The following is a 141,688-nucleotide window of genomic DNA, read 5'->3' on the forward strand; positions in this document are numbered from 1 at the left end:
TTTTCCCATCTTCTTTGAGGCTATTAACAGCCAATTAACATTCCTAAACCCTCGCTTGGTTACGTGCAGTTAAATGCACGTTGCCTGCATCCTCCCTCCCCTTCCCGAGGATCAGGGATCCCTGCAGGTATTCACATCAAGGCGTTGGCTGATTCAGAGCTTTCCTGAGTGGGAAGTGACAGCTGAATAGCCTTGCGAGAGGACAGCCCCAGCACGGGCTGAAGGCGCTCCGGTGCTGCTTTTCCTGGGGCATTCTCGTGGGTGTTCCCATCCCTTCCCTGTGCACCGAGGGACTCCTTCCCCCGCTCTGCCGTCAGCATCCTCTCCAAGAGCTACTCTCGTGTACTAAAATCGGAGGAGCTCAGTTACTGGGCTGTCGAAACCTCGATAATTATTTTACAAACTGATTTTATTAGGGAAACTGTGTGGCCAGTAGCTGTTTGGCTTCTGTTGCCTGGAAAGGCTGACCTGGAACAGAAACTAGACAGAGCAAAAGGAATAAAATAAGAATTTATTGGAAGGATACACCTTGGGCAGTACAAGAGTCTGGCTGGGGCTTCACCCTAATCAAATTCAAGATGGATCCTGGTCGAGTTTTTACACTTTTATAAGTTTTGGTTCATCTACATCTTGGGGTCAGTTATCCAAGCACAGCTCCTGGCTATGAAGTCTCAGCCCCCTTTCCCACACTGTTCTGCTTTTTGGGTACCAGTTGTCCTTGATTCTCTAGCTAGAAAGGGATTGTTCTGTCACTACCCTGTGAAGAGACCTTACTAGCAACTAATCTGAAGTTTCAGAGTTACACACTAAGCAGCAGAGATTCTGAAAAATATAAAAGCTAAACCCCAAAGCATCACTTCTAAAGCACTCGCACCAGTGGGGTTTTTGTGTGTGCCTGTGGCTGGGCTGGCAAGAGCCCCAGGAAAGGGGAGAAGTGATGCTGAGAGCTGCTGGGCCACGGGAACCACACTAGGATGGGGACCTTTGGATGATCCCCTCAACTGTCTGAATGGTGAAATCTCCTCCTCTGCAAAAGCCTCCTTGTGCTTTCCAACACGTTTCTTGCTTGGCAGCAGGGTGATGAGCAGGACTGACTCTGCTTCTCAGTCTATCTCCAAGTGTGAAGGAGCCACAGAACGAGGGAAACGCCCTGCAGCCTCTTCTATCCAGCTTCCCAAGAAAAATGCAATGCATGAACCAAAGGAAAGCGGTAGGAAACAGTGCCAAGCTGTTTTCCATGCTTTGTCCTTCCCGAGTCCCTTTTGCCAGAGCAAACCCCCATTTTGGGGACGTCCTCAGTACGAACAAACTGAGACACGACTGGCAAAATGTCCACTTGGGCAAGTAGTGAAAGCAGATTTTGCTACCAGTGCAGGTATGCAGAGCTGATTCTGATGCTTAAAATGAGACTTAAGCACAAATTTGACTTAATTCAAGCACCCCTGTTGTCCTTGGCTAGCATCTTCTTTATCAGAGCTATCCAAAGTAGAAAATTAATCTTCATCTGTGTATGATATTGAAGGAAAACTCTATGAACAAGGTCTGGTGAAAATGCAGCTGTTAAGAGCTCCTTGGCACAGACAGGACAGACCCACATGGAAAGTGTTCTGGATTTTGTCACTGTTCCTAACTCCCTCAATTACCTTGTTCCTCCATTTTCTGGTACTTTTTTTTTTTTTTTTAAGCTTCACTTTTCCACTGTTGGCTCATAATCTCCCCCACACATGGTTTAACCAAATCTGATAAGGATGGTCCCAAATGTTCTACAGGAGCCACAACAGTTCCTGAAGAGCCAGGAGGCACCAGCTGCAAACCCAGTGTCCTCATTTGTGTGGGGATCCCTGGTAAAAGTCTGCTGGCTGTGCAAATTCTGCCCAAACAAAGCATTTTTTTTAAATCAGCAGTTAAATGGGAAAATGTTGATTTCAGTGAAAATTTTCAGCAGTGTTTTGGGGAGGGGAGAGGATAGACAGCAGTGGTTATTTTAATTTAATTTTATTTAATTTTATTTTTTTTGCTTTTGGCTAGTATTTGAAATTGCCTTAGGGAAGAAAAAATAAATTAAATACTATTGTATAATATGCAAGTTGAAATGAAACAAAAGGGAAAAGTTGAAAAGAAATCTGTTGAGAAGCTGCTTATTGAAGAAGTTCTGAATTTGCCTTGTAAGAAAAATCAACATTTTATCTGTCCTTGTCGTGATTTGGAACGAGTCTCCCCGAAATGTTGGAATTTCCCACAGAACAGATGTTCAGCCTGTTAATTTGTGCTTCAACAGCAAATACTTGAATTTCCAAGACTGTGTGTCCCTTCTCAGCTGGAAGGTGGCAAGAGCCAGAGGAGCCATCCCAAATGAGAGCTTTTCTCACCAGAGCCGTGGTGTGTCCACGCCAGAGGCTCCTGCACCTCCTTTGGTGTGAGGATGAGCTTCCCTAGGGGGCTTTCAGGTGGAATCTTGATTAATAAAGCCTGAACACACTGTGCCTAAATTAATCCATGCATTAATTTCTGCAAGGATTTTAAGTGACTGATGGCGAGGAAGGTAAAGGCAACTAGGTCCCCAAATGCTGGGTTGGTTTGGGTTTTTTTCCCCCCCATCCCTGCTGTTAGTGAGTATTTTGCCAGAACACAAGCTGAGGTGGGTGGTAAGGGCTGGTGGTGTCTGGCTCTTACCTTCTGCCTGCCTGGCAGCTTGTGTGTTCCCAGAGCTAAAAAACAAGGATCAGGCACAGCCTCCAGGGAGACTGTAGGGCCACACTGCTGTGGGGAGACCAGCTAAATGCAGAAATGTGATAAAACACACCACTCAGCCTGGCCTTGTTCCTCCTCTCTTGCAGGGGCAGGGGTACCCAGGTGCACACCGAGGCCATGTGTGATCTCCAGGCGTTTCCATCCTGCTTGGCTGAGCCTCTGCACGGCATTTCTGCTGGGAGTTCTCCTCTCCCACATCCTTGTGCAGAACCCCTGCTCCTTGGCAGCACTCAGATAGTTCCCCTGCCCATCCTGGGGCAGCCTCAGCTGGCTGAGAATTACCACCCAGCTGCTGGGGTTTGGCTTTGGAGTTAGCACCACCTTCAGCGCTGGAAGGAGCTGCCTGAGGCTCTGCAGTGTTGAGCTGAGAAATCCAGAGGTCACCTTTGGCTGGCACCAGCATCTTGCCCTGGTTTCTGCCCAGTGTGATTGACTGGAGTCTTCACTGCTGGGCTCAGAGCGGGGCTGGCTGTGCCTGGTGCTGGATCCCCTGCGTAGCAGGCAGGGAACGTTGTGAGGGGGAGATGTCATGACAAGCTGTATTTATCCAGGCTGTTGCTTGGCAGTGCTGCTCCAAGGTGCATCAACATAATGAGATACATAAAAGGAGAAGGCAGTTAAATGTGCAATAACATCACAATAAAAGTAAAACTGAGCATTAATGAAAACTCTGAGCACACTAAGTGTAGCATCGTCGAGCGCTCCCACCACCTTGGGCCTCAGTGGTCAAACTTAATAATAATTTCTGGCAGTGTCATTACCAGAATTAAATGAGGTTTAACTGTCTAGAAAAATATGTTGGGGAAAAAAAAGGGTCTTGAGACTTCACAAGTGGTTCTGCTGTGTGGATGTCACTGAGGTAGCAGAGGCACCAGGTGAGCTGGGGGCAGGCTGTGACTGAGACTGCAAGGTGGAGTGGAGGAAGGGATGGGTAAAGGAAGAGCCAGTGTGGTTGCTTTGGAAAGTGAACTTTGCATTTGCTGCTGAAGCACCTGGGGAGCTGCAGGATCTGCTCTGAGGGTGGGGTGAGGGTTTTAATGTGTGTACCTGCTTGGCTCTGACCCAGGGGTGCAGCTTCCCCAGGGCCAGCAGTGCTCCAGGGCACGACGCTGCCTTGGGCTCCTGAGAGTTCAAACACAGGACCCCAGAAATACTGACTCTTGCCCAACATGAAAAACAGAACTGTTTGCTTTTCCCTAGTAACTAAGATCCCTTTTCTCTCCTCTCATTCCCCTGTGTCCCTCTCTGGCAGGTTTTGGAGGCTCGTTTTGCAGTGGCTGCACGCTGACACCATGGCACCGAGGCTCCTGGGAATGGGGCCCTTCTGCCTCCTCAGCCTTGGAGTCCTGGTCCTGCTTCTGGCTCTCCCTGCTGATGCTGGGTAAGGTGGAGAGTGCTGAGCTGTTGGTCAAGGCTGCAGTCCTCTCACTGAACTGAAATATCCCGGGGTCAGTATGTGTATGAAGCAGTCCAGGGCGATGCACTAAAGAGTCTCTGCTGTGTTTGGGCTCCCCCCGTCCCCATCCCCAAGCCTTTCACCCAGGGACTGCTCAGTCCCTAACGTGGCTGACACTGGCATTATTTGAGGAGCTCTCATTGAGATGAGTTGTCAGCGGTTTTTTTGCAACAAAACCTATTTTCAGATTTGGCCTCTGCACAATTCACTCTGGGCAGGGACTCTGCTTGCCTTAGTTTTAACCTGGAAGACAGATTCCCTCCACCCCATTTTATATTTTAATACTTCTTTAAAGAGCAGAAAATCAGTCTGCTTCCTCTGTTTGTCTGTTAATGATGTAAAGACCCACGGGCAGCACACCTGACGTGCTGCAGCACCGGGGTTCTCTGCCAGCCCTGGCTGGGCTTGCTGCCCTCCTGTGCCTGGGTGTGCAGGCTCTGGCTGTCCTGGCGAGGAGAGTGCTGCTGCCAGCCTCACCTTCCCAGCCTCTGGAAGCTGTCTGGAGGAGATGAAAGCCTGTTAGTCCGTGACTGCATCCTGCCAGAGCCTTTGCTGGGTGAGCTTGGGAAACCCTTCTAGGAGGGAAGAAGGAGATGCTGCCAGCTGTGGGGAGGGAGGAGCTCTGCACAGAGGTAGAGAAGTGCAAATAATACATGACTTCTATAAAACATTTAGAAAAGCCTTTAGACTGCCAGATATGGACCCTGACACACTGTCTGCTGAGTTAGAAGTGCAGAAGGGATCAAGGATCTTCATGCATGAAAAAATGTCGGTGCTGCCCCTCCCGCCCTGTCCTGCCTGTTCTGCTTTGTCTGCTTGGATTTGACTTTGCAGCTTGCCTTCCCTGGAAGTGCTGACCCTGCCCTCCTGCACAGGCACAGCCCTGGGCACTGGCCTCTCACCCCCTCCCCACAATGGCTGGGGGGTTGTCCCCTTGCCCTGTGCCTGCAGCTCTGCCTTCCTCACTGCTGCATCTCCTCCCCATCACGTATTCACCGGAGCCACTGCTCCCTCACCTCCTGCCATGCAGGGATTGCTCAGAATATCGGTCCCCAGAACGATTTGCTTCCTAAATTGTGTGCGAGGGGACCCCTGTGCTGATGTGGCACAGCTCCCCAGAGAGTCTGTGCACAGGTGGCAAGGCAATGACTTTTCCTCAAGCCTACCCTAATTAAATTTGCTGTAAACCTCCGTTCTTCCTGCCTAAAGGATTTAAATTATTTTAAAACCTTGATCCCGCACATGCCTTTGCAGTTCCTTTATGCCTTGCTAAAGGGCAGCTTTAGCTTTTGAGGTGAGGTGAGGCAGCCCAGAGCTTTCCTGGGAAAGGAATTATTATCCCAAATCAGGTGCCAGGCAGAGGTGCTGCTGGCTCTCCCCTGCCTCCACCTTCCCTTGTCCTGCCTACGCTGCTCTTCCCCCAGCACCTCCCAAGTGAATCCCACACTGCTCACGTTGAAGTCAAACCTTCAAATGTCAGGCTAAGTAAAACAGCTTTGAAAGTTGTAAACTCATTTTTTCCCATCACCGCTGAGTCTCTGTCAGGAGTTCCTTCATGAAAATCCGTTCTCTCGCTCTTTATATTATGGGTAATTTTTAAAGATAGCTTATAAAACATTAATGAATGAGCTTTTCATGAGCATGCTAGCTATTCATAAGTTATAGAGGGTTATATACTCATCAGCAGACACTGGGACAGATTGCTTTTAACCATGACATCTATTGAAAGCTGGTACAATTGAAACCCCACTAATTACTGCAGAAATTTGTTAAATTTCTCAAAACTCTCCTTACCTGCAGGGAGTTCAAGCCCAGATGAAAAGCCAAAACCAGCATTTGGATTCAGCTGGAAATCTTGGAGGCTGTGATGCAGTTTGTAATGCCAGGGCTGTTTTGATGTTTAGATTTCTCAGGTTGCATTAGGGCCAGGTCAGGTGTTATCCCAACCATGCCTCACCTATGGAAACTGGAATTTCAGCACTGTGTTACCCTCCTTGTGTTCCTGGAGGCTCTGCTTCCTGGCTCGGCCACTCCTCCACGTGTTGCTTTGCTAAAAAACAGAGGTCAAGTGGTCCTGTGAGAGGTAGGATGTGCCCCTGGAGAAGTGGACCTCAGGCACTTGAAATGCAATTTCCCAGAGTGTTTGGTCAATGAAACCAATGAAAATTAATGTCAGAATTGCCCAAAATGGAATATTTCAATTAACTGCAGCATTCTAAATAGTATTGATTCAGCCTGACTCTAAAAGTACCCATACCCTGCTCTCAATTTTTCCTCTTTTGTTAGGAAATACTCTTTGCCCCTCTTTTATCTTACAGAATCTGGGTTTTCTGTTGGGTGAACACTTTGGTAGAGAGCTCCAAGCCAGCTCTGATACTTGTCACCTCACTGACCCTTCACAGTGTATTTACAGGTGCATCAGCAGTAACCAGGGGTAACCAGTCTGACCAGATGGGATGCACCAGGATTAAACTTTGAACTCTTTAAATAATATTCCTTTTCCTGTAGTTTTTTGCTGTTGTTGTTGTTGTTTTTTTCCCCTCAGTTACTTCATGATGCGTGCTGAAAGCAGTGGCTGTCACATATTGAAGGATATAAGGCTGGGGTGGGAAGGAAAAGGGCAAAAATGTTAGAAAGTGACAATTTAGGGGCTTTTCTTACCCCAGGGTGACACTTCTGATGGTCATAGTAATGTAACCATGAATTCCATGTCTACCACCTCTGGTTTGTGGCATTCGTGGTCTTCCTCTGGGCAGTGCTCCCCAGTTATTCACCTCTCCATTTAGTGTCAGTTTGCCAGTCTGGGCTTCCCTGCTCCCAAGGGGCTCCTGTAGCTGCTGCTGAGCATCCCTCTGTTCAGCAGCCTTTATTCCCCTGCCTGGCTGGGCTTCCTCAGCCATCTCGCTGTCTGTTTGTGCCTCTTAATCTTTTTTTTTTTTTTTTTGCCTCATTTGTCTCTCTCTTATTTCCTCTTCCATCTTCCTTGAAAACTCTTCATCTCTATAGATTTTTCTTTTTTGTCCTGTTACTTAATCTTCTGCCTTTCCATTTGTTTTGGTCCTAACAGCTATTTCTGCTGGGGAAAGCTGTGCTTGAAGCCACTGCATTGCTGTTCTGTGCCATCTGAAATCTCTTTTAGAGGCAGGTGGTTCCAGAAGGACTCACAATCTCCTTTTCTGTTGATTGAAAGGGAGACACAAAATGCAAATGTATTACTTGAGCCCCTTGTGTTTGCAAAACTGCATTGAAGATTTTGTTCAGTGAGATGTGCTTTTTTAGAGGAATTTACTCCTTGTTTCATTCCACCTGGGGCAGAATGTGTTCTGAGGAAATCAACTTGTTTGGGGGCTCCCAGGCTTCTTGTGTTGAGCAGAGATGGGGATGAGGAAACTCATTTGTTTTTATAAACAGGCAAAGTTCAGCAAACTGCAGAGATGGTTCAATAAGTGTTTTAATGATGAGGCTTTAAGCCTGTTTACTGAATTCTTACTTTTCTGCCTGCCCTCTTCCCTGGGGCAGAGATCTTTGAAATGGCTCAATCTGGCAAATAACTGGTGTCACTTCTTCCATGCTGCCTGTAAAGAGATAGTGGCACTTGAATATCTGAGCTTTCCACAGACTCTGCTCAGAAAATGCCCAGTTTTAGGGGCAGGCAAGGGATGCTGGGGCAGCTCCTTGTTAAAATAGAGCTCCTAAAGTGCTCCCCATGGTGCTGCTGGCTCTGAGTGGGGAAAGGTGGGGAGGGCACAGTGGGGAGGTGTGTGAGGACAGAGGGAAGTGGATCAGAAATGCCCTGTGCTGATCAGAAATGACTAAAAGATTTTATCAAAAGCTGAGTCCTATCCTGCCCTTCAGGCTGGAGCAGGAACCAACCTCCCTCCCTCCCTTGGAGCACACACAGTGCAGATTTCCCTCCTAACGTTTTTCCTGGTTTTTTCTCCCCACTCTGTGTGCCAGGCTCTCTCAGAAGCACGTCTCAGACGTCGTGGATGACAGCAAAGACAACATCACCATCTTCACACGCATCCTGGACAGGCTCCTGGATGGATACGACAACCGCCTGAGGCCTGGGCTCGGAGGTCAGTCGGGTGCTTCCCACAGATGGGTGGTTTTAGCAATAAAAATTTCTTTTTTATTTTTTTTTTATTTCTGATAACTCTGGTGCTGTCAGGAGGGGAGGCTGATCAGTGCCAGGCTCAGTTTGTGGCTGTTTCCCTGTTTTTGAGTGTGTTTCTCTGTTGGGTATCTCCTGGGCTGAGAGGTGCAAGTGCTGGGGTGCTGTGGAGGACTGAGCCAGAGCAAGGACAGGAGATGGAACAGCCATGGGTGAACCTATTCCTGCTATTTTAGAGACATCACCCTTACAGAAATGCTGATACATTCAGAAAGGGGGGTAGAAAGTGTCCAGAGAAAAGATCTGGAGCACAAATGTGATGAGGAGCAGCTGGGGGAGCTCAGCCTGGAGAAAAAGGGGGGACACGCTCACTTTGTACAGCTCCCTGAAAGAAGGTCTGACCCACCTGTGGGTCAGTCTTTTCTCCAAGGTAACAAATGACAGGATAAGGGAAAATGGCTTCGAGTTGCACCAGGGGAGGTTTAGATTAGATGCAAGGAAAACCCTTTCACAGAAAGAGTTGTAAAGTACTGGAAAAGGCTCTCAGGGAAATGGTAGAGCCACAGCCCCTGAAAGTGTTGTAAAGGGCTGTGGCCCTCGAGGCCATGGGTTAGTGCTGAACGTGGTGCTGGGTGCACAGTTGGACTCCATGACTTTTTCCAGCCCGAGCCATTCTGTGGCTCTGTCCCACCAGTTTGCAGAACCTTCAGCTCACCACCAGCGTGTTGGCGTTGCCTTTTATTCAGTTTGCTTTGCTACAGAGCCTCCATCTCCACACCTTCTCAGTGATTTCCCATGCAGCTGTCACCTGGCAAGCTCTCTCCCCCCGTGCTGCTCTGGGCACCGGGCACTCACCCAGGCCCTGCTGCCTCCCGAGCTGCATTCGACGCTGCTGCCAACATTGCTGCTGCTGCAGAGCTTCTCTGCAAGCTCCTACACTTGCTTGAGGTGTTTCAGAGAGAAAAAGCCGTGGCAGCCACCTTCCCACCTAATGCCTACAGCTGCAGTCAGCACGCTCTAAGGGGGCAGAGGAAATGGGGAGATGTGTGGGGAAGGCAGATGTGACATTAGGGAGGTGTGGGCTGCGTGGTTTCCTGGTGTGCTGTTGCTGTGGCAGAGGTGGCTCCTCTCAGGTCCTGTGTCCCTGGGGCTGCCATGGGGATGTCCCTGCACTGCTCTGAGCTCTCCTGCTCAGCAAAGGTGTGCTGCTGGATTGTGATTTCCACCCAGAGCTGGAGTCACCACGCGCTGTCCCATTTTCTGAAGGCCCTACTGCCGAGAGTTGCTTTCCTGTGCTCTTGCATGCTGATGGGATCTCCTGGAATGGCGCTTTCCTTCCCAGAGCAGCCCTGCCTCCTCCCAGCCCCGTGTCCACCCCTGTGCCACTGCCCTCTGCCCTGCAGCTGCCCTTTGAGACCATGCCAGGCCTGGGGAGGAAGGGCTTTTCCAGTGGGCATCTTCACCTCTGCTGTGCTGCAGGACCCAGACAGGAAAGGGTTACAGTGTCTGCATAAGCAATCAGTCAGTTTTATTGCTTTTGTTGCTTGTTTCTTTCCCCCAGAATTAACTGTGGTCCCACTAATAGCTTTGCTTCCTCAAGTGTCCCCGATGGCTGTATTGATTTAACTGAAACAGTTCTGCACGGGGGCTGAGGGGGCATTTATTCTCACTGTAGGCTCAGCTGCAGACAAGCCCATGCTAAGTATTAACAAGAGGAGTCCCAGGAGCCCCTTGCTGGGGAAGTTCAAACCTTTCTTGGAACATCTTTGCTCTGTTGCTTCAGATCCTTTGATAACGTGTTTAACATAATAAATTGCCTTTGCCTGAGCCAGCTCTTGCGTGTTTAGAGACTGCTTTTACCTCTGTGTTCCCCTGCTGAGGCACTCTGGCAGACCCAGATGGGAGGTGTTGATGAGGGCTGCAGGTTTTGGGGGCTCTTGACTGGCAGGGAGTTGTCCTCTGTGTGTGGAGCAGCCTGGTGAGCCAGGCTATCCCCACTTTTAGTTGCTCCTTGTCCATCGCCCATTCCCACTGCTGCTGGTGGCCAGAGAAGCAGAAATGGTCCTGCTGCAGACTCCAGAGTTTGGAAGAGCCAGGGGTGGCAGTCAGCAAGAGATGAGCTCCTGCTCTCCAAGGCTGTGTGCGGGCTGGGAAAGCGATTGCCTTGCTGTGCTGCAGGGGGACTGGGTGACGGACAAGGAGCGTTGGTTTTCCTCTAAGACAGCACTGGGCAGTCCCTGTAGGTTCCCCATTTCCCTTGGGAATGTCTTGCACTGTTTTTCTGAAGATGTCAGGCAAGAGCATCCATACCCTGCAGTCCGTGCAGAGGACAGGTGTGGTGATCTTGTGTCCACACCCAGGCTGGTGGAAGGATGGAGTTCCCTAAATTGTGAGCAAGCTCTGTAAAGCAGGACATGCAGGCTCTTTGCCTGGCTGGTTTTCCTGTTCTGGATGAGATGCCCCTGCAGACATTTGGAACATGGAGGGCTGAGCAGGGTTTGGGGCTGCAGCACCTCTCAGGGCTCTGCAGTGCTGTGTGTGCTCAGCCCTGACCCCTCCTTCAGCCTCCCGTGTGCCAGGAACCGAGCAGTGTTTGTTTAGACTTTGGGAGAAGACACTGTGTAAGCAACAGAGTGTTAATGTGGTGACTTCTCCCCTCAAGATAGCCTCTTTGTATTTATTTTCTTATCCCCTCTGCTTTCACCATCTGCTGCCACCCACTCTAATAGCTGCCATGCCAGAGCTCCTCTTCCTACCAGGATGCTGCAGACAGGAGCTGAAGCCAGCCCGTGCTGAGGCTGCTCAGGAGTGCCTGGTGCTGCAGAGCCTGGCTCCAGGTGAGGGTGGCCCTGAGCCTGGCTGCTGCTCCTGCCCCAAACAGGAGACACCCAGTCCAGCCAAGGGTCTGTGCTGTCCTGAGGCAAGGGGGATATTTGTGAGCACAGTCCAGGCTGACTTAGAAGAAGAAAGGCAGGGGAAGGTGGCTGTCAGACCCCTTCTTCTGCAGTAACACCCTGTAGCACTGGGGAACACGATCATTTGTGTCACAGTGTATGGCAGGAGGTTTCTCCCTGACTCTGCCAGCTGAGCCAGGGCTGGATTCCTCTTAGGAATCTTTTCTTTGGCCTCACAACCACTGAAAGACAGTCTGGGCTCAGGGAAGGGGTAGCTGCATAAACAGAACATCTTCTAGGACTCAGAGTGGGGGAGGAGAGGAAGGAGCTGTCAGCAGAAAACCTGGGTTTCCCCTGGGAGAACACAGGGCAGATTAGTTATTAAGTCAGAAGAGGAACAGCAATGGACCCCGAGGGAATGGAGACATCTGTTGTCATGGCCAACCTTGTAGGATCAGAAGGTGTCCCAAGAGCTTCTGTAGACAGCAGCAGGGGCTTCTGCTCTGGTCTGGAGCTGTGAAGTCACACAGAGCCTCTGCCCGGGCTGGAGGGGCTGCAGTGGGAAGTGTCTGTCTGTAGCTCTCAGGTTCTCCTTGCTGGGGCTCCCTGCAGAGCTTCATTTATCTACCTGGAGCTTACCTGGAGGTCACAAGAGCAGGAGAGAGGAGATGTGGCCAGGAGGAGGAGGTGGAACTGGCTGACCAAGGGTGAGATGTCCTATGCCCAAAAAAGAAGAGATGCTCAAGGAACAGGATGCAGATGAAGGGACCACAAGTGATTCTTCGTGAATGGCAGATGTACGAAACTCCCCTGCTTGTCCTTGCGGTCCTCACAGGGCCAGTGTGATTTCCAGCACAGTGATCAAGAGGGAGAATTCAGGAATTCGAGGGTCAGTTGTGCTCCCTGGACAGCTGTACCACCTCTACCTCATTTCCTAACTGATGACATTTGGGCCTGTTGTGCTGCAGCTGAAACAGAGCCATCCTGGGAATGCCTGGGCAGGGGCAGGAGGGGACATTTCCAGGCTTTTCCTTCCTTACAGCTTTGAGAATGTTTTAAATATTCTTTGGCAATGTAGGGCTATCAGGGAGCAGCTTACTGCTCGAGGAGGAGGCATGTGGGACCTTTCCACAGCTGTTTGCAAAGCAAGGCATGGGTTCCTTCCAGCTCAGCCAGAGCCTGGCTGTTCCACATGGCCAGGGGTGTGCCTGAGGTACATTTGGGGTAAGGGTGAGGAACCCAGAGGGCGACTGGAGCAGTGCTGGACAAAGTCTCTGTATTGAGTGGCTGGGAAACATTCCAGAAAACTGCTGGTTTTTTCCAGGGCATGCCAGGAGGGAAAGATTTTGCCCCAAGGAAGAGGAAAAGAAAGTAGGCTGCTCAGTTTTCTAAAAGATGAGTTGTAAACACCCCAGATAAGCCAGTTTCTCCAGCTGCAATTAAAAACCAATTTGTACCACGTTAAGCAGCCAGGCTGGGATCGATCAGTGTTATCCCTCCTGGATGCAGCATGACTGACAAGGTAACTCGTGGTATTTCTCTGAAGCTTCTACAGCATTTCTGGAGCCCCCCGAAACAGCTCAGTCCTGCTGAAGAGGTGGTAGCTGCTGAGCATCCTGCCAGGCCAGCTCTGTGCCAGGGGCTTCTGGACAGCTGAGGTTTGGGAGCCTCCTGAAGCATCCATGGGCTTTAGCAGGACCAGCAAGCACAGGCATCTGGATGAAAGCAGCACAATTCCCTGGCACAGCAAGGCCTTTCACCCTTGGGTTCCTTCTTTCCTGGGGACAGGACGTGGCACCCATTCCCATCCAGGCAGAGGGGACCCCCAGTTGTGCCCTCCCAGCTGGGCATACCCAGAGGGTGAAACAACCCAGGCTTCTTTTCCTCTTCTCCACTGTGCTGTTCTTTGGTGTCCGCACCTCCCAGCTCACGTTGGGCTCGAGCAGGACTTGGTGCACACAACAGGATTCAGATCAGGGGTGCCCACCTGAGCCTGTGGTGCCTTTTATCCATCCTTACTGTGCCAGATCTGTCTTGCCAATGGTTTTGATCTATAGCCACCTGTTTATATTTATCCTGCTGTTGTACTTCCCATGATTATTTTGCCAGCAAAGTGCACCTCAGTTGGAGTTTCTCTTGTTTCCTCTTTCTGCGGTGCAATGTTGCTCCTGCTCTTTTAATGATGGTGCAGTTTGGCAGGATGGCTCCTGAGGAACATCTGTATCCATGCCTGGCCACCTGTATTTCACTAATTCAAGTGCTGATGGCCAAGGGGTTTTGGATTTGGGTTCAGAGCACCTCCCTTTAGGTTGAAACATTCCCAGGAGATGCTTGTTGTGCTACAGCTCAGTGCATCTGTCATTTTGGCCTGACCTCGTGCAGGTAAGGGCTTGTCTGTTACTGTGGGAGCATTAAGGCGGAGGGGCTGAAATAGTCAGAATAATTAAATTACAGAACTGCCTTCTCTTGAAAGTACAGTGCTCTCCAAACTGAAACAGGAAGATTTTGTCTGGCTGGCAGGATCCAAGAAGAAATCTGTTTGCAGTGGAATTAACCTATAGCAGTGGTAAACATTGTTAAATTGTCCAGATTGAAGTTTACAGAACTTTCATTTCCTAAAATCTGGATGAAATGTTGAAACTGTCCTTTTCACTTGTGGATAGCTTTTTGACCTGTGTACAATGGAGCTGCCTCATAAACATGATCTAGACCTGCTGGTTGTGTGAGAGAAACATGAGATGACAGAGTTGTCCTCTGTAGCTTATTATGATTTCTAGGGTTTCAGGTCACTGTTTAATCTGTTTTTCTGTCTTAATGTACCACTTCTCCCAACTTCTCATCTCTTCTCTCTGATCTGACTTCATGCTTTGTATTGATTACTCCAGGGAGGAATTTGATCCTTTCTTAAGGAAAAAAAAATCAACAAAACACCAAAATCCAAGTCTTATCTCAGATTTTTTTCTTTTTCTGAGCTTTCTTGATGAGTTTTAATTTGAAGCTGAGGCATTGCCTGAACAGCGTTTCCTTCTGTTTACCTTTCTGGGCCACGGGGACCCTGCTCTGTCTCATCAAACTTCTGAAGTCAAGATCTGTGAACAAATTAAAGAAAGGTTGTCTTCCCCTTGGGGGCAGCTCTCCAAAGGCAGTTTTGCTGTGGATGTGAAGAGCCCTGGTGCTCCTCTCTGGCACAGAATTCCCTGTGGTGTTGCTGTTGAAACCCCTGGTGCACAGCTCTGTGTGAAAAGCCTTGCATACATCAGAAGGCAGGCAAGGAACACAGCCCTGACAGCTGTGCCTAAGGGTGGAAGTCTTCTCTTAAATAAGTTATGAATGTGCTGAGGGCAACAAGCCTGTATCAAAGCTTCAGGGATGTCACAAGCACTCGGGAGGGGTTGGGAAGCCATCGTGGAAGGAGATTGATTGTTTTTGGTGTCCAACACCTGGCTTTGGGTCAGCACAGGTTCTTTGGGGGCATCTGGCAGAGCTGTGAGTGGGTCACCACACCAGGTCTGTGCCCAGCCATGCTCTGAAAGGGCAGCCATGTGGCCAAGGTCCATCACCAGCTGTCCTTGCTGTGCACACTTTGGGCTCTCCAGAGCAGCCCAACCAAGCCCCCGGGCTGAGGGGTTGTGATTTGTGAGAAGGAGAAGATGTTTCTGCTGCTCCTGTGGATGCTTTTTTTTAATCTGGTGCCTTCCCTGGTGTGTGTTTCCAGCAAGGATCTGCTGACCCTTCCTGCACCCAAATGTCTGGGCAAGAAGATTTTCCTCAGCGGGGAAAGAAATTTTTCTAGGAAAGGAAAGGCATGTGGAGGGGATTTTTGCCCCAGTAATACATACTGGAGTAACATCTCAGAGCTCCAGTACTGCCTCAGACACCTGCAGTGAAGCAGTGAGAACGTTGGGCAGCTGATCCCTGCCCGAGGGGAGCTGTGGATGTGTCAGAGATGGGATGATGGTGTTTGTTTATAAAGACTCTGGAAGGCGATAGCTGATGTTTCAGCATGTCGAACATGTGTTAGATGGGTTTAAGAACATTAGTAGATGATGTTATAGATGGCTATAAACTGCTTGTGAGGATGTCTTTATTGATCTGTTGGACTATGGCAGCTTCTCCTTCATTAGAATTTCCATTCGTTTAGTCCCATGTAAAGGATTTATAATGTGGCTTTGATAGGGATTGAGAAATAAAATTATTTTATCGGATGTAACAGAGTTTAAAAACAACTTTAATTGGTTTGTTCTGAGAAGCTGGTGATGAAACAACTGGTCAAATACGGAAGAAATGGCAGCTATTTTATTTGTTGAGCTAGAGGATAAAATGTTTGCAGCAGTTCGTGTAATAATATAGAGGTATTGTTTATGTCTGATGAGGCAAAGTCATTGATCGTGCTGGTGGTGAATTTCAGCCTTGATCCATCTGGAAGAAGCAATCAAATCACATCTATCCGAGCCCCCTGTGGAGGGGGATTAATGCTGCTGCTTCAGACCTGTTAGCTTCTTAATGCCCTTCCATTTATTTAAAGGTTATTGTTTGATTAAATAAAAATACTGAAGTGTTTGTGAAGGTGGAAGATGCATGGGGCTTTGGGGAGCGCTGCAAGACTCTGAGGCTAAGCTGTGCAGGGTTCCTTAAGTAAAGACTATTCAAAGACTATTAAAAGAGGGAAATACCCTGTTGCAGTAAGTGGCAAAGCTCTCACCTTGTGGGGCAGGAATTTCCTGTAATAATTCTTTGTCTGCTAACTTGTAACTTAACTTTAAAAATGTGCCTCTGAAGGATGTGCAACTAATGTTTATTAAAAAAAAGAAAGAGTACTTGTGGAGTACTGACAATTATAGGCACAGAGTATAGCCTGGAGAGGGATTTTAATCTGCAATTTGCATTGTGAGGAAAGGACACCCCGTCCTCTTTACCTTCTGGAAGGATATAATTCAAACCAAAGTGTTGAGAACAACAGGCATGGAAGAAGCATATGATTTTTACTTCCCCTTCTCTCCCAACCTGCTGGAAAATCCTATTGATGACAAAGTTCAGGCTGAGTCAGTGGATGGAACAACTCGTGACTGGAGCGAAATAAATTGTGTCTGAGAAGCCAAGATGCTGTTTTAATGTCGTAAAAGCCATTTCAGAGAGCTCAGGTTTGGAAGGATCAGTTCTGATACGAGAAACTTTGCTGAGGAAAGGGTCTGAGGACCATAACAAACCCCCCCAAAGCACAGCCTTTGGCTGTGTATGGTGCCAGAGGCTCTGCACAGAGCTCGCTGCATCCTTCAGAGCTCTTGTTGAAGAAGTTTTGTGTCCATAAAAGGGCAGATCAGGTTTGATTTTGCTGTCTTGCATTTGTACTCAATCATCTGAGTTCTTATCTTGTCATGTGGATGTCACTTTAGCCAGCTGTGGTCACTGTCCTGTAAAAAAAGAAGGTGCAAACTCTGTTGGGGTTTTTTTCTGCCCCCAAACTGTGTTTTCTCAGAAGGGTCTGTGCACATGTGGGAATTGAATTTCAGGCTTTTGTGCATGGAAGATGAGAGCTCTTACCTTTGGAGAGATGCACCTGGTCTCGCCTGAGAATTTGAAAACCCCTTTTCCTAGAAAAGGGCCTTGTCTGCTTTCATTAGGAAGGGTTAAAAAACAAAAGCACAAAATCTCCTTTCTTCTTCCCTAATCAATCTAGCCATCATTATGATAGAAGCTTTCTGATAGCTCTTTTTTGTCATGTAATGTCAATACCATTAAGTCCACTTTGGCAAGGGAAGCGATGTATAATTAATTTGCAAATCAGTGAAGTGGATGTGATTTTTATACAAAGGAGAAGGTCTTTAACTGCACAAGGCTTTGTGTGGGCATGGCCATGCTTGGATGGGACCTCCCTCGAGCATCCCTGTCCCAGCAGTTCCCCTGTGTGTCCCTCTGGGGACAGAGCTTCAGTGGGACCTATGTGCTGCCCTCCAGCAAAGGGACTGAGTCAACAAATAAATAGGAACCAGGTGGGGCAGGGCTGAGGTTAGGAGTGCAAGTGCCTCTGAACAACTGCCCAGTGAACTGTTTGAGCCAGAAAAATATCTTTTAAGACTTTGCCTCCATCCACTGCTTTTGTTGTTTTGGGTTTTTTAAAGCTTTGGTTCTATTGGAATTATTATTATTTTGATGCAGAACGCATTATAAAGGGAAAAAAAAAAAATCCAAGCCCTATCCGGACTGATTTGTTCCCAGAAAGATGTTCAATTTTGTATGTATAATTGAAAGGGGCTAAATATAGCTGTATTAATATTTATGGGCCTTATGTTGGAATCAATACAAGAGTTGCTGTTCAAGGCAATTAAGCTTTACCTTTTCACATGTAGGATTTCGGTGTTTGGAGATGACATTAGTGGTGTGACCTGCATCCAAGAGAGAAAACACTAAAAGCATGCCACCATCTGTGGAGTATGATACCCTGTATTTAGTGCTGTTTGCTGACAGGCAGTTTGTCTCCAGCGAGGCTGATCTCTCCAGAGCAGGGCTGCTGTCTTAATAGCAGGGAAATCAGGGAAATCAGTGCTCTGGGAGGCTTGCAGGAGAGCTGGCCCTGCTGTGTTTTGGGAGGAACTGAGCAAGGAGACTCTGGTGACATCACAAAGTGAGGGTTGCCCACCTCTGCTGCATCTGTAGCTGCTGGGCGTAAAGGGAAAGTGATGATGGTGGCACTGCATGGATCCCGTTTGTCTTCACACCACCCACACCCTGGAGCTGGAGCACGGGAAATGTGACTCTCGTGGGTGGAAGCACACGGGGCAGGGAGGGCTCTCCATGCCCTGTCCCTGGGCTCAGGCTCTCTGTGCTTGTCTGCAGGGCCAGTCACAACCTTCATGTCATCAAAGCACAGAGAAAGCAAATTCTGTCCGGGGTCTGAGCTGCTGTAGGGAGCGTGTGCACGGGGAATTAGGTCGGGGCTGTAACGATGAAAACAAGTCAGTTTGTGTTAATAACAAAGGCAAAGTGATGGTGTGCTGGATTTCTGAAAGCACTGCCTTTCAAGAGAAGGGTATCACTGGGATAACATGACAAGAATCCTGGCAGTGGCTGAATTGCCCTGCATTGCTGCTTTTTGGGAGCCGCAGCTCCTCGCTGCTCCAGTTAACAAAGAGCTGTTAGATGCTGTAAACCCTCTCACTGATAGCGGCTCTCTGAGTCCTGCCTGTCTCCTAAATTTGATCAACGTGTCAGGCTTTTCCTTTCTTCCATCTGGCTCTGGCAGCTGTCTTTGGGAAGGAGGGCTTGCAGCAAGGAGCCTTGCTAGGGGTTAACCTGCCCTCCCCAGGGCTGAAGGTGGAGATCTTCTCTGTGATGTAATCGTGGTGCTCATCCTTTCTCCAAGGACTCTCGGATCCTGAGTGGGTGTGTTTCTGTTCTTTCCCTGGTGTGTAGTATGTTTTGGTAGCTGGAAGCCTTTTGACCTCCTTCAGTAACCATCGGGGGGGGGGAATTTTCTATGTATTCTTACTGGCTTTGGCTGCTGGAGCATAATGGCTGCTTAAACAGGGAGGGAAAAGTGGAAATCAAAGGGCACACCTGCCGAGGAAAAATTGTGGGCCGTGCTTTCAGTGGTGGAAAACGAGTTTTCAACTCCAAGTGGCCCTTTGGAATTCCACCTCAGCTCTGGGGATTTGCCCCAGGTGATGCTGACCCCAGCACTGGTACTTCCAATTACTGGTGGCATAATCCTTGCCCAAAGGTGCTGGCTCCAGAGCATGGGAATTTTCCTTGGTGTGCCTGTGAGTGAGCCAGTCTCACCCCGTCTCTGTTCCTGAACAAGGGCAAGCCAAGCCATATATTAAGGAACAAGGAAATTGCACCAGTTAAATTTAAAAAACTCATTTAGCTAAAGCAGTGTAAGCGCCCATGAATATTTATCTGATGTTATGGAAGCGTGCGGACTCCCACCTACTTTATTAAATTGATTTTCAATAAAAATGCAAGTGGAAGATGTTTGATTAATGGCTGCCGGGACGGGACAATTAATATGAAGTCTGGAGTCAGCAAGAAGTGTCCCCTGAGCCTGTGTGTCCCTGCTTGAGGCTGGGCTAAGAAAACGTTTCCAAACTCCTCCGAGGGATCACAGCAATGTTTATCCACGTGGTTTCTGAAATGGGGTGAACAGGAGCTGCTCTTTGGCTGGTGCATGGCTGTGCTGAGGTCCTGACCTTGAAGCTAGTGTGTGATGTTTGCTCCCAGTATTCTGATTTTCCCTACTTTTCCCACCCTTTGGAGCAGGCTGCACCTGAGATTTAACCCCAGCAGCGAGCTCCGGCGCTTTGAGCAAGGCTCCCTGGGCCTTTGCATTTAAACATGCCTGGGAATAGCTCCATCAGCCTCCAGATCTGCTCAGCTCCTACCAATTTCCTCGCTCGGATTTGTCTCCTGGAGGAAGGCAATTTGGAGCTGTAACGTTACAGCTCTATTAAGGATCTCCAGCACGGGTTCCTGCCGGGATCCTCGCGGCACTGGTGCCGCCTTTCCGAGGAGCTGCCAGGAGACGCTGATCGTGGGGCAAATGAGGATTCCTGGGATGGGATCCTGCTCAGCAGGGGCACCTGAGCAGCCCTGCAGGGCCTGGGGGCTCCCCTGTCCCAGAGGGCAGCGGAGCTGGGGGCTCCTTGCAGCCTGGAAGAGAAACTCTCTGCTGGGGTCCTGTGAAAAATCTCTGGAAGCTGCTGTGGGAGGGATGCTACATCTCCCATTCTCTGAAGGGGTTAGCAGAGCCAGGGGTGCAGGATTTTGGGGGGTGATGGTTAGGGGCAGGCAGCGTGCTTTGGTGGGGCAATCAAGGCTGGGGTTGGGCAGGGAGGTGGTTCCGTCTCAGCATCCCTCAGCCCCACACCTGTGGGACACAGAGAGGCATCACGACACCGTGAGCCACTGAAACTGCTGCCCAAGTGGCACCAGAGAAACAACACCTGGGGCACAAATCCTTCCCCCAGCCAGGAGGGCAACCCCATGCCCAGGCTCCTGCACGCTGGGGAGCAGGATGAGCACTTTGATGCCCTCAGCCCTTCCCAGGGGGCACATGGCACCCAAAGAGCTGTAACCAGGTGGCACAGGGAGAGCATCCGGGGGCAGGGAGCTCCTGCTGCAGCACCTCCAGGATGGACAGGCTCGTGCAGTCCCTATTTTGCAGTACTTTGGGGTTTTCTCTACATGCAAATGTGGCAGCAGGGAATGGGCACAGACACTTCTGGCACAGTTGGGCACTGCCCTGCTGTGCTTGCTTTGCTGGAGTGATGGGAACAGAAAGGAATTAAAGAAAAAAAAAAAGAGGGGTGGGAGCAGATGCTGGGCATGGACAAGAGTGATGGGAACAGAAAGGAATTTAATGAAAAAAAAAAAGGAGCAGGTGCTGGCAAATAACTGCATGGCAGAAAAAGAGAGGGAGAGTTGTGGTTGAAAACATAAGCTGAGGAAAGGCAGATTGGCAGGCAGCATATTTCTGGAGACAGCTTTCTCCTCTGTAGGCTGAGTCACCTAAGAAACGTGTCAATAAAACGCACTCTCGGGCACTGTCTCTAATAAATATATATTTAAGAGAGACATTTCTTCAAAACTTCTGCGAGGAGATGTCGAATTCTGAAGGGATGGCATGAAAAATGACATCTCCAGTGGAAGCAGAGAGTTGCCATGGGAACTGGAACGCTTTGAACATACATCACTAAAACAAGAAAACATTTTTTCCCAGCAAAGGAAATTAAAAATTACATACATCTGGAGGCATCTGCCCTCTGCCTGTCTCTGATGGGAGTATCAGAGTACCATGCAGCATATCATAATTCATGTAGTGGGCAGGACTGACAATTCCATAGCAGTTGCTTAATTTTTGTGGGTAACTGTGATAAAAAAAGCCTTCCTGTCCCTGGGACAGGCAATGCTGGTGCCTGAACAGTGCTGGGGAGGGGGAAATTTAGAGCCAAAATGGAATTTCCTCTGAAATAGTTTTTCTCACCTGGTGATAAAACCATAGCCTGAATGCACAACTAAGCCCATCTTGCCACATGGGCATGAACCCACTGCTGCCAAGGTTTGCTGGCCCCATTTGGCAGCCAGGGACTTTTCCTGGGAATCAGGGGAAGGTAGGTGGGAGGGGATGTCCTGCAGGAGCACAGTGAGTGTTTGGGGGTTTATCTTGTGCTTTGGAGACTCTGTTTTTCCATGCAAGTCTGGGGCAGCAAAGCCAGGAGGAGTTATTTGCACCTGGCAGACAGTGTAATTCTTTCTTTCCTTTTTTTTTCCAGTACATTTCCTTTTTCTTTCTTTCCCGGTGCCTTTCTCAGTGTGTGGCAGAGGTGGCACAGGGTGAGCCCAGGGGAAATGCTAAATTGACCAGTGCAGGGCAGCGTGAATTAAATAAGTTTATTTGCACACTGTATTGGCATTGCTGCAATAAATAGGCATTGGCCATGCAGCCCAGTGAGCCGTGCATGACAGGGGACAGACAGCTCGGTGCAGAGCTGGGCTCTGCCACAGAGACCACGTTGGGGTGCACGAAGAAAGGAAAATGTTTTTCTGCACTGCCCTGGGAGTGGAGGTGAAGGATGCCAGAAGCATCACCGGAGGCACACTGGCTGAGGAGCTGATTGAGTTCTCTGCTGAAGGAAATGCCAGCCAGGAGCTAATGGATAAGGGGACCAGAGTGAAAATTACAGCTTTGCTCCCTGCTATGGTACTCTTGTGTCTTGTCTCAGTACCTGGCACTGGCCTCAGGGGACAGGCTTGAAAATTAAATGGGCCCTTCCTCTGAGCTGTATAGCAACCCCCAGGAGTCACTTTCTTCTTCTATTTTTTTTATTTCCATTTTTTGCCCATTACAGCCCATCACGTGTTCAGGCAATCCTCAGCCTGCAGAGCAACCTGGAATGAGATTCAGCCAGAGGCAGGGGCAGGGAGCACAGGGGCTGAAAGGCAGACGGGGAGACTGAGGCACAGCAGATCCTTCAGTGCATGCTCAGAGCCATGGTGCAGAGCAGCCGTGGTGGGGCTGGAGCCCGGAGCTCAGCCTGCAAACCTCATTCACTTCACTGAGACATCTCTTTTTTCTCTTCTCCCTCTGCAGTGACATAAATTCAATGCAGTGTGCGTCTCGTTTGGTTGGAGACTGTTTGGTTTGGGGGTCCTTCATAACAAGAGGGAGATTGAGAGGCTGGAGCATGTCCAGGGAAGGGAATGGAGCTGGAAAAGGGTTTGGAGCCACCTCAGGAGTGGTTGAGGGGGCTCAGCCTGGAGAAAAGGAGACTCAGAGAGACCTTATTGTTCTGCACAACTCCCTGACAGGAGGGGGCAGCCAGGTGGGGATCAGTTGCTTCTCCCAGGCAACAAGTGACAGGATGAGAGGAAATGGCCTCAAGCTGAGTCAGGGAAGGTTCAGGTTGGATATTAGGGAAAAGTTCTTTACTTACAGGCGTGTAAAACCTGGAACAGGCTGCCTAGTGAAGTGGTGGAATCACCATTCTGGAAGTGTTCAAAAAACACATGCATGTGGCCCTTGAGGACATGGCTTAGTGGTGGACATGGTTGTGGTGCTGGGGTGATGGTTGGGCTTGATCTTAGAGGTTTTTCCAACCTTAATGATTCTCTGATTTTTCTTGCATTCTCCTGTTTGCTTCCTGGCTTTCCAATCTTCGCAGCTGTTTTCTCTGTTGTCTATCAATGATTATCAGGTTGGCAACAGCAGTTTTGTATCGCACCTCCGTGCTTATCTTTTTCCTGGGGATTTGCCTGATGAATTGCAGAGCGCAGTAATTGCTTTACAAACGTCAAGGATGTTACTGGCGCTGATCTGAAGATTTTGCAACCCCTCTCAAAGCATGGTGGTGATTTCTGTTCAAGAAAGACTTGCTGAGAATGAGTTAACAAAAGGATCAGTGTTTTTTTTAGGAAAGGGAATAAGAAAAAAAAAATGCCAGGGCAAGTCTGCCTAAGGAAGAAGCTTCAGAGGCACATGGGGTTCATGTAGGTTATGGATGAGCCTGTTGGTTTTCCCAGCTGGGCTGTTCATGTGTAGAGGGATACAGCAATGCTTTGTTTTGGTGCCTCATCTCTCCTGTGTTTGCAACCTCAGCCACAGCACTGAGGTGCTGAACCCTCTGCAGTCTTTCCCTGAGGGTTCTGTTCACCAAGATCCTTTGACATGGTCAGCAAGAACACTGCCACTGATCCCTAAAGGGACAATTAACTGAATAAGGTCATCAAGGCAGGCACAAACCAGGACACAGGTGGTTTGCAGGTAACATGGAGTGGGTTTGCCCAATGCTGAGGTAGCAGACTGGCATTTTTGCCCTCACATTACTGCTCCTGCAGTACAATTCTCCTGGCTTTGGTTTCCTTAAGGCACAGCTGGCACCGTGGCATTGCCTGACTGCTCTCCTGTCCACAGGGACCAGCAGGGATTCCCTTTCCTGAGTTAAGGTGGCTTAGCCATCAAGGCCAGGCTTTAATACTGAGTATGTTAAATTATGCATGCTAATTTATATTCACACATTTTCCCATTGTATTTATGATATACAACAAACATGTTGATGTAGCATCTCCCTTCCATTACCACAGGGTCTCGGAGCACTGCAGAACCTCTAAAAGCATGCTCATACATACACATTCCTCCTCTGTCTTCCTGGCATCTGAGGGTGTCCTGAGTCCTTAAAATAGTAACAACAGTAGCTTTATTCATTCTGTCGTAGTTCTGTCTGTGGCAAAAATAGCACAGCTAATTTGTAGGCTCTGTTTGTAGTCTGTATGTGTGAGAATGAGGGGTGTGTAGAAAGCTTCCATGGCTGCACACCCTCCAGCAGTTGCTGCTTTTCTTCTGTCCCTGCTGGACTGGATGTTTAGCAATAACTCGCACCACATCCTGAGTCCAACCCCTGGATGTGCATCTTCATGCAGTGATAAGAATATGTGCACGTGGATAAATGGGGGGCAAGCTAAATTAAAACCCATTCTGTGGAGCCTTGTGGTAGGTTTTTAGCCAGGGCTTCTAATGGTGTAAGGCTTATCACACCCATCTTGCTGCCCTTTGTCTTCCATAAGCTTTAGAGCCTGCTGGCTGATCTGAGCAAAGCCTGACAGAAAAGGTAGATAACTCCAAGATCTGGAGTCTCTCCAAGATTTGGGGAATTATGAAGCTGAGTGGAAAAAGACCCAAAGCCGAGAGAGGTAACTAGGTGGGATCAACTGGTGTTAGGTATCAGAAAAACAGGGAGGAAAAGCTGATCTGTGGGAAGCAGGGTTGGTTGGTTCCTCTGCTGGTAAAGCAGCACCTCTCCTAGGCTTCTCTGCTGGATAGAGCTGTAACCTGCACCCCACACTCTTGACAAGTGTGAGAAAATGCCTTTCACCTGCATGGGAGGGTGTGAAATCCCTGCAGCACCTTCTACAGCAACACCTGGACTTGCCCAGCATGCCTGGTATGCCTGGAGTGCCCTTACCCAGTGTGTGCTGAGACAAAAGGGCAGTGCAGTGAGGGCAGACCAGACCACTGGGCTACCCGTGCTGTCAGCCCCATGGAAGTGCTGGGGAGGAAGTGCAGTTACTCACCCAAAAGGGACCAGCAGATGCTCCCTGTGTCCTTCAGCACTGTGCTGAGGACAAAGTGTGTCTGGGTGCTCTGCTTTAAGCAATAGTTGTGCCTCCATCCAGACTCTGCTGGTCATGGAGTTGTGTAGGTGTAGAGAGAGCTCAGACCTGGGTCAGAGCCACCAGCACATGTACAGCACATTTGCAGACTCCTGGGGGATTTCTCTTCCGAATACCCTGCTGATCTTCCCTGTGCAACACAAGGAGTTTGTGCCCAGGAATTAGACATCCATCTATGCCTGAGAGTGTGCCATAAATCCCAGACAAGCCATACTCAAGTGCTAACTGGGTCACTTCATGGTCCTGCAGCTCCTTCCTGCAGAGGACATTGGCTGCAGCCATGTGAGAACTCTGCATCTGCAGCATGTGGTGTGAGACAGGGAATAAATCTATTCCCTGCCTCAGCTCTCTGTGGCCTTGCTAAGAAAGGGAGCCAGGGCAGGCTGTCTTTTTGAGGCTTTGACAGGCATCATCTCACTTCATCTGTGCTGAAGAATTGAGCACATGTAATTGCAGACCATGCTGATCTCTCTCATCACGTGGGAGCAACTTCGTTGTTGGCTGTCTCTTGAGACAGCCCCTGAAATTCTTTTGAATTCCTCATTCTCCCTGAAATATCCAGGTTGAGGGAAGAAAGGAAAGAAGCACAGCTGGAAGTGACACCACATGCATAGCTGTATTTACAGATTGGATGATTTCTCTCTAGTCTGGCTGGAGGACACACAATTGTAGACACTGATGTGCCATCACACCAGAGAGAAGGTAGTAATTAATCACCATGGATCACAGAGCAGCAACTTGGGAACTGGCTGTACAGCAAATGCTGGCAGTGCCAGGGGATTGGAGCAGCAGCAGTGGGTGAGAAAATGCCTCGGCACCCCAGGATTGGGGAAACAGGCTTGATGCTTTCCTGGCGAGCAGCAGATAGCCTTGTTCCCCATCTAAATGCGATGTCCTTTTGATCATAGCCCTGCAGAAGTCACTGGAAGCATAACTGAGGGTGTCAGAGCTGTTACACAGACCCAGTTACTCTGGAATCAAGCAAATAGCTGGGCAAAACCGCGTGAGACAAATTGTTCATGGCATGGCAGAGCCAGATAAGGATCCAACCAAAGGTCTTGTTGGCAACCCCCTGCAGGCTCTTACTCACCCCTGCTTTTGCTGAGATAAGACATTCGTTTCAGACATTTATATTGTTTCTTTCCTTACTATGTAGTTTATTCTGCAGAGTACAGATTTCCCAGTGCTCTGTCCTTGGCTGACCCCACTTTGCAGTAGATGAGCATCCTGTCCTCTTTAACCACACTGTCCCAGGTCACCAGCCTTCATCCATGGACCCTGCTCATCCTCATCTCTGTGCTCCCTAGAGAGAGGCAGGTGCCATCAGAGGTGGTGAGGTCTGGGTCGGTAGAACTACCTGTGGGATTTCCTTTGGGGTTTTGGCTGCGTTGTGATGCTTCTGCCCAAGTGAATGCTCCTGGAGACGTGGAGGTGTTTCAGGTAGTTCAGGGAATTAGAGCTGATGTTGCTGTTAGCTCTGTCTGGCCTCTGAAGGGCTGGGCCACCTGCCAGCCCCCTGGTGACACTCCTGGCCCTGCTGGCTGCCATTTGGCACTGACAGGACCAAGACATCCTGTGTGTGTTCTTGCTGCTTCTTCTCAGAAGTAGAACATGTACACAATGCTGTCCACTTTTGGGAAAGGTGCCCAGGCTGAGCTGCCAGACAGGAGTGAATGTCTGTGATAGGAGACTTGGCTTTCACTTCTAAGCTAGTTATTTCATATTCAAGGTTGCTGGGGTGCTGCAACAGCCAAGCAATGTCTGAAAAGATGTATTTTTACTTTGGGACTGGGAGTTTGAAGAGGTTGCTCATGACCTCTGTCTGTATTATCTGAGATCCCCAAGTCATACTCAGCTGAGGAGAGAGAACGGCTTGTGCTGTGACCTGCCTGCACCTCTGCTCTCTAGCTCTGCTCTCCCTTTACCAGAGGCTGGAGGCAATGCCAGGAGATTCTCATGGCTTTTGCCACCACTATTCCCCAGCCTTTCCCTCCTGACCCCAGCAGAGCCTCTGCTCCCAGGATACGTGGTGTGGAAGCCCTCCAGGTGCAGTAGGGATGTTTGTGGTCATGACTTTAGCAATAGTTCATGCAGCTTTGTGGCCTGTTGTGTGGCAGGAGCTCTGTCAGTGTCCTTGGAGTCAGCTTTATCCCCTGGCTGGGCTGGACAAGCCCAGGAGGCATCAACAACACTGCAGTGATTTTTACTGAAATGTTTCCTTCTCTGCTGCTATTTCTGAGCTCCCTCAGAAAAAAAAAAATGCAAGAAAAGCAACTCTGATGTATGTGGGGGAGTCTTACTGCTCCCACAGCAGGAGAGCAGCAGTGAAGGCCACATCAGGGCTTTCTGGTGTGTGCTTGGTGATGTAGAATGTCTCCATTTCTGCAGCTTTAGGTTGTGGAGAGAGGTCACCCTCTCCTCTTGGGCACCTACCCCTCTGCTTGTGCCTCTCTGTCCTCTCCCAGTCACAGAGAAGGTGCCACGTGCCACCCAGAGATGTCCCTCCCTTCTTCAGTGTCTCTCATCCTGCAAGGAGATTCCATTCAGCTCCCACTTTCCAAAACAAGGCAGCACCACAGGTTAAAAGGCCTCCTGAAAAACCACAAGTAGGGACTGGGAAAGGCAGCCCTGGTGTGATGGGGCTGAAGCTGTCAGAAGGAGAGGAGGAACCCGAGGGTGGAGTTTCTGGCTGGGGCTATAGAGTGACACCTCTGAAGGAAAGGGCTGTCCCAGACTGTGGTTCAGCTCAGCTCCCGTGGGCTTGTGGAGCTTGTAGCAAAGGTCACGGAAACCTCTTTTGTTCCACAGGCTAAAAGTGGAAGGAAAATTGAATTCCCCCAGTGGGAGGCTGAGAAGGTGAAGAAAGAAACACACAAAGAACTTCAGTGTGCAGCAGCAAAAATTACTTTCTGCTGCTTATTAATTACTATGGCAAGGAGCTGGGGGGAAGGTATGAGGTGGAAGTTGGTAGCACCAGCTGACTCCTTGTGTTTCCCTTCCCAGAGATGCTGAGTTAGCTGGAAAACACCACCCTGGTGTTTTTTGGATGTCACCCTGGTGTCACTTTGGGTTGTGAGATGTGAAAGAGAGTAATGCTGCATCCCCTCTCTTCATGGTGCACTGCTCTCAGCACAGGCTGGGAATCCTTCCTGAACGGTTTTGTGTGTTTGAGGGGACCCTGAATAAGGGCACCTCAGAAATTCTTGACCTGAGGATAAATGGGGTTGTCTAGGAGAGAGTTAAGGAGCACTATCAGCTTGTTACTGCCCTTCTTAGATTGTGACCACAGCTGGAGATGGGATATTGGATCCCAGAGAAGAAACGTCTCCCTCCAGGAGCTGACTTGGAGTGGATTAAGGGTTTGTTCCCCAAGGTGCAGAAAATCCTGAACCCTTCTATTCTCAGACTGCACAAACACCAGTACAGTCGGGTTCGTCACCTCCGAGCTCCCTTAGGTCCCCGCACAGCCCTGGAACTGCGTGAAGGAGCTGCCCATCCCCTGGCTCATCCCGTTCCTCCGCGCCGGGGCTGTGCATCCTTCCTGACGTCAGCGCAGCATCCCGGAATCCCCTGCATGGAGCCGCAGCCGCTTCTCCCCTGCTTTTCGCAGCACGCATCACTCGGGAGCCCCCAGCGCCCGGCTGTAGGCACATACAGCATCCCGGCTGTAGGCACATACAGCATCCCGGCTGCAGGCACATACAGCATCCCGGCTGCAGGCACATACAGCATCCCGGCTGCAGGCACATACAGCATCCCGGCTGCAGGCACATACAGCATCCCGGCTGCAGGCACATACAGCATCCCGGCTGCAGGCACATACAGCATCCCGGCTGTGGACACACCATCCCGGCTATGGACACACCATCCCGGCTGTGGACACACCATCCCGGCTATGGACACACCATCCCGGCTATGGACACACCATCCCGGCTGTGGACACACCATCCCGGCTATGGACACACCATCCCGGCTGGCTATGGACACACCATCCCGGCTATGGACACACCATCCCGGCTATGGACACACCATCCCGGCTGGCTATGGACACACCATCCCGGCTATGGACACACCATCCCGGCTATGGACACACCATCCCGGCTGGCTATGGACACACCATCCCGGCTATGGACACACCATCCCGGCTGTGGACACACCATCCCGGCTCCGGGCACAGCCTCCGGGAATCCCCGCTCAGCGCGGCCCCGAACCTCCGCAGCTGGCTCACAGCCGGGCTATCACGGTGTGATTCTTGACTAAACAGGATTCGGTGTGTGCAGGGGCAGGTTTAACACGAGCCCCCTGTGCCCCCCGCCCAGGATCACTCGTAGCTCGGCAGCCGGGGTGGGGAGAGGCAGCGGAATTCACGTTCCAGCTCCGCCGCTGCTCCCGGTGCTCCCAAGGAGCAAGTAAAAATAGCTCTCCGTCATTTTGTAAATAATAGCTATCTCCTCCCGGGCACAGGGAGTCACGAGCACTCAAAGGGGGGATTGCAGGAGAAAAGGGGGTGCCTGCCTTGGGCCAGGGGCTGGAAGATTGGGAGGGCTCGGATGGGGGAAATGGGAAACCTGAAGCATCTCAGCGCCAGCTGCTGCTGGTTTACACCTTGTGCACAGCCAGGGAAGTGCCAGACCCAGCCAGTGCGGGGCTGCGGGGGCTGGGGCTGTCCCTCCCCTCAGCTCTGCCGGGGGCGATCGTGATGTACGCAAGCAGCCAGATCTGGGGCAGCACATTCCTGCAGGAGAGGGGTAGCTCTGCAAAAGCAGGCAGGTGTAGGAAGTGCCATGGTAACACCGTGGGAAGGGTTGTTTTGTTTGCCATTCGCACGGCAGATCTGCCCAGCTGTGGAGGATTTCTACAGGTGGGAGCAAGGCAGCCACGGCCTGGCAGGCAGAGAGCAGCTCTGTACCAGCCCTGGCTGACCTGCAGCACCTTGTTCTGCGCTCACACTTGCTCCAAATTGTTCCAAGGAGCATGGTGGTTGTGCAGAAGCTTGGGAATTAGCTAAGCCTATAAATGGGCAAAGCCCCCAGACAAGGGACTCAACCTAAAAAAATGACTGGGGAACATGGCATGATGGCATGCTGCTTGGATCTCTAAATTCAGTTCAAATATTGAACCTGAACATTTCAAATCTCTTGCTCTTCCAGTTTCATGTTCTTTTTTTTTCCCCTTTTTTTTTTTTTTTTTTTTTCCTTTCCTGGTGCAGCAGCTCAGTCAGGGTGGCTGGAAGGGTCTTGGACAGCCCATCAAGGGCTCTGTTGGGCAGTGTTGTGCCAGTGTTGTGACAATCCTTAGGGCAGCCAGACCTGGGCTCTGGTCCTTGCTCTGCTCCAGCTTCCTACCTGAACCCAGCCCTTGCATTTTTGTTTCCCTGGTTATAAACAGGACTGGCAGCATCCACCTGCCACCACAGCAGCCTTGAAAGCTCAACTCATGCCCATAAAAAAACTGAATTACAGGGAAGGATGCTACTAGGAAATGAAAAGTGCTATTTTGTGTTCTGCAGCAGTTCTAGGGAAAATGCCTGCCACCCTATACAGCCCTTAATTGTTAAATCTTTGCAGAGAACTGGGCAAGACAACCAAGCTACAGTGTGAGCACATCTATGGCTTGAGAAGAAAATTAGAATTTCCCTGCCATGTCTCTAAGCAGAGGCAGGAGATGCTTTTCTCTCAGCTTTCTCTTGCTGAAAAAGCAGATGCAGTTTCATCTCATTCAGGCTCTGGGTGGACCAGTGTGAGGGTAAGGAGCGGGGAGGCTGCTGGGGCAGCTCCTGATTTCTCTGCAGGTGGAGGTCTCACAGTCACCGAGCTGGAAGCAGTGCAGATGCTCTTGGGTTGTGGGATCACACAGGAAGAGAATCTCTGAGGCTGGAGCTTGCTCTGTTCTACTGGTGTTTTACTTATCTCTGGATTTCCCAGCTCTGCTGAAATCCCTGCCTGCGTAGCAATGATTTAATTTCAGAAATCCCTCCGGATCCCAGCCAAATCCTGCCCTTAGGAGCACATATTAACAGGGAGGGTTCAGTCTGGCTTTTGCCATGAGAGGTGCAGGAAGCTCATTTTTCTCAGTGCTGAGGGACATCAGTGAGCCAGCAGTGAAGCCCCAGCTTGTCCCTTCACTGGGTGCTGCATGGCCTTGCCAGGGGATAAATCTGGAGTCTGGAAATGGGGGATTCTCTTTAGACACGGGTTGTAATTAGTTATAAATATTAATAAGTTATTAATAGATTATTGAAGTTTCCTAATGCTATTATCTTTGATTGGATTTACCAGTAGTTTGAAAGGTCAGGAAGGGATCTCTGGAGCTCTGTTACACCCAGGTAACAGCATGATGAGGACATAAAGGCTCCTTTAAGGATTGCAGAATCATATCAAAAGGTGTCCAAAATTAATTCTGCCTTTTTGTCTTCTCCTGACTTCCCAAATCCCTTCCCCTATGCTTGGACCTAGCAGAGCACATTGGAAAGCACAGACCCTTCTGTGACCCCGTGTCCCTCTGGTGCAGGGAACAGCTCATCCTGCACCTCTCAGGAACTGCCTTCCCTGGCCAGGGGTGGCCACAGCCCCTGATCTGCTGTCCATGGCTGCAGAATGAATGCTGGGGAGGGGAGGGAGAGTTTTGTGTTTTCTCCAAGACATAATGAGCTTTCTCTCACAGCATGGGGTAGCAGAAAGAGCCTCGCATCACTAAATGTTCTCTGCTGTGTGCCTCATCTGGGGACTTGTTTGGAGGGAGACTGAGAATCCCAGAGTGTTTCAGCCTTACAGGATGGGCTCATTTTGTTTAGACTTCTGGGTGTTTCAAAAAGTGTACCGCATACATATTTCTCTTTAACCTTCTTTTTATCGCATCAAGACAAGATCAGGGGTTACTTATATAGCACAATAATATCAGCCACGGGCTGCATCAAAAGCTTCTCAGCCATAATAACTAAAGACATGTATACGTATATTTTAGCCATTAAGGAGAAAACCCTGCCAGAATGCATTATCTTATTTTGGGATATAAAACTTTGAAGCACAAACCTAAGCTTCATAGTATTGCAAAATAACTCTCAGGGGACAGAAGGATTTCCATAACTAAATTAAACAATGGGCCATCCAGGCCACTTGCAAGGCTGCTGCAATGGCCAAAATTGGGTACTGTGCATAAAACATGAGCTCTGCTTTGCAGCTTTAAATTGGTTCTTTCATTAGGAGAGAAGCTCTGAGCCAGCTAATGTCACACAACAGCAAGATCTATCCCTAAAGTGGGGAGGATTTATAGGAAGTGAGCGCTGAACTCAAGGCAGCTCATCCATCATGTTTTGAGTACAACCCAGTGGGCAGAGCATAGGACTGTAAATCTGGGAAATCACTGTGCCTTGATTTCCCTGCAAAGTGGGGTGGCAGCAGAGGTGTCAATTAGGAAACACGCCAAAATCCAAGGAAGTCAGGAAGGAGAGCTCTGCGTGCTGGTGGCTGTGTTCAGCACTCCAGGTTATCTGAAGGCACGTGGTTAAAATTGCCCCTGGTTTTAGCAGCTGGGCAGGCAGTGGGGCTCTGTGGCTTTACAGGGGCAGTGAAGCTGTTCCTCAGCATCCGTGAGGGAATTTCAGCCCGGGATGCAGAGGCAGCACGTGATGTGGGCGAGCAGCAGCTTTGTGAGAGAGAGGCACTTAGGAGAACAGCAAGCACGATGGCAGTAAAAGGCAATCAGAATATTGATTCTTTTTACATACAGATAAGCCTGGAGCTGTAACAAACCCAGGGTTCCCTAAAACTGCTGGAACATTGCTAGGCTGTTTATGTGGCTGTGAGACACAAAGGGATTTCAGATTAAAAAGGAGTTTCAAAGCACCAGGGCTTACCTCTGTATTGAAAACATGTGGATGTGTACCAGGATATGGATCATACAGGCACACAGGTTCTGTAAATATGCATTGTCTGGCCGTGTGGGACAGATTTGTCCTCAGTCTAAGCATGGGAAGCAGCAGAGCTGCCCTGGAGATGAATGTGCCCAATTATGAGTGATAAAATCAGCTGTTGTTTGGGGCACAGAGCACCGTGCCGAGGGTTCAGCAGAGCAGGAATAAACACCATATAACAAACCTCAAACCCTTGCTGCACAAGAAAATTCAGCTCTCTAATTGCTTTTCTTTTCCCTTTTTTTTTTTCTCTTTTTGTCCCAGACAGTGTAACTGAAGTCAAGACAGACATTTACGTGACGAGTTTCGGCCCTGTCTCGGACACAGACATGGTAGGTCATCTCACAGGGAGGGTGGCCTCTCCTCAGCTGCTGTGGATGTGTCCCACCCCCATCCCAGGACAGCATGGGCAAAAGTGGGATTTTCCTAGCTGGTGGTATCTCAGCTCCGGGGTAGACAGGAGTTGTTTCCCAGGTGTGCTTGGACTTTTGGAAACCAGGGGATGACTGGAGGAATGAAGGCCCACCTTGGGAAGAGGGGAGCATGCCAGAATCTGGTCTGGTTTGGTGGCAGTGTCAGAGAGAATGGTTCACCATCAAACCATCCTTAGTGCCCGAACCAGAAGGGAGGCAAAAGAAAAAACAGAAAAAGCCTGAACCAATTGCACTATTTGGACATGTTCAGGGAAAATAATTAATGAAAAGGCCTGAGGTCTGAATTTAGGCTTGTATTCCCACAACAGTTTGTCTTCTAATTAAAACAGGACTGTGGAGCATAATTAATAGTGAGGTTTTCTCAACAGCATTTCTTTCGGCTCGTATTCCACACTCACCCAGAGAAGGGTTGGCTGTGGGTGGTTGCTCAAGAGCTCCAGGATGCCACGTGAGGACAGTTGTGCATTCAGGAATGAGCCCCTCCTGCATGTCCAGCCCCTGAGGTGACCTGGTGCTGGCACTGCCCAGCCCAGTGGTGGGCAGTCCATGCCCGTTTTTGGGGAGGGAGCGAGCTGTCACTGGCTAGGCCAGGCTGGAGCAGTGTCCCGTGGCTCTCACAGCCCCTCCAGAGCTGCAAGGGTTGAATTTCCTGGGCTGGCATGGCCTGAACATCTTTTCAGCTGTCCCATAACAATCCTGTGCTGGTAAGCAGAGGAGCTGGGGGAGAATAAAATCTCTGTGTTTCATGGAGTTGCTCACTCCATCACTCAAACCCGTGTTGCTTTGGGAAGACCACTCCCTCCAGGGTAAGAAGTTAAGTTGATGTCAGTGTAATCAAGATTATGAACCTCATCTGAGTTCTCCCTCTCTCTCTCTTCTGCTTTCCTACCACAGCAGAGACCCATAATTATTCAGCAATCGTAGCCCTTGGGGAGTATCTGATAATTACTTCCAAGGTGGAGCATATTTGATTAAGGGAGTGTGTATAATGAACTGTGAAGAAAAAAATATATGAGGTATAGAAAAGAGGAAGGTATTCTCTGCAATGTGATTTGACAAAATGAATTTAAAATTAGGAAGACAGTTAAGGAATAACAAATTATTTCCCCTCCGCGTGCTTTCGTTCCGTGTATTTTACAAATGCATAGCGAATTTAGCGTTTTAGCTCTGCTGCTAAAAGCAAGGGAGAGAAACCCCATCTCCTCGGGAGGCGTGGGGAGGGCCTGCTCTGGGGCTTCCTTTCATCTCGGGAGCAGGGAAGTCCCTCCTTCCCCGCTGGCATCTCCCTGGTGCTGCGCTCCCACCCCTCCCGCAGCCCCTCCTCGGTACCCTGGGATGCGGCTCCAGCGCATCCCGGTGAGCAGAGCCTGGAATTGCCGTGATGGAGGAGAGGAGAAGGAGAGAGCAGCTGCTTACAGAGCGAGGAGGAGGACGTGGAGACCTTTTCACTGAGGTGCTCCATGGGACTCCTAATCTCTCTTTTGGTTTGGAGAGCAGAGTCTGATCGGACCTGATGCGCACCCCAGTCTCCAGGACTGAGGTCTTGCAACTTTGCCTGAGTCCCAGGGGAATTACACAGAGGAAAACAAAAACTGAAGGGGATTTTTTTTGTTTCATGGATGGACTCTGAGGACAGAGTCAGTCTTGATGTTTTCAATCACTTCTGTAGGCATAGAAGAGAATAATGCAGAGCTAAGTGTGCTCCTTGGAAAGGGTGAGTTGGGAATAATGCTTTTATGGAAGGAAGCATAGAAAAGAGTGGAAGATTCTGAACATGATTTCTCTTTTCTTCAGGAACAATTCCTAACCATTAAAGAAGAAAAGCAGGGCCTTAGAAGTCATTAAAAATGTTTTGCTTCTTTGTCTGGCACTTTTAAAATAGGAACAGGGGATGAGAGAGCTCTTCTCCTGATAAGGACTTTTCCCAAACCTCCTGGGACTGCACACAGGCTAGTTTCTTTGGGTTTATCCCAAGAAATAATAAATTAGAGATCACTTCCATGAAGGGGGAAAATACCTTGTATAGGGCCATGAGAATGTAGTATTTCTCTTTCCTTCCCCAGCCAGGATCCAGAAGGTTCATATTTGAGCAGGGGTGTCTCCATGGCCAGGGAGCAGGGATGGATTTATTTACTGAGATGCTTCCTTTCAGCTGCCATCTGCTGCAAAACCTGTAGGAATTTCTCTGTCCTATAGGAAAGTGATGCACAGCAGTTTTTAAGCGCTGCTGAGAAGTGCTGCAGGAAAGAAATCACTCGCAGTGATAAGTTTAGTTGGTCCTGCAGCCTCCAGGAATGCATAAATAAAGACTACGAGTCTGCAGCAGCAGGGAGAAGGCAGAACAGTTGGGACAGACAGGTTTTCCAAAGACCTCTCTGTCTCTAAAAGTGGTTTCTGAATCTGCATTCACTGAGTGAGGAGCTGGCCTTGGCTGCAGGGTTCCAAAGAGGTGACTTTTAGCTGCCCCAGCTGGAATTTGGCCTAGGAAATGGGTCTCTACACTGGCAGAAAGAAGAAGAAAAAAAAAAAAAGAAAAGGGAAATAAAACAAGAAAAAGAAGACAAAAGAAAGTCACAGGATCTTGTAAAGCCTGTGAAGTCTCCGATTCATGATTTTCTAAAGGTGGCCTGAAGAACAAAATAACATTAAGACAATGTCACGTGAGTCAAGTTAGGGGGCTTTTTTTGTTGTTGCTGTGGGGATTTTTGTTTTGGTTTGTTGTTTATTTTTTTTTCATGAGCAGGGATGTAATTACCAGCATCCTGGCCAGATTCCATCTCTAGGATCTTTCTTTTTGCCTGCTAAAATGCCTGTGTGGCTGCACATAATGCCCTTTCTCCCCTGAAACACCTGGACAGAGGTGGTGGTGCAGCAGGGCTATCCCAGTTGTGGCCACAGTAGGCTGTGCTGCAGCTTCTCTGCAGTGCTCACAAACACTGACATGCACATTTTGACATCATAGGTAAGTCATTACCCAAAATGTGCTGAATCCCATCTATCCTGCACTGCTGTTAATCCTTGCTTCTTGTTGCACCACACTTCGTACCACCCAAGGTATGCCAAAACCCAGTTTGGTCTATGACTGAAGATGCCACCTCTTGAGCTGAGTAAAACACAACTTATTTTTCTCTCCTCTCTCCCCAAAGGAATACACCATTGATGTATTTTTCCGGCAGTCCTGGAGAGATGAAAGGCTGAAGTTTGATGGTCCCATGAAAATCCTTCCCCTGAACAACCTGCTGGCCAGTAAGATCTGGACTCCTGACACTTTCTTCCACAATGGGAAGAAATCTGTTGCCCACAACATGACAACCCCCAACAAGCTGCTGCGCCTGGTGGACAATGGCACCCTCCTGTACACCATGAGGTGAGGCTGGGTCTCCTCCCAGGGAACCCCTGCACACACAGGGACCTCAGGGTGAAGCACAGCAGATTTTATGCAGGCTTCCACAAACTCTTTTTAGTAAACTTGAGTCCTACCCTGCTGCTTTCCATGCTCTCCTTGTTTTCTACCTAGGGACCATCACTGATCCTCAACCTGGCACATTTTTACAGGTAGAGTTTCCCTCATCATTCTCATCGATTTTTTGCATTTATGTGCCGAGGTAGAAGTGTTGGGATCTAGAGTTTGTGAGGTTGCTGTGCCACCTGGTTTAATTTTCTTCCTGACCTGTGATGGGATATGAATCAGGTATCCAATGTTGGTATGGGAACATTAGTCTGGGAGAATTTGTTATTGTCCAGCAGGTTGAGAACAGATCTAAATTTGTTCAGCATGTTCAAGCAGAACCATTTCACACATCTAATGAGACCAAGCTTGCTTGTGACAACAATGGGGCTGTTTTTTCCCACTTTGTGGATAAAAAAAAATGAAAATCTGTGTGATCGATGTACATCATTAGGGAAAAAAACCCAACAAACAGCTAATTAAAAACTGTGATTTGGAGAAGCCAGGGTTGCAGGAGCCATAGGTTGTAAATGAAACAACAAGCTGCTGATAAATGCACAAGAAAGATATTGAGTTGGTTTTGGCAAGGTGTAAATCTTTGTTTTAAAAAATTATTATCTCTGTCTCCATCTCCAAGCCAATCCTACCTAATAACAGGCTTCATTGTGGATTCTGTGTGCTGAGATGCTGCACTTTGACCTCTGTTTTTGAGGACCAGGCAGAATTTCATCTCTTCATAGTTAAACTGGCTGTGAATCTACATGGTGTCAGCAAGTTTTACAGCCTACATTGATAAACAATTGCCTTACTTTTGTGCAGCAGTTCTCAAATATGAGCTAATCCTGCCAGTGCCCTGGGGGTTTAGGTCTCCACACATCAGTGATCTCACATTAAGGCAGATGGGGCAAATGAAGGGAAAAGCCCAGCTTGACTTAAGGGCTCTGTTCTGCTCCCAGCTCTCTGACCTGCAAGTAGACAACTCACACTCCCTGCACTTTGTATCATTGTCTGACTGGAAAATATTACAGGAGCTGCTGGCATAAGACAGAAAAAAAACCAAAAAAACAAAAAAACCACTCAATTTCAGAGCTTTTAAATCATTTCACTACTTCTTTATTCAGCAAACAGCCATTAGATTCAGCAAGTTTTGTGTGACTGAGAAAGTATTGGATTTATTTTTCCATTCAGGGCTGGGCAGGTGCCAGGATGGCAGCAGCATCACGAGACTCTTGGGAATGAGCTTCTGGGAGAAAAGAGAGTCTTGGGATTTTTTTAAAAATTAGCTCAAACCATCCTTCAGTTTAGCTGTCGGCTGAAGAATTGGGGAATGAAGGACGTCCTCTTACATGTGCTCCTGTCCCCTTAAATACATCCCAAAGGCTTTGTCAGAGGTGAGGAGCCCACTCAGAGGCTGAAGGGTGGATATGAGACCTTTTGTCACGTTTTGAATTGCACAGAACCAGGAGCTCTTGGGCACAGAGATCTTTACCCAGTGTGTGAAGCCCAGGTGGGGCTCTGGGCAGCACATCCTGGAGCTGGTCCTGGGGTTAGAGCTGGACAGCGTGCTGGGACAAAGCAGGGCTCCTCTGGAATTGCAGTTAAACACATCCAGGATGGGGTGTCTGTCCTGGAACATCTGATGATTCCTTTTCTTCCTCTTGGTGCTGCTCAGGACCAGGGTCTCTTTTCAGTGGGGTGTCAGAAAGGAAGATGCGAGAGCACAGACTGCAGGGCCAGGACCAGGCCTCAGGCTCAGACACCAAATCTTGGCTTTGCCATTCCAAGGCACTCCCACCTCAATTCCCCTGTCAAGTGATGATGGTGGTATCCCCCTCCCTTGTTAACTGCTTTGAAACCTCCTCCCAGGGAAGGGCTGGAGGGAGTCTCTTGTTTTCTGTCCAAGTGATGCATTTGCTGTCCTCCCCCATGCCCAGGGACGTGCATGTGTGCCCTTCCTAAAGGAAGGAGCAGAACCTTGAAGCCAAACTCACACAACTGACATCCAGCAAAGTGCAAATACCAAAGGGGTGCTTTGCTGGCTGGGGAGAGAGTTTGGGCTTCCACCAGATTTCCAGTGGCCTGGCAGCACTGCCAAGGTGTTCCCTTGCAAGCTCGGTCTAGATTGATACCTGGCCATGCAGTTTGACTCCTGAGAATATCCTGCTCCTTTTCCTTGTACCAGCCAATATCCTTGAGGGATCAGCTCTGCTGATGTGCAATTAGAGGCACGTCTCTTGCTCTTTATCCTGCCGGGAAAGCCAACTTCTCTTAGTCAGGGCTTACAGTTATAGATGAACTTGCTCTGGTGGAACAGCAAGTCTGACACATGCATCCAGCAAAATTACACCTGTGTGACAATATTTATAGCTCCTGGAGAGAGCCTCTTTATCACTGATCTGAGCTCCCAGGAGCTGCACAGCAGCTGTAGCTGACCATCCAGAGGTTTCCTACAGTCACAGCACGTTCTCCTCATGGATCAGTGCAATGTCACAGTGCACACCCCTGACCACTGACAGGCCTTGGCACCTGGGCCACAAAACAACCTTTGTGACCACTGCACTGAACTGCATTTCTCTACTCCCCAGGATTACTGCTCCCTCTGCATCTTCCCTGCTCCTCCACCTTCCTCAGAGGGCACGGGGAGTGCAGTTTTATTACGTAGCCCTGCCTCTGCAGTCTTTTTCTGGAGCTCCTACACAATCCAAGTAGTTCACAAAAGCCCAGCTGTGGTCTCTAAGCTCTGGTGTCAGACCTGAGTGCATCAACCTGGGAATTGTGCATGGATTACATAAGGAAGAGACAAAACTAGCCAGCCATCTCTGGATGTACTCTCTGGCTCAGACTGTGTGGGGCACATTGATAATGTTCTGGTTCTTCCCAGCCTCGAAGCACATAAAAATAGTGAAAGTTTAATGCTGTGCTGAAGGGATTCAGCATTAAATCAAGGCTTTAAAAAGCTCTTCTGCTCTTAACAGGGCCTGTCAGAATGGCGTGTTGAGGCTTTGTGGTTATTGTCAGAGTGGTTCCCAGACAATATGTGCTCAAGTTATGCACTTGGAGGATGTATTCTTTACCTGTCAGGCTGACACATTCCCTGCATGCCCAAAGACTGCGTCAAGAGCCTGTGCTGCTGAAGACAATGTGCAGTCCTTGGAAGGAGGGTCTGCGAACCCTCAGAGGAGGCAGAATCAGAGCAGGAGGGAAAGCTGAGCCCAACCCAGACCTACAGGGGCTGTGGAATCCCAAAACAGGTCCTCTCCCTGGTGTGCCATGCTCAGGTGTCTGGGCTTCCCACGCTGCCTTTTGAAATCACAGAGCTTTTCACTGTCTCTCCCTCAGCAAAGGCTTTGGGTGTCTTTCCTGGCTGGGGATTTTTCAGCCCCCAGGCTCCAGGCTTTGCAGAACTCTCCCCCACGATGGAGATGCAGTCTCTCTGCAGGAGCAGCAGCTGGGACAGCCAGCTCTCCTGGGCTGTATGGACTGACAGCTGTTTGTCTGTGTCCCACACCAGGGCTGATCCCAGAAAACATCACAGACGGATCCAAGCAGAGTTTGGCTGGCTGATAAAAACACAGGCAGGCAACGAGATGAGATTTGCTCCAACTTTTCCCTGCAGGAGCAGATCCAAAGACAAAAATGATTTGTTTTCCAGGCTTGGCTTTGTGCAGGCAGAGCTTTTTAAGGAAACCGTCCCAGGAGGGAGAAATCTTCAGAGAACACCTTATCTCACTCCATTTCTGCCATCATGGGCTGAAATCTCCAGAGGCTGGGGGAGGATGGAAGGTGCAATCAGTGCTTCCAGATCCAGCACGAGGATCCTAGAAGCAATTTGGCTTTCAAGCTCAAACCCCAGCAATTAAAACCTAACCTAGATTCTCCCACAGCCTGAACCGTAAACACTGCTCGTCCTGACTGTGGTTATTAATGAACCTCCTGGAGAAGAAATCAGGACAAAACTCCAGCAGTATCCCTGGCATAAACAAAGCCAGCCCTGCCGTGCAGGGTGCTGTCATGTTTTTGTACCACTCGCACACCGAGGGATTATTACATTTGCGTCCCAGAAATTGGGCTGAGATCCTGGCTCATCCTGCAGCTGCACGCAGGTAACGACAGGGGCTCTAATGACACATCAAAGGCTTTGCTAAGCTCCCGGTAACCATGAGAACGCTGCTGAAGAGGTTTGTTATCCCCTCAGCCCTGGCAGAGGTATGTTGAGCCTGATTCACGATTCTTGCCATTGTGTTGGTGCAGTTCAAAGGACTTCCCGTGACTTTAAAAGAGGAAAAAAATACAGTTTCTGTCCTTGTCGGGTAGTTGTTGTTTTCTTTAAAGAGACTGAGCAGCTAATAGTTGCTATAAAGTTGTTTATTGCAAAGGCACATCAGTGTTGAAAGGCAAAAAGTCACAACTGTTTGAGTCCATGCTATAGTTTTTGGTATAGAGTCCTAAAGAGAAGCAAAGTCCCAATCAGAGGTAGAAGCTGCTCCCATCGAGGTCCTGGCAGGGCCAATGTTGCTATGGCAGCTCCTCCCTTCTTCAGGTGATGATGATGGTGGTGAGGAGAGAAGAAAAGCGAGAGAATAGGAACAAAAGCAAAAGGAAAAAGGCAAAACTCTCCCCAGTGCATAGATTCTTATAGACAAACTTCCCATCAAGCTAAAGACACGAACTCGAACCATTTCTTCTTAGCCTATTAGAATTACAGTTTCCTAGCACACCAGGCTACACATCAGCTATGCATATGGTCTACCTTGTTCTATCTAAAAAATGTAAGCAGTATTCTTACTATAGTTTTATTGTGTCTAAAATTATGTTCTTGGAGCCTCTACAGAAACACTAGTGTCTAGGATTATGTTTTTCAGCCTGCACTAAAACTCAAGCTTCTACATTGGTATCTGAGACCTTTATTCTCTGAAGAACTTAAAACTTATCCTTACTTGCTTATTCTAAAACTTAAACTTACACCTCTACTTTATGTGTGAGTGGCTTAACATACCTCAATTCATCCAAAGGTGTTAATTCAATCCCTGCACTCTGATTTCTCTCTGGAAAATTCAGAGAGATTCTTGACTTACAGACTCCAACCTGTCCTGGATGTTCCACTTTCAGTGCCATTGTGCCAGCAAAGTGAAGAGAAAACACAAAGACTTTGGGCTTTGGCTTCAAGACAGTTCTGCATAAGTTACTGCAGGTGCCTGGGACAGATGAGCCAAAGGCTACACAATGGCTGGTGTGATTTCTGGCAGCTTGACTATTTTTTTTCTGTGCTGTTTAGGCTTTCAAAGGACATTTCTAAGGGCTCCTGGATGTGAATAGCCCATCAGAGCAATGAAGCAAAATTCAGTGGCTCTCTGGCTATCAGCTCCCTTGCAGAGGATAAGGGACAGAGATGAGAATTTCTGCAATAAACACTTTAATCCAAATGCTGCAGGGGCAGTGGTAATTGTCTGGGGAGGGAGAGACATTCCTTGTGGTCTGACATTTTGATGTTTCATCTGTTACCTGTGAACCTGCTGACCTGTGGCTGGCTGAAGCTGCTGAACCAGACCCATCTCACTGCACTGATGTGACTTTTTATTTAATTTTGAGAGACTTAAAATCTCCTTCAGCTGTAGATGGAAAAGTGGCAGATTAGGTTGCTTTTTCAGTAGTTTGTTGATGGATTTATTGTATTATTGCTTGCTGGCTCAGCTAATAAAAGAGGCTTTAGATTTAAAATGCAACTGCTGCATTCCCAAACATCTAAGGAGTCATCCAGCATCCATAAAAGTTGTCTCCTTCCCTTAACAATGCTTGCTTTTGTTGGCCATGGCCTGGAGAGGGCAGGAGGGTTTGGCCAGGGTCAGTCTCTGCTGCTGTCCTGGTCCCCTCTGAGGCTCTTCTGGCTGCTCTAAAGGGCACAAACCCACCAGACCCTCAATCTGCAGTCCTTGGGGTCATTCAGCTTTATTCAGAGTGGCTGATGATCACAGCCAACACTTACAGACAATACAGTGGATGGAAAAACTTGTCTGGTTTGTTTGGGGTGAGTTCAGGATGCATCAGAAGGAAGGCACTGGTCAGAGCTGAGATCCTTTGGAAAAGTAAACTTTGGGATCTCCAGCTAAAAGCCTTTTGAAATAATATAGCAATGAGTAAAGCAGATGAAAAAATGGGAAGGTCAAAAGGAAAATTCTGGTGTGAGCTGCTGAGGGAGACAGGGGAAATGCCTCAACATTTCCCTGACACAAGTGACAGTGACAAAATGAGAAGCAAAAAGTCCATTGCAGTTGGAAAATACACAGAAAAAATGGAAGACTAAGATTTGTTAGAATATGCTTGACAAGCTTGCCAGCCATGAGCTCCCCAAGTGGATTTTGAGCTGGCTGAAGAGAACGTCACAAAAGAAACAGAACAGGAAGACCAAGGCAGTCAAGTCCACACCAAGCTGCCAAGTTTTTATACCTGCTTCTTGAAATCCATATTGGAAAAGAGAAGCATCAGAGCAAATGAGCAATTTGTTCATGGTGGCCTTTGAGTGTCCGGGAGAAAATAACTTCAATACTGTGCTTGTAGGCTTGTCAAAACTACCATCAGTCTTCAGTGTGTCTTGACTGAAGTCTAAAGGTCAGGCTTTCTCGTCTTTCATGTAAAACAGTGCATTCCATGCAGTGAGGAAGAGATCATCTAGTCAGGGAGAGTGGTTTGTCTCCAAAGAGGTGCTTTGGGCACACAGCAGTTCTTGGTTTGGCTGAGAAAACCAGGCTGGAGCCAGACATGAAGGACAGACATCATCCCCTCTTTGTCAGGTTCTCACAGGACACTTTCCATGGGCATGGATTCAGAAAGGACTGGCACACTCACTGCAGGCCAGGTCCTTGGTCTCTGGCACACTGAATTGCCAGATGTCCCCAAAGACTTGGAGAACTGGGGGTTTGTGCTCTGCTCTGAGTGCTCCAGGGGCTCCAGAGAGTTTGAGCCACTCAGCTCTGCCCCACCAAAGTTACAGCAACTCTCCTCTTCTGCTTCTTGATTTAACTCCTCTGCTCTCTCTCGTAGGGTTAGCTTTCCTAAACCCTCTGGGAGCTGCAGGTGAGGCTGGATGTGGGTCTGAAGTCCCAGAGTTCCCTTCCTCCCCTGGCAGAGCAGAACTCACAGGTGATGGGGAGGTTCCAGAGCAGCAGCTGTGCAGGGTTTGCTGCCTTGGGCCCTGGTGTGGGTGTCCCCTCTCACAGCACCAGCTGCCACATGCAGCCACTGTCACTGCAGCTGTGCCACTCCTGCCACCCCACAGCCATTCTGCTTTGTTTCTTACACAGGAAATTTGTGAAGGGTTCGGTTTTGTCCACTGAATTTTATCACACCAAATTTAAAAAGCAGTTTTCTTCTCATATTTTTTTCTTTTTTTTTTCTTTTTTTTTTTGGTAGAATAATTTTAAAAATTTTATTCCCCTTATGAAAAAATATTCTTTTGCTTTTAGCAAACAAAACCCAAAGCCTTTATTTTTTGGGGGGTTTATTTTGCATTTGATTAAGCCTCAGTATTTTCTGTGAGGAATAACTTAGCTGAACATTTTTCCAGCCAAAGGAAAATATCTCAATAGTAGCTTCTTGACCTTTTTGCACAAGCCACCTTTAGTCTGTGCAATTGCCCTTTGCATCCACATGTTGCTTCTGCCATGGTTTGTTTGCTGTTGTGCTGAGCCATCAGAAGTGAGCCCTTTTTTTTTTTTTTTCCCCTCCAAAATGGATCCTTCAGAGAAGATTGTTCTAGACATCTCCTGGGAAGTTGTCTCTCCTGGCTCCCTCTCCCTGGCTGCATGCTTTGCCGTATTCCAGGAAGGAACACGAGTTCCCTTTTTTAGAGCCCTTTATAATGGATCCTTTTATGCCTGGCCCCACATTCTGCAGCACGCTGCTTTTATGGCTGTGCCTCCCTCACAAAGCTGCTTCCTGACAAGGTATCCTGCCGGGATCTGGGGGATTTGGAAAGCACAGGTTGTCCTGCACACCCCCAAGGCAGCCCCAGGATGTTCCAGTTCTTCACCTGCCTGCAGCATCCTCTGCCTGCAGTGCTGCCAGCAGGGGAGCAGCCAGGGGAGGTGGGATGAGGTGTCCCACATGGACAGGGGCTGTTGTGTCCTGGTGGCTTCGTGGGTCTGGACCTGGAACAATCTGTCAGCCCTGTTCCCTGGGAGCCCCTGAAGCCCTTCCCCTCTTCTTCCCAGCGTGGTCCAGGAGGTGTCCCCTGGCCCCAGCAGCTCTGTTCACAGCACAAAAGCAAACAGGAGTCTGGGCTCTGGCAGATTTCCCCATTGCACCGGGTGGGTGAAAATGAACTCGGTCAATCGGGTTGAGTTCACACCCTGGGAAAGGCTGCCAGCTGTGTGTCCTTCTGTCCTCTCCACAGCTGGAGAGGGCCTTCTGCTCACAGACCTCGAGGCTGGTGAGCACTTGGAGGTCTTTGCCGCTGCTGCTGGCTGCAGGAGGCTGTGGCAGAAGGGCCAGACCTGTCCCTGAGCATCCCCTGTGCTTTGTCCTGCAGGCTGACCATCCACGCCGAGTGCCCCATGCACCTGGAGGACTTCCCAATGGACGTGCACGCCTGCCCCCTGAAATTTGGGAGCTGTAAGTATCCCCAGCAGCCTCTGTGAGGAGGTGCTGCAGAGCTGAAGAGCAGTCCTTGCTGTGGCTGGTGTCACACAGTATTTTAGTAACAGTGATATTCATTTTTGCTAATGATAATGTGATCAGAATTTCTTTCTGTTGTCTCATACATGCAATTCCTACCATCAGTGAGTGAGCTGTGCTCAGTTCAGGCTTACAGGATGGGTTAGACACCCATGGTTTTGCTGTAAATTTATTTAGAAAGTAGCCAGATGGGAACTGGTCTCTTCTCCCAGGTAACAAGGGGCAGGATGAGAGAAAATGACCTCAACTTGTGCCAAGAGATGTTTAGATTGGATATTAGGAAAATTTTCTTCACTGTAAGGGTGGTCAAGAAATGGAACAGGCAGCTCAGGAAAGTGGTGGAGTCACCATCCCTCAAAGTGTTAAAAATATGTGTAGTTTGGGCACTTGGGGACGTGGGCTTGGCAGTGTTGGGTTAATGGTTGGACTTGATGATTTTAAAGATCTTTTCTAACATTAATGATTCTGTGATTATAAATCTGAGTTGTGCTTTTTCTTCATCACAAGGGGATGCTGGGAAGACAGATTTGGGACAGCAGTGGTGGCTGCTGCTGGGTGTCCCATCCTGCCAGTCTGTGGAGAGCCTGAAATACCTGGTTCCTCTGGCTCCATGCTCCAATGGAGCTTACAAACCCCTTGCCCCCTCCTGAGTCTGTCAGGCAGGCTGCTCTCAAGGGAAAGGCTTGGAAATTCTGGGAAACTCAGCCCCAGCAGCCAAGGCTCCTGGTTTAGGGAAGACTTGCAGGCTGCTCCCAGCCTCCCAGACTTGCAGCTGCTCAGCTGCTTGGGCTCACCTTAGAAGTTCCCTTATCTCTCCCATATGCAAGTTAAATTTCATTTGGTTTTGTTCCTAAAGTGAGTGAGAGCCAAACCCCAAGACCCTGGTTCACCATGATGTGAAAATAAACATCCTAGTCTGGCTCTTCCTGGAGTCTTTCCCAGGTCCAGTGAACTGAGCACCACTTTTAGTCTGTATTTGTGTTAGATGAGAGAGTTTCCCACCTCCAGCTAAAGAATGAGCCCACACCAGTAAGCCCCAGAGAAGCCCCAGCCTTCCCAAACTGACACTTCCTTCCTGTAGCCACTTGGGAGCTAACTGAGGACAAAGTTGAAAAGTTTGATTGGCAGGAGAGGAAATCATATTTATCATGTGCATCTGCTCTTCTGCCTCATGACACACTGTACCCATGAAAGTGGATTATTCAGAACTACTAAAATAAAGCTATTTCTTAGGCAGCACCTAATTAAATGTAGAACTCATTGCCATGAGACATCACTAAGGCCAGTAAAATAGCAAGCCTCAGAGAAGGATGAATTATTAATGTTAATTGACCTTGTGAGGAGGGATATCAAATCTCATACCTCAGGCCTAAACTCTGGGATTATTACAAGACTTGCAGGAAGGCAGATTACTCCACGTCTAATTGCTTATAATGTTTCTTGGCGAGGAAAAGAGATTAATGTGTGTATTTCTGCTGGAACACCCTTTAGGGTTATTTTTTACTGATTTGACCCCTGAATGATTAGAGTTTTGAGACAGGGAGCTCAGAAAGCTGCCCCTGGTTAACATTAATGTGACTTTTTCTAAAGCATCCACACAGCATCTGAGCTCACCTCTCCTGAGCTGGAGTGGGATTAAACCAGTGTTTTCACTAAAAAGCCATCGACAGCTGGAAGCTTCTCACTTTCAAGATGCCTAAAGTGGGTCAGATTTGCAATTAGAAGGACAATGCCAGTGCCAGACCCATGCTGCTCAAAGGATGCTGAGTTTGTCTCACAGACCATTTTCTGCTGTTTCTCACAAGTGGCTCAGCAGTGGCCTTCTGTCCCTGGGCCACCACAGCAGCCCCCTAAGGGGGCAAGGCAGAGAATATTCAGGAGAATTAAGGGCATCAGGCATTCCAGAGAGCTTCAGCTGCCCACCTGCATCCCCCCTCGGGCCACGTGCAGTGAAGGGATGGCTTTGCTTATCCCCCTGCTCCCTGGGAGATGAATGTGCACTGCAGAGAGCTGCTCCTAAGCATCACAGGGCATTTGTACTGCAGCTATCTGAGACTAGGGGAGCAGAAGATGCTGCTGAATTTACCAGCTCCTCTAAATGCCCACGAGCTGTCCCTGTTTGGATTGGATTTTGCATTGCAAACGAGGCATTGAGCAGAACCAAAGCAGCTGCCTGGCATTAAACACGTTCCAAGCATCCACACCATGCCTGGGTGACATCAGATACCCTTCTGTCCCAGACAACCTGATATACACATGAGTGATTTACCAAGAGTGATGGCAGTGCAACTGTGGGCAGGTTCCTTTTGTAGGCTGAGAGTGGCACTGGATGGACTGTGAGTGTAGAGCAGGAGGTGCTGCCCTTAGGTGAAAGAGCAGTGGCAGAGATGTGCAGGGCTCTGAAGGAGGATGGAGGGCTCCAGAGGCATGTGGAGGGCTGGAAGGAGTGTTGCACATGGGGTGAGAAGTGCCAGCCTGCATCAGAAGAGCTTAGGCAGCACTCTGGCCAGCTGGGAAACATTGGCTGATCATCAAAACCACTCCCAACGATTTGCACAGCCCCTGCTTAACACTGAACAGGTTTGCCAAAGCCCACAGCGCAGGGATAGCAGTGGATGTTTTAGAAAGATCACAGAAATGTGTTTTTCTCTGGACACAATCTTCCATTCTTCCACATTTTTCCACAATCTCCAAAGTTGGAGCTGAGGTGTTTCTTTAGCTGACCTGACACATTGCTTGACCTGACCCCAGCCAAAGAATTCCTTCATGTCTTCACCAGGATAAGGTGGTAGGTAAAAAAAATGAACTGCAGGCTTGGTTTAGTGAACTTTGCTCTTGCTTAAAAAGCTGGTGCAAAGTTGGTATGGACAGGAATTTTGGGCATTATGGGGAGAAGTAGCTCCTAGCAGAGTCTGGAGAGACTCAATTTTTGGGTAACCATAGGACTGGAAAAACCAAGAGCACTTTTGAGAGGGGGACTGGCTGTGAGGACAGAGTAGGGGCTCAGTCACAAACACAGGCAAAAAGCATTTAGGTGTGAGAGGACACCACCTCCAAACATGAGAGTCTTGGAGACGGCTGCTTTTGAGTGAGAGTAAAGACTTTAACTTTTTAACCTAAAATTTAGCCCCATTTGCATTCAGCCTTTGTTACCAGCTGCTGCCAGCAGGACTTTCCCTGTCCCTGGCATGGCAGGGCTGTGGCTGTCCTGCTGTCCCAGCATCCTGCTGGCCTGGATGCCTTCCTGCGTTGTCCCTGCTTGGAGCCAGCCCTTGCAGAGTCAGCACATCACAGGGACAGCCTGTCTCTCAACGACAGAGCTCTGCCCCTCTCCAGCTCCCTTCCAAAAACCCCAGCTCGCTCCTGCTCATTTGATTTAACAGTTGTTGATCTGCCTTGGTCTCTGGCCATGCTTGGCTGTGCTCAGCCGCGTGGCTCTGAGAGATGCACAGCAAAGATTAATTTGGCTACAGGCTAATTTTGGTGTACTTTAGGTCTGGCAGAAGCACAGACCTCGTTCTTCTCCCTCCTCTGCAGATGCCTACACAAAGACAGAGGTGATCTACACCTGGACCCTGGGGAAGGATAAATCTGTGGAAGTAGCCAAGGGTGGATCTCGCCTGAACCAGTATGACCTGCTGGGCCATGTGGTTGGGACAGAGATGGTTCGATCCAGCACAGGTATTTGTGGGACCACGATGTGGGCTGAGCTCCTCCTGGGATGAGATGGACTCATGGGCTTGGAGTGCCACAATTTGGAATAATTATAGAAGCAGTCCAGGACCACAGCACTCCCTAAGCCAGGAGAATGTGGCTGATGACATCTTCAGCAGTCACCAAGAGGGAGTAAAGGGTTTGTTTTTCAGTGCTTTCCACTGAAAGAGCCTTATTGCCCCCAGTTCTTTAGGACATGATCTCAAGCATCTAAAAATGATCTGCTGTGTGGAAAATCTGCCCCGTGTTGTCCAGCTGGTTTGTGGTGCTGAGGGTTCATTTGTCTTGGATTCTTTTCCAACCCCTCAGGAAATCACTGCAGGCAGGGGAGGCGAAGGCAACATAATGTTCAGTGTGATTTTCACTGCATCTGCTTGCATAAATATTATCATAACTAATAGAAGATTATCCCAAACAAATGTTTCCTCTGATTAATGACCAATATTAATCATCTTTCTCTCCCATCTGCTGCTCCTCCCTTCCCCTCTGAATCCAGGTACTGATAGCTTCTGTTATCTCATGTGTGTCTCATTTCTTTTTTTTCCCTTTTATTTTTTCCCTCTGTATGCACCAGTAGTTCTCTCATTTGAAGATATTTCCTCTCTGGTGCACTTGATTTTAATAGTGTCTGTCTGTAACAACTCATTTCACCTCCCTTGGGGAAATGTGGGGAGCCCAGGGAACTAAATGTCATAATATCTGGCCCATCTCTGTACTTAAGTTGTAGTAAAATGTACAGATGAATAACCTGGAATGGTAAGAAAGCTGCTAAAGGCTTCTGTGTGTAATGATTTAGCAGAGCCACGCTCGCAACATAAAGACACAGTAATCCAACAAAATACCCAAAGCTTTGGGGGGAGGAATAAGATATTGAGGGAAAATAGGAACAGTTGCCTCTTCAGGTCACAGGTGAGACCTTTATCAAGCAGAACTTGCCGTGATTTTCGAGATGCTTACAGTGGGGAAGGTGGGATATTTTCAGGATTGAAGAGAAAATAAAATCCTGTGTCCTGAAATCCTATTAAAGCACTGTTATGGTGTCTCCAGGCTTAAGGGATCTTACCCAGAGCCTGGCTCCCTGGGATGGGAGCAAAGTCAGGAGAGACCCCCAGGGGCCCCTTGTACCTGGGACAAAACAGCCAAAGATTTTATTGTCCAGTTGTTGACACTGGTTTGCCTTTGTCCCACACCCATTTCGTAGTGAATTAAAGAAGACTCAGAGAAATGTTTTGACAGGCCAGTTGTGATGTGAAAACGCCCTGGGCTGTGCTGGGGCACACACCTGGCATGGCACAGCAGCTGTGAGTGCCTGCACCCCTCCTTCCCACCGAAATCCCACTGCAAAACGGGGAAGGGCGTTCAGGGAGCATCTCTGGAGTGCTCAGCTGGCCCTGGGCTGGGAAGCTCCGTGTCTCAGTCCCTCCCCGGCTGTCTCTGCAGGGGAATACGTCGTCATGACCACGCACTTCCACCTCAAGAGGAAGATCGGGTACTTTGTGATCCAGACCTACCTGCCCTGCATCATGACCGTCATCCTGTCCCAGGTCTCCTTCTGGCTCAACAGGGAGTCTGTCCCTGCCCGCACGGTTTTTGGTGAGTCTGGGAGCACAGGGCATCCTCTCAGGATGGGGAGAAAGGCAAATAGGAAGGGAAATACATTGAGCATCAGAGCTGGTTTTTGCCAGGTCCTGACCAGCATTTCTGAGCTGCTGGCCATTCCCCAGGATAGCTTTCAGTGTCTTCCCAGTGAGCCTGCTCCCTGAAAATCACTGCAAAAATAGCCCTGGCCATGTCTCTGCTACAAGCCAAGCCATAAATATTAACAGTAATCAAGGTATTGATCATCTAATTATATGCATTTGGCTGTGTCTGCTTATCTGTGTTGGCTTTAGAGCTGGGCAGAGGATAGGGACACGGGGAGGCATTTAAAGCCCTACCTTTGAAAATTGCTAATGTGCCCCTGGTCACAGCTCCACGTAACAAGTTCCTGGGCTGAGGCAGCATAACTGCATGGTGAATATAGTGTTATTATTTCCTTCAGCTGCTTTCAGATCCTCTCACCGAAGCAAAGTGCCAGGCTGGCACTGCACATATATTAATAGCTTTTACAAGCATTTAATAACAGAATTGCTTTGTGCTTTCCTGTCAAGACCTTTAGTTCAGGATCTACACAGGCATGCTCCCAGAGCAGGTGTGATGCTGCAGGATTGTATATCCTGGAAGTAACACTGCCCAGCAGATTCCACTTAACAGAGAGGATATTGGACAAATGTCCCCAGGCAGAGAGGGGATATGTGGTATCATATGTGATTCCCCCCGGTGCTGTCCTGAGAATTGCAGTGAAATAAGTTTCCTCAAGCAGCAGCTCAGATCGAGCAGGCAAGAACTGACTGAAAAATTAAAACCTACCTGTGTGACAAATGTCTTTGCTCCCAAATTGCCTTGCTTTCCTATTAAGAAAATAATGAGAACTCCAATTGTTTATTCCTTTTTTTATTTTTTCTGCCCCTCAGAAAGTATTGTCAACAATATTGAATTGAAACTCTTAAATTACCAGGAGTATGGCTTAAGGGAACTGAAAATTAGTCAATATTTTTATAATGTTTTTAATGCATTTTTAATTGAAAAGCACATTATTGAGGAAAATGCATGGTAATGGTTGCTTGCTTTAATGAAAAAAATTTTTAAAAGGCATTTTGCAACAGATCATTTGTTTAAGATAAATCATCGTGACATTTATTTTGGCAGCTTGGGCCACAGACAGCAGGACCCAGGATCCCAGGTGTCCATCCATGCAGGTCACAAGACAGTATTTCTAAAACCCTGAGAGAGCTGTGTTGGATGAGTGGCCAGTTTCTGATTCTCCCTGAGGTTCATGACCATCTAGCCGTTCTTTTCACTGTATTTTTACTATTTTTATTTTGTTGCAAAAGCAACTAGAGGCTTCTCCATGACATATTCTACATGAGCTGGGTGTAGCATCATGCATTTTACCCTGCCAACAGATGAGAAATGCAGTGTAGGTGCCTCCCTGTGAGCTAGGACTCTTATGGAGGGCAGAGGTCTAGTCACTGGAGGAAGTTTGGGGAAGGTTAATCTCATCCTAATGAAGATGTTTGCCATTGATTGTACTCAAAACTGAGCCAGAATAATTCCCTGAGCAGCCTGAAGTTGGCCCTGATTTGGACAAACTGTTGCCTGGAGCAGCTGTGGCTGCCCCATCCCTGGAAGTGTTCAAGGCCAGGCTGGAAGGAACTCTGAGCAACGTGGGACAGTGAGAAGTGTCCCTGCTTGTGGCAGGGGCTGGAACCAGATGGTCTCCAAGGCCCTTTCCAGCCCAGGCCATGCTGTGATTCTATGTTTCATGAACCTGACCTCCTGCCAGCCTGGCCTGCTCCGTTATTCTGTGACTTGCACTAAGGACTGATTCTGGGTAAGACTCCCTTAACTACAGCGCGAATGCGGCTCCTCGTTTTCCATGAAGGGAGAGGCAGCAGTTTTGAGAGAAACAGGCACGAGCGCTCGACCTCACAGCATCCCTGCATCTCGCTGTGTCCCCACAGGTGTCACCACGGTGCTCACCATGACCACACTAAGCATCAGCGCCAGAAACTCGTTACCCAAAGTGGCGTACGCGACGGCCATGGACTGGTTCATAGCCGTCTGTTATGCCTTTGTGTTTTCTGCGCTGATCGAGTTCGCCACCGTCAACTACTTCACCAAGCGCAGCTGGGCCTGGGATGGCAAGAAGGTGCTGGAGGCCCAGGAGATGAAGGTCAGCCAAGGCTGGAGGAGAGGGGGTGGGGAAGAAACGCTGCACGAGGGAGCCGTGCCGGGCACAGCAGTGGGTAACGTGCAGCCCCGCAGCACTCGGGAGGCTGGATGCTACTCACTGCCTTCCCAGCCCAGGTCCTGACTGCAGCGGTTCTTGAGGGGTGGGGAGGAATGGCCTGGGGCTGGTGAGTGTGCTTAGCTGGAGGCAAACACCCAGGCATGGCGGCTGGCTCTTCCTCTGTCCTGTGTACGGCCGTTTGCCAGAGGGAACATGGGTGCATCCGTGCTTTGGGTTTGTTCTGCTGGTGGTCTTGTGTTTCCTTCCTTTTCTTTCAACCCAACCCTCCCAAACGAATGAACCAACCCAACCCAGCCCTCCAACCCCATTCCTTGTTGCTAGCATGCCAAAAAACCCCAAACGTGCCCCAGGACACCCACTGAGCCGTGTCCCCTGGCCAGCTGTGACACTGGTGCCGTTGCCAGCACTGCCAGCAGCTGCTGCTCTGTGAGGTGGGTGGGCAGCCAGGAATCCCAAATGCCAACTGGCAGCAGATTAATGCCTGGCATCACCCACGTTTTCGCTCCCCACTCGGGATCAGCCTCTCTGGCAGCTTCATCCTGACAGGCTCTGCTACCCCTCCTCGTGCCCCCCTGCCTCTGAACTGATTTAATCTTGGCTGTGCAGAGAAATCGCTTACTGTAGCATGCTGCTCCTTGTTTATATTTATTGAATCAATTTGAAAATCAGCTTTGTCCTTGTTCTTGGTTCTGGAGCCTTTATATTTTTCTCCTTTGCATTTTAATGTGCTGTTGAAAATTGTTGTGGGGCTGTATGTTAAACACCTGACAGAATTGCAGCAACTTTTGGGAAGACAGCAGCCATCAGTCATCTCTCTGGTGTGGAGGTCAAAGAAGAAGGTGAACAGAGCCATCACTGGGTGTTGGATGCCTCTCTCTTGTCTTTCTTGGACTCTGTCTATCTGTTTGCTTTTGCAGCTGTGGTCTGAGCAGCAGACTCATGGCAGAAAGTGTCCAGAGGGGGCCAGGTGATGGCCTTCCACTTCCACCATGGACACTGATGCTAACCTGGCCTCTAGAGATGAGAGAAGCCTTTCCTGAGTCATTGGCATGAGTGAAGAGTCAGGACAGGTCCTCAAAGCCGTGGTGTCCCTTTCAGGGATGGGCAAATCAGCACCAAGTCAGGATTCACACAGCCTGGGGCAATTATGTGAACTGGGCAGAAAAAGCAGTAAGGGCTCAAAAGCTGCAGTTTTACTTAGTGTTCCTCAATTTATTCACTGACCCAGCACTGCAAGACTAACAGTGCTGAAACAATAGGGCAAGAGCACGCAGAATGATCCTGCACATGATAATCAAACTAGAAAACAAAGCAGGACCAGGAATGTTTCAGAGGGGGAGCTCTCCGTGACTTTGCTGCAATAGGTATCAGCCTGGAGAATCAGGAAGGGCTCCAGATTTGGGGATGCTTTTTCAAGCTATCTCTGATTTTGACTGAAGAAGCAAACTCACTCCCAGTCTCTGCAGCTCAGAGAGCTCCCTGAAGAGTGATGGGCTTTTGGGGAGCTTAGGAATACCATGTGTCAACATATTTGTTTTCCATCTTTATTCCAATGAGTATTTCCAAGCAGTGAATTTGCTGTGCAATGGAGGTGCCTCACTGGCTCAGTTTCAGCCTTTAATTAGTTCTTCTTGAAACAATTGACAAGCCAGGTGGTTGAAACCACAAAAGGAGAAAAAAGAAGCAGAAGAATAACTGTTGGCATTTTAAAGTGTTCATATCAAGAGTAAAACTGCCAGTGACAAGCCCAGGCTGAGCCCTGGTCTCTGGAGATCCTTCTCCCCAGGCAAAAGCAATGTTCTTTATTGGCGTGATGGCAAGGATCCTCACTCCAGGTTTGGTTGCATGAACATTAAAAAAAAAAAAAAAAAAAAATCACTGTAGGCAGCAGCAATGCTTTCCATCCCACTTGGACAAAATCACTACTGTGGAAAAGCTGCTGGTTGCTGACAGACACCCCCAGTGTGTTAATTCTTTTTTTGTCCCCCTCAGCCAAACCATTGGTTTAGATGTCAACACCTGGGTTTTTTTCCAGGTAGAATCTAAAATGCTGGGCTGATCTTAGTGAATTGCTGGTCTCTGCATCCTAAAATCATTATGATATTCTGGCTATAGCCACAGCTGGTTCTAGCTGGAAGTTACTCTGCATATTCTCTGCAGTTGCCCAAAGAAAAGCAGGCAGATATCAGCATAGATATCACTAAAAACTCCCTTTAGCCTGCACTCTGATAAGGTTGGACTAATGTTTCTTGGACCCAAAGATTTTCTAAGCCTTTACATCCTGCCATCAGTAATTGCTAATTGTAGATGAAAACTTTATTTTCTTTATGTATGGTAAAGTGGCTGCAACCAGCCTAGAGTTGCAGATCAAATTGGAGAGAAGTATTTGTGTCCAAAGAGGAAAACCTGTTAGGAAAGGAACGGTGACTTTTAAAAATAAAACATCATCAGGAGGAAGGTGTGAGCTAGCAGAGAGGTGTGAGATGAGTGAGAGGCCAAAGAGATTGAAAGATGAGTGGGTTCAGGAGCCAGCAAAGCTCATGATCTCCACCATCATCAAAATACTTTGTGAAAAGGATCCATTTCAGGACAGAAGGGCTGTGTCTGGACACAGAGATCCACCCACCATCCCAGCTACAAGAATGGCCACCTCTGGAGCCAACAAGGTAATTTCTTGCGTAGTGTGACAGTGAGGATCCAAAGAGAGAACAAGCAACTGTGACTTTGCTGCTGGGAAACTATAAGGATTACATTTACTAGTGAGTTTACCACAAAAAAGTGTTGTCTGTTCCTCAGGATAGAAGATTCTTTGGATTTTGGAAGACACTTCTGCCTGCAAAGCCATGTCTGTGCATAGAAGCTGATCTAGCTCTCTGTTTGTACCTGAATGACATTGCCCTGAAATTCTGGGTGTCAAGAAGCAACAAAAGGACTACAAGTATCTGCATTCAGACACATAAAAACAGAACATGCTTTGGATGGAGCAATAATCCTGGATCTTTATTTTTGTTGTAAGACAATAGTTCTTCAGTGCATGGTGAGGTTAGGTCTGGGCTTTTAATGTACTTTTTACTAAGAAAAACGTGTTAGGTGCCTTTTCTACTGGCTGGGTAAAGCCTGGCTTTTTGTGTAACCCACTCTTCAGCAATTCTTGGGTTTGCCCTTTGATCCAGCTCACTGGGAATCATTTCTCTTTGTCCTTTATTTCTTCCCATTTGTGTCATCTTTGTTACAATCCTAGAGGAACTAGAACCAGCCTTGACAGGCCACCATTTTCAAATGGTGAAGGTTTTCACCAGGTTAAAGTCTTTAGGGCTCAGGATGATTCAGACCCTTCTCTTTTTTGTCTGCCTCACTGTGGTCAATATGTTTTTGCTGGGACTTTCCCTTGCTGGTCATGCTCTGGAGCCCATGTGTCCTTTGTTCTTTGCACTTGCAATTTCCATGATTTCCATGAGGATTTCAGAGGTCTTTTCCAACCTAATGGATTCTGTGATAGCACTGCAAGTGATTTATGTCCTCGGCACCTTCAGTACTGTCCATGAATCACTCTTCAGCAGCATTTCACCCTCGTTCAATCATCATTGTGTGGTGTGTTGGGCTGATCATTGAATCCTTCCAAGCATCCAACCTCTTTGTCTGGTGATCCAGGTGATAAGACCATTGGGATCAATCCCATAGAATCTGAATGATCAAGTCTCTGGCACGCTGCAGGAGGAACTTTGGCTTGGTGTGGGGAAGGAGTGATGCCTTTGCTGCAACAGCAACTGCAGTTTCTGGGCTTTGAGTTGTGGGATACAGCTGTGTCAGAGACTGGAGCTGCTGGGGGGTCACTGAAGTGGCTCTGCTCTAGAATGACAAGTGGCACATACTTGGATTTCCCAACTTCTGCAGACACTGGTGACTTTCAGAGCTGCCTGTCAGAGGCACGGTGCTTCCAATCTGAATTTTCTCCTGCCAAGGAGCAGGAACAGAGAACTAAATCTCAAGTAATCTCAATCATAGACAGAAGCAATAGTTCCCATAATTTAGATGTTCAGCTGTTCTTTCCTCAACAGAGAGGCTCAAAGACAAGAATGTTTAGCAAAAATACTATTATTTTCCAGTGTGTGTATGTGTGTTGTTGAGCAACTTGTCAGACTGCACTGTCTAGGGAACAGATTTATCTCTACACCAGATTTTTACAGCTTTTCCCTCAGGAGAGCAGCACAGGGACATCTTTGTGCACCAATTCAGTCTCCCTGTGCCTCAATGGGGCCGTAAGTGCAGGAATTGCTTGGGAAAATAGATGTTTTAAATAGGACAAGTTTTCAAAGCAAATGTGGGGATTCCTTGTGTTTATCCACTCTTTCCTTCTGTTTCAGAGGACGTGGAATTCCTCACAGATGAAGGTGCAGGGTGAGGGCTGGGGGCTACTTTGCAGCTGACAGCAACAAGCACATTTTGCTTTGCTTGATTGTCAAAATCTTGCCTGAAACACTTATTTGTAAAGCACAGCCCAGCAAACAGGGTGAACCATTTCTTCTGACATCTCAGGGGCAGAGCACATCGAGAGCACAGACGTGCCTTGGTGTGGGCAGTGTGGGTGTTCTGGGTGCCCCCAGCCCTGACCAGGGTGAGGACTCCATGGGCAGCTGGCTGAAGGTTCCCAAGCCTCTGCTCTACCTCAAAAGCCTGATCTGAAGTCCAGGGAAGCCCAAATTAATGCTTGGGGTCTCTGGATCACACTATTGGGAGCAGCAGCACCACCCACAGCACCCAGACTTGCCTGACTTTACTCCATTCCAGCTGTTTTCATATGGACCCACTTCCCAAACTCTGGGGCAGGAAAGCTGTCCAGGTTGAAAATGCCATGTCACTTGTATTCATCTTATTCCTCTAATGAATAACATGGCTGATTAACACTAACATAATCACGGTGCACTGTTCTGCGAACATCAATCTGTTTTGCATTTCGTTACTGATTATTAATTATTTTATTGCCTCCTGTAGCTGTGTTAATAAGTAATCATACTTAAGCATGTTTAAGTGTTTTAATAGGTGAAACATCTTTAGCCTTTTACTTGCTTTTTGTCAGTTCTTTAGCAGGGAAAATTCATCTGCTGTGCAGAGGGAAATGTGTTAACGTGGTTCTAATGACTGCAGAATCAGACTCAGTTAATTGTTAAAGGCCATAAAATACTATTAATACTGTCCAAACAGTGGTTTCGTCTAGTCTGGAGTCTGAAGACATCCAGACCTCATCCTAACAAGTTAATTTCTGTAATTGCTGGCATTATTACAAGGCTGCCTGTTTGTGGTGTTATTGGAGAGGGATTTAAAGATTGCACAGAAGTCTGCTTTTAATGTCCCTCTGAAAACCACTGTGGAAAATTCATTTCCTAAGGTAGCCAGGAATATCCATGGTGACTGTAGACACATTTCAAATGGAAGTACAGCACTGAAAGCCAAAGCCCTGGGGCTGTCTCAGCAGAGCAGAGGTTGGGCAGATCTGGCCCTCCCAGTTCCCAGGGCAGTGGGAGCACAGGGACAGGTCCTGCTGGCTGCCCTCTCTCCTCCTGAAGTGCTTTCCTCATGAAGGAGCATGCGTGACCATGCCCAGCAGCCCTGGGGAATGCCTGGATGAGCCTCGCCTTGTGTTTCAGTTGCTTTTGAGCAGAAGAAAAGTCATCCAAAGGCACACCTTGTTCTGAGTTTAGAGACCAGAGTCCCCCCCCAAGGCACTGCTGTGTCTGGTGCTGGCTCCTGGCGGAGCAGGGGGCACCCAGGGGGTACCTGAGTGCAGATTTCATTCTGTGGCCTCCTCCTTGTAGGATTTGGTTGCTTTACACAGTACAGTGCAGCTGGTCTCAGGACCCTGGCAGCAGCAGGAAGATCCCCAGAGTGGGGACAACACCTGCTATGACCCCCTAGGTCCATCTTCCTGCCCACCCATCCTCATGAACACCTGAACTGCCTCCAGCATCCACCCTCATCCTTCAGTGCATCACATCTGGCACCCAAGGGCCTCTCTGGCCATTCTCTCTGCAATTTCTCCTCACTGCAGCACTTATACTGTCCCCCAGAGTCCTGTGGGAGGGATTCCCTCACTTCCCATGATTTTCATCATCCCTTGGGTATGAAGGCAGGAGGAAAGGCTTTCCTCTGCCCTGCAGTGCTGTGTTGAGCATTCCAGAAATCCTGGCTGGTGCAAATGCCTTCCATCTGTTCTGTATCTTACCTGGGTGGGTCGTGATGTGTTCTAAAGGGTTCCAGGAGCAATTTGAACATTGTTATGTTAAATTGTTAGGTGTTCCTGTGAGGAACTCAGGGCATTGAAATATGGCGCAAAAATATTGCGGTGCCGTTGCCCATATCCTTAATATGGCTTTTTGCCACCAAAAAATAAAATCGAGCTGTAATCCTGTGTGCTGTGTCCTCCTCTCACCTGACCCAGGAAGGAGCCAGCCAGGCAGAAAATCCAGTTCTTCCCCAAGGATGACCGCAGGGGTTGTCATTCCTTTTTGCCATTCTTCTTTCACGGGGTACATTCCTCCCTTCCTGGCCTTCCGCTCCTTACACCTTTCTCCACCATCTCACCCGGACGAGCAGGTAAACTCAGAGGATAAAAACGTTCCCCGTGCCATTCTCTGCCACTTCACCTCTGTTTGCTTGTTTGTTTTTCCCTTCCACCTTCCCCTAGAAAAAAGAGCCGGTGGCACTGGCGAAGAAAACCAACAACACCTACAACATTGTTGGCACCACCTACGCCCTGAACATGGCCAAGGAGCCCGGCCTGCCCACCATCTCCAAGAGTGCTGCTGCCACTGCCACGGCCACCAGCGTGCCCCCGAAGATGCCCCGCCTGGAGGAGAAGCTCCCCGAGAGCAAGAAGACCTACAACAGCGTCAGCAAGGTAGACAAGATGTCCCGCATCGTCTTCCCAGTCCTCTTTGCCATTTTCAACTTGGTCTACTGGGCCACCTATGTGAACCGGGAGTCGGCTATCAAGGGAATGATCCCCAAACAATAAAGCCGGTCACACAAACCTTCCATCAGTGAGCATCATCCCAGCAGGAATTCTCCAGGGCTTTCTTCTTTTCTTGTTTTGTTCAATTATTATTGTTCATTTATAATTATTATTATTATTATTATTACGCACTCTTTTATAATGTAAACAAAACTGTGGTTTTAATTTAATCCCATATATACTTTGGTTTTGTTTACTTTGATGATGAAAGCTAATAAGAAAAAAAAAAGGGATCATAACAAGTTGTGCCTCTAACATCTTAAGTCTGCTGTCACCCATCTGATCAAGTCACCCTGTGCTGCCATCTCTCCTCTGCCACCTCCTGTGGTCCCCATGGTCTTCATGCCTCTGCCATTTCATGCTGTCCCCTGAGGCTGCTGCTCTGGGCTCCTCCTCCTCTGTGCTGGGTTGCCCTAGCATGAGGGAACCTCCTGGCCACCTGGGCTGCAGGGTGTGTCAGTCACTCAGCCAGGCTCCTCTTCAGTGCCTGGCACTTTTTGCTGGATCCTGCACCTGGGCTGTGAACGCAGGTGAGCTGGTCACCTGCAGGGACAAGGGAGTAGCCTGACATGGGCCAGCTTGTGGCCCAATGCCTGCTGGGGCAAACCTACCACTGCTGTGGTCCCCAGAACCATTGCAGGGGTGGCAGCATCTTGTAGGTATTGTAGGTCTTATTCCTCTCTGTCTTCACCAAACCCAGCTGGTTTTGTCTCTCCAGAAAAGAAAGGTGGCAAAGGGCCTGTCTGGCTGGCATCCTGCACTCTTGGGGCAATTCATGTTAGCAGAAGTATGGTTCCTAGCAGAGAAATCATTTTTCTCAGCGTCAGTCAGGAAGTCCAGGCAGAAGCTTTACAAAGCCTTGGAGGAGATGGCAGCTGTGAGGCTGCGTGCACTCAGCATGAGGACTGGAAACCACAGAGCTGCTGTTCAGATGATGGTCTATCACTTTCTTTTATGGCCCCATCCACTTATCCTTCTTAGCAGATCCTCTCTGTCCCAGCCCCTTCTTCCAGCTTCATCTTCCTCTGGCTGCCCAGCAGCCCTCGTTGATATTTTAGTGCTCACACATGGGTTTAGGCAGGGAAGCTCCCTGCTCTTGGGTAAGCCATGCTGATGGGGAGGAGCACAGCCAGGGGAAGTCCAGCTCATGGTACATCCCTGCTCCAGTGTAGGATGTTCCCTGTGGGACCTGCCACGAGGATGAGGCAGGGGACAGATGGTCCCCAAGACTCTCCCTGCCCCTGGTGAACTCAGCACCACAGGAAAGCAGCAGAAGGGGCTCTTTGGAAGAGAAAGGTGACACTGCTGTCCCATAGAGCCATGTGAGCCAAGTGCCATCCCACAAAGCAACTGAGGTAAGACTCAGTCTTACACTGCACGCTCTTCCAAGGAAAGCCCTCCAGTGCCTTGGAGAGAGGCTTTTTCTCCCTTCCTGACCACCACAGTGCACCCAAACCAGTGTTTGTCCCTTTCCCAGCAGCAGCACAAAGTGGTGACATCCAAGCCATCCATCCCTGGATCCGTGGGCACACCGTCCTCCTACAAGGAGGGCCATCCTGTGCTTGATGATTCCTTGGGGTAGCACAGTCCTGCTGCCACAGAGGGGTGCACCCCCTCTTTCTTAGGCCTCTCTCTGCCCCCCGGCTGCCCCCCAGAGCTGATCCCTCCACATTTTGGGCCAGCATCCCCAGGGTGATGCCTTCAGCATTGTTCTGAGCCACTGTGCCAGGCTTGGCTTTCCCCTGACCATGCAGGAGCAGGGCTGAGCACAAGGCACAGGATTTGCCCCACCTGGAATATCCATGGGGGCAGCAGGATGGAGCGAGGAAGGCCAGGGCACTTTGTCCTGCAGTGTGGGTGGCTCTGCTGCATGTCCTGCCTGTCCCTTACCAATCTCACTGGCTCAACAGCAGTGCAGTCACTCCCCCTGCCCACAGCTGAGATTTGGAGAGGAGTTTGGAGATGTTTAGCCCAGTCCCAGGGTGTTGAGTCCACAAGCACATCCACATGTCTGGCAACATCAGGAAGGAGGAACCATCAGCTAAGGCATGCTGCAGCTAAGGAAACCAGCTGTATCACAGCATCTGCACCCCAAACCCTGCCATTTCTACAGTGCCTTTCACCCCAAGGGCTCCCTGGTGGGTGGGAAGACCCAGGAGCTCTGCCTGCAGCATCGGGGTGGAGGAGCAGAGGGCAGGGTGCACCATCCCCAGCTCTTCTGCTGGGCAGGGAGGACATCCTGGCTTCTTTGGCACCTTGTTCTGCCTGTTGGGCCTCCTGCAGCTGCTGCAGCCACTCCACTATGACATCCCAGCTGCCCCATCACTGCCTCGATGTGTGCCCAAGCCCCTTGCCCCTGAGACATCCCCCACACTTCCACCAGCAGTGAGTTCCCTTCCTGCCACCCTTCTGCTCCCTGGGCTCTCCAGTGGGCTCTCCAGATGTCTGTTTTGGAAACATTTTCTTAAATAAGCTAGATGAAGAGTGTCTCATAAAACATTCATGTCACTATAATACTCAGGCCTAAGTGAATGGAATAGAAACCCTACAACAAGCAAAACCAACACAATAAAATGGTCACAAAGAGGATGTTGTGTTTACTAATGGAATGACAGCAAGTTTAAATACTGCATCCAATGTCTTAGCTGACTTTGCTGGCCCTGCTGCAGAGGTGGTTTCCTCTGCTAGCCTGGGAATTCTGCAAAATCCCTTTTACCCCAAGAGTCACATCTCTGTCTGTCAGTGTCTGCTTTGTAGAGCTCTCCATGAATTGTCACAGAATCACAGAATGAACCAGGTTGGAAAGGACCTTTAAGATCATCTAGTCCAACCTATGAGCTAACACCTCATCAACTAAACCATGGCACTGAGTGCCATATGCAGTCTCTATTAAAACACCTCCAGGGATGGTGACTCCACCACCTCCCTGGGGAGATGATTCCAGCATGCAATCACTCTTTCAGTGAAGAGTTTCTTTCTAACACCTAACCTAAACCTCCCTTGGTGCAGCTTAAGACTGTGTCCCCCTGTTCTGTCAGTTGTTTCCTGGAGAGAGACCAACCCCACCTGACTAGAGCCACCTTTCAGGAAGTTCTAGAGAGTGATAAGGTCACCCTGGAGTCTCCTTTTCTCCAGGATAAACAACCCCAGCTCCCTCAGTTGTTCCTCACAGGGTTTGTGCTCCAAGCCCCTCACCAGCCTTGTTGCCTCCTGTGGATGTGTTCCAGAATCTCAGTGTCCTTCCTAAACTGAGGGGATAGAACTGGACACAGTAAGGTGTCAGGTCTTACCATCAGCTTCTCAGCAGCCCTAGCACCCTGGGGCTGCCTTTGCTGCCTGCCCAGGCCAGGTGGGCTCAGAGCTGTGGGGTGATACTGTCCACAGAGAGGGGCTGGGTCTCCCTGGACACAGCTCCTGAGCCTCCTCCCTCCTTTTCTGCTGTGATCTGATTACTCTCTCTGAGCTGTCAGGGTGAATTCCTGCCTGTCCCTCCCCAGGACACTGCCCACTGCTCCGGCTTGCCCATGACACCCATCTGCTGGCTCTTCCAAAAACACTGCCTGATAAAGGCTGCCTTCCTGTGCCTGCGTGAGCACGCCTCGAAAGCCAAGTCTATTCCCAACCAAAGCCTGGCATGGGCTCCGAGTCTTTTTGCCAGCTGGAAGCAGAAATACCGGCATCCTTTGGTTAAAGACAACAAACCAAACAGGATTTCTAGTTTGGCTTCCAAGCAGGAAAGCATTTTGGGAAGATAGTTATAAATAAGTGGTTTAACATCTCCTGCCAGCAGACATCACAGAGAAGATAATGTTCTTTTTTTATAAAACTGTCAGTGACTCAAATTGGGACTTTTCCTTCCCAGTTAACACGAGGTTGTTGATGGGGGCTTCTTCTAAGTGCTTGCCAGGCCAGAGCTAATCTAGCATCAATTACTTGCTGTGATAGCATAAAAGGGTTCAATTTTTATAGCAGATTGTATAGAAATTTATCTGTATTATGACCACTGATAATCTAATCCACAGTTTTGCAGAGAATGGGCACTGTGACCCTCAAGACTCCAGTATTTCTTTTCTTCTGGCAAGACCTAAACTTCCCTGACTTGAAGAGACTCTCCCAGGCGGGAATTGGAAGCCTTTGAGGGTGATAAAAATGAGCTGTTGGTCTGCACTCTTGTTTTGCAGCTCGCACCACCTGGGAAACACAGTGCAGTCCCAACCTGCAGCTGCATTCCTGCTGGAAATGTCAGAGGGACATTTTGGCACTGGTAGCTCACCCCTTCCCTCTTCTGAAATAGCTCATGGGCAGCAGAGAACTGAGCCTGGGGAGGCAGGGAGAGCTCCTCTGGGGTGCCTCAGCAGGCAGGGACAGCAGAGTGGTCACTGAGAGCTGCAGTTCAGTGTTAGCACAGAGAACATCCCCGTGGGGTGACAGGAGAGGGCTGGGGCAGAGGTGATCCCTCAGTTCCACCCATTCTCCTGAGGGCTGATGAAGTCACCCTCACAGAGCATCTTGAAAGCTTCTCAAACATCACCCAGCAGGGCTGTGACACTCAAGAGAGAGCTTCCCTGCTCTCCTTTGTGAACCCAGCTCAACCTAAGTGAAGCTGGCTGCACCACAGCCAGCACAGTCCCCCCATCCTGATCCCTGCCAGCTCAGTGGCACTGGCAGGCTCCTGGTTTGTTTGCTGCAGGACATCCCTGCACGAACAGACCCCAGGCTGGCTGTTCCCAGGCACAAGATTGTCCCCAGCCAGCAGGGACACCTGCTGGCCCATCCTATGGACACCAGGTGCATTCATTTCTCATCCCTGATTTCTTCTGTCCGTGTCTTGGATTCCTGTCAGCCGTCCTTGGGGAGGATTACATCACACCCCAGGAAAGGGTTTCTCCTGTTGCAGGTCACCTCTCCTAGGAAGAACCTTTGTTCTGCTGAGAACCTCTCTGAGACCTTCACAAACCTGGGGCTGGTGCCTCTCCCAGGGGATCCAGGAGAGTTCTGCAGCACAAAGGATGCTCTCCCAGCAGGCTTTCCTTGGGAAGGGTTTGTCAGGGATGTGCTAGTGGCCCCCTTCCACGTTCTTGATCCTGGGAGTGGTGGAGAGCTGGGGTGGGGCTGTCACAGCACACAGTGTCAGGCCAGCCCCCACTCCAGGCCCTCTTCCCAAAATTTTCTCCCTTCCTGGGGCCACAATTCAGCCCACCAGATCAGACACCTGTGTGGATTTTGCAGACTGCAGAGAAACATTTCCATGAGTCCTGTTGAGGTTGGGGAGGGCTCAACCAGGGCAAAGGACACATTGATGGAAACATAAACGCTCCATTAATATTAAAGTAGGGAGAAAAAACATCCAAGCAATTCACCAACCCCCTCCATATCAAGCTTAACTACCTCTGAAGGTAGTTTTGGCAATAGGCCACAGCACAGATGAGATTGATGGCATCCAGGTATAAATATTTACTGTTCGACCTTGTTATTGTTCCATCAGCCAAAGGTTTTTACATATTTATATGTATATATACATGTGTGTGTATGTGTGTGTATTTATGCTCACAAACTCTTTACATCTAAACGTCAAACCTCTTTGTCTTTGAAAGGCAGAATGGCCACTTTTAATTATTTTACTTCCCCCTCATTCTCTTTGCTGAATCTTCTAGAGTGAGGTGAAGCCTTTCCACTGGGCTTTGGGAGGCACAGGGAATAAAGGGAGCAAGGGAGAAGAGCCTCCCCCCACTCTGGGGGCTCAGTGCAGGCTTGTGGCATGGAGCAGGGTCACTGCTGGCAGTGCTGCCCAATATCTTTCAGGAAAACTTAGTCCCCAGCGTCACAGCTGTTCCAACACAGCCCTTGTCCTGCTCTGAACGCAGGGATGTTCCTGAGATGGCTCTTTAACAGCTGAGTGCTACAAGCAATTGGTCCTAACCCCATTGCACAACCAGGGAATGTGCAGTGTGAGTTCTCCACCCTCCGTCTGCTTCAGGAGGGAGCACAAAACCTGTGGTGGGACCCACTCCAGCTGTCCCTGGCCAGAGGAACACCTTGTCCTCTCCTGCCTAGCTCAGGGGAGTGCTGGCACTTGGCCTCTGCTCTCTGCTCTTCCAGGTGGGATGCAGGGATACCTGACTGTGTGATCGCGGTGGGAGGTGTCAGCAGGAGCTGCTGCTGCTGTCCTGATCTCAGCACAAGCAGGATCACACACAGAGGTTGGGTGGCCTGGGAGTGTGGCCCCTCACAGAGACACCCAGCATCAGCTCCTCAGCATCACCCCTGCCTCTCCCCTGGCTCAGAGGAAGCATTCAGGCAGTGAACCTGAAATTGCACTTGTGGATCTTCTGTTCCCTCTTCTACTGCTGGAGAGAGGCTGTGGCAGTCAGCAGCGAGGGCCTTGAGGTGTCCCAGCCAGGAAAATGAAGAATGTCACCAATTCTTGTCCTGGGTCTGTGCTGCCTCCCACCACAGGAATCTCTGTGCTTTACAGTCTTGGCTTTTGGTTGGTCCCAGCACTGCTGCTGGTTTTTGCTCGTGAAGCTCTAGGACAAAACATGTTCTGGCTATTGTCCTGTTTCTGTTCCTCTGCGTCCCATTCCCCACTGGTGCAGATCTCTCCTGTACAAAACTTCACCAGTCCCATCTGCCGAGAGAGGGAAGCCTGGTTTCATGTTTGCTGTGTGAGCCAGGGTGCTCCCACAGACTTTGAAGGCTCTTGGCTCCTCTCAAGGCCCTGTCAGCTTGATAAGACCACTGTGAGCTGCACTCTGTCTCCCTTGAAAAGTCTCTCGGTGCCTCCTGTCTTTCTGCAAGGCACTCAGCAAATGTAACAGCAGTCACACGTCGAATGATTTGATTTTTGCAACCACAGAAAGTAGGGACAGAGCTGGGGAACATGAGTCACTGCCACATTGCCTTTGCCAGGCTGCATTTAGAGTGGAAGGGTTCCTCTCTGCTGTCACAAGGGACTTTCTCAGCCCCCCCTATCCAGTCAGGTGGCCTCGAGCATCCCTTCACCAACCGGATTGTCACTGTCAAATGTCTTGGGGACAGCTGCTGGCAAATGTCCTGCCTGAAGGCGAGGGCACCAGCTGCTCCTTTAGGTACAGAGTGGCACTAGCACCATGCCAGGGCAGCCCATCCTGAACAAGAGCACGGCCGGCAAATCAGAGAACACCTCCACTGTCACTGCCTCAGGTCCAGTCTGTGCCCCAGTACATCCTCGGCTTTGTTTTCCATCTCGTGAGACTTTCTTTACCCCACATGAGAAAGGATCTAGCTGGCAGCAGTTTAATGCATGACAATCCTGTTATTACAGCTGTAAATAAATAACAACTAGGGAAAAAAATGCATTTTAATTTTTTTGTTGTTGACTTTATTTTTGCTATTGACTAGCTGGTAGCCACTTTCTTAAGGGATTTCTCATGGAAACTGTGACCTTTCTTCTCTCTATTTCTCTCTCTCTCTTTCTTTCTGAGATTTTTTTTCTGTGTTTCAAATGCTTTTTTTTGTGCAATGTTCAATGCCTGTTTGTATTTTTGAATTGTATTTTTCAACCTTTGCTGGAAAAAAGAGAAAAAAAGGCCCATTCCAATTGGCAGGATTTTTAGTCCTGCCATTTTTTTCAGCTTTTAGCTTTTTCAGTAAGTTAAAGCAACAGAAAAATGCCTCAAAAATTACAGTGAAATTCTGAGAAGAGATTAGAAAACACCAGAAACAAGTACATGAGTAAGATCAGCAAGCTGAGTGGAGGAGGAGGAGGACTCTTGTGGCACCTACTAACCTCCTGATGCAGCACACAAGGTGGGACTAGACCTCTTCACTGAATTAAATCACTCTGCTTTTCCACTCTAACCACTCTCTCGAACTCCGATCAAAACAAATAAAAATTCATATTTTAAAAAAATAAGTCTGATTTTTGTCATTGGTTATTTCCCCCAGGTCTGTTTCTCAAAGCTGAATCCTCTGGGCTTTGGACCACTTGCCCATTTGGGGAGTTAGTCCCACTGGTGAGCAAAAAAGACCACCCATTAAATAATAATATTCTGGGGGAAAGTAAAAGAGCTTGAGTCCTCAGGATGTGGTCTGCTGAAAGGGAAGTTTAGGGTGTGGGGCTTCATTTGGAAACTCCACTGCATTTCCTTGGAGCCATGAGATGTTATATTTAGCAACTAATGGAAAGAAGGCTTTTTCTCCCCGTGTATAAAGATCTGAAATTTAGTAAATCTCTCCAAATGCAAAAGCAGAGGACAAATCACCTGCAAGAAATGCTGAAGTTCATCCTATTACATTAAGCTTGAAACTCTCAGTGTTTCCCTGGACCCTTTTCTGCATTTTTAGCCAAATTGTAGATGATTTACCCAAACCAAAGATATTCAATGAGGACTTCCCCCCTCCTCCAGCTACCACTGGGAAGTAGCAGGAGAAGAAAATAACTCCAGTGACAGCATCAGTGGTTTTCCATGCCTGGAGAGGGAATGAAATACCCTCTGCCTTCCCCAGATTCCCTGAGCACCATCTGCATGCTGCACAAGGGACTGGATGGTGGGACAATATCTCCAAACATATCGCAACCTTGGGCAAAAAAAATAAAAGTTACGTGTTTGAATTTGCTGCATTCAGCTGAATCCTCCCTCTTCCTCTGAGATTTGGATGACAGAGGAGGCTTGGGAGAGCTGGGGCTCACAGCTGCTGTGGCAGATGGAGAGTTATCATGGGTCTGAGCAGTACAGGATGCATACTTATGTCTTCCTGAGGAAGGAGCAGAGCTTGTGGCCCCAGCAAGAGCAGCCCTCCACTGTTTGAAACCATAAAAACTCGAACCTGAAGTTTTCACCCTTTCCTCATCACTCCTCCAGCCTCCCCGCCTGAGTCCTTCCCTAATCAAGACTGCACAGGGTTGGTCCCAGCCTGAAAAGATCTTCCTGACTCAGAAGACAAAAATAAACAGCAATGTGAAATGCTTCCTTACATTATCACTTCTCTACTTGAACCTAGAACAAGGACCCTGAAGAGGAACAGAGTGTAATTGCAGTGTCCACAGAAAAGAAATAGTAATGAAAACAGACAGAGCCGGGAGAATTGGCAAACAGGCAGAGCTGAACAAGTATTTATTACCCCAGCACTTAGTGCTCAGCCTGACAGGTGTCTCAGGAATGCAAAAGCAGAGTTTTATTATTAGGTGCTCATAACCCAGAAGTGCTCGGGGTGAGGGGAGGGCAGAACTGCTGATGTGTGGCTCCTGGGGTGCCAGGAGTTGGGGAGCAGCTCGTTCCTCCCCTGCACAGGCTCTAATGTGGCCAGTGGGGTTGGCTCAGCCCCACAGCCCCGTGGAGGAAAGGATCCCCTCTAAGGCACGGTGGTTTTCTTCTGCCTTCAAAGCACTGCTGTTTCAGAAACCTCTTCTGCAAACCAACTTCTCGTGAGGTGGGATGAGTTCCCCAAAGCCAGCCCTCACACATTCATGATGCCTTTTGATTTTAGGTTTTATACTTCTCATATATTTGTAATCCTGCAGTTCTTTAGTGTAGAACTCTAAACTCCATACACAGTGTGAGCTGCTGCTTTCCCATTTTGGGCAGACACAACAATTCCTCTCTGGGCTGGGAATCAAGGACACCTCACTGCCTCAGGCCCTGAGAAATGTAAACAAAAATGAGTTGGGGAGGAGCAAACTTGTGGTAAATGACTTCATTACCTGAAGCTGTAATTAGTGTATTGACCCCCAATATGCAAATGGACCAAACTGATAAAAGTGTGAAAACCCATGACTCATTGTCTATTTTTGGGTTTAGCCCCTGGAGAACTCCATCTGCCCTAAATATACCTGAAGGCCCTTCAATAAATAAAACTGCTTTTTATTCTCAGTTTTGTCTGGCCCCTGTTTCTAGGTAGCCCCATAAAGGCAATCTTTGGGGTGGTATGATCAGAAATCCCAGCACCAAGGCAGGGTTCAAGGTGGGTCCAACACTGCAGGGCCCTCCCCAAAACCATCAATGCTGAATGATTTTTGCCTTTTTTTCCTCTTGTATATTCTCTCTATTCCTTACACATATATTTGTAGCTCTGGAGCCTATTATTCATAGCTAGTTTTCTCTACCTTTTCACTACCCTGATAGGCAGGAAGACAAAACACATTCCAAGGCTGAAAAACAGCTTGGAGACACATTTTTATAAATAAAGTTTTGTTTCCATCTGATGGGGGAGAATTTAGGGTGGGGGAAATTACCTCACCTCTTATGTCTCTAATGGGTGATTTTTGTCAATTATGCTAATTTTCTAAACTTATAAAAGCATATTCACCCCGTGGGGAGGGGTGACCATTTTGTGGATATTTTCCATATCTACCCCTGGAAGCCTCAATAAAGACAAGCATTTTTATTACCTCCTATACTAATATTATCTCTAGAGTGTGTTGGTTTATTTCAAGGTTCTTTAAGGCATCACTGTGGCTGTTCTGGCTTCCCTGCAAGCAAACACTTCTTTATTCTGCAATTCCCCCTGACCAAACACATCCATCAGCAGCTTGTCAGCAGGAAAACAGGGCTGGAGACCTGGTGGTGACAGAGAACCCCCTTGCCTGGCAGGATTGCTTTTTCCCTGGAGAACACTGCTTTTGACTTGAGGCCTTGGAGGTTTCCAAATTTGAGTGATGGAGTTAAAGTCACGGGTATGTAGTTAAACAGAAGTGTGTGATTTCACATGGTGAAGGGTTTGGAATTTGAGGGTTTTAGAATATAGTAATGGATGTGGGACAAGATGGAGGATTTTTGGGTGTTGTTTCTTCCTGTGTTCTTCCTTCTCCTTCATGGTTTCAGGCAGTAGTTTCTGGTTGGACAGTTAGTGCAGCACTGAGGGTCACAGGTGTTTGGTTATTGAGTCAGAAGTACAAGTAATATAAGTGTTAGTTCTCTATTGGACTGTTTAGCTTTAAGAGACCTTGTAGTTAGTTAGATTTGTCTCCCTTTTGCTCACTTTTAGCTGGTAGCTAGAAGTGTTCCAGGGGTCTCTGTACTTTTGATAAGATTTAATAAACAGCCAAGCCCGAGCACGAGAAAATTCATCTCCTTCATGGTTTTTAATCCTAACTCTGAGTGAAGACAGAAGTAAATGAAGCCACTAATTAAGTGGTGGAGAAACCACCTTCACCCAGCCCTGCTGTGAGTCCAGGGAAAAGGAGTAGAAGTCCTTTAGGTGTCCCTCTGGAACAATTCTGCAGCAAAGCTGGTGTTTACCCTGTGTGCTGCTGTGGTCCCTGCTGCAGGGGAAGAGCCCAGGTGGGATTCAGGCCTCCCTTACACCTCACCCCAGGGCTACAGAGAGTGTCCTGCAGTGGGGATCTGGCTGACACAGCCACAGGACACTCAGGTGGGACAGGGGACTCAGCCAGCCTGGGAACAGCAGAGACCCTAACCCAGGGCTGTGCCACCCCTGTCACCATCACATCTGGCAGGCAGAGAGAAAATCTCTCTGCAAAACAGCCCCTGGGGATCTTCTTCCAAAAGGGAGAGGGGCAGGAGCTGGCTGAGCATCAAGTACTTTATGGGATATCCCATTAACATCAGTGGAGGCAGTGACAGCAGTGAGAGAAGCAGGATTGCAGCAGAGATAGTCCAAGGACAGAGGGAGGACAGGCTGGTAGGAAAAAAAACAATACTTTGTTTATTACACAGATAGCACAGCTGGGGAAAAGAAGCCAAGCTTTCCAGTCTATAAACTCTCCCTGGTATGTGGTGCTGTAAACTTTAGGCTTAGAGCAGACAACTGGTCTAGGGTGAGTCTGTTCATGAGGCAATTAGAAGGCAGAGGCTTCCAGCTCCCAGCAACGTGGCAACTTGCTTGAGAGGAGAAAGGTGATTCTTGGGATTTTGTGAAGAATAGAAGACAAAATAGGTTTTTTTCACTGAGCTTATCCAGAAAAAAAAAAAAAAGAAAAAAAAAAACAACAAAAAATAGGCAGTGATCTGGATTTAAAAAATATATAGAAATCAGTGTAATACAGAAAACTCCTCTGAAGTCAATACAAAATTTTCTCAGCATATGTAGGCTGCACACTTGCCCAAGAAGCGTGGGAGCAGTAAGTCTATGGTCTGACCCCAGCTCAGCCACACATCAGCCCAGACCTGTGCTGGGTCTGGCCATAACTCACCAGCCCATCTCCCAGCATCCAAAGGAAGCTGCTTAGGCTTCTCTTATGATTTCTCTTTGCTGTAGTGAATTTTTCAATATCTATGGCTGACTGTAATCCCCAGTTTGCCTGTAAAACTAGCCTTTGCCTTCTTACTGCCTTATTACACCCAGCATAAATCAGGAGGGGTGGTGAGACAGGACTGATAAGGAGGATTTATTATGCTTGAATAACCATCTATAAGCACTCATTGCTGAGTGACTCCCCCTCCCTCCTCTGGAGAGCAACTGCTGCCAGAACACAGTCATGTTCAAGTGTGAACAGTCAATCAGCTGGGACTGGGAAACCTCACTCACATCCTCATTGTGGGGAGAGTGTTGAGTTCACCTGACTGTGCTTGTCAGAAAATCACAGAATTCTCTGGGCTGGAAGAGACCTTAAGGATCATCTCGTTCCAAACCCCACCACAGGCAGGAACACCTTCCACTGGAGCTCAGAGCTCCATCCATCATGGCCTTGGACACTTCCAGGGATGGTAGTGATATAAAGGGAAACATCTCCAAGCAACTTTCCCTATCCCAGAGATGTAGAGGTTGATTTACAGGTGAAAAAGTCCTGAGGTGGAGATCTGTCATTACAGATGTCCCTGGAAAGGAGCAGAGATGTGCAGAGTCCCCTGCTTGGGGTAAGGATGCTCCAGAGCACATCATGGGGAGCTCAGGGTGGCCACAAGTTGCATTTCACCCACAGCAGCCACTCCTCTCCCTTTTGGGTTGCCATGCAGGCAGTGCAGTGCAAACCAACTTCCTGGGAGTGGGCTGGGAGTCAGCATCCCACTGGGAACAGCAGTGCCTGTCTGCTGGGATGAGCAGGCAACTGGGTGGAAAATTCAGGGTGGAAATCAAGTCCAGTTGTCACAGGGCAGGTCCCCATCAAGGGACACAGAGAGGAGGTCAACATGGTTGGTTTTTACAGAATTATTGCTGAGGAGCTGGGTGGCATTTTCCTTCCCTTACTAAGTTTAGAGAGTAACTGTTGTGCTGCTTGTTTGGGTTTTTTGCAGTCCTACTGTGGTCCAGGGATCCAGTGATGTTCTTTCTGGGGTGCCACGACCTTCCTGGAGAGGTGTCCAGCAGGGGACATCCCAAGGGGCACAGGCACATCCCTTAGTGGCAAGTGATTTCAGCTCTAGTGACTTCAACTCTAGTGATTCCAGCTCTAGTGATTCCAGCTCTAATGATTCCAGCTCTAATGACTCCAGCTCTAGTGATTTCATCTCTAGTGATTTCAGCTCTAGTGATTCCAGCTCTAGTGATTTCATCTCTAGTGATTTCTAGCTCCAGTGATTTCTAGCTCTCATGTGAAGTCACTCTTGGGTGACACAGAGATAAAGGTCAGGAGCCTCAACATAGCGTTCCACAGAGAACAGAGCCTTTATTATATGAGGTTGTTGGGTTTTTCTGAGATATTTTTTCCTTATCTTATATTTACATGTATCTGTGTACACAAACAACAGGATGGGAATGTTGGAGTAGCTGTCTCAAAGCTCTATTCCATCATAACCATCAGTCTCATTTTACAGAACCAAGTAAAGGAGATGGAACAGCTTCAGCTGCCAGCACAGCAGAGGAAATTCTCTTTGTTAAAGTCTTTTAACAACTTTCTAGCCAAGAGCATCATATTAAAAGCTGACAAGTGTTTGCTCAGGCCAGTGAATAAAGCTACACTTGCATCTTGCTTTGAACAATGCTTGCTTGTAGCAGCTTAAAGCAATGGATAAAGCTTCATTATGAAGCTTACATATTTCTACTCTCTTGCTTAACACATTTTCCTGATCTCTACACAGCTCACAGCTCTATTGTTTCTTGTCCTTGCATCTTCAGCATTCTTGCATTTCTCCATCCTGAGATTTGCTCTCACACAGTTCTACACCTTTTCTATTTCCCACCGAAAAGTTCACCACTCTGTGAAGGTGCCAGGGGTGAGAGCTCCCCCAAACTGGGGAGAAACAGGATTTTATGGGGAAGATGGGGTAGAGCAACAGGGCAAATAGTCTGAGAGCTCAAAACCAGAACAAGATAAAGAGACCAGCAGGGTACAGGCTATTAACATGAAACAGAGCATGGGGGGGGGGGTGGTATCTTTCTTCTCACCACCAGTTTTAAGAGGACTCATTTGGGATGGATATCTCTGGGGAGCACCCTAAATCCTTTTGGCCCTCAGGCCTCTCATGGGAGCTCAGGGTGTTCCTGAGCTGAGGGTTTATTGTCTCCACACAGTCCTGCTGTCTGCGGACCTCATTTGCCTAATTTTTTCGGGTCCTGGCTAATAATGACATCATGTAAAACCAACTCATTCTGCTGGACTGAGAGTGGGCTCTGTCGTCATGGTAACTTTTGATTTGGAGGCTTGCAGGAAGGGGACAGGTAAGTGCTTCAAATTGCCATATTTCAGCATGGTTTCAAACGCCCTGGACGTCTGAGGCCCATTTTCCATAAATGAAATTTCAAGCCTTGTTGAAGCACTTTGTAAATAAAATTCATTTGTCGCCTGAAGAAAATGGAGGGGAATTTAGCAGCAGAAAATACTTTTAGAAAAAATTAAGGTTTCATGAAGCACTCTAGAAAATAATGGGAGTTAAACACAAGCAGAATGTGCTAATGCTGCTTTGTTCCCCAAACCCAGCCCTGGAGAGAAGTGATCCTTTCCCTGTGAGAAGACAAAGTCCAGTGGCTCTCAGGGCTGGTCCAGTAAGGCAACTTTTGTGCTGGAGGAATGTAGCGAACAGGGACAGAAGCAGCTCTGATGGGAGCAATTTCTAATTAGTTTCAAATGCATCCCCCACAAGTTCTACCTAGTCTGAATCAATGAGCCTCTCTGTTCCCAAAATTTGGGTCAATGTGTACTATATTAGTCAAAATACTCTGGAAGCTGAGATATTCATTCAGAGCTGGATATCAACATGCTTGTTTGGAGTTGTGATTATGAGTGCTTGTGGCTTCTCTGGAAATCAAACGGGAGTGATGATCCCCTCTGGATACAAGTTAGTCTGACTGGGGTTGGAGGGGGATTTTTTCCAGCTAGGAAGCCCTGGGATTCTGGAGAGGCTGTGTAAAATTAGCAAAAGCTGTACAGAGCTGATTTCCTTTCCAAATGGAAGTCAGCCTAGACCCAAAGGCATCCCACGAAAAGCAGCGCTCAGCATTTAGCATCAGGATCCAGCCAATGCTCTGGTGCTGGAGCCTTTGATTCTGTAGCCCCCTAAATGCTCTCCAAGGGGACATCCAAGGTCTGGGGGTGCAGTTGTCTGGCTGTGTGAAAGGAGAACCTGGTGCACTGTTGGTACCAAGATCTGGGTTGCAGCCTTTATCCAAACCCTCCTCTGTATAATATAATTAATATAATATAATATAATTCATATCATATCGTATATCAATATTCCCCCAAAGTGCTGTGCCTCTTCCTTTGCTTGGAAGACGGTGGCCACTTGGGGGAACTTCCCTCCAAAGCTAAAACAATTCCCTGGCACTTAAACCATTGCATAGAAAATGTTATTTCCTTCAAGGCAGGTGGTAAAAGAAACTGTTTAAGCTCAGTTGCAAGTGGTGGTTTGGGGAGGGAGGGAGGGGGATAATGAGAGGAAATTAAATGTTCAAAGTCAGTTTAGACAGGGCTTGGTGTAGTGCAAGGTGGTCCTGATGGAACTAGATGATCTCTAAGGTCTCCTCCAACCCAAAGCATTCTGTGATTCTGTGACTTTATGAAACCCAGGTGGGTCTGCAGAAATCCCCAGCCCAGCTGCAGCTTGTTGAGCCCCACAGCTGCTCAGCAAGCAGAGGCACCAGGTGGGGAATATTTAGGATGTAGCTCAAGCAGAGGGGTGCCTGGGAGAGGATTGCTGCTGGTGCAGGGATGGGCAGAGCTGGAGCTGTTTTGGGCTGGTTCAGAGCCCTTCCTGGGAACTGCACCATCCCAGCAGGATGGAGTGTGGTGGTGAGGAGGGAGCTCTCCCAGGGCAGAGCAGCAAACTGGGGCTCTGCTTCTTGGGCTGACAAGGAGCCTGTTCCTGGTGTACAGAGGAAGTGCCTAAAATAGAAAGATTTTGGAAATAGTGAGAAAGGAGGGGGTTTGAATGGCTCCAACCCTTCTGCATATGATTTTCTCAAACCTTCAGAGCAGCTCTTGCTTCTTTTGGTGGCACAAGCTATTCGGGGAATTTGAACTGAATTTTGGCACCACTTTTGGTGCCTAGAAATTGCATCTACTTAAGGGAAATAAGTCATTTGCTGAAAGCATATTGTCCGACAATGCAAAGGAGAAAAGGCAGGTATTCCTAAAATTAACCCAATGTCAGTGCAAGTGTCCGCTGGGCTCCCAGTCTGCAGGCACTAAACTGGGAGAGCCCAAAGCCTTACCTAAAGAGTGTCTAATTTCTCACTCAAGCACTCAAACAGCAGAAGCTTCCTGTCATCTTGGGCTCTCTTTCACCTTCATGCATCTCACAGATCCTCACCAGAGCATTCTCCCAGCCCCCAGAGATCTGTGGAGTCACATTCTTGTGTTTAATTATGTTCCCCTTCTGTTAGGGAGCCTGAGGGGCCCCTCACTGCTGTCTGCAGGTTCCTGAGGAGGGGAGGCAGGCAGGGAGGAGTTGAGCTCCTCTCCCTGGTACCCAGTGATGAGTGGTTCAAGGCTGTTCTAGGGGAGGCTCGGAGCAGACATTAAGAAGCATTTCTTTCCAAAGAGGGTGGTCCAACAGTGGAACAGCCTTCCTGGAAAGCTGGTGGATGCCCCAAGCCTGTCAGTGTTTGAAAGTTGTTTGGACAATGCCCTTAATAATTATTTTCACTTTTGGTCAGCCTTCAAGTGGTCATGGAGTTGGAGTAAAGGATCTTTGTTGGTCCCCTTGGACTAAAAATCTCTGATTAGAATAACTCTTGATGAGTTGTTCTATGATTTGGTCGTGAACTCCTCTGTGACCACAGAAAGGAATTTCTTGTTTTAACTGTGGTATGAAACCCCCACTTTATTTAGGTTTGGGGGCTCTGGTTTTCCCTTCCATTTGAGGTCTCCTTCCATGCTTTCATTAGAAGAGAAGTTAAACCCTTGATCTCTGTCCATCCCATGCCTGCCTCACACAATAATACAGTTGGATTTTATGCACTATTTTAAAGAATCACAGAACGGTTTGGGTTGGAAGGAACCTGAAAGATCACCTAATTTCAATTCCCTGTGGGCAGGGACTCCTTGCACTAGACCAGGTGGTGTCCCAGCTTAAATATCTCAGTCCCAGGGACTGGGTGAGACAAGGGCTGTGCCCGGTGGCATCCCAGCCCAAATCCCCACAGCAGGAGCTGAGTGTAGCCCCAGCTCTGGGGGGTGCTCACCCCTCCCCTGGGCCTGACAGAGTCACAACCTGCTGCACTCGAGGGCTTCAGCACCTCCGGGAAAGAGCTGCAGGAGACCTGAGCTGGCTTTGGGCAGTTCTGTGTTTCGTAGGAGCCTGCTGGAGGGGAATAATTGCCACACGACAGAGTGAGGTTTCTGTAGCTGGGGGACAGAGGAGAGCTACGTGGGAGCAGTGGCAGTGCCTGGGGCTGCTGTCCCTTTGCCCTGACCCTCTGCTGGGGCTGCTGCTGATGAATCACCGTTCTGATGAGGTTTTCCCCCTCTCTTTGCCCTTGCTCTGCTCAGCTGGGGCTCTCCAAACTCAAGCTGAAAGACTTCCATTGTCCTGCTCCCTACTGCTGCCTGCCAGTCATGCCCAACTCCCGTGTAGGGGGTTCTAAAGATGTAGATAAATATTTCTTGAGAGCAGAGTTCACTTTATTAGTGACCAGCATGGCTTTTCAGGGACAAAACATGGATTTAGAGCTTAATCCCTGGCTCCTGCCGTGTTGCAAACTCTCTCTAAAACCTTTATGGACACCAAGGCCATTTTGGAGTTTCAAAGTTAAACAATCACTCTCTCCCCTGCATGTGAACACTGGGAGGATTAGAGAATCAAAGCCCCAGTTGTGAATATATTCTGGTTCTCAGGTGTCTCCCTGCCTTGAACCTGCTTGTGTGGCATGACTCCAAATCTTCCCAGCTTATTTCCTGTGCTCAAGGCTAGAGCTGGTCAGAGAAAATCAAAACAATCGCAACCCTCCTGATGCATGAATATGCTGCAAACAAAAGGGACAGTGAATTTTAGCATAAATAAATATTAATTTGGGCTCTTTTTTTCCCAAGCTTTTAATTTATTTCCCATCTGCAATTCTGCTGATTAAAAAATCAGCCCATCATCCGATCCAAGACAGCAAAGGTCTGGCTGGGGTTTGGCTGGCTCACTCTATGGCACAGAGATCACTTTGGAGGCAGATGAACCCTGTGGTTAATTTGTGCCTGACATGTTAAAAATGGCTCGTCAAAAGTAGCAGGCAAAGAGCTCAAAATTTAGCAGGGAAAATTCGACAAACACAGTCAGACCCCAGTGCAGGGTTCATGTCCCCTTTAGAAATGGGGGTTCAGATCAGCAAAGCCCTTGCTTGGAACTGCACTTTCCTGGCCTTGCCTGAAGTACTGGAAATATCTTCCAAACACAGAAATTTGATGTTGGAGGGAGAGAGAGAGGGAGGAAAACACAAAAGATGACCAGTAAAATAAATGTGCAAGGAAGAAAAAGTCAGTGGACAAAAGGCTTTGCTCTGCCAGCAGTCAAACCATTCAGGCAGCCACAATAGCTGCTCCCTCCTCATCCTGTGCACCCCAGCCCTGTGCATTTGTGGTTATTATCTCACCTGGACCAGATTGGTGTTGACAAACAAAAACCCACCTAGCTTTGATTTTCCATGTATGCACGGGCAGAGGGAAGCTGTCACCTGCCCCTCGGTGCCTGCTTCTCTCGCTGGCCTTGCTCTGCTTTACTCCTGTGGAACAAAGACCTGAACGGTGGCAGAAGATAAACTGAGGGTTTGAAAAACTATCAGAACAATGAAGCACCGAGGCACAGTGCAGGGGGAGAGCTGAGGGTCACTCCTTCGAGGGCTGGAGGGCTCTGAGTTTTAGGGAGGTTTGGCTGGCGATGCAGCAGGTCCCCAGGAGAGGAAGGAGAGAACAGCAGAAAGCCAGGAGTGGTGGTGGCTGCTGCCATCAGCTGTCCTGTGACTGGCTGCCCAGATAAGGGAACCTGACAGCAAAGGCTTTTTTGGCTCCTCTTCTCCATCCTGAGCTGCCGTAGGAAGCAAATCCCAGCCATGCCAAGGCATGGGGGAGTGAGAGCCTGGAAAGCAAACAGAAAAGGACAAGGGTATGCTGAAGTGTATAAAATAGAAGCCTCTCTGAGTCCCTCTGAGAGAGAAAAGAATGCAAGGATACAATTAAAACCTTTAGAGAAATTAAAATATGTTAAGCCACACACATGAAGTAGAATTGTAAGTTTTAGTTTTAAGTAAGTAGGAATATACTTTAAGTGCCTTGAGAGAGTAAAGAGCCCTAAAGCCTGGTTTAAAGTTCAGTTACTTATCTCCAGACATAACAAAAACATGGCAGAACATTGCTTGCATTTCTAAATAAAGCAGATAGAACCATTTACATGAATAGCTAGAACTATATATGCAAGTTATACATACAAATTATGTGTAAGGACCCTACTTTAGTACTTTAGAATTGAGCTCTAATAGGCGTAGGAAGAATGTTTTAGAATTGTGTTTTTTGCTGATTGGATGATTTATGAATAAATCCCCTGTATTGGGGTGAGAGATCTAGAAGGAAAGAAGAAAGGTGTGGGAGCTGCTGTTCCTGTTTCTGCTCGGGACTCTATGCCAGAAAGCTTTTAGCATGGACTTTAATACCTGAACTCTTTGCCTTCGAGACTGATGTATTCATTCAATAAAAAACTGTACAGTAACCAACAACTGCTCTTGCCTCTTTGAAGACCCAGACCCATGAAAAACTCAGCAAGGGTAAGTCATGAGAGCTGACTGAAACAGGGAGGGCTCTGGGAAGGGAGGAAGTGTCCATGCACCTTTCCTTAGCATCTCTTCTGGAAAGATGGGAAAAAAGGCACAGCAAGAACCTGGCTTTGCCTGCTGTGGCCTCTTCTAAAATGTGCTGTTACTGTGCAGACCTCCTGCCTTATTTTCTTGGGAAGGAAATTTCTGAGGAGGACAATGGTTGATGAGAGCAGTGCAGAGTTCCTTGGTGCTAAGGGCACATGCTGGAGATAGGATTATTCCTTCCATTACACTGCTGGGGAGCTGAGCACTGAAAAATCCCCTGCAGGCTCCAATCAAGACAGGTCAGAGCTGCAAACAGCCCTAGACCATGATATTTCTCAATGGAAAATGCTGCTTCTCAGGATGGGATGAGAGGCTGAAAATCTCTATGGCACCTGGATGGCAAGGAGGGGGAAGAGAAAAACCCACAGAGTCAAGTTGCTGTCATTAATTTAATGTTTGTTAGATGTGCTGGGAGGCTGAGTGGTCCATAGGTTTCCCTTTTGTGCTACTGTTCCCAGAGCACTCTGTTTATTCTTTAGCCCAGGTTTGGAGAAAAGCTTTTACTTCCCCAAAATCAGACTTGGTGTCAATGTAAAATGAGATCATTACTTTCTTGCTGGCAGAGTGGTGTGAAACAATGGTGACTCAAAAAATAGTAATCTCTATAAAACCAAGGCCTGGTCTCACTTGGCAGGTGTTATTTATTTTTCCTAGCAGAGGGAACATGAAACTGTAGCTGGAATCTCCAGTTGGCTTCCCAGGATACTACCGTGACATTTTAATGATCTGATTCCCCTCAAAGGTGGCATTTTCGCTTGCTCCCCTGACTTATCACTGTACATTTGTTGTGAAACAAACTGTCTGCTATCAGCCCTGACATCTCAGGTTCACAGGAAAATAAAATAAAATAAATATCTGAGAGACCAGTGCAATGAATGGACTCTTCCCCCTGTAAATCCTTATGAGGCCATGGGCTCTTTGGGACCATGTCAGTGCCACTCACCTTGGCAGAGGCTGTGACTCGGGGTGCACCTGGCCCATTAACACTGTTCCACTCATTAACACATGACTAAAGTTGTTGTTCATGCTGTGAGACCCATTTCTCCTCTGTCTGCCTTGTTTGGAGGAGTCACAGCGGGCAGAAATGCTGTTTGTGGTGGGCATGGCTTGGATGAGGTGACCTGCAGAGGATGTGGCTTCCAGGGTACCCTGCCCCACAGCCAGGCTCTCCTTTCCACTCTCTGGAGAAAAACTGGTTCATGCTGGTGTAAAATGTGTTCAATGAATAACATAACTACAGCGAAATAGTTTATGTAAAGCACTGATGTGGGAGAAGTTTCATAAGAGGTTTCATACCTCAAAAAGGCCTTTTGTCAAAAATAGAAGCATTTTCTGTAAAGGAAAAAAAAATCAAGTTTCTTGCACAGTCTTCCTGTCGTGCTAGCTGCCATGGAGACCTCCTTTTCTCCCAGAGTGCAAGATGCTGCTCCAGCCCTTTAGTGAGCAGGACAGAGAGCAGAGGCAGCCCTGTGGGCAGTGACAGGGCTGGGGACACCAGCTGCCACCCACTGGGGCAACTGGCCCCGTGGCACAGCCCAGTGTGGGCTGAGCTCTTTGTCTGAGATGTTCCAAGGGAGCAGGAGCAGGGGCTGCTGAGCAGGTCCAGCCTGGTGGGACACAGCCCAGGGATGGGTGAGCTGCCAATGTCACCTGGAGGGAGCAGAGAAGAGAAACCGGCTGGGAAATTGTGCGGGGAAACATCCACCTCCGCCAGGAGATTGGGACAAACCAAAGCTCTGAGTGCACGTGCTGCTGAACCCGCAGGTAAAGGCTGCACCCACAGCTGCTTTCCTTCTTCTGGGGAGGAAACGGGGACGCAGCAAAACCCCAAAGAGGCAGCAAACCAGCGCTCCTGCTTCAGAGGGGCAGAGCGGCTACAGGGACAAGAATCCAGGCAGGGAAACCAGGCCATGGAAGTCAATGCAAATGACTTTGATCACGGAGTTTCAAGCCCATTTGCTCTGTAGGAAGCACGGCTGTCAGCAGGGGTAGGCAGTGAGAGGGGTGGGATCTCACAGCTTGTGAGATGAGATGAGATGAGATGAGATGAGATGAGATGAGATGAGATGAGATGAGATGAGATGAGATGAGATGAGATGAGATGAAGAATGTGGCAGATGCTTTTTTTTTTTTTTCCCCTAGCTTAAGAGGGCCCTTAGCATCACTTTAGGGGCCCAAAGGGGGCTGATTTTAAGCTCCAGCTCCATGCCCCTGCTTCTCTGTGGAGCTAAGTGGCAGCACTCTGGGTGGTGCTGGTATTGCTTCTGCAGGGCGATGGGATGGACTCCGGATGGGACTGGGGATGGAACACCTGTTTTTTGGGCAGCCTTGGAGCACAGGAAACCCCAAGAACGCCCTCGGAGGTGCCTGATGAAGCAGTAGAGCCCCTCCACGAGCCACAGGCAGCGGCATGGGAAGGGAGAGTGGTACCTGCACAGGGCTCTGCGCCCGCCCTGGGGAGAGCTCCAAAGAGGAAAAGCTCCAGTTCTGTCACTCATCATTTCTAGGCATTTTAAAAAAGAAATCCCTCTGGGGCAAAAGCTGTGTTTTCATTCAGAGCTGCACATGATGGGATGTGTGCCTTTGCTCTAGTTTCTGAGCGCCACTGTTGTTGTAGGTTAATTATCATTAGTAATTAATCATCAGCATTCACAGAAAGGCTTTTCCCTGCTGGTCAGGAGTCACACAGAGCATTAACAATTTGGTTTTTTTCCCCTGCAAACACAGCTCCAGTTTGATTCAGGGACTCTTTTTGCCTTGGTAGCTGCCTTGGAGTCTCACAGCCCCTTGGAAGGTGATTGAGGGGAGCTTGGGTTGTTGTCCTGCCTGGTAACTTTTTCTCTTTAACATAATTTAAATGTGGGTAGCTAAATTCTCTCCATGAGAACCATTGCACAGACTCCCCTAGACTAAGTCTTGTTGACTTTTTCCTTCTTTTAATAAGTTTCTGATGCAGTGAAACAGCTGAAGAAAAAAAAAAAAAAAGCCAAAAAACTGATGATGCATCCAGTGGCAACACATCAGTTTTCAAAGACGTAGCTGAAAAAAAAAAAAAAAAAAACAAAACCCAAGTAACTGTAGCTACTGGTTTCGCCAGAATTGAAAAATAAAACCAAGATAAAGCCAAGAGAAGGAAGGTGGCATTGGGATGTTCCTGCTAGGGAAGGAGAGACCCCAGGAGACCCAGTGCCCTCGTTGTCACGCAGCCATGGGCACAGCCCTGAGCAGAGGGGTGTCAGGAGTGCTGCCACTTCCAGCATCGGCCTCTCCACAGCACTCTGAGGTTGATTTATTTTTTCCCTCACAGATCCAGCCGCCAAGATCCTAAAACAGGTCAGGCATATGGGATCGTGGCATGAGCAAACTCGTCTGGCTCGAGCTCAGATTTATAAGGAACTCACTTGCCTTTTTATCTTATTTTTTTTTAAACCCCCCCCCCTTCCAACTCCAACCAAATCCCAAACATAAATTACGGCAACCAGGCGCTTCCTGGTGCCTGCAGCTGCTCAGCAAAATTGACTTTTCCGTCAGCGCTGCCGCCGGGAGCACAAACCTGGCAGCTGAGCACCGGACCCAGTTGGAGCCCTGCTTTTTCCATTCAACAAAAGTTCAGCCAACTCGGAGCATTTCAGACTCAGCGAATTATTTTCTGACAAACCCGTGGGTTTATTGGGAAATTTCCGGCTGGCTCTAATTGGGACAGCTGTTAAGGCGGCAGTTTTCACAAGAACCAAGAGTCGCTTTCAGATGAGCACAGCTCTTAAAACGGCTGCTGCTTTGATAGCTGCTCGTTGCCTTTCTTGTCTGATTATTGGGCTTAGTATCTCCCTGCAAGCTTAATAAAAAAAAAAAAAAACAAGGAATCCACTTTGCCGCCTGTCTCATCTTTCTCTGCTCGTCACCCAATATTATCTCCTGCCCCTCCTCCTACTTCAAGGAGACTCTGTCAGTTTGAATTTGACCCTAAATCTGAGCTTTGCAAAAATTAACATGTAGAGCATTTCAGATTAAGAGAATTTCTCTCTCCATCTCTCTCTCTCTCTCTCTCTCTTTTTATTTTTTAGGCCCCCCCAGGGTTCACAAACACTGTTGAGGATTCAAAGTAAACATTTGCCTTGTTGCTCTAATATGGGAGATCCTGCCAAGAAATTAACGGGGCCTATCTCCACAAAGGGAGAAAACTCATCTCCTCCTGATGAGGGTACTGAGAGACTCGCTGCTTTTCGGTAATGACTTTGTTTTTAATTTAATTGCATTTCTTTCCTAATCCCACATACATTTTTGCCATTTAGCAAGGAAGTTGAATAAAACATACGAAGGTTCCTAAATAGCTAATTCAGTTCTCAGAATCGATGAGCTGGAAATTTTATGTCCTTAAGGATCCTTGAGGGCTTGATGAAAGCCCTTGATAAAACAAGACTGAATCTTGCTGGGAATTCCCACCAAACCCACCTTACTCCCCACATGGCAATGGGAAGACCTGGAGCCCCAGAAACCCCAGGTATGCACTGCACTACACATTGCAGCTAGGAAAATTGCTTTGGAGCAAAATGAGGAATGGATTAAATTTGCTTCATATTGAATCTTTTTTTTTTTTTAATATGGCCTTCCAGTGTAAGAGGAAAAATGAAAAAAATTCATCTTGTCATTTCAGTATGTTGTTCAAACCAAAACAGTGGTTCTTTTTCTATTCTTTTATTTAAAGAAAGTTAGGTTTTAATGAACAGTGGTGGGCTGAAGTGGAAAACCTTGAAACATTTAATTTTGAACACGGATCGATGAAACATTTTGGCATTCTTAAGAAATACATTTTATTTCAAAACAGGTAGGAAAAAAAGTGCTTTTATTGCAGCTGGTTTTGCTTGGACTGTGCTTTAGTTTGTTCTTCTTCTCATTTAAACTAATTGCCAAATTCTGTCTATATTTGCCAATTAATTTGATGCCCCAGGACTCTCTTGTGCACCAAATTTGCAGTTCATTTGAAAAGAAAAAACCTCTGCTCGCAAATCCTGTGTCTACAAGGAGCTAATGAAGGGCCCCTGACTTCTGGGTCCTGATGTGCAAGGCTTTTTTGGTTGTGCCTCCTGCCAATCCCCATGGGCAGTTCTGTTTCTGCTCATAACTTGGAAAGTCACGCACTGCCAGTGCCACCCATCCCTCTGGTTTTTCACACCAGAAAAGGTGCCCAGGACCTATAGAATTCACACCATACCTCCAGCTGCCAGCCACAGCCCCACCCCTGGGTGGCACGGGGAAGGAATTTAAATCAAGAGGAGACAAGTTTATATTTAGAGCTGGGGGTTGCTCCTTCATCAGATTACGCTGGTTTTAAGTAGGTCAGGCGGGAGACCTGAGATATCCAAGTCCCCTTCAAAGGCATCCGTCCGTCACTTATTATTCCAGGCATTTCCCTTTCACTCTGCCTTCCCTTCACAGCCTTTGTCACTGCTGCTGGGCTGTGCTGGCTCTGGCTGTGCTTCCCAACACTCACTCCTTTCATTGCCTGTCCCACTCCTCCTCCCTCCTGGCTCTGGGACAGCCCTGGGGACAGTGGTGGCCTCAGCTGTGTCACCAAGCCAAGGGGAGCTCAAGGCCGGTTTGCTCTGGGGTGCAGCTAAGCAGGTGGAGGCCAGAGGGGAGGCTGCTGGTGTGGGGTGCTCCTCACAGCACCACATCCTCCCACAGATGGGTTTTTAACCTGAGCACTCATGGGGTTAGGTAAAAGCCAGCAATGATAGCGCTAAAACCAAAACACAAAAGAATTCCTCAAACCTCCCTGTTTAACGCTATTCTAGGAAAATAATTTCCTGCCCTGATCATCCTGAGAGCACCTGCCTGCTCTCCCCAGCAGCCCTGGCACTCAGGCACCCGTTCCAGTCATTTCCCCTGGAATCAATCCTAATAATAAAGGTTCTGGGCACATCCAGGGCCCTCCCTGCACGTTCCTGGACTGCCACACAAACAAATGCACATGAGGAGAGCATGAGGTGCTGTCACAGGGCTCTGGGATGCAGCAGCCTGTCACCTTCATTACCCACAAAGGCTGAAATCCCCCTCCTTCAGCATGGGCAGGTCTGACAGGGGCGAGGGGATGGCAGTGGGGCAGACCCTGAGGCTGCTCCTCCAGCAAACACTTCAGAATGCATTACAATGTGTTCGCCCTGCTGACTGGGGTTATTTCAGTGCTCATTATTACAGATTTTGCAGGGTGGTGTCAAGGAGCTGGCACCTGGTAGAAGAGGGTGATGATGGGCAGGTCAGCAGTGCCCTGTGTCACCCATCCCAGTCTCCTGGGATGTACTGTACTAGGCTGTACTGGGCTAGGGATGGACCAGACCCTCCTGTCAGTCACCCTAGCACATTCACCAGCCAAAACCACCATCAAGTCATCCCCACTTGGATTTTTTTGAGCCATGTTCTTTGCTCACTCCCAGTCTATTACGTTTTTCAACTCTCAGTGGAATTTTATTTTTTTTTTAACTCAAGGCCTCCTTCAAGCTGATCACAAGGGAATGCTGAGTGCTTGTTTTTTAATATTCTGACAGGTGCTATTTTGCTATTTGCTTGTGATGATTCAGGACATTTGCATGTCTTTGTCCTTAATTAAAAAGCACTTCACCCTTGCTGCAGGGGTATGGAAGATTTCTCTTGATCTATTCAGTTTGGGGGACTTTTAATCAACATATCCACTCTGTAGATGCGGGTGCCTTTCTAAGAGGGGGGTGAAGCAGTGTGGAGAGCTGTGTGGGTGTAATTATGGCTTTCTTTTTTTGGGGGGGGAGGGGGGGGGGGAAGAGAGAGAAGGGTGAATTTTACTGCAGTTGAAAGGCATTTTCTAACATCCTCCTGGAAGACAGGAGTCCCCTGTCCACCAAGCACATGGGCAATGACAAAGGCAAAATTTGCTGCAAAGGCTGGAGCTGGCAGAGCTGCCTGGGGAGTCAGCGCTCTGCCTCCCTGACACAGGCTCTGGCCAGGAGCCTGCAGACACACTGTCCCCCAGCCTGCAGCACCTTCTTTAAATCCCACCCTGCTTGCGCAGACAGGATCTGGCTCAGCTCACCTCCATCTCTGCAGGGAAAACCCCAGAGCTGGGCACGTCCCCCTGCAGTGTGTGGGACAGAGGGGTGTGCGCCCCGTTTTCTGCACTGGGGTGCATTTGGAGCAGGCCATGGATGATCTTTGCTCTCATCCAAGCACAAGCGTTTTTTGCAAGGTGAAAAGGCAACACCTTCCACAGCAAGGCCTTTTTAAATGGCAGCATGTGTTGCCTTGGGCTGCCAGGGAGGCTGAAAGTGAGTTTGAAGGAAGGGATTCAGCAACAGCAGCTCATCCAGCAGTGGTATGTGCAGAGTCTGAAAGCAGATCCCACTGAAGGAAACTCCCAGACCTTAGGGAAGGACATAAGGGGAGGGGAGACCCCTCCATGGATGTCCCTTGTTTGGGGATGAGAGGGTGCTGTCATGGGGCTCCAGGGAGGCAGGAACAAGGTGCTGGCACCTAGGCAGAGACCATCAGCCCGAGGTAACTCCTTTCATCCCCCAGCACAGGTAGTTTCTTTGCAGGTATTCCCATTTGGCTGGATCACCCTTGCAGGTGGGGCAGTGGAAAGGGGCTACAGACCCACCTGGAGGATGTCACCCAGCAAAAAGCATCCAGCCCCACCTGTGCTTCTGCTCTGTCTGGTCCTCACGCCCATGGGGAAATGGGAACTAGGCTCTGCCTTGGAGACCTGAGCCTGCCAGGCAGAAGAGACCCCAGGGAAGGGGTCAAACCCGGCATGCTGAGATGCCATAAATGCTCTCTGATATTCCAGCCTTAACACTTCTATCTCCTCCTAGAAAATACCAGACTGAAAAACAACTACAGCAAGACTCAGTGTTTATCTGCTCTGCTTTTCCAGGCTGGGGAGCACAGGCTCGTGGGAACCTTTGAAGATTATTTCTCTTCAGCTTTCTGAAGAGACTTCAACCTCCTCTTGAATCTTTTTATTTTGCCTCCTTTCAACGCATCAGCCCGATTTCTCTGAGACTTAACAGCAATGAACAAGATTAAGATTGGAGCTTAGAGAGTATTAGGAGACGATCTCTCCTTCCCTGACATGCTGGCAATTGCCAGGTCCTGGTGCCAGCATCCCTCTCTTGGAGAGGCACTCTGTGTGCAGGCATTTCTGCTCCGATGGCTCCAGGAGCGCAGGAGCTGCAGGGCAGCTCGCAGTGTTTGCTTCCCTGCACTTCTGCTGCCACTGATTGCTGCTGGCAGAGGGGCTGGGATGGAGGGGGGAACCAAAGGGGAGAGGGAAGGTGGGTGCTGGACACGGCAGCACGGACGGTGGTGGATGGGGTCTGGGTTTCCGCATTTTCTGTTGGAAAGGAAAATCCCAGAACATGCCAAGGGGTACCTGGGTGAGGCAGCCACAGCAGCACAGCCCTGTGCAGCACAGGGTTGATCTAGGTCACTGTTTCACAGGGGATCCTAGAGCTGAGGAGCGGAGCAGTGCTGGCATTTCTCCATGAACTCGTGTGAGCATGGACTGAGGAGCAGCACGGCTGCAGTGTTGGGGGAAAGGGAGCAAATGGTAGTGCCAGCAATGGGCAGAGAGCAGCTGGAGGGGTCTGGGCTGGGGAGCAGCTTTGCTCTGCCATGCACTCGGGGTGGGAGTGGGACAACACCCTGATGGCAGGACCATGGGGGGCTCTCAGGGCTGCTGTGTCCCACCTGGGCCAAGAGGGCATGGAAGGAGAGGCAGTTCTGTTGATTCCCCCATGTAAAAGTGGATAACAGCAGCACAGCACGCTTCCTTCTCCCTGCATGAAGGATGCAGGGGCAGGGGTGCAAGAGGATCTGCCAAGCTGCTCCAGGGAAGGAGCAGGCAGTGCCCCTGCCCTGAGCTGGGTGCACCACAGAGCCCAGCTGGATGGACAAAGTACCTCTGGATCTGCCAAGCCTGTTCTCAGCTGGTCACCTCCGTGCTGAGATCTCACTGATGAAGCCTTGTTGGGGTGGAACTCAGTGCCAGAGGCCCAAACACTGTCTCCCAAAAAAACAACAAAAAAAAACAGCCCCTCCAAAACGTGTCCCTTGAGTTCAGGCATTTGAGAGAGAAAGGCATTTCCCTCTTTTGCACAGGAGACACTGGAACTTCATGCAGGATGAAATTAAAGAGGCTGGGAAAATGTCTAAGAACTCCCAAGAAGGAAAGAGGCATTAAAAAATGGGCTTTCTGCAGGCAACCATCACAGAGCTTCAGAGTCAGTCCCATCCCAGACAGCACAGAACAGCTCCTGGGACCCCAGATCAGGCAGCACCTGCAACAGGAGGGACTGTGCTGTGCCTCAGCTCGGGAGGAAAGCTCTTTTCCCTGTTTTCTCCGCTTGTCAACAGTCCTGCATTATCCTCAGGCTGACAAAATGTCAAGCTGCCAGCAGACCGCCGAGCAGGGGCGAGAGGAGAGTGGAGCACAGGGCTCGGATCAGCTGCAGGAGAGGGCTGTAATTGAACATCCACGCTCGGACACAGATGAGCAGTTCCCATTATTTACTGGTGTATAAACATTCCTGAGCCAGTGTAGAGAGAAGGCATTGAAATCCCTGTGCCCCTGGGCAGAAATTCCTTACAGGTATTAATAATAAAAGGCAACTGTGCCTCCCTCTCTCCTTTTCTTAAATCCTTCAGGGTCAGCAGGTGCTGATGTGGCCTCAGCTGTGCCCTCAGGGCTGCAGCAGGGGAAGGGCCAGGCAGAGTCACTGCTGGCCACAGGGTTTTGATGGTCAGCACCACCTTCCACGTGTTGGCTCTGCTCTGAATCCCAGCCTGTCCTCTGGAGAGCCCCGAGTTTTTTCCAGCTGTTGAGCAACCCTGGCAGGAATCACTGTGCCGAACACAGTTTGCATCCCAATGACAGTTTTTGTAGGATCCATGACCTTCCTGACTGCTTTTCCCCTTCCCTGAACCACTGTGGCATGGGGTGACAAGGAGCAGTGTACCTCCATCCAGAAACAGCCACATTTCTGCAGTGAAGAGCAGCAGCTGTTTCTGTTCCTGCAGCTGCATGTCCCCAAAGTTTGTGTCAGCAGTTGCACAGTATTCAAAAGAAGGATGGGAGTTATTCTGGGGTCTAAACTACCAGCTCATAGTCCTGTGCTGGACGTATCACATCAGATGTACAGATGGCATAGCTGCAAGTTCCACTTGAAAAAAGTATTGAAACACCTAGTGCTCAGTTTGCTAAGATATTTTTCCCCTTTTTTCTGTCAAATGCTGCCAGTTCTCTTCCCTTTCCCAGCCTCTCCCATATAGATTTTCTCTTTTTGCATTTCAGTCCTTAGGAGAACAGTAACATGTTAAGCCCTGGGCTGAGGAGGGTTTCAGAAAAGCAGAGCCATAAAAGCACAAGAAATGGCACCTTTCCCATCCCCAGGGTGACAGCAAGAGCTCTTCTGACACACAGGATCAGATCACCTAGCATTTGGTGATCTCTTTCCACTAAGAAACTCATTTTGAAGAGGAACTGCCTGCAATGGAAGGAAAGCAGAGGCTCCTCCAGGCCTGACACAGCAGCAGAGGATGAAGGTAAAGTTCTCGCTCCAATCAAGGCTCTCGTCACCCCGGGGACAGCTTGCACCAGCTCCTGTGACGGCCTGGGCTGTCCTCCTACACCCTTCACTCTCCTTGGAAAATATTCACGTCACATTTTGTTCAGGCTCCAAACACATTTTTTTAATCTGTCAGCACCACAAGTTCACTCCAGCACCTAAAAACCAAACTGTGCCCTGTCTGCTTCATCTATCATTGCTGTCCACAAAGGTGGGGAGGCAGAGCCCAGCTGAAGCTGTTATTGATGTCATGTGTGCCCAGACACAGCATCTGCTGCCGTGCCTGGCAAGCCTGAACAAGACAAAACCAGGGTTATGTTGACCAAATATCTTGGTGGAGTAAATAAGCATTTCTACTGCACAGGACATGTCCCAAGTCAGAGAACAGGGTCAAGCCTTATGCAGGGATTTTCATCCTCCAAGTTTTGCAGAGGGACCCCATAACCAGCTTGTCCTCAGCTGTCCTTCCCCACTCTCATCCAGGTCTGCTCATCCTCATGGATGCTGCTGCAGGAGAGTGACCAGCCCCTGTCTTCTGCCAGAGCACACGGCCCTGGCCATGGGCAGAGGGCTTGGCCTGGCTGCTCCTGAGGGATGCTGTGGCTCGGTGACAGCTCAAGGACCAGTTCATTGCCAGGAGGACAGAGAGCATCAAGGACAGCGGCTCTAACTGTGCTCTGTCCTCAGCCATGTGACGTGGAGAGTGAGGGAGGAGGGGAAGGCGAGTTCACCTCCATGCAGCCCTTCAGAGCAGTCTCTGCTGCATGGCCCTGGCACTGCTGCCTGCAAATGCCCTGGCAGCTCCTTGTCCTGGAGTGCCCAGCTCTGCCAGCAGAGCTCTCAAACCTGACCTGCTCCTGCAGAGCCCCGTGGGATCTGCCTCTACCTGGGGCCCTCCAGTCCTGCTGCAGGTGCTCCTCCAACCTTGGGAGAGACATATCTGTCTGAGGGAGATTGTGCAAATGCCAAGACCCTGAGCTTTCCCAGAAATAAGCTCCTGAACACCTTGGGATAATACTTTTCCCCACTTGTACCAGTTTTCTCATCCAGAAGAAGAGCAGTCTCCTGAGGCAAGCAGTGACCAGCCATTTGCACGGGCAAGAAACAGCAGAGCTTTGCCTCCTGCCTTCCCCTGCTGCTCCAGCCTGAGCCCCAAACACACCCCCAGCACAGGAGCAGGCAGCACACACCCCAAAAAGGGGCTCTGAAGGAGCCCAGAGGGGTCTGAAAAGGGCTGCAGATGTGCCCAGGCTCATGCCTCCGAGAGCAGTGCCATCCTCGCAAGGTTTGGGATCCTTGGGCCAGGGCTGGAATTGTCTCCTTGTCTCCCAGAGCCAAATCCTGCAATGAGGACTGCGCAACCAAACTCTCATTTGCTGTGACAGCTTGGTCCTCCAGGCCCTGGGCTCATGAGGACTCTGTAAATAATAGGTTTTATTAGTTTTTCGGTTAAACTGAAATACCAGAAAGGATAAAAAACATCTTGAATAAAACATTGCATCTCCTGTTTAAGTTTCGAATCCCATGACAGTAAACCTCAAAACAAATGTCTCTTCAAAGTGGAAAATAGGGCCTGCTCCCTCCCAAAACATAAGAGCACAACATTTTGTCCTTCTCAGCATTTGGACTGAGGGTGCTTTTCCTGGTCAGAACCAATCACAGGGAATTTGAAATGGGTTTCTCCAGAGCTGAGCCTGTGCTGCTGATAAATAAGGTGTTTGCTTGAAAAGCAGTGCCCTTGCTCTCCAACACCATCAACAGGCTTCATTCTTATCCTTGGTTGCAGGGAAAGACTCAACACCAATTACAAAATGAAACCCCTGGAAATGAAGAAGACTGGAGAGGAGAATTGCTTGGAAGATCTTGGTGCATAAAGCTGCCTGGAAGATGTCCCCAAAACAGCATCATGAGGGGATGCTGCAATTCCCTAACATTTCCCAGCCCATCTCCACTGCTCCGAGCACAGCCCTCCCCAGATTTCTCATTTCTCAGGTAGCAGAATGGGGTAGTCAAAAGAAATCAGTCCTGTGAATTTCCCCACATATCACTTCACATCCTGCGTCTTGAGGGGGAGCTGAGAGCATGTATATGAACCCCTGGATTTTCTGTGGTCTGCTCACGACCAGAATCCTTGACAGCTACATCTTCCCTGCAGCTATTCTTGCACCTTTCCCAACTTCAACTTCATCTGCATCCCTGAAGAACTTATGGAACAATCCAGTGGTTTGCTTTGAAGCTTAAAGAGCTCTTTCCACCTTCACTGCAGCTTTGATATTCATTATTTACTCTTTTGACATGTGCTTCCTGTAAACTCTGCCATCCAGAGCTGGCTTCTTTGCATGAAGTAAAGGCAGCATCATCTGTAGCTGCTTCGTTCCCGAGAAATGCCATCTGGGAGCCCTGCTGCCTGCAGCTGCCTCTTGTGGCTTTGGGGCTGCTCAGATCTCATGCTCGAGGGCTTAAGGTGGTCATTGCAGCAATTAGCAAAGGAGAGAGCCTCGAAAAACCTCCCGGGTGTGCTGCTGTTACTCTTCTTGTGCTCCTGTGGCATCCCCATCGCCACGGAGACTGGTCCTGGCTGTGAGGCACTGGGTGTGCCTGGGGAACGGGAATCTCCTGATCCTGGACCAACGAGGTAGCGACAGCAGAAGGCTGCAGATGGAGAGCAGAGGAGAGGTTTGCCCCTGCTCGTGTTGGGAAGGCTGTGACAGGCTCAGCAGTGAGAGGAGAGAGTCAGTTCTCAGTAAAAGGGATGGTCCTGCTCTGGTCCAGAGGAGCTGGATTTGCCATCAGAATTACCAAACCTCTGAGAGATGCAGGACCAGGCCTTTCTGGGGACCAGCTCCTACACCTCAGCCTGTAACTAAACAATAAAGGACAATTATTGGTGCCTCGTGTGGGTCTAACAAAATTTGTTCTGAGCAACCCTCACGCAAAGCTCCCGAGGGAGAAATGTTTGCCTGTCGGATGTCGGCAGAGTAAAGAAATAGCCCGAGTGCAGCCTGGCAAAGCCCGAAGGCAAAGAGCGACAGGCTGCGAGCTCACAGGCGACCCGCGATCCCCAGCGCACCCACAGCTCCTCCCCACACACCCTCCTGGCTGGTTTTGAGGGACAGCAGCCCCAACAGGTGGGGAAGGACCCTCTCCCGGCTGCATCCCGCTGGCAGCTCAGCCCAGCGGGGCCCGACGCCTTGCGTAATTTAGCAATAATTACCCACTCCTTCTTTTTTTAGATAAACACCCCAACTGTTATGCATAGGAAAAAAAAATAAAAAAAAAATTAAAAAAAAAAAAAGGAGGCGAGCATTAAGAGAAATCAACCGCCTTGTTAGGCAGAGGGGGAGCGAGAGCTCCTCGCACCAGCTGACGATGCTCGCTCCCCGGCAGCGCAGCCCCGGCAGATGCGCGGGTGCCTCTCGGCGCTCTCCCCCCCCGCCGGCGCTCAGCCCCGGGGGTGCGGGGGAGGCCGGCCCCAGCGCGGGGACGCGGGGAGGCAGGAGCCGCTGCTGCGAGCCCCTCCCCGCCGCGGACCGGAGAAGAGATGCCCAAGTTGTCGGTGCGCGGCGGGCGGCGCGGAGCGCGGGGCCGTGCGGGCGGTGGCGGGGCCGGAGCGCGGCGCAGCGGGCAGAGGGGGGGCCCCGTCGCCGCCCCCGGCCCGGCCCCGCGCTGAGCCCCGCCGGGCGAGCTCACGGCCGCCGCCGCCCCCCCGGAACGCTGCTCGCCTCGCAGAGATGCCCCGCGCGGTTCTGCTGCTCTGCCTGGCCCTCGGGCCGGTCCTGCGAGCCAGGTGAGTCTTTTTCCCTCACCTCCCCGCCTCAGTTTACCCATGGGGGGCGATGGGATGGGAGGGGGTTGGAGTGGCAGCGCTTCTCCCCGCGCTCGCCGCGCAGGTTCCAGCGGGGGTTTGGCACCTCCGTGCCCCCAGCTGTTCCTTCCAGCGGGTCCCGTCGCGGCAGCACCGAGTTCCTGCGTATCCTCCGCACCCCGGGCTCCCCCTCGGCATGCCGGAATCGAGAGGACATCCCGTTTTCCCACCCGCTGGCTAATTCTGCCGCGGATAGAGACCCATCCGGGGTTGCCCAGAGCCGGACCGGTAGGAACCCGGCACCTCCGGGGAGCTCCATCCATCACCGGGGCATTTCCACGTGGAGCCCGGCTGGATGGGAAAGAGCTTGGCTCCCTTTCCCTGCGCTCCATCCCCTGAGCCCCCGAAGCCCCCGCAGGGCGTGCAGCCTGGAGGCGGGAGGGCAACGCGGGCTCCTGCCCTGCCCTGCTCCACAGGTTGGCCGCAGGTCGCGGCTCCGGGTGCGGGAGGAGAGCCCGATGTCAGCCCCATGTCAGCCCGGTGGGCGAGACGCGAGCAGAGGCAGGGGCGGGCAGGTGGCGGTGCTTTCTTAGGGCCAGTGCTCGTAGCGCTTTTCTGTAAACAGCGATGAAAGGCCCCACGCACAAGGGGGTTTCAAGTTTCTTTTTCCCTTTTTTTTTTTTTTTTCCCTACAATTCCTAGCCCTGCTGATGAGTTTAATGGCTAGATGGGGAAAGAACATGTTGTCAGCAGATTGTTACCCCCAGGGCTTGGAGGAAGAGGGATTTTACTGGCTGAAGCTAATTGGCAGAATAAGCCACCTTAAAGCCGATCAAATCCCATTACAGATGCAGTCGGGGACAGGGAGCATGAATCTTGCTACTAATGGTCTGCCCTGCCAATGCTTCCCGACCCCGGGGGTGGGCAAAAAGTCCATCTCTGCCGTGGCCCTGCGTGGACTGGCCTCCCCAGGGTTGAGGAGCAAGATCTGCCCCACTGCTCGTGCCCGGACACAAAACCTCCCGGGAGGGATATCCAGGTGCCAGAGGGCATTGGAGGAATCAGAATGGGATGGATCCGTGCTGGTCCCAGTTCCTGTGCCCCATCGTCCCTGCAGTGCATTGCCACGAGCCCTGCATTTCGAGAGGGTGAGTTGTGAGCTGCAGGATCACACGGAGGAGCAACCAAATCATGTATTCACATACCCTTGAGCAGGAATGTTCGCCTCATAGTGGGCCCGGCCTCTTTTCTGCCCAGTGCCTCAAGTCTGCCTCTACCCTGAGCCCTGCTTTGCCAGGAGTAGTGGCTGCAGAGGTTTGGGGGGTAGGCATGATGGAGTGGGAGAGAAATCCTGTGAGAGAAGAAAAAGAGCAAGTTATATCAGGGTCTTGCTCTGCATTCACTGTATTTTTCCTGGATGCAGTTGTGGAGGGTGTATCTTTTCTTCCTTATTGCTCATGGTAGGTGCTGGGGTGAGGAGCTCTGCTCATGTGAACAGAGCTGTGTATGTGAGCAACAAGACCCTTCCCCTGGTGCTGGAGCAGGCTGGGTGCTTCTTGCCAGGTGATTGAGCACTCCTCAGATGGTCCCCCCAGCACAGAGGCTCATTCTTTACCAGTGTTTCCCAGGGCACTGCCTGGGCTGGGACCAGGGCAACCAACTCTGAGCCCTGAAGGCAAGATCCCTGCACAGCATCACAGCAGATGCTGGGCTTGGCAGGTGGTGAAGCTGTGCAGATTGGACCGCTGGGGCTACATGGAGTGTGCTGTCAGAGGTAGGAACACATGAAATGGGGAGGGGGCAGCTAGAGCCCCCCGTCCTTAAACCCTCTGCCTGCTTCTAATTCAGAGTCATCTGCCTCAACACCCCTGTGCCTACAACCCTAGGAGGCACTGGGATGGGTGACTAGAAGGACACATCAGCAGGTGGTAATTAGAATTGACCACAGTGCTTTTCAACCAAGGGAAATGTTGTTCATGCATTTTGATGCTCTCTTTTCCTTGGGAGCAGGGAAGGCTTTCAGCAGGGCTGGATACAGCCCGGGGATCTGCATCTGAGCCGGGAGGTTCCTGCCCCAGGGCCACCAGCAGCTCGTGAATAACAGCGGGTGTGCATCCCAGTCAAGCAGCACCAGCTGCCCCACCAGGCAAGGAGCAGAAGTGTTTTCAAGGGCTCGTGGCATATGTTGCTCTTCCCCTCGTCCTGCCAAGGGAACACCTTGTCAGACAGCTTGGGCACTTGGGGAGGGAGCCAGCCACCAGCTCTTGAGGTGACTTTTCCCAGCAGTGTGTTTGGAAGGCTCAGCCAAACAGGTGTCTGCTGGAGTAAAAGGGAATTAGGGAGCCGAGGCACGGCTGTGTCCTGCTGTAATGCCACGGGCTGCCCAGGGAGAATTGTCCATCCTCATCCATACATGTGAGCACATCTGAAAGGACACCTCCCTGCCGTTCCAGCCTCCTGCTCAGGGCACCAGCAGGAGCTGCCATGGCCCCAGCTCCTCTGTCAAGACCAGGGATTTCCGTGCAATGCCCCCAGTTCTGCCCTGCTGTCACCCTCCTGCTCCCATCCCACAGCCCACACTGTGGCTGTGTCCCAGCCCCATGGCCCTGCTCTGAGGAGGGTGTTCTCATGTCTCAACAAGCAGAGGTGAGGAAACACGGCTCTGCCTTTCCCCCTGGCTGCACAGACACATACGAGAACTGGCTGTCCCATCACCAAGCTTGGTGCCTAGAGATGGAGCTGCCAGGCCAGCAAGTGTTCACAGCACGTTGGGGATCTCTGCAGGTCTGCAGTGTGACATTTCCATTAGCAGCTGGAGGGGGGATGCACATGTCACCTTAATACCTCTCCCCTTCAACAGATCTTGGGCTCCTCCCTTCTCAGTTTGAAGTGGGGCCACCAAGAAGAAAGACTAGAGAGGAGGCAGTGGCTTGCATAGGGTGGCATAAGAGTTACACTCTTCGCCAGCAAGGGCTGATGTGTGTTTATGTGTTCACAAGCACTCTGGAAAAACATATTTTCTCCAGCGAAAGCTGGCTCGCTTATGCTAAGATGGCTTAGTATGGTTTAGTCGACTAGGATTAGCTGCATTAGCAAAAAGCATGTTTTTGGTAGTGTCCCTGCATCTGTAATAGGGATGTGACTCCCTGGAAATGCTACCCCAAGCCTTGGCGTGTTAATCAGTGACACTAAATGGGGGGAAATCCAGAAATCTGAGAGCAGGGTAAGCTCAGCCAGGGTTTGCTCAGCTCCCACAGGGATGTTTCAGGCTCTGCTGTAGCCTTACAGTTTCTTAGAGGACCAGGACTTTTGGCAGGGCAGGGGCATGTGCAGAGTTCAGTGATGGCAGGTGACTTCAAGTAAGGTCAAGGGAACACGGAGAAAATGTTTCTAGTGTAGCTGTTCCCACTTTGCCAGAGGCAGTTCCATCACCCAAAACTCTGGCAGCAAAGGAAAGCAGTTCGGATTGCTTTCCCTTGCCCTGAGCCGCACTGCGGACGCATGTCCCTCTTCGTCCCTGGCAGGAGAGGGGGCCAGCCCCCGATCTGAGCCCTGTGCCACTCGGGGGTGGTCTCACAGTGATCCCCCGTGCTTCCTGCAGCTGCCGAGTGGTGCAGAGCTCCCTGCTCGCCGGCGCTTCGGAGGCAACGCCACGGCGAGAGCCCGGCGAGCCGGCGGCGCTGCTCGGATGGGGAAGCGCATCGTGACAGCGCTGCTTAACACTCCTTAAGCACGGTTAGAAAGTGCAGCGCAATCAGACAGGAAACAACGAGCTGATGTACCAACACCTAATGCGCGGCGGCAGGCAGCCAGCTGCGCGCAGCCCAGCCCTCGGCGGGGGACGCGTCCCGGAGCCCCCGAGATGCGGAGAGTTTCAAAGCCATGGTGAAAGAGAGTTTCGTCTGGGGTTTTGAAAGTGGAGCATCTGATAAATCGGCCTCAACGTGTGTATTTGATGGTTTTTCATCCCCTCCAAGTGCCTCGGTCAGGCTGTGCGTCCCCAGGCGCTGGAGGGAGATGTGTATCCGTGGTGCCCGATTGCGCCTCGGAGCTGCGAGGATCCAGCTGGGAAGTGTCAACAGGGTGGCAGCTCCCGCTGCGAGACCCTCCCTGTCGCTGGAGCAGGTGACACGCCGACACGGCAGACGTCGAGGGGGCTGTGCCGGCAGTGGGAGCATCCTCTCCCACATATGGCCGTGTCATTCCGGGGACAGCCTTGTGAATGAGCTGCCCAGAGTAATGGCAGGTGGTTAGAATTTCCCGGGTGACCATGTGGACCTAATCTAATTAGACGGTTTGGGAAAACTCCTTTAGGAAAAGGGAGGAGTGCGAAAGGTTTAGAGAGGGAAGATTTGAAAGGCAGGGAGAGAAGCTGTTGCTACGTAGATCGTGTCCAAAGGAGGATGGATATGAGCTTTCCTTTCCTGGCTTGGAACTGGGAGATTGGGAAGATGGGGCATCTTTAAATGGGAGCTCACGCCACGGGGTGGGGAGGAAGGGTTGGTGAGTGCAGGGAATGGGTTGTGGCAGGTCTTAGCCTTGAGGCAGAGGAGTTTGCATAAGGCTTTAATTTCCATGGATCTGTGCAGGGCAGATGGCTGGGTTCCCTGGCATGCCAGACTTGCACCATGCCTGCATGGTAGGTTAGGACCTCTTTTCTCTGAAATGCATGTATTGCAAAATGTCTTGCTCCCCAAAACCACTATTTTGTCACTGTCTCTTTCCTCAGAGGAAACCTGTTTCAGGTGTCAGCAGTAGGCAGAGTAGTGGAGGTATTTTGGAGGTATTTGAGGTTAACAGGCAGCTCTGGCAGCAGGAGCTGCTGGGTGGGATGAGTAGGAAGGCAGGGAAAACAGGGACTGGCTCCCACACCTCAGGGATGAGCTGTGTGTCTCCAAAGGGAGCTAAGGAGGAGGTGGAGCAGTCGGTGCTAGTCTTTCCCACTGGTGGCAAGGTCCCTGCATATCTGGTGACCCTAAAGTGAACAAGGTGCCAAGTGAGTTGTGTCTTCTTAACAGTGTGGCCAAGAGGAGCTCCCTGAGCTCCTTGTGCTCTGCCTTTTTTCTGTGTTGCATCCTCCTCCTTTGGGATCTCTGAAACACAGCAGTGCCCCTGCACCCAGGGAGTGCCAGAGAGCTGCCACAGCCACCTCCCTGCCCTTTGTCTCTCCTCTCCAGGTGTGAGAGCACAGAGGAATACGATTATGATTACCTCAGCATCAATAAAACCTGGGTCCTCACCCCCAAGGCACAGGAGACTGATGCCACACAGATCCTCAACTCGCTGCTCAAGAACTATGACAACAAGCTGAGGCCTGACATTGGCAGTAAGTGTCCCCTGAAGCTCCCTGTGGCCATGGGTGGTGACCCGGCCTGGCTGTGTCTTGTGTTTTCCATGCTTTGGTGCCTGGTGTAGCTGGGATTTTTGTTGCCATAAGGCCACACTCACCCCTTAGTCTTCATCCCTCTGCAAATGCTCCTGCCCCAGCTGACTGTACCTGTTTTCTTGTCTTTCCAGTCAAGCCCACGTTCATTGATGTGGATATCTACGTGAACAGCATCGGGCCCGTGTCTGTCATCCAGATGGTGAGTGCTGGCGTGGCTGCAGGCTGACGTGTCCCCTCCCTGGGGCAGGGGCTGGCTCAGCACTGTGGCAGGCTGCGTCACACTGGCTAGACATGGTGTGAAGGTGGTGTTGGCATGCGAGGAGGTTTCCTTCCCTTTGGTGAGAAGTGTTGTGTCCTGCTGGGAGCTGGAGCTGAGCACCATCCCTGGTTGGGAGCAAGGTCCTCTAGTGCGAGGTCCTCAGCAGCCCTCCCTTGCCTGGGGGCTCAGGAGTGGGGTGATGATGCTGCTGCTCTTTGGTCTCTGCTGGCAATGGGTGGCAGACACTTCTGCCTGGTGGCTTTGACCTCTCCTCCCCGGGAAGTGTGTGAGCTCTTAGGACAAGGTGGAACCAGGGCAGGAGGACTGAGAGAGGTACCTGGAGATGGTTTCCATGGCAGTGTGAAACATGGGTGTCCAGGCCTGGCCTGTGGTGCTGAGCAAGGGGAAAGCAGAGGAGTCTCTGGTCAAACATCTCCATGGCATAGAACCTTAGAGAGATGCCACCAGGTCTGTGATGATTTCTCTTCATGGCTCAGGAGCCAGCAGTACCAAGAGCTGTGAAAAGACTTAACAGAGACGTTCTTTGATCCAGAGAGCAACAGTTGACTATTTAATTTTCACAGGAAACTTTCATCATAATTATTATTATTATTTTCCCTGCAAAGTCATATTTTTCCTTTTTCTAGCAAGGAACACACCTGGCTGCTCTCAGGTTTTGAAAATCTTCTCCCGTCCACTGGGAAGTGAGGTGGAGGGGACCAAGGCAAGGTACAGCTGGGACAATTTGGCTTTTCTTGTTTCTCTCAGTGCAAAACAGAGCAGGAACAAAAACAGCCCCCTTAAACTGAGAAAAAAAAGAAAGAAAGAAAAAAAAAAGGGATGGGCATGTTATTTTTAGTTTCCAAAGTACAAAATTTCCAAGGAACAAACCCCTCTGGGGATGGAGGGATGGTACTGTAGCTGTAGTACCAGTTCCACTCTGAGGAGCATTTTGAAGCAGCCCTTCTGGCCGGCCACCACTGAGGATGTGCCCCCAAGCAGCTCCTGCTCACGAGCCACCAGATGGGCACCCACCAGGGCACCCACTCACACGATGAGGGCACCATCAGGAGGCCCAGCAGGGATGGCCTCGAGGCTCAAAATTTCCTTGCATTGTTCCAGCATGCCTGGTCTCGAGGAGAATCACACAGCCTGAGCTGTGTGGATGTCACCCCTGGCTGCCAGCACGTGCCACGAGCCCCTGCAGCCCGTGGGGCTGAGTGGCCATGGAGCCAAAGTGACACAAGAGCAGCAGTGCAGGGGCTGGGTGTGCTCACCCCTGTGCCTGCAGGTAGAGAGAGAGCACAAGGATCACATTGGAGCTGGCTGTTCTGCCTGCTTTGCACTGCCCAAGGATGTGCCAAGAAACCCACACAGAACCCAGAGCACATGCTCGCCCTTCTCTTTCCCTCTCATCCATTTCCTCACCCTTCTCCAGCCCTGCTGGGAGCTCTGCTCCCCTCGCTGTCACGGGAGCACTGCAGAACCATGCAGGTGGTAGCAGCAGAGAGTGGTTTCAAAAATCCAGTCTGCATCCAGAGTTCGTCTTTCCTCCCAAACAGGGATACTGCTGCTAGGCTGGTTTCCTAAGAAACACAGCTTATGCCATGGTGATGGGGATGTGAGAACGTACGTACGTCCATCCCAGGCTTTCAGGATTTTGGATCTGCTGGGCTAACACCAGCCATAAATGGCTGCAGGTACAGGGGCTTCAAACACATTCAGTATCTTTGGTATTTTTTGGGAAAACAAGATGCCAGGCAGTGACAACAGCCATCCCCACCAAGGGGAATAGCTGTTGTGTGAACTCAGACCTTACTAGAGACCAGGAAATCATGGGGGAGAGCTCAACCCATGTGTTTAGCTCTCTCTAAGAGTCAGCAGAAGCTTTTCCTCTTTGTGAAATGGGTTTCCACAAGTGCACAGGACCCCTGGGGTGGCTGGCACTTGGAATTGCCAGCATCGCAGAGCTCTGCTAGTTTCCCAGCTGAGGAAGGGATTGCTGTCTGTGGAAATGGCACAGCCAGGAGCTGTTCAGGCAGGGAGGAAACTGCTCAGTGTGGACAAGTCACAAGTGGCTGTGCTGTCCCTCTGAAGTGTCTTGCTGCAGCCAGTCCAGGGGTCCCTGCGGGGTCCCAGCAGTCACCTGTGATCTTGAGACACTTCTGTCTCAAGGTAGACTCTCTAGGGATACCTCTCATTCCTTGTTCCTTTAGGTAATTTCTTAACCTTGAACCTGTGATGCCCTTGAACTTTGAAACCTCTTCCCATGATATTAAAGGTATTAAGGAGACTAGACCTAGGTGTCAAAGCCTCAGATTTCTGCTATCTGTACCCTGAATATTTCCCCCGCCCATGGGAGAGGCTGCATCCTGCTACATGGCCTCTTGAAGCAAGAGGAAAGGGCAGTGACAAAGCTGTCACAGTGTCACCTCCAGACTTGGCTGCTTCACCCAGTTGTTTTGTGATTGTTTGCTTTTCCATGCTGATGCAGCGAATGAAGCCATTCTGTGGGTTGTGCCAGCCCCTGGCAGGCTGGCATCAAACACATGATAGGTGGTCTTTGCTGGGGACATGTCATTCTCACTCTGTCCTGTTGATACAGCTTCTCCCAGCCTGAGAACCTCTGCCCTCTCCCAGTTGCCAGGTCCATCCCATGTCCTCATCTTGCCTTTTTCTCATACAAAACCTGAGGAAATGCATATTTCCAAGGGAAGGGAGCTAGAATTTGTCTCAGAGCTAGATGTCTCTTGAGCCCATGGTGACATTTCACTCTACCACAGACAGAGAGGCTTGTGTAGGCTGGAAGGTCCACTGGAGGGGAAATGTCCCATTGATCTCTTTTAGGTGCATTGCCATGACAGCGCCTTACGTAAATATTTCTCTCTCACACAGGCTGCGTAGAAGGCAAAAAACCAAGTTCTTCTTCTAAGAGATACAGCAACATTACTGTGGGTGCTAGCTTGGACCACTGTGGCCTATAAATCTGCAGCTGAAGGCTACAGGATGGCCTGACATGCTGCTGGAGTAGAATGCTCCAACTTCAGCAATCTGGTTTAAATACTGTTCTCCTGTGATCCCCTGCTCACCCTCAAAGGGTTAATGATTCATGGCTGTCTTCATCCTGCTGGTGCTCTGTCAGGGATTGGAAGCTGGCCCTGTGTAGCCACTGCCCAGCCTCCAAATGATAAATCATGTCAGGTTACAAAACTGATTCCGGTGCTTAAAAATGAATAGGTGATTTGAAAATGCCCTGTGCTGGGTGTGAATTCTGCGTCTCTCTCATCAATCACTTGTCATAAATAACATTAACATTCAGGAGTCAGCAGAAGGTGGGCAGGTTTGGAGCGGGGAGAAATGTAAAGTGATTTCCTGTTACCTTTTGTACACCAGAATGGCAGTCTTGCCTCCCGTTTAGGTGGCTGAGCAGATTTTATTCTCTCTTCCCTGGAGAAAGGACCCTCTGTGCTCTCCAAGCAAAATGTGGCAGTGACCAGAAACAGAGCTAGAAGATGTTTTAATGATAACAAGTGGGACAGGGGGAAATGTGGGACCATCAGGTCCCACGGCTCTTTACTGCAGTCACTGCGTGGACTGGATTCCCTCCCCAACCCCATGAATCTTGGGGTGGGATTTGGCCACTGGGCACCTCCAAGGGTGGTGGGAAGCTGTGTTTACACCGTCAAGGGAAGGATGCCCTGGGCCACAAGCCCCTTCGGAGCTCTAGCTGCTGCTGAGCACTGAGCCCCTGGAGCCAAATGAGTTCTCACCCATAGTGCTGCAGCTTTCCAAGCCCTGCCGTGGAGCTGGATGCCCAATTAGAATCCCATAACACAGTCTTGAGGTGTCCCTGGCTTATCAGAAGCTCAGCCCGACGCAAAGACACACCTTCATTCTCCACTTATGTTTGTGGGGAGAGGTGCCAGGGAGGGCTGTAGCAGCGTGGAGCAAGGGAGGAGACTTTGGGTTGAAATTTTTTGCTGACTGGTTGTTTGCTGGAGGGATTTTCTCCCGGTTTTGTTTTGTAATGGCTTTATTGCTATAGATTATAGCTTTAACTGGTGTCAAGGGCACCTAGAGCTCTGGATCACCTTCCTTTGGGGATGCTTAACTCTCAGGAAATGATGCTGTAGAAGTAAAGCGGGTGCCAGCTATTGGGACTGAGAGTCTTTCAGTCCTGAGGATGTCCCTGAAGTGTCCATGAGGGACAGTATGGCTGAGAAGGGACAAGTACTTCTGTTCTTAACTCGGGGATGGAGCAAATCTTGCCCAGAGCTCCTCAAATTCCTCCCAGAGGCCAGAGCTGAATGTCCTTTTCGTCCTTTCTTACACAAAACCTGGCGTGAGGCTCGAGGAGCCACAGACTGAGAGCACGGTCCAGACACTGTGGTACCCTCCTGGCAAAGGTGAATGGAGATGTTTCAGTCATCCAGGGACCTGCCTTGGCTACCTGCTTCACGTGTCTGGGATCAGAGGCACTGCAGTGTGGGCTAATTTGGGTGCTGAGGACTGTTGTGTTTGCCATGTGGGAGGAGGTGCCCTTGTGTGCCAAATTTTGTAGCAAAACAGAAGGACGGCTCTTCTGCTGGTATTGTACACCACTTCAGTCTCATTACTTAATGATAATAAAGATGGAAAGAGCAAAATTGGCCTCCATCGTTCACCAGGGGCCAGATTCTACTCTCTCAGAAGTGCCTGTGATTTCCAACGGGGTTTCTGAGCTCCTATCTCAATTTTTACAGCAAATTGTTTTCTTATCTCTTCCTGTGAGTGGGGGGCTGGAACCTGAAGAGGGTGATATGTGCAATTAGAAGTGTTGGCTATTCCCCCCTTGCCTCTCTAGGAAGGAGATGCTGCACGCTATTCAATTCATAATGCTCTGCTTGGCTACATTAGTTACCATGCAACACACTCACGAAATTGAGGGTGAAGAACATATTTTGCCACATCTGGAGTACTGCAGAAAGCATTTAATAGATTTGCACATAGGGTGCATTTGTGGAAACACTGTGAAAAAGTGGGAGGGAGGGAGGGAAGAGGGAAATGTTTATTCGTTATCAGCTGATGAATAATTAATTTACAAACATCGTCTTGTTAAATATAAATTAAATCCTCATTTGACACACTTTATAATTTAGAAGCATAAGCCCAGCACGAATGAAGAGAACCCCCCACTGACTCCTTTCATGTAAATCCCGAGGAGGCAGGGAGGGAGGCTTGGCTTTCAGAGTTAAAGCTGACAAGGGGTAGTGCTTAGGAAGGGGCTGATGTGACAGAGAGAGCTGGGGGACCTCGGGCACTTCGTCTTTGCTCGTGGGGAGATGGCTGAGCGGGGCAGGGAGGCAGTGGGTACCCGCAGTACCCTTTCCCAAGGATTGCTGCTCCACACTCGGAGCATCCTGAGCTGCTGGATCGCGGCTCTGGGAGCGAAATCCCCGCCGGTGCCGCTGGATCAGAGAGTGCAGCGAGGCAGCAGCAGGAACAGAGACCCCCGGCAGGACAGCAGGGCTCTCCAGGAGCTAAACCACCCTTGCCACCAGCCCCGGGGCACCTGGAGGCTGGGGGAAGCTGAGCCACATCCCAAAAACAAAGTGCTGTGTTGGAAGGCAGCTCGTGTGACAGCCCTGGGTGACGGTCCCGCTGCAAGGCTTGGGTTAATTCCTTCCTTTCTCCCTAAAAGACGGGAAACCGAGACCAGTAATAATTGTCTGGCTCTAAGGAACACTTAAGTCTTGATTATACTTAGCTTTGGCTGCTTTGGAATAAGTAGGAAGGAAATGAATTGAAAATGGCACACTGTTTAAAATGCTCGACTGTGTTCCTCTGGAGCACAAGATAAGCCTATAGGTAAAGGAAATTTGCTACCTCCCCCCTCCTTTCCTGATAATAATAGGTTCCAGCGGTTGCACAGCACTTCTCAACTGAAAGGACTTAAAAATCCTTCACAAATCATCTGTCTGGGAGGCAATAGCCCAGATGCTCCCACTTTAGGGCGGATTGCAATGCCTAAAGCACACCGCAGTGCTCTGCCAAGGATTGCTCGCTCTCCTTGGGCTGCCCGGTGTGCAGCAGAGTTGGTCACCAGCATAAATCTGGTGAGGTTCTGCAGGACACACTCGTGGGCTGGGCTGGGTTTTGATAACGATGTGGGACAGCAATGCGAAGTGTTGTTAAATGGGTACTGTTCACTAACTAACGGGTATTGTTCGCTAAAAGCCCCAGTGCTTTTTTTCTGCCTGTTATTTTCCGTGTCTGAGTGATGGCTCGGAGCTGCCGGAGCCAGTGCTGCATTTATTACTTCTACACAAATACTCCTGTGCTTGGAGAGTGCTCACATCTCCGGATTCTTTGATGTTCAGGAGCAGTCACTGTCCCTCATGCTGGTGTTCATACAGCAGTGAGGTCAGGCACAGGAAGGACAGCAGCTCTCCTCATGAAAAGTCTGTTTTTCCTTATAAACACCTCGTTTCCCACCCTCCCCCAGGCCACTGAGGAATGGCACCAACAACTTGTGACTTGTGGAACAAAGCATGGGCTGCAACAGAAGGTCTAAAGAAATAAATAAGTTTCTCCCATCCTAAACGTACCCCAAGAGCTTCCGGAAGCGTCAAAGTTTGCTTCCAAAACGGAAAAGAGCTGATTTATTCACTATGAATAATTCAGCCAGCTCCTTTTATTATCCGGAACATACACTAATCCCCTCCAGATATTTTCTGTGTGACATCCATGTTGGTATTTTATTTACAGGCTGTGCGGAAAACTCAAGGAGTCTGTTATCAGGGAAGAAGAGTGAAAAGCTGGAGGTTTGCATGTGAAATTTGGAGCTAAATAAAACATGAAAATCTGGACAGTGGCCTCCTGGGGGCAGGGAAAGTGCTTTTCCTCGGAGACATTTCTGGAGAGCAAAGCCCTAAAGTTAATTAACATCTGTGCTCGCAGCCTGGTGCTAAATGGGGAATGTGGCTGTACTTAAAGGTTTCTTAAAGTGCAGCATCAGTCCTGGCACACAGGTGCCTCCCGCAGCTCGGGCAGCCTCTGGCCCTTGGGCAACACAGGATAGATCAACATCCATAATGAAGTAATCGGCTCTCGTAAATTCCTTCACGGATCCCGTTTCCGCCCTTCTGCTGGCAGCAGTGACTCAATCCCTCATTCATTTTGTGCCAGCCTTTGGAGGAAACTCGAGTTTCTTCAGCTGGGCTGAATGCAGAAGGGATTTGTTCACCCTGAACCTTTGCAGGCAGCCTGGGATGGATGCTTCCAGTGGGTGCTTCCCAAGGAGCTGCTGCTCGCTGAGAGCATCAATTCCTCCCCTTTACCACAGAAAACCTTTCTACAGTCTGGGATCACAGCAGCTGCACCTGGTCCCCCTTTCCAGATGTTTCTGCCAGCAGCAGGGCTTGCTGCTTCTTAAAGGGCCACCTTTCCAGTGGCCAGGGGAGTCTCCTTGCTGGGCTCTGGAGGGATGTCTCTGCCCTGGCCACCCTGGCTGCTGGATCTCAGTTTGGCAGGGCGTTAAAGGAAGCTTTGCTGTGATCCAGAGGCTGCATTGCTGCACGGTGGGAATGCAGCTTTGCCCTCTGCGCTGGTGGGGGATGCAAAGCACAGCTGGTTCCAGCACAGCCACCCGAAGGAGCTGCTCTGCAGATCCCCAGGCTGTGCTCATGGACAGGGCAGGAGGCCTGTGTGTGATCCAGGTACTGATCTGTGCTCTGACCCTCATTAAATCGATTCTTCTGAGTCAAAGGGAGAGCACTGCTGTGTCAAATTTGAAAGATTTATAGACTCTAAGCTGTACCAATAGCTGTCACTCGGTGGGCTGAATTATTTTTAAGGCAGAGTTGATTTATCTGAACTGAAGGCTTTAGATGTCTCTGCAGGAGAGGATAGGATATTTCAGGTGTGTGACAATCAAGTCAAAGAGGTGGTGAAAGATCAGGGTTTGAGGCCAAGGTTTCTGGTCCAGGGCAAACAGCAGCATCAGAGGAGAGATAGGCTCATTCTCCCCTCCCACTTGGGACAAATAGCCAGAATTCTTCAGCATTTCCAAGAAGAAATGGGTTCAGGGACAATCAAAACATTTACATTTAGTTTCATCAGATTGTTTTGATTTGCTCTTCATATGGTGATAAATTCTGTCCTGCGTAAGTAAAGCAAGAAAATGAGTATTTGGAAATAAACGTCAAAGTGAAGTGCATCAACTAGATAAGGGTGAAACGAAATATTTTGTTAGCTTACTGAAGAAAAAAGAAGTTTCTGAATGAAATTATAAGGTTGAGGTAATTCATTTTAGGATTTGACAATTTTAATTTATTTTCAGCAAAAACTTTGTACTTTTTTTCCAGTAGAAATCAGTTCTATTTATTTCCTGCATTCCCAGATGAAGCCATCCTACCATTTCCCTTAAAAGGCTGCTGTGAAATTTGCCTGCTATAAATGTGTGACAAAATGGAGACCATTTCTCAGAATTCAGTGGTTGTGGGTGACCACAATCAATGTGCTTCAAGGACCTCTTCATGCCTCAGTGCTAAAGGCAGAATATTCTGATTATGGCATCCCGTCTCCATGCACAGGAAAGGTTTAATTGCCCGTGGTACAAATTGGAAACGAGAAGCCAGAATGAGTCTTCCTGGGGCTGTGCTTCTCCTCACATCTCCTCAAGCCTCCTCACACTGCCTTGGTGTCTCTGTGGCTCCAGCTCGGTGTCTGTCACAGGAGATACAGGTCTTATGGTCAGGGATTGGCAGGTGGACACTGCAGCCATTCCACGCCAGCGCTGCTGACTGCCCCACCAACTCCCAGTTCCCAGCTTTCCGAAGCTCCAGAGGGATCTTGCTGGCTGCTCGGGGCACTGTGGGTGGGGGAATAAAGGGGCATGATGGCTGGGCACCCTGGCATAAGCCTTGTGTGTCCATCTCCACGTCCAGAGAGCTTTGTGGTGAGGATTTGGGCGTTTGTTCCCTGACCTGCAGTTGTCCAGGAATGGCTCCAACCATCTGATCAGCTTTGCTCAACAGGGGAATTGCAGGTGGTGGTAAAGGCTCCCCCACAAGCAGATGCATGTGGGAGGTGTGAACCAAAACACTTGGGAGTGTGGGTGGGGGAACACCTTGTCTCCATGTGGCTGGGGAGCACTGGAGGTCAGAGCAGGGATTCTCCAAATGTTGGAAGCTTTGTTTCTGAGCGTTCCCCTCAATCAGCTTCTCTCTCCCTCCAAATTTGCCACCTGTGATGCCTCCCACACTAGACTGTTGCCTTTAGTCCATCATTCTTCACCACAGACACCCAAAGCCACCTCAGCAGCGCTGTAAAGGCAAGGAGAGGAAGCAGAGCAGCAAGGCAGAGGAGTGGGGAAAACTTCAGGGAGTTAGGTTGGTTGTTCCTACAGCCGTTGGGGTGAAGTTAAGATGATAACTGGGTAATCTTCATTTGGTTCTTGAAGAGCTGAAGGCAGAGAGACCTGTAACATTCAAGATAAACCATTTCCTTCCTTGATTTGGCATGTCCAGGGATTGCAGCCTTAGTTTCTCGCATGAATCTGAACCCTGTGAGAAGGCACAATGGACCCTGGTTCCTCTCTCTGGATCAGCAAGAGGAGGGATGGAAATACCTTGGTATTGCTGCTCTCACAAAAAGCCAAAGCCAAGTCCAGGTGCTGGAATTTGAAGCAGTTAATTTGGAATTTAAGGAGCAGTTAGAGGTGTGCTGTCCAGATCCTGGGAACTTTGGACTAAGCCAAAGATCCCAAATTGTTTGGTTTTTTTCTGTGTATGATTCTGGGATATACAAGATCTGCCAGAGTATTTCTTACACCGCTGTGTAGAAAACGGAGCCTTTTTATTTTTCACCACTTCCCAAAGATGTTCTAAAGTCATTGAGGGGAACTGGGGAAGGTCAAATGGTTGAGTCTCAAAGGGGACATCTACAGTAGGCAGAGACTGTATAAAACAGTTGGGAGCTGAAAAAAGAGACTGGGAATATCGATCCCTCGTTTCTGAGGAGAGTCATTTGCACCCACCAGGTGCCATGGGATGTGAGCAGCCCTCAGGAGCAGAGCAGGTCCTGCTTACCCAGGGGTGGTGACCCGAGTGCCAAATGACCTGTTCCCTTGGCCTGAAGTGTGGATGTGTGCCTGGAGAGGAGAACCAGCTGGGCTGGTAACCCCTCTGCAACTGCACCCCAGCTGGGGAGGCAGAGAGAAATTGTTCTTTATCTGTAACCTGATTAGTTTCTCCCAGCTGCTTTCCACAGCCTGGTGCTCCCTCAAAATCTCATTAGGGCTGGGCTGTGATTGTGTGGTGGCTTGAAAAGAAGAACTGCGAAAGGAAAAAAGAGGAAGAGAGAAGAATATCAAGGAACTGGCAGGGCAGGAAGATAAAGGTGGTAAGCACAGCAAGAGGGCATGAGAGACAACATGAAATGGATTTCCTTGAAAGAGTTGGTGAAGCAGAGTACACTGTTCCCATCTCCTTCTTCAGCTGGGGCCAAGAGAGAACAGGGTCAAAAGTGAGGATCTCTGCAGAGGGCACAGACTGCTCCCCTTGTGTGAAACCAGAGTTTTCTTAGATGTTTTGAATGTTCTTTTTTTTACCTTGGGGTGAGAATTAGACAGGGATTTATACAGGTGGTTTTTCTCCTGGCCAATCCAGGCATTTCTATACCATGGGTGGCATCCCAGGGACTTGGATGCATTGCGATTTCTCAGACCCAGTTCTGGGATCTGCTGGATCCTCCACCCTTTCAACGTGCTGCCAGCAAAGGTGATTTGACAGAGCTCAGTGCTTGTTGGCAGTGAGTGGCTCTCACAGAGCAGGGCAGCAGCAGCTGTTTCCCCAGTCCTGGGCAGTATTGGACTGCCCATCCCAGTGTTTCATTTTAGTCACAGTGGGTGGCAAGGGAATGGGAAGTGCAATTAAAGAAATTCCAGCTTCTCAGCTGAATCTTGTCAAGCTGTTCTGGAGGAGTGATCCCGGGGAGTTAATCATACACAGTGAGAAGGTTTCTCTTCCAGCCCTTACCAAGGAAATTTCCTTTTGTCTCCTCGAACACCCCATGAGCCAGAAGGACAAATGAACAAGAGCACCTGCCCGAAGTGCAAAATATTCTCCTCCAATTATCCTATGTGCTTCCATCCTCACCTCTTCTCTTTCCCCACCTGATTTCTTCCTCCTGCACAAAGTTCCTTTAATCCCAAACGTTGTTGGGAACAGTTGAGCATTTAGCTGTGAGGTGTGACATGAAGACAAGACTTCAGACAAGCCTGGCATTGCTCCACCCAGGGATTTTCCAGAGATTGTGGAAACTGGGCTGCATCTTTCTTTGCATCAGAAGGTGCTTCCATGTGACTTTGCACCTAGGACGTGCCCTGTCCTGAGAGTGAAGGAAAAAAAAAATCAGGCTAAAAGGAGGTGGCTCCTTCCCTCAGGTGCTTTGCATAATATTTCAGTGAAGTGTTCAGTACCTTCCCCTTTAATCAATTTTTCCACATCTGCGTAGAGCATCCCGTGTCCACATCTCTGCCTTTTCAGTAATAACCTCATCAGGGACAGTGCAGGCAGACTCGTGCTTCTGCAAAGCAGAGTCTGGCTGATGTCATGTCTCGCCTCAAGGACTTTCCTGGGTCCTCTGGGTAATGGCTGTTAACAGATGCTAAAATACACACGTGCAGGTCTTGTGCCCCTCGGGCTCACAGGGAGAGGCTCCCTGTGCCAGCTCCTGTTCCCATGGAAAGAGGAACGAGCACCCTGGGGCTGTCAGGAGGAGATAACATCACTGCAGGGCAGGAAGAGATGGTACAAGGGATCATCTCTGAGGAGAGAATTTGGGGTGGTTGGCTGTCAGGAGAGTAAAACCTGCCTTTTTGATGTCCCCACCTGCACATGCACGAGCAGAAGTGTGGGGAAACAGGCAGGTAGGGGTCTCAGAAGGCAGCACAGTTTTGAAAGCCCTGTCCAGTTGCCATCTGCCAGCTCCAGGGGTGAGCAAGCTGCGACTGGGGGAGTTTGCAATCGACAGAACAGCATTTATAGCATGACTTGTTTGACAGCTCCTGGCACGAGCACAGGACAGGGAGATGGTTTTTAATAGCACATTTGTATTATAAAAAGAACTCTGTTTCAACTGAGATTCCCTGGACAGAGGCAAAAAGACATTCAGGCAAGGACAGCACTGCCGGTGTTGCTGCAGAAGTGAAACAGATGGGAAGTTCAGTGTGTCACCTTGAAGACACAGATCACCACAGCTCTGCTCCTGCTGTCCTTGAGAGCTCCCCTAGTCACTCCAGCATCGTGTCCAGAAATCTCTCTGGGCTCTGATTTAGAGGGAAGAGGACCCTGGAAGTGGAATTAAGCATATATTTGTATTCTTTTGGTCTTGGTGTTGGAGAGACAGATCTAACCACATCAGGGACATGGAGGTGGCCACAAATGAGATGTTCCACGCTACTAATGGGAGAACTGGGAGAAGCTGACACTGCCCAGCCAGTCCCTGAACTGGTTGGTGCTGGGCACAGCAGGTGCTGTTGGTACCTGTCCCCTGTGCTGGCTGCCCTCAGAGAGTGCTCACACATGTCATGCTTAGGAGCACACTCCTGCTGGGGGACAAGAAATGGTACATCCAGGTGTCAAGGTTATTCTAAAACACTGTTATCTTATTTAGGTTATTAATGTAGGCTTAAAGGCATTTCCAGACTTTTTACTGTTGAATGTGTTCCCTGGGATGTGGAGACAGATGTGTGGTGTAACCCAGGATTTGTCTGAGATGTTTGCAGGGTGTCCTGGAGAGGAAAATGCTCACCTAGCAGGGCTCACCCAGCACAGGCTGAGCACAGCTGTGTCTGAAGGGGGGACCCTGTTTTGCAGAAGAGGGAGACTGGAGGAGAGGCTTCCTGGCTTGCATTGACCTGCACGGAGTCAGCACCAGCCCTGGAAAGAAAAACACCCCATTCCTGGGTCTCCTCCAAGAAAGAACTTCTGAGAATTTCCTGAATTGCAGCATCCATAAGAGTTTGCCTGTAATATTTGCTTTGCTTGGCTGTGTGATTGACAGCATGGGCACATCACATTCACGTCAGAGCACCTGAAATGCTGTCCCTGCTTCCCAGGAAAGCAGCCTGCTTTATTGGACTGCAGTGAGAGATTTGCTTGGAGCTGGAGAGGGAAGGGAGCTCTATGAGTAAAAACAAATATCAGAACAATGAAAGCTAGAAGGCGACTGTCTAGGATATTAATCTCTCAGCCCCTCTGTTGTTTAGGATTTTTCACAGAGTATTCTGAGTTGGAAGAGATTAAACTATCTCTCCAGCAGAGGAAAATTGAGGGAGATGTTTCCAGGTCTCTGAGCCCTCTGTTCAGAGGTTTTCTTGTTGCTGTTGAATACAAGTGAAGTTGCAAAAAACACATTTAAATCCTTCATTTCATCCTAATTTAGGAGGTGATCTAAGACACATTCATCTCATGGCTTTGCTCCTCTCTTTGGCATTTGGCAGAAAGCTGAGCTCTTCACTCAGAAAAAGAAGCTCATAGATGGAACAGAGGAACCACAGGGTCCCAGCCCCTCTGGATCCCACTAACTGCACCCTTGAGAGCAGTCAGCTGAACTGAGCACACAAACTTGATAAAAGCCATTTGAAGAAGATGTTTTGGCAGAGCCCAGCTGTGTTTATTTGGTGTGTAAGGTAACCTGAAAACGCACACTGTTCACTCCAAATCTTCTCATGCAAACCCTGTGAGTTTAAGCTGTTGTTCTGAAACTCAGGAGCCCTAAATTATATTTGCTCTGAACCTAGGGCAGAACTTTGTCCAGAGCAGATTTCCTAAAGCCAAATGTGACTGGAAATATGGGGTGATTCCCATCTATGAGGGCAGAGCAGCAGAGACAACCCGAGGAGCAGACCTCAGGGTAAAACACAAGCTCTCCTGTGCTGGGGACAGGCTGATTTCTGAACAAGTCTCTTTTCTTTTGGATTGAAAATGTTTGGGGTTTTTTTAGAAATTACTTTTCGCACAGCAAACTCGTAGCTTTCAAAAAATGAAAGGGTTTTAGAGTGCAATGAATTTTTTTTCTTTTGTTATTTTTTCTTCCAATATGAAATACCCGTCAGCTCCCCATCCTTTTATTTCTCACAAATGTCCCTTTACCAAACACCGTTCTTTCCATTAAATGTTTTCAGGTTGTGCCATTCTCTGGAACTGTGTTTCCACCAGCATCTGTGCTGCCCACATGAGGAAAAGCAGAGCTGATCAGGGATGTGCTGCAGTGCCAGGTGATGACAGTGACCAAGGGGCAGCAGGGACATGCTGAAAGGCTGGGTTGGACATGAGCACACTCAGGCAGCAGAGGCAATGCTGCAGGGCATCCCTTGGCACAGGATAAACTCACGTGACAGTATTTAGGGTAGGCAGCCCTCAGGGTTTGCCTTATGGGGAGTTTGATTTATTATTTCATGACTGAAATCTGGCGTAACGTTGCATGCGTGCCAAGGTGTGTGTGCTACCCCACGTGTGATCCAAATGGTGTGGCCAAACTGTTAAAGCCATTCCTCCTTACTTCGTTAGCTCCTTCTGTTAAAAACACTAAAAATGCCTGTGCTTTCACAGAGAAGTTAACAACCTCCATGTGCTGCACAGCAGATGGTACAGTAATGGTGGAGGCGTATTTTACAATAACCCTTTTCCACATGGGGAAATCGAGGCATTGGGAAGTCTCTTTCTGATGGTTGAGTGTCAGGGGCAGAGAAAAATTACAGGGGTGCAGGAGATAAACAGTGCCCTGAGTTTTAGGGGATGAGCTCGTCCTGCCAAACTCCAGCTGCTCAGCTTTGATCAGTGGACTCTTCCAAGGTCAAGAAGAGTAAGAGGTATATGCAGAAGACAGCCTGGATTGCTTCATATTGAGATGTTCCTCCAGAAGTCCCTATCCCCTTCTAAGGGCTGTAGGAAGCTGCCCACTGGGGTTAAACCACAACAGCTCAGCCACACACAACTGCTCACTCACTCAGCAGCATGGGGGAGGAAGTTGGAAGGGTAAAAGTCCTCCCAAAGGCCAGAGCTCTTTTGTATAAATCTTGCCTCAGATAATTCTGAGAGAAAATACATTTGTAAATGCCAAAATTTCCCAATGGGCTCCCTACAGAGAGTCAAGGGAGCCAGCTCAGCTACTAAGTTCTGCCTCGTGAATAGCTGTGCTAATAATAGCCCCAGAAATTAGATCAAACCACAGGACAGTGACAATAACAGCTCAGATTTTTCAGAAGAGCTGAGTGACTTGTGCACCACACCTTTTGCAAAGGCTGGCTATGAATGGCACAAGAGGAGCTCTTTAACGCTGATCCCTCCTGGAAATCTGGGCTTGACAACAAATGCTAAGCCCCTGGGATAGCTGACCCTCCACTCTTCCAGAGTGTTAGCATTGATTATCCCAGACTTGAGTGCTGAACTTTACAGCAGGACATAACTGAGCAGCCAGCCCAGAAGTGAGATGTCACCAGGGACTCTAGTTGGGAGTTAAATACTGATAGTGACATCTAACATGAATTCATCACTGCATTTTTGGTTGCTTTCTCCTACACCAGAGATATTACTTAGGAGGAGCTATGTAAACTCATATGAACTCAAACGAGGTGTGCAGTGATGGGGGAGAATATGTCAAATATTGTGCTATTTTGTCCCCAACGCTGTGCCAATGCTACTTTAATTTCACATTTTGACATGCCTCCAACACCACATATCCTATATCCAAGCAGTACCCAGAGTGATCCAGCACTTTCAGGTGCTGGGATGGGTTCTCCCAGCCCCCTGGGTCTCAGCAGTGGCCGTGCCCATGCACTTGGCTGTGAGGGCTGCTGCTGTCCTTAGCTCTGTGTCTGCTCATGCCTGTTTTGAATGAAGTGTGGAGGCAAAGCCACCCCTCTGAACGTGCTGCACCTGCCCCCATTCTCCCCACTTAGAAATCCATTAGGACCCTGTCCTTGTCGCCTTTGCTCATCCCTGGTCTAACCAGGGTGAAGCATCAGCCCGCAGGGTGACTCGGCTGCCTGATGGCAAAAGCTCTTCCTTCCCAATCTCATTCCTATGCAAGGGACGTGTAGGGGACCCATCCCTCCTCTCTGTTGGCTGCCAGGGGAGTGAGGAAGATGAAGTGGGGCCCGTGTTCTGCCCTGCCCTGGACAGGACACGCTGTCCGAGGGAGTGCTGCAGCTATTTTAGCAGCAGGGCTGGAGAAGCCAGCTCGGAACCTGCAGCGAGGGGAGGATGTGCTGCAGTCATAAAAATTCCACCGAGATAAATCAATAGAGGGCGGAGGAGAATGAGAGGGAGGGATGGCAAAGTCAGACTTTCTTCATCTCTGCACACAAAAGAGAGGGAGGAAATGGGGGTCGTGCAGGTTCAACAGGATCAAAAGGGACCAAAGGTCACGTCAGGAGCTGTCAGGAGCAGGTGACTGCAGCATGCACTGGTGGGACTGGATCTGGGGTCTGGTTCAGACAGCTGCTGAGTGCCAGACTTGTTCCTGCATGGCATTAATTAGCACCTTCTCAGGCAGGCTGAAAAAGAGTTAAAGGAGCAAATTGACTTGCAGCAGTGAGCAGCAGGGTGGTGGGCTAATGGTGTGGGCTACTGCCAGTCCAATCTAGGCAGGAGCTGCCTCCCAGAACTGCCAGTATCCAAGAGCTGGGACACACTCTCTTACCAAAACTGAAGGTCCTTATTATGGTGGAAAATCTCTTTTCTGTCAGTGAAAGACTCTGTATATTTAACTGGTTGCACCCAGAGCTGGGACCATGCAGCCCCATCTTTCTTTTCTAATCTTCAACAAGGGGTATTAGCCCAAGGACCCACAGCGCTCTGAGTTTTCAAATGAACCCTTTGCAGTGTAAGTCTTGTGGCAATGGGCAGATTCACTAGCTTTATGCACAGCACTACTATTGCTCTATGTACAAATTAGGTGTGTGGAACAGGGCTGGGCTGTACCCCAAGAGATAACAGAAAGAGCTTTCTGCTTGCCTTCTCTGCTAAGCTGGTGAGCAGCTTTCCCTGCCTGTGACTGAAAGGCGTAGCTGAACTTGAGGCTGGATTCAGCCAATGTCCACACTGCCCCTTCATGCCCGTGCTCAAAGGGAGTTTTGAGCTGTCTGCCAAGAGGAAGCCCAAGGTCTTGTTTGTATGGTCCTGGTTTTCCAGGCAAGGGCCAGGTTCAGCCCACCAGTGAACACAGAGTTGGTTTTCCAGGCAAGGGCCAGGTTCAGCCCACCAGTGAACACAGAGTCTTTGGCTCCTCCTAAGTCTGCCATGGATGTCCTGGAAAGGTGTCAGTGGTCACCAACACCAGCTCCCAGACTGAGAAAATAAATATTCTGGCTGTGACTGCCTGCAGACCAGAGAAGCAAGCTCTGCTTGGCCTGAATCCCTCTCAGAACATCCCCTTGTTCCTTTTTTTTTCCCAGGAATACACCATTGACATCTTCTTTGCCCAGACGTGGTACGACCGGCGCCTGCGGTTCAACAGCACCTTGAAGGCACTGACCCTGAACACCAACATGGTGAGCCGCATCTGGATCCCTGACACCTTCTTTAGGAACTCCAAACGGGCTGATTCCCACTGGATAACCACTCCTAATCAGCTCCTCCGCATCTGGAATGACGGAAAAGTGCTCTACACCCTCAGGTACATCCAGCAGGCTCTGCTGAGGGGAAGGAATAAAGAGAGGGTCAAGCGGTTCCCTAAACTAAAATCCTTTAAAATTTTGTCTTGGTCAGTCCAGCTGTTTTATTCTGTTAATAAACATTTGGCTCTTTGCTCCCATAACTTCTCACTTCCATAAACGAGTCTGAAAAGTTGACTAAACAGAAGGGCTTTTTGGAGGTGATACTTAGATGTTTTTCCTCACCTTGAAAATATCCAAACGTATATTTTTGGTTTGGAATGTTCCTGCAAACAGACTGATCTTCAGCAAATTAGTTCTCAAGGAAGTGAGAATGCCTCTGTCACACTTAGGTGTTGGAATCAAACCATCTTCACCAGCTCAAAATCTCTTTTTCTCTCTCCCTGTCTCAGGCTGACAATTGAGGCTGAATGTCTGCTCCAGCTGCAGAATTTCCCAATGGACACTCACTCCTGCCCTTTGGTTTTTTCCAGTTGTGAGTATACATATTTTAATGATAGCTTTAGAAGGTGAGCAGAGAAACATCAGTGGAATAACTTTTCTGGGGAAACCACCCTCCCTTTTAGGTACATTTTTTTCACCTATTTTCTATGGCACCCTTCCTGAGCTATTTCCCTTCATGGCCTGAAGCATCCTCCCACTCCTGGGCTAGCAGAGGTCATCAGGGACAGACTCACAATATCTCTGAGTTTCTCCTTAATTTGGGTGGATGGTTGGAGGAGATGATTTCACTGGCCTTCTGGTCACTGCAGACAGAACACAGATATATTTTGGTGGACAAATGGCACCCATGCTGCCCTGCATCTCCCCCCTTCTCCTACTCTCTGTGTGAGGTCTGGAAACACTCTTCTCCGAAGGAGAGTTACTCAGAACCCCTCTTTCAGTCACTACTCAGCCAAACTCTCCAGCAGAGAGGGCTTCTGATGTTATCACATCTCCTCTGGTAATTTTGCAGGGAGCCTTTCTGCACCAAGAGATCCCTGTCCTCGTGTGTGGGTGGGAAATCTGATTTAATCATCTGAGCTCAGGCTCTCCTGCTTCCCCTGCCACTGAAGGGTTGCAGCTCAGAGCTCTGAGGTGCTTCAGAAGGAGGCAGCACACTGAGATCTCATCCCTTCATCTCCCACCACCCCTCATTCTTCGCTAATTAATGTGCATGCTGTACACGCTTGATAATTAGGAACACATTGTTAGCTGCCAAGCTCTTACTCCATCCTCCCCCAAGAGACTTTCTCCTAGGTCCCTGCTTCACAGCAGGTTTGTTTCTTTATCAAGAAAGCCAGAGGCAGGAGAAGATCTGCTGCAGCCAGCAGGGCCAGGTTTTCTTCTCCATGGAGAATGCCCCCCTTCTTTTCCATAGATCAACTCCCAGGGCAGGAGGTACAGGGAGCACACGCAGCAGCCGGCACCAGGCTGGCAGCTTTGTATTCCCAGTGTATTCATGCCTGGGATGGCACACAAGAGGTGCCAGCTGCCCCAGGGAGCTAAAACCCTTCAAGATTTCACACTGGTGGAGTCACAGAATTGCAGAATATTTGGGGCCTTTGGAGATCATCTAGAACAGTTCCATTGACAGGCAGAGTCACCTAGGGCAGGTTACACCTGTGTTGTGCAGCCAGGTGGGATTTTGAATCCTGAGTTTTGACTCCAGAATCATGGGAGGGAGACTCCACAACCTGCCTGGTCACACTGTTCTGTTGCTCTGTCACCCTCAAACAAGTTCTTCCTCAAGCCAGCAGAGTCCTCTTGGACCAGCCCACATCTCATTCCCAGCAGTGTAGTTCTTAGAAAGGCTCTGTTTCTGGCAGTGCTTTGTTTCTGGCAGTGCCTTCCGCATCCCCAGGATCTGAAGCAGCCCACGAAGGGAGATGCAGTCCATACTCCCATTCCATGTGGGAATGCCTCAGGGAATCTAAACAAAAGGCACCACAAACACCTGCCTGAAGGGTTCATGTTTGCAGAACAGCTCTGGTGAGATGCCAGTGCTTTTGCAGTCAGGGTGGTACCCGAGGTGGGGGCACATGGCACGCTGTCCCCTGATGCCTGTGGTTGGGTTTTCCCAGATGGATACCCTCGGGAGGAGATTGTCTATCGCTGGAGACGCTACTCCATCGAGGTCTCTGACCAGCGCACCTGGAGGCTCTACCAGTTCGACTTCACGGGGCTGAGGAACACCTCAGAAGTCCTCAGGACTGGGGCAGGTGAGGCAAGGGGAGACAGCCCACAGGAGCACCACTGTGCTGGAGACCTGGTGGGAGGCAAAGGAGTGGAGAAGGAAGGTTACAACAGTGTGGACAGAGAAAAAAGCTAAAAAGGAAGGGATGGACCTTGGCTAAAGGGAGCAGAAGTGATAGGGATGAAGGTTGAGGGGAAGATGAAGCAAGGAGAGGCCAGAACCACTGACGTCTGTGAACTGTGGGGTGACAATGCTATGGATGGTGCCATCCCTAATTGAATGGTCAGGAGGGAGAGGCGAGGGAGCTTAAATCCCCTCTCATTGCAGTGTGTGCACACTGTGTAGTCTCTGGGTGATGTTTATGATTGGAATGGGGGTGGAGAAATCAGAACTTGCAGGTCTCAGTCTTTTCTTCTGTAAACTCCTGTCAGGCTGATGAACAACTGAACTGTGCTTTAAGAGACAGGGTCAAGGCTGCATGTGTGAAGAAACTAAATAATGGAAACCCTTCAGCTCCTCCTCCTCACGATAGCTCACATCCCCTTTCCTTCCCACAGACAACTGAGGAAAGCCTCTGGATTCCTGCAGGTGGGGTGAGCTCATACTTTTTAAGCCCTCTGAAACAGCAAGGAGCAGTGCTTCTCCCACTCTGCAGGAAGCTGCTGCTCTCAACAGTGGCAGCCAAGGTAGAAAGGCAGCACAACCTGGGACAAGATGTGAAAGTGTCTTGAATGCACCAGTGGCCCTCTGATATTTGTAATTCTCTTTTTTTGGTAATTGCTTGCAATCTCCATCTTAACCCCAGAGCTGTCAGGTGGCTTTATTCCAATACTCACTGTGAGCCTCTGAAAAAAAAAGAAAGAACCTCCACTGTAAGTTGCCAAATGAGCAATTAGGATGTACAGCACCACATGCCTTTTCCAGAGGCAGAACCAGACTCTCAGTGGAAGTGATTGAAGGACACTTCCTTTGTCACAGCTCAGGTAGTTCGTTAGCAAGCCAGGCCATGCAGCCTGTTAGAGCCAAAGAGCTTCTATAGAAAAGAAACCCTTGCAGCAATCAGCTGAAGATAAATGCTGTCTGCAGTTCCTTCCCTGAAACTTCTCCAAACTGTGTGCTTTTCAGTGTCCTTAGCCAGGCCAGTATGAATGCAGCCTGGTGGCCATATGGACAGCCAAGCAAACAGCCAGCTGGGCAGCCACCAAGTCAGCTCTTAAATTAGTCACAAAGACATCAAGCAGGACAGCTACACAGCCAGCTGGGTAGCCACAAAATCCACTAGCAACAAAACCAGTGAGTCACCAAAACCTACTCAGCCAGCCACGTGAAGTTAACAGCCAGGGCAGCTACAAAGCCAGATGGACAGGCACTTAAAGCAACAAGAAAACCTCATCAGGAATTCCAAAGTCTGAAACTTTGCTGATTTTTCTGCTTTAGGAAGCCCCGTGTTATGATTCCAATGTCTCTGTTGCTTTTTCCTAGGGGAGTACATGGTGATGACAGTTTCTTTTGACCTAAGCAGACGTATGGGTTACTTTGCCATTCAGACTTACATTCCCTGCATCCTGACTGTTGTTCTTTCCTGGGTTTCCTTCTGGATCAAGAGAGACTCTACACCAGCCAGGACATCTCTGGGTAAGAGACAGGATGATGCATGTCTGATGCTTGTCAAACTCTGTCAGGCAAGCAGACTGGCAGTGTTGGACTACAAAATCTCCTGAAGCTCTTTGCCTTTTCTGGCATTTTTGAGCTTACCAGAGAACATTCCACTCCTTCAGCTTCCTGTGTGTAACACTCCACAGCTCAACGAAATCTCCAGCTGTGCTGGCTTGGGCTGCTGGGTTATCTCAGGAGAGCACATCACTCTCATGGCTTCATCTGAAACCCAAGCACAGCCTTTTCCAAGCTGACAATGGGATATTCTCATGCACCAAAAGGGACATGGGGGGGCTGAGCTGTGGCATTGCAGCGCTGCCCAAAGAGCTCCTGTCACCTGCACATTTTCTACATTTCCTCACAACTTTTCAAGGTTTCTGGGTAGGGCTGCTGACAGAAGGTTGTAGGGTTAATGGGCAAAGTTGCTTGGCTGCATCCACAGAGCCCCAGGCTCTGGCAGGAGCTGGAAGCCCTGTAGGTACAACATTTTTCTGTCAGTCACCCCACAGGACCCAGAGAGTGACAACAGCTCTGCCTATGTAGGTTTTCACAGCAAAGTGCAGTGGCTCCTTGAGGCAGGAGAGACGTTTCTGTTGACTGAATGCTGCTCTGATAGGTGCTGGGGAGATCTTTGTGACTCTTTAATACCCTTGGGCTGTATCTGCATTTTGCAGCAAGCTGTGATTCCCAGCGCTGTCCCTCCTATCAGCCCTGCTGACTTTGTCTCTAATTGGAGGTAGCATTCCCAGCCCTGCCTGAGGAGAGGAGAGGAGAGGAGAGGAGAGGAGAGGAGAGGAGAGGAGAGGAGAGGAGAGGAGAGGAGAGGAGAGGAGAGGAGAGGAGAGGAGAGGAGAGGAGAGGAGAGGAGAGGAGAGGAGAGGAGAGGAGAGGAGAGGAGAGGAGAGGAGAGGAGAGAGAAGCCATTAGCTATTTAGAGCCCATCCATGGTGGCCATGTCTCCCCACCTCCCTCTCAAAATTAATTAGTTTGGTGATCATGGAGAAATGAGGAGGAGGATGAGGGTGTCATTTCCAATGAAGGTGAGGGTGTGCCATAGTCTGTGGCTGGTAAAGGAATGAATAGCAAGAGGAAAATGTGCATGGCTCTAGTGACTGTCTCAAAAAACAAAGGCAAGTTTCCCCAGGAGAGGGGCCCCTCCCTATGGGAAGGGACTACAGCCCATGAAGAATAATGTATTCTCTCCACAGCCCCTGTTGTACTTAATACAAATGATCCCCAGCACATTTCGAGCCTGCCAGCCTACATTAGGGTGATGCAAACTGGACCAGTTCCACTGGCACTTCAAAAATATGGGAAGTCACATCACATCTGCTGATGCAAGGATGGCAGGAAAATGTGAAAATCTTTTGCCATGCTCACCCCCAGAGCCACTGAGGTGACCTCAGGAAAGGGTGGCAGGTGGATTTAGGTGGATGCTAGAGAAGGAGAAATTGGTGGATTCCTGCTTCTTCCCCACATCCAGAAAATCAGTGGATGAGATCACAATACCAGCTCCTGTAGTTGATCCCTTGCTGGCTCCTGACACTTCATCTCTGGAAACAGAAACGTGAGCACTGCTGCTTCTGCAAAAACAATTCCATGCCTCACTCATGTCAAAAGAAATTCCTTATCACCTCCTATGAACTTGCCCTCTGCATCAAGGAATGGATAGATTGTGAAGAGCTGTCTCTGAAGAATAGCCAGGGGCAGATTGAAAATGTAAGGGTTGGAATTGGACCAAGGAAATAAAGGGAACCTTGTGATTGGTATCTCCTACAGGGGAGCCTGATGACCAGGGAGCAGAACAGCACTGGCAGATTTTTTCAGGACATTTTCCAAAGAGCACAAGGGCTCTCAATCCCCAGGTGTAAGACATCAGGAAAGGAAGGCAAGAGACCATCCTGGATGTGTCAAGAGCTTCTGGTCAGACTAAAGGGTGAGAAGGAAATGCACAGGCAGTGGAAGCAGGGACAGGTATCCTGGGACACTTGTGTAGGAATGGGGTTAGGGATGCAGAGGATACCAACAGGGGCTTCTTCGGGTTTGTCTGCCAGAAACAGAAGGTCAAAGAAAGTTGAATACAACTGGCAGACTGCTAAAAATGGATGAGAAGGAGGCTGAGGTACTTTTTTCCTCAGTCTTTACTGGAAGTCTCTCTCCCCACATTCCACAGTGGATGGACTGTAAAACAGGGACTGGAGCAGCAAAGTCCCTCTCACTGCAAGAGAAGATCAGCTTTGAGACCACCTGAAGAACCTGAACATCCATAAGTCTATAGGACCTGACAAGATACATCCCAGAGTATGGCTGAGGTGGTTTCCAAGCCACTCCCCATGATACTTCAAAAGTTATGGCAGTAACCAGAAAAGGGGAAATATTGCACTCATTTCTTCAAAGGGTAGAAAGGAGGACCCCAGGAACTACAGACCTGTCAGCCTCCCTCTGTGCCTGGGAAGATCATGGAACAGATCCTTCTAGAAGCTCTGCTGAGGCACATGGAGGACAGGGGATGAGGACAAGCCCTGCATGACCAACCCAACCTCATGTAAAGCCTGAGTTTCCCACTCATTTACCAGTCCACATTGATGGCCTGTGTGACACCTGAGTTGTGAACATCATTCTTTTTCATAGAGCATTGTCAGAGTTCCTCAAGACCAGAGTCTGGCTGAGCACAGCCAAAATGGGACCAGACAACCAGAGTAGAGGGAAAATTGGGGTGTTTTGAGGGTGGATGCGTGTAGAAGACAGAAGTGCTCCTTGTCAGTACTTAAGGCAGCTGTTTTCTCTCTCAGGTATCACGACTGTGCTCACCATGACCACCCTGAGCACCATCTCCCGCAAGCACCTCCCCCGTGTTTCCTACATCACAGCCATGGACCTCTTTGTCTCTGTGTGCTTCATCTTCGTCTTTGCTGCTCTCATGGAGTACGCCACGCTCAACTACCTGGTGGGAAACAAGAAACCACTGGAGCACAGCCACAGGAAAGCCAGGCTGGTAGGTCAGAGGGGCCAGCAGAGGTGGATGCTGTTACAAGCCCAGGCTATTTAAAAATATCCTTCCTGAGCCTGCACTGGAAACTCTTGATGTGGTTTAGTGCCTGAGCCATGCTGAGTTCATCCAGTCTTCAGACCACTCTGTGTTCTGGGTCTGAGAGGTGAGACACAACCAGAAAAAGCAGCTGAGGCTCCCTTAAGAAGGAAGATCCTGTCAGAGCCAGGCACCCCGTGCTCTCTGCAGAATTGCTGGAGAGCTTATCAGAACAGTTTAGAATGACTCACATGACTGAATGTAAGTGCCGTTAAGACACCTGTATCAGTTTGATCTCTGGATTAATGAGTTATCTTAGGTCACAGAGATGCAGAAATCAACTTTTTTTATTTTTTTTCCCTTTTGGTTTTCCATGGGAGGACCTCCCGAGTGTGGAAATAATGAACCCATGGTGGTCATCATTATCTTCATCTTCATCCTCTATCATGAGATCTGTCTGAGCTCATGGCAGGTTCTTCTGACATATTAACTGAAAGAGGCCTCTGAACTGGGCCAGAACTGAAACAGAAAAAGACATATCTCTTCTGGGCAAGACTCACTTCCCAGCACGTCCCCCATATCCCTCATATTCCCCCACCCTCATTTCCCAGGGTGGACAGAGCTCTCTTCTATAAGGCTCGTGATGGGCCCAGAGGAGCCACACAGCCTTTGCCCAGCTTTTCTCCAGTAACTGGCAGCAAGCAGCAGACACATCTGGGCTGAGTGCTATATCTTCAGAGACAGCTGAGCTCAGGGAAATGAGGGAAGAGGCCACAGCAGATGGAACAAGTCGTGTTTCTGCACTGACTATTATTGGCACAATGGGGAATCAGTGCAATCAGACTTTTGCTGTGCCCTGGGGTGCCAGGAAGAACACTCACAGTCATGCAGGGAGCTGCCATTCCACCAGTACACACACGTGGTGATTCACAACCAGGTGCAGAGACCAGGGATGATCAGTCATCCCTCTCCACTGAACTGCACCCATGATGATCTGATCTAATGCCACTTGGGTTGGGGTTGGTGTCCAGAACATGTTTTGTTGCCTTTTCCTCCACTTTAACCTGCCTACCTCTCCCCCTCACAGCCACCTGCCGGTGCACAGGTGATGCCAACCTTCACTACCATCAACATCAACCACATCATGCACTGGCCCCCGGAGATGGAGGAGGATGAGGATGATGACCCCGGCTCCCCGTGCCTGGAGGGAAAGGAGTGTGAGAGGTTCTTTTGCTGCATCGAGGACTGTCAGACAGGAATGTGGCGGGAGGGGCGGGTCCGCATCCACATATCCCGCCTGGACTCCTACTCCCGTGTCTTCTTCCCCACTGCCTTCCTGCTCTTCAACATCGTCTACTGGATTGCCTATCTCTATCTCTAGCCCTCCTTTGGCCTCGGCTGGAATGGACTGGGCACCAGCAAGAGGGGATTCTCAAGGAGCATAGAGAACAGCACCTCCCCTGTTGTAGTCAGCTGTCAGTCTGAACAACCCGACCTGCTGATTCCCTCTTCCTGCTCTCTCATCTCTTCTGAGAAGAACAAAACAGCTTTTTTTTTAGCCTTCTAACATATCTTTTTAGAGAATCTACCCTTCCCCAGACATCCCTCTCTCCAACACCACCAGCATTGTACTCCTTGTGAGATTACCCAAAAACATTCTATTCCCATCTCAAGCATTAGGGATTTTGTCAAAAACAAAAGCCTTAATGCATTTCATTTTTCCATCCAATCCTACTCTAAAATTTCAAGAGAAGTGCTGGCAAATGGAGTTTTCTGCGCAGTTATTAGGATTGCAAAGGAAATAAAATACATCTTGAGACTTCTGCACCACTTCCACCGGAACAGACTTTGTGGCGTGCTAGAAGCTCAGAAAGGTCAGAAGGAAATTGTGTGGAAAAGGACAGCAGTGCAGCTTTCCCACAGTACCTGGGCTTGGCTGGAACATGTTGGGCCTGCCCAGACATCTGATGGAGGCACTGATGAGGATGGAGTTGCTGCAAGCCTCCCGCAGCTCCCCGCAGAGTATCTCTGAAGCATCCCTCACGGATCACTCCAGGACACACACCCACTGAGGCACTGCTGATTCCCATCAGACAGCGATGGAAAAGCACTTCACAAGCTGGAAAGTTGCTCCACCCGCCTTGGAGCAGACTCTTCGTAGCCCAGGGTGACATTTCTGCTGTGTGACCAGGACTCAGAGCGGGCTCTGCAGTTGGGTATAGCCAAAAGAGGGAGGAAGTCCTTATGAGAAAGGCCAGAAGAAGCCTCCTGAGCCTGTTGGGAGGTGGTTTTCTTCAGCCTGTGCCACATGGGCTGTGAATCACAGAGGGGCAGTGCTGTCCCATGAGGTGACACTCGCTGATGCCATCAGATCTGTGCTGGGTGGTCGGTGCCAACCTGAGGAAGGGGTAGAGGAAAGGGAACACACAGCCACCAGTGCATTCCTGCAGCCCAGATGTGTTCCCTTCTCTATGTTTTTCATAACTGCGTAAAACAAGAGTTTTCACTTTAACTGGGTGATTCCTCCCAGCTGCCATCATCACTTGGCCTGTTTCCTCACAAAATCAGGAAATGGAGTGAGTTGTCCTTGATGGATTTTAAGAGGAGCAGATGTAGTGAGGTGCCCCCATCTTAAAGAGATGGAGAAATGCATAACACAGTTTCATCCGGGGAGAAACTGCGTAATAAAGAAGAGGAAACTCAGGCCCAAGGTCCATAATGTGTCACCACCTGGCTGCCTCCCCATTTACACCAGCTGCTGATGTGGCCCGCAGCATGATTGTGAAAAGCAGTGGGCCATTAATAGTTACTTACTGTGTAAATTAGGAACAAAAAAAAAAAAATTCTTTTTAAAACCAGCATGTTTTAGAAAAAAAAAAATAGAATTTAAAAGGCTTGTCAGGAGAAGAAAGCCGGCATGGCTGCAGAGGAAAAGTTAGGAAAGTCTGGCTCACAGGACAGCTAACAGGGGCAGGAGGTTTTACATATTCTTGGAGAGCAATTTGGTCTGGTTTAAAGATGGAATTCTGACACTGTTAAATCTGATCTGAATTAAGAAGTGTCATGTTTAATTCATTCACAAATGCAGCCTTACCTGAGTTCCAGATGAACAGCTAGAGCATCTTATTAAGTATACAATAGTGCAAGACTCAGCTAAGTATAACCTAATGGGGTCAGACCAGCAGAGCTCTGAAAGGGGAAATTGTGCCTGTCTAACCTGTTACAGTTCTTTTAAAATACCAAGTAAGAGATAAAGGTTACTCAGAAGCATAATTTGCTAAGCTACTCCGACAGCTTTTGAAAGGGAGGAAAGAAATTGTGGCGGGCGGTTCTAACTGAGGAAATTGATTTAGCAAAAGAATTATTAAGGAGGTTCTAATTAGGGGAAATTAACTGAGGAGAGGGGGGGGAAAAGAATTGTTAAGGAGGCTCTAATTAGAGGAAATTAATGTTTTAGAGAGAAAGACACAGAGAGGGAGAAGTCTAAGAAAAGAATCAAAACAACTTGCAGACAAGGGAAGCTGCTGGGTGACAGTGCCGACTCCCAGCCAAGCTGGTTGATGTTCTGCTCCCAGTAGCAAAGCATTATTAGATGTAGCAACAGAAAAACCTCCTATGACTCAGCCCTGCACCGACAGGGAGCTGGATTAAACAGGGTCCTGTGATCTCTGTGGCGAGCCAAAAGGAAAGAGCATCCTAGATTAAAACTGGCTCACACGACAGACTCTGAGTGAAGCACATCCTCGCATTTGGGAAGGCAGCTGTCGGGGGGTGTGTGGGAGGGGACACCCCGGTGGCAAAGCAGGGTCTGTGCCAGATATCTCCTCAACAGGATGGTGGCTTGAAAGGTGTGCAGGCAGTGGAGGCAGCAGTGAACACAGGGAGTGAAATGTGGAAAGGGAGCAGCTGAGAAAGGGAGGGTGGAAGGGAAAAATTAACAGCCCTGTGCAATGGAGCCTGAACAGCTGCAATTTGCTGTAGTTTCGAAGCTCTTGGTGAACACATATGATTATCATGGGCACTGGAGAACAGACTTCAGCCCTGAGAGCAGCATCTTGTTGAAATTAGACCTTTTACAAAATCAGCCAGGAGAGAAACAGGGTGTACAAAAACATAAGAGGATAACAGGGACTCGGTCAAAGTAGACTTGAAAGATTGTAAGATTCCACCAAAAAAAAAGATAAAGCCAACACACACCCAGGTAATTTAACCAATGATGGAGGATTTGACAGAGGAAAATAGTCTAGCGTGGGCTGGAGCACAAGGAAGCTGATTACTAAGGCTGGGGAAGGAGGAGGGAGGGGGCTTTTTGGCTTAGGGAAATCTGTGCCCATCATCCACAGCACAATAAATAAAGGCATGCACAAATTCAATCATGTTTTTAATTTTCTATAGTATTTCAAAAAAAAAAAAAAAAAAAGGAAAGCTAAGAAAAGCCAAAAAGAAAAATCCACCGTTCTTTTGGAATTACTTTGCAAGGCTCCAGTTTCCTTATAAAATGGTTTTCCAGCTACCAGGAGGGAACCCAGGGCACAGAGATATCCAGTAGCCATGAGTCGCCCTGTTCAGCAGGGCTCAGGGAGTCGAGCCCTTCTGTGCCCTCCTAGGCTGGCATTGGACACAGACCAAAACCATGGGACTGAGCTGTGCTGCTCTGGGCACGGAGGACAGAGGCACCAGGGATGCTGCAAAGCACTCAGGTTGCTTCAAACACCCGGGTGGCTGCATTGCCTCCTCTTCTTCCTCTCATGGAGGTTCCAACATTCTCCCCCTCCCAGGAATTTGGTGGAGGAGCTTCATGCTGTCAGCCTCAGCAGCCAAGTGGGCACTGGGCTCCCCTCACCTCCTGCCTCCCCTTCCCAGGGACCAGCAGGTCACATTCCCACCCCTGCCGTGGTGAAGACAAACACATCCCAGGCCAGCAGGACCAGGGCAGTGACCTGTCCATCCGTGCTGGACACTGCTGAGGCTGCACCTCAACTCCTGGGGTCAGTTCTGGAACAGAGCTGGGGAAAGGTCTGGAGCACAAGCCTGAGGAGTGAGGGGAAGCTGAGGGAGCTGGGGAGACTCGCGGAGAAAAAGAGGCTCAGGGGAGACCTTATTGCTCTGCACAACTCCTGACAGGAGGGTGTGATGAGAGGTGGGTCAGTCTCCTCTCCCAGATAACAAGACACAGGACAAGAGGAAACATGCTCTAGTTGTGCCAGGGCAGGTTTAGGTTGGGTATTGAGGAAAAATTCTTCATTGGAATGGTGGTCAGGCTATGGAACAGGCTGCCCAGGGAAGTGGTGGAGTCACCGTCCCTGGAGGTGTTTAAAAGATGTGGAGATGTGGCACTTGGGGAGATGGGTTGATGGAGTTCTTGACAGTGTTAGATTTACATTTGGACACTATGATCATAAAATGTCTTACCCAACCTAAATGATTCTATGATTCTATCACTCTACAGTCCTAGTATCTAGTGATGGGGACTGGAAATGATGATCTCAGCATTAATGCCTTGTGGCCTTTGTTTGGAATATAAAAGGAAATCAGGAAAAAGTTGATTTTTTTTCATTTCTCTGCCTCCAGTTCCTATTCTTCCCCTCCAAATTATGCTGTATAAGGAACCACTTTTAGCCTGTATGCTCTTCAGGACAGGGATTCTGTTACTGTATGTTTGTACAGGGGCTGGCACTCTGGGGCTTGGTCCTTAACTGAGATTTCTGGATGCTTCTTATTATACATAATAAACAACACAACACACTGCCCATCCTCACTACTGTCTATCTACACCTTGTGAGAAGGGTAAAAAATTGTACCCTGTCCCCCTCCCGATGGAATTACTGGATCTGGTTCATTTATTTATTGCCCCAGAGAAAATTATTTCATTGGAGAGTAGGAAAAAAATGTCACTGTTATCTTTAATGGGCGGTGGATATTTTTGGGTTTGTTGCTTTTCTTTAAGAAAGGCAGAAGCTGCTTCAAGTCAGCCCTGCTCAGGAGCAGTCTCAGCCATTTAAAGTCATTATTTGTAAAGCAAATACAAATTATACGTAAAGGAGAAGGTCTTGCTTGCTCCCCTCAGCCTGTTGCCATTGTAAATAAAGTATCTGATGTTCCCCCAAGTGTCTTGGGGTGCAGGGGGTTTGGCAGTAATATTTGGTGGAATTTATTTTACCTTTCTATCTCTCCATTCATGCTGGTGACTTTTGGAGTGGTCATAACCCAAAGGACAGCCCCAGCTCTGGAGATGGCCTCACCCCCTTGTCCCCGGGCTCACACAGCCACACCTGTAGCACTTGAACATTTTAATCCTTTTATCCCCCTTTCTTGCCCCACTTTTGATGCCAGTGGAAGCGTTGTTCTTTGTCCCTGAGGCACAGGGAGGGAAGGTGCTGCTTTCTGAGTGCCCTGGGGCAGAGGTTTGGCACAAACCCACAAATGGAGCACCCCCAGCTCTCCCTGGCACACTGTGTATCCCTCCAAGATTTAGCAGTTCCCAAAATGTTAAAAACGTCAGGTCATGAAGGGGGAGGGAAGGGGAGAAGAGAAAGTTATATTAAGTCGTTACTTTTTATATTCCTAATATACATTCATTATAATTTGTCTTCCTCTTAATGCCTCAGATTTGTAGGTCTTGGGAAGATTGAATTTAAAGAGAATGAGTGGGGCCAAAAATCAAAAATGTTCCAAGCTGTGTGCCTCAGGGTGAGGGGGGAGATGTGAAAACTCCTGCCTGCATGGGATGGGAGTTGCCTTCCTTCATGGAGAAATGGCTCCATCACCCAACAGCCCCACACAACCTCTGGCAGCCCACAAAGGGCAGGAGGCACCTGCTGTGATGGGCTGGGGAAGAACACACCTTGCCACCCAGGTCAGGAAACCCAGGTACCCAGGGGAAACCCTATTACCCGCAGACCTCCAATAAAAAAAAAGAAAGGAAAAAATTTGATTTATTTTCTTTTTTTTTTTTTTTTTAAGGATTGTGCATGAGAAAATTGGCTCAATTTTTCCATCAGAAGGCCTCTCAGGACTTTCAGGTTGGTTTTCCATTGTTGTTGATGCTTGACATGACTTTACCCCTCTCTACTTGTTTTTTCCTCTTCTACCCACATCTTCCAGAAAAAGTAAATAATAGAGCCATGGCCCTCTCTGTCCCAGGCACTCTTCTGGCACCATCTGAGCCTCTGTGGCAGTAAGAACAACGCAGGATAGAGGAGAGCTAGGATGCCTCAATAGCTGCTCTGAGCAGGTCGGCATAGCAACATCTCCAGGGAAAGCGCTCCATGGGGTAATTTCCATTCACTTTAAAACCCACTTGGGCTGCTGGAGAGGTATAAAAGGGACTCAGAAAAAGCCTGTTAATTAGGATTATCAGCTTCAGGAACATCAAGCCACAGTGCTGTGAGCTGAGCCATTTATCTGTGAGAACTCAAGGCTCTTGACTACCTCCTTCTTAAGGCACAGGACACCACATGTCAAGGCAGACAACTTTGAAATCAGATGGCAGAGCCATCTATGAGGGAAGGGCCCTCCCCTGGCTGCTGAATGGCTCTGCAACCCCTCTCCTGTGCTCACACCAGCTTTGCTGGGCTCAGGAGGCACAGACCCATCTTATCAACACAAGCTGCACAGAGTGTGAAACCCATGGGGCATGTGCTGGCGTCCATGGGTGAGGTTTTGGGATGATGCACGTGCCATGGATGTCTGAAGAGCCCTGAGAGAAAGCAGGTTCTGCAGGTTCTGAAGGTTCTGCCACTGTGGACAGGAGGTGGCAGCCATGGGTGGTGTCACCATGCCCTTTCATGGACTCCTTGGAAAAACAAGGCAGGGACATTTTCACAGCTGCTGGGATATGACTTTTATTCAGCTGCCATAAGGTTCCTGCCTTTCATCATTCTGCTGCATGAAGGGCTCAAGGAAGGTGATAAGTCCGTAAAAATGAAACCCATCTTTACAGCAGCCTGTATCACACACATGGGCAAAAACAGGCTGCAGGGAAAGGTTGAGTCACTGCCAGGCTGCCATGGGGCTGATTTGCATCTCTGGAGTGTTACTGACCCTGACAAACCTCCTCAGGAACTTTTGCTGCCACCTCCCCTTGCCAAATGTGTGGTGAAACACAGATGTCTCCCTCACAGTATTCTGCTTCTCGGGGTGTTTTCATCTCCTCAGGGTAAAACGCTACCTGAATCAGAGATGAGCTGAAGGCAAAGCTGCCCATCTGGGACTGGAGTACCACTTTCCTGGTATACATTGCTCTTCCTGGAAGAATAACCTCAGGTCTGGTCAAAAAATACCCGTGGCCGCAATTCAGTCCTTCACATTGCAATCTATTTTTCCAGATCATGCAGTCCAGGGCTGCTGGCAGCCACGTTCTCAGCTGTGCCCATCACACAGGAAAAAGTCCTTTGCCATGTTGACTGCTGGAGCAGGTTCAGGCAGCTCTGAAACACATTTTAAGGCAGAAAGCGGTCTATAGTCTCCTCCCATTTTAGCCACAGAAACTCCCAGTAACCTCAAAGAATATTTATAGCCCCAGAAACCCACCAGGCCAGAAAGACAGGGAATCCTTGCCCAAGAGTTTACAGTCAGAATCTTGAAAATGCTCAGTATCTGCTCTGGTCCTTGCCATGAGGACATTCCATGAGGAACATCCTTCACCAAACAGTCACAGCCAGCCCACCCCCCCCCAGCATCCAACAGAGATCAGGAGATCTGGGAAGAAAGTCAAGGCAATGTGTAAGAAGGAAAAGCTGTAGCAAGGGTTTTTAGTCAGCCAGAACTGTCACACCTCAAAATAACAGGTGGAAAAACGATACTAGGTCAATGAATTTCCGAGTAAGACCACACATCGGCCAAACAGGTAGAAACACAGAATTGAGGAACAGTTTGGTTTAGGAGGAATCTTTAAATTCAATTTAGTTCAAACTCCCTGCAATGAGGGGGGAAATGTTCATCTAGATCAGGTTTCTCTCAGAACCTGACCTTGGATGTTCTCAGAGATGGGGCTTCTGCCTGAGCAACCTATGCCAGGTTTTCACCACCCTCACTATAAAAAAAAAATTGTACTTGTGCCTAGTCTGAACTTACCATCTTCTAGTTTAAAACCATTACTCCTTGTCCCATTTGGCACTAAACCAAAGAGCAAAAGGAGCTGCACAGCCCCTGTACCCCCTTTGCCCAGCAGAGCTGGGATATTAAATGCTAACAGCCGAGTGCAGGAACATGCTGAGTTCATTCAGGCATTTCTCATTAGTTTCCCATGACTTCTCAATATCCTGCTACTCAATATATTCATCTGGCAGCAAATTAGAGATGAGGGGAAAGCATCTCTCCCTAAGTCATCCAGAGAACACAAAACGATGAAGCAAAATCGTAACAGACGGGGAAACTTCTTGTGAGTCATCATCTTCCCCCCTTCCCCTCTCCCTTTGCAGCATTGCTGATAGCCCCAGGATTGCTCCATGGAGCCTGGAACCAGAAGAAGGTATACCTATTCCTGCTTGGTTTTTTTCTTTCATTTCACGTAAGAAAAGGAAGAAAGCAGCAATTGGGTCTTTGGGTCTCTCTACTTAAGACACCTTGTACATGCTCTGCTGAGATGGATGGCCCAGTTATGCCAAATCCATGACATAAATTAATTGTCCCTTTCCCATCACGCCCAATAAGATCTTACCCACTCACCATCCCCAAAAAAGGAACACCAAACCAACAACAACAACAACAACAACAACAAAAAAGTGGATTCATCAAAGAGAACACCAGAGCAGTTGTGATCAGTACAAAATAATTCAGGGGTGCTACACAAAAAAGGAAGAAGAATGGTCTCACATCTGTAGAACAAAGAAAATGTTTTTGTTAAATCTTCAGATCCGTGTGTTCAAACTGCAAGGCAATTTCAGTGGCATTGGTTTTGCTGTATCCTACCACATATTTCAAATTATAGCTTGATCATCAACTTGCACTGCTCACAAAGGAAGATAAAAACTTGCTCTAGGCTGCTGTATTTTAAAGAACCATTTCTGATTTCTTTGGCCAAATTTTCAGAACAAATACATTTGTCCTTGAGACATGTTTTATTTGATCTGCATTGATATTCACAAAGTAACCCACTTCTCCCTGGCTGAAGGGACTGAAATGTTTGCTACAGAGACTTCAGATAAGCCATTAATAAATGTTGCTGGGTTTAGGGGTTATAGGGTCACCATTCCATGTGGACTTACAGATGGCCAACATTCCTACAGTGTTTAGGACCTGAATTCAAATTCACTGCCAGTATATATATATATTAGGGGATCCTTTGGCAGGTTGAAACCATCCCCATCTTTCATTAGCTAAAGCAATAGGAATATCTAGATTGGAACTCTGGGAATCCTAAAGTGCAGAAAACTGAGTCCACATACACCATCCCACTTGTGAAAAGAGAGATGAAAAGCAGAGACATCTTGGCATGGCACTAGAATACCATGGTTCTGGAAAGGGAGTGCCATCAACTCAGCTCATTCCTGGTGTCTGCCGCCTCCTTTCTGCTCCGTGACTCCTTACACTGAGGCTACTGCCCTTGTAAACTGGAAAATCTTTATTAAGTGATGTGCAAAAACCATCCAAAGACACAGGAGCTTGCTCACCCTCTTTGTTCCCTAACATACACGCACACAAAAATACTTTTGGACACCAAGTACCTCTTGCTGTGACAGCTCTCAGCTGCTGATTGTCCCAGCTCCTCTCCAGGGGGGTTGGTTTGTCTTGCTGGCTCTTGAAAATACCAAATCTGGAGAGACCTGGAGTGCTGGAGCTCTGGAGGATATAGACCATGCTGGCTTTTACCATCTTGGGGCAGCTAGAGGTCCAGGCTTGCCAGCAGCAGTGTCCCAAGGGAGCAGAAATTCATTTGGCTGATAGATGAGTTTGCAGGGAGAAGGAAAAAAAGCAAGATGTGACTTTAGAAGAGGTTTTACTCCAAAAAGCAGCTGAATGAATGCAGGTAAATCACCTGACCTCACATGTGGTTCACGACTTTGGATGGAACAAGCGCAGAGGGGAAAAACAACAAAAAAAACCCAAAAAGAATTCCAAAAATAATACAGATTTTCAGCCACCTAAAAATGTATCGGAACAGAAACAACTTCTCACTGTGATCAGATTCTAGAGCAAAGCCAGAGCTCTCCTCAGAAGATCGCATTCTTTGTTGGTGGCCTAAAACAGCCTCTATGAGGATAAAGCACAAGGACCTCACTTTCAAGCAATTAAAGAGCCTCCTGACCTCAAGCCACCCATAGCAGCTTGCTGTAACATTTCCCAGACCCAGGCCTGGCCCTACTCCATCCCACTGCATGGAGACAGTCAAAAATTGCTCCAGAAACCTCCAGTACCTGAGAGCAGACCTCCTTCACCAGCAATCCTACTGTTCTCCCTCCCTGGGCCCCAGAATATGACATTATACCAATGCTGCATTCAGACATCCTACTGCAGATAACCCCTAAGGGGTCTCAAGTGAAGAGGAAATAAATAGAGTGAGGGACTTTGCTTTTCCTCCATACAATCCAGGGCAGCCAGGACACAGCTGAGCTTTTCCTGCACCCTGAAATGGGAGAGGGTCCCAGGGATTGCTTATTGCATGAGCAGATTGTTACACTGCAAATTTTATTTTAGCTATAACTGGGGAAAGTAATCAAAGCAAATGCAGCAGCTCAGAAGGAATCAGAGTAGGATTAGACATTTATATGAATAAGAATAGCTCCTGCACTTTGACTTGCTGTGATAAAAATAATAAGAACCTTAGTTTTCATGCTCCAGGGCAGAAATATGATGTCTGAACAAGGTGTTAGAAATAAATTTCCTCTCACAACAGTAGTCCTCAACTGCCCAGGCCACAGCGCAGGGTCTAGGGACGTGTGGTAGCCACTGCTAGAGGCACAGCTGGCTGGAAGCCCGTGGGCTTGTTCAGGAGCTGCTGCAGCCACGAGAGCACGAGATGGGTTGCCGTGCATCAGAAGTAAATGAAGCGAGGCCAGCACTCCCTTTTCTCTTTGCATTTCCTTGCTAAATCCTAGTCCACACCAAGTGATGACCAGAGAATTTGTGTACTGGATTCTGGGAATCTCCTCCCTTCCTGTGGCTTGTTTCTCTGCAGAGATGGATCACTGCCACCCCTGCCTCCTCTTCCCCCCCAGGCTGAGCCTTAAGTGCTAATGGCCTTAGCTGATTAATAAACTGGCTTGAGACTGCTGATCTCTTTGGACCATTAAACCTTTCCCCAGCGACTAGTCATTAATCCCTCCAAAAGTCCTCCTAGATGAGGTTGTTGTTAGCACCATCAATCCTTTTTAAGGCTCCAATTTGCAGGGGAAAGGAGCAGGGAAGTGCAGGAAAGGGTGCATTTGTCAGGCAGTGCCATCTGTTCCCTGGGTTACAGACAGCTAAACCAGAGCTCAGAGCTTGCATCCCGGTGAGGGCTGTCCCTGTAGAGCACAGTGCACCTTCCACAGGGCAGGACAGCAAGGCACCAGGCAGCTGGGGGATTAAGGAAGGCCAGGAGAAAAAGCTGGCATTCTTTTTTCCTGAATTGCAGTGGTTTTGGCTGGGGCCAGAAGGCTCCAGCGTATGTGGGTACCGATGAATTCCTGCTGGTATCTGCAGAGATGCTTCCAATTGAACAGGTCTGGGACAGCAATCACCCACAGCATTGCTACTTACAGACCTGAGCAAGCCCCCTTGTCTTAGCTCCCCTTTCTAATTCCAATGTCTGCATTATTAAAACAGCCACATCTTCAGCCAGGAGACTTGATTTGCCTTAATGTTGGCTCTGGAAAGTGGAATTTCAACCACCCAGTTCATAGCCCCCTGCCACTTTCAGCCTCTTCCCTCATTGTCAGCACACTAACCCTGATTATCTTTCCTTAGCTCTTCCAGGACTTTTCCACATCCTAAAATCTCATTACTTTGAGCCATGCTTAGAAGCTTGGAAAGATGATGGTGGCAGCAGAGCTGCTGAACTGTCCCACCATTGATGGTGGCAGCATGGAAATCACATCTGCAAAGCCACAGCCCAACATTTCTGCATTTTAACCTAAAACCTCATAGCTATTTTTTCCCTCCCCTGTGTCTGAAAAGTTGCAACTTTTGAACTCTGGGTTTTATGTCCATGTGAGGTTTCCACATGAGTGTTTCAGATCAGGTTTTATAGATATGAGCTCATACAAGCCTGTCAGCTGGAACCAAGCTACAATTGTGACTGCACACAGAGGAAACCGTGCCCCAGTCTGGTCTGTGCTCCTGCATATTGCACTGCTGTTAATGATCCACTGGAGGAGACACAGAAAGGAAAGGAGTGACAGATGATTCTGGTACAAAACTGTGGACAGCAGTTTCATTTTGGTGTCACTTGTGTGAGGGATGGCTGCCCAGTTCAGGCAACATCAGAGGAAACAGCTTCAAAGCTTCACCTGGTAGCTTGGTTTAACCATGATGCCATTGCTCCCAAAGGAAGTCCAAGAGGGGCAATGAGAGGGAAAACCCCTGGCACCAGCACAGCTTGGAAAAAGATGTCTCCATGCTTGGCCAAAGAGCTGATCAGTGCCATGCTCTTAATTAGACTTCCCCTGTCTCTGTGCTTCATTTCCAGCTGTAATTTGGAAATGACTGTGTCAGTTCTGTCCTTTCAGTGTGACACCTTTCAGTGTGACACCTCCTACCACAGAACACGTCTTACCATTAACAAGCAAAACTTCTCCACATCCTCATCAGAGGGCAGGATATGTTTCTTCACTACCAGCACAGCCCATGTCCTGCATGACTGAATCACCAGAGGAATGTCAACAGGAGTTTTCAGAAGCCATTGTGGCTTTGGCAATGGTTTGGTTGGTGTTGAGCACACCATGTACAGCCAGCAACAGCTGGACTCCACAGGGGAAAAAAGGAAACAACCACACACACATGCAAAAATCATCAGGCAGGCTCCTTTTAAATGATTAATGCGTGCACAGAGAAAGACTTTTCAGCTCTCAAATCTTCACACGATTATATAAACCTTAACTCACTGCAGCTACCGAGGACCTGTGTTTGTTTGTGGGCATTAACAGCTGCTGTGGTGTTATAATTAGAGCAGAGAGTGAGGAGTCCCATAGGGACACAGAGGAAACCCCAAATTGCTCAAGTCATTTAAACATTCAGGGAGATAAAACACTGCAGAGAGGTTCTGGAGTGAGCAGTGCTCGAGGGAGGGAGGGGTTACAGCCACCACAAAAGTTGCTTCTGCTCTCTTGGGCCCATACAATTAATTATGGTTATTAATTATTTAGGATGCTACAGTAATAATTAGTGCAATAATCACCTCAGCCACTGAAATCATATAATCACAGAATTATTTGGGTTGGGAGGGATCTTAAAGATGATCTAGTCTGACCCCTCTGGCATGGGCAGGGACACTTTTCACCATCCCAGGTTGCTCCAAGCTCCATCCAGCCTGGCCTTGGACTCTTCCAGGGATCCAGGGACAGCCACAGCTTCTCTGGGCAACCTGTGCCAGTGCCTCCCCACCCTCACAGGGAAAGATTTCTTCCTAAAATCTAATCTAAACCTGCCCTCTGTCAGTTTAAAGTCATTGTCCCTTGTCCCATCCCTAAAAATCCTTGTCCAAATTCCCTCTCAAGCTCTTTTGGAGTCCCTTTAGTCTCCCTTGAGCTTTCCCTGCTCCAGGCTGACCAGCGTAGTCCTGTTCCCCAGCCCTCTCTTGGTCATCTGTCTGGGGAGAACTTCCATGTGACCCCAAATCCATCCCTAGAAAAGGGCATTCCACAAACCTATTGTCCATTTCTGTGCTGGTGACTCCCATGGGCTGTCCCAGGAGTGCACACATTTGAAGCAGGTTGCTGTGATTTCTCCCTTTCTTCTCCCTGGCTGTGGACATCATGGCCCAAGAGACATCTGAGCATGGAGGACATTGCACTGATCTGAGAGGTTTTTGGTTCATCTAAGAACTTCACAAGCAATTTCCTTCCTCAGTGAGGAGTGACCACACAGAGGTCACTTCCCATCCCACAGCCTCCCACCTCCATCCACCCATCAGGTCAATCAGGAGGACAGGAATGCCCCAGCTCCCCTCCAGCCCCTCTTCTATCCATCTCATCAACTGGCACCTCATGCACGAGGATTCAACTCAACCAAAAATTAACATAGTTTTGCAATGCCCACACCCTGAAGAAACACCAGCCAACTCACACCATCAAAGGAACAACACTGAAACCCAAGAGTCTGCTCTTCTTCTCCCCATCCAGCCTCTCCTTCCCCCCAGCAGGCAGATCCCAATTGCTGCTCACAACATCCAGGCCCTGGTGGTGACCCAGCAGGTGACATCTCCCATCCTCCTGGGGACTTGCGTAATGGGGAGGTGGCAGAGATTAGAAACAAGAGAGCAGCGGCTGCAGTATAAAAGCAAACTGAATAATTAAAGGGAGAAGCTGTTCCTTGCAGAGAACAAAATGAAAGAGTTGTGTGATTTGAGCAGAAGTGACCTTTACACTTCATTACAAGGAGGTGGCGTCCTCATAGGGTTATTAATATTTCCAGCTGAATTAGCTTGGGTTAAAAATGGCTCAAAGGAATGAAGGAGAGGGAGAGTGAACAAAAATATATCATTGTGTCTTTTTCTCCTCCTTTTTGCTTTTTACCTTTTTTTTTAATTTTTCTTTTTCCTTTATTTTTTTCAATTTCTTGGCTTGAAAGCAGAAGGGACTGAGTGGCCATCAGGAACAAGGCTTCATTAGAAACAGGGAGAGCTATGGGGTGACCTGGGTGAGGGATCTTCCCTCCACCCTGGCTGTGCTTCAGAAGAAGCCTGTGGTGCCTCTGTGGCTGTTTCCACATTCACATCCAGGGCACAGAGGGGGTTGTGACCCACCAAGATCCAGAGACACCACAGAACTGATGTTCAGGAGTGGAGCTCAGTGCTGCTGCTGGGTCCACGTGGAGTCAGCAGGATGTCCTAGGGCAGACATGCTCCTGTGGTCACTGTTCACCACCCTGCAGGCAAACTGATTGCCCTTCCCACAAAATATCTGTGTGGAAATGGACAGCCCTGCTCAGTGCATTTTAACCCACCCTGACACAAGGGACAGACAAACACCCTCCCTCCCAGTCAGTGACAAAGCCAGGGCCTTCATTAAGGCCATTTTAGCAGAGGGCAGACCACAGAAACCCTACAGAAAATAGAGCTGTTTCTGTTCTGTCGTTTCATCCAGAAGTTCATCCACACAGAGGAAAGGACCTTTACCTCAGCACGTCCCAGCAGGTGCAGCCCCACACAGCTCCTCAAAACCATGACTGCCAATAAAGTCCCAAAGCACTGGGTGAATTAAATGAGTAAAGCTCATCAACCTGAACCTAAATCCAAGCTGCAATTTTGCTGCTCAGGGCCTCGAGGTGAACACCGTTGTGCTTTTTGCTCTGATCACTCAGTCTCATATTAGTCCCATCACTGAAATGCAAAAGTGTTGCTGCCTTGATAACACAGCCAGACACCTGCTTGTTTCTCTACAAGCCTGGCCTGAACAATTTATTTTACTGCCTCTCTCTGCCCAGCAATAACAGGCATCAGGAAAACCCACCAGAGCAAACAGAGGGGGAGAGAAATATGAAAGCAGGTGCACATCACTAAGGAAGGAGGGTGCTGTGGTGGAGCCTGCAATCACTCCCAGGGGCTGCATTGTTACCACGGTGGCTCCTTCCACACCATCCTTCCCACCCTCCCAGCAGGTTGCCTTCCCTGCTCCCCTCGTGGAGGGGGCTTTTGCAAATTTAATGCAAAAAACACAAATCTAATGAAGAGTCAAGGCTTTTGAAGTGATCGTGAAATGGACACGGTGGCAGCTGCTTCTCCTCCAGTGGCTGCTGAATCACAGTCCCTCACTTATTTATAGGCCTCCCCAGGATGCTTGCAGGCGAGTCGAGGACAAATGCCAAAGAACATCCACCCTCACCCCCACAAGGTGTTGTTATCCTGGCTGTAAAGGAGATGCAGAGTGAGGAAACAACACCCTGTCAGCTGTGCCAGACGGGTGCAGTGCAG

At 49.1% G+C, this 141,688-nt stretch overlaps 2 protein-coding genes across 2 annotated transcripts; both read left to right on the forward strand.

Moving 5' to 3' along the window:
- Window positions 1–3,155: 3,155 nt before the first annotated feature.
- GABRA3 (gamma-aminobutyric acid type A receptor subunit alpha3) lies at window positions 3,156–59,920 on the forward strand. The gene is made up of 10 exons (XM_062503197.1): window positions 3,156–3,203; window positions 4,026–4,132; window positions 8,165–8,286; window positions 33,054–33,121; window positions 36,370–36,590; window positions 45,196–45,278; window positions 48,879–49,022; window positions 50,496–50,648; window positions 52,619–52,830; window positions 59,591–59,920. Exons 2-10 carry the CDS (start codon window positions 4,044–4,046, stop codon window positions 59,918–59,920), a joined length of 1,422 nt encoding a protein of 473 aa, XP_062359181.1. The 5' UTR covers window positions 3,156–3,203; window positions 4,026–4,043.
- Window positions 59,921–94,397: 34,477 nt separating this feature from the next.
- LOC134050249 (gamma-aminobutyric acid receptor subunit gamma-4) lies at window positions 94,398–126,019 on the forward strand. Its single transcript, XM_062503186.1, has 9 exons — window positions 94,398–94,453; window positions 99,649–99,797; window positions 99,989–100,056; window positions 117,560–117,780; window positions 118,171–118,253; window positions 119,842–119,979; window positions 121,437–121,589; window positions 124,403–124,605; window positions 125,726–126,019. Exons 1-9 carry the CDS (start codon window positions 94,398–94,400, stop codon window positions 126,017–126,019), a joined length of 1,365 nt encoding a protein of 454 aa, XP_062359170.1.
- The last annotated feature ends 15,669 nt before the right edge of the window (window positions 126,020–141,688 follow it).

The sequence above is a fragment of the Cinclus cinclus genome, chromosome 15 (genome assembly GCF_963662255.1).
Source record: "Cinclus cinclus chromosome 15, bCinCin1.1, whole genome shotgun sequence".
Lineage (NCBI taxonomy): Eukaryota > Metazoa > Chordata > Aves > Passeriformes > Cinclidae > Cinclus > Cinclus cinclus.

What these genes read in the sequence shown, in the direction of transcription:
- GABRA3 (XM_062503197.1), top strand. Translation starts at nt 4,044, where the DNA reads ATGGCACCGAGGCTCCTGGGAATGGGGCCCTTCTGCCTCCTCAGCCTT. An exon ending in GCTCTCCCTGCTGATGCTGG is followed by an intron (nt 4,133 to 8,164) that starts GTAAGGTGGAGA and finishes TCTGTGTGCCAG; the next exon opens with GCTCTCTCAGAAGCACGTCT. An exon ending in CCCCCTGAAATTTGGGAGCT is followed by an intron (nt 45,279 to 48,878) that starts GTAAGTATCCCC and finishes CCTCCTCTGCAG; the next exon opens with ATGCCTACACAAAGACAGAG.
- LOC134050249 (XM_062503186.1), top strand. Translation starts at nt 94,398, where the DNA reads ATGCCCCGCGCGGTTCTGCTGCTCTGCCTGGCCCTCGGGCCGGTCCTG. An exon ending in AGTCCTCAGGACTGGGGCAG is followed by an intron (nt 119,980 to 121,436) that starts GTGAGGCAAGGG and finishes GCTTTTTCCTAG; the next exon opens with GGGAGTACATGGTGATGACA. An exon ending in ACCAGCCAGGACATCTCTGG is followed by an intron (nt 121,590 to 124,402) that starts GTAAGAGACAGG and finishes TTTCTCTCTCAG; the next exon opens with GTATCACGACTGTGCTCACC.